The sequence below is a fragment of the Mchenga conophoros genome, linkage group LG7, assembly GCF_057382185.1.
Source record: "Mchenga conophoros isolate Kocher_MC1m ecotype Shallow Benthic linkage group LG7, M_conophoros_male_GT1.1, whole genome shotgun sequence".
Lineage (NCBI taxonomy): Eukaryota > Metazoa > Chordata > Actinopteri > Cichliformes > Cichlidae > Mchenga > Mchenga conophoros.
The window spans coordinates 39,037,236-39,181,414 of record NC_140532.1 but is presented as its reverse complement, the minus strand read 5'-3'; the positions used below and the strand labels follow the sequence as shown (position 1 = coordinate 39,181,414).

General features: G+C 39.2%; 1 protein-coding gene across 2 annotated transcripts; it reads left to right on the top strand.

Annotated features, from left to right (window-relative positions):
* Positions 1-80,082: 80,082 nt before the first annotated feature.
* epha5 (EPH receptor A5) lies at positions 80,083-143,585 on the top strand. 2 transcript variants are annotated; one of them, XM_085279190.1, is made up of 20 exons: positions 80,083-80,321; positions 85,142-85,206; positions 93,132-93,852; positions 110,417-110,572; positions 110,689-111,027; positions 119,432-119,556; positions 120,610-120,699; positions 120,877-120,946; positions 121,101-121,203; positions 124,772-124,839; positions 125,439-125,564; positions 126,182-126,367; positions 127,706-127,767; positions 131,160-131,227; positions 131,323-131,464; positions 132,701-132,850; positions 135,178-135,371; positions 136,363-136,527; positions 137,658-137,674; positions 138,046-143,585. In XM_085279190.1, the coding sequence occupies exons 1-20, from the start codon at positions 80,222-80,224 to the stop codon at positions 138,060-138,062; spliced, it is 2,964 nt and encodes a 987-aa protein (XP_085135316.1). In that variant the 5' UTR covers positions 80,083-80,221; the 3' UTR covers positions 138,063-143,585. The 2 variants fall into 2 exon arrangements, with proteins under 2 accessions (XP_085135316.1, XP_085135315.1); XM_085279189.1 differs by lacking the exon at positions 137,658-137,674.
* Positions 143,586-144,179: the final 594 nt, after the last annotated feature.

The window sequence follows — 144,179 nt, the reverse complement described above, 5'->3', positions numbered from 1 at the left end:
GAGCGGAGACAGTTTTGAGAGGTGAGGAAAGACCAGAATATAGAGACGGATAAAGAGAGCATGGCTGGATTTCTGTTTGGGTTTTAGAGAAGCTGGAGAGAGCTAAGAAAAATACCGTAATCTATAAAGGAAAATGAGAGTAATCTGGCAGGTGCAGGTGAACAAGCAGATGTTTGTGTTATGCCAGGGTGTATCATGTCTGAAGTCTCACCTCTCTCCTGATGTAAAATCCAGATTCCTCCTGGCCAACTGATGTTTATTTCACATTAAATGTAGGAAAAACAAGATAAAGAGAAAGAGATGGAGTGGCAAAAGGAAAGGAAGCTAATTCAGAGAGCAAGTCTGATGCACTGGATGTGGGTGAAGAGGCAAGAGGAAAGGTTATGGTGTTGAGGGAGGAAAGAAAAAAGGTGGTGAGCCTATAAAAATTAGAACTGGGAAAAAAACAGAATGTTCGATACAGGAAAGGATGTAGGAAAATAGGCAAGGGGAAAAGGTTGCAGCAAAAAGGGGGAAACAAATGTCAGGTGAAAAGAAAGAGGTGGGGGACAAATCCCAAAGGAAATAAAGGAAAATCTGTATCTCTAACCGATTTAATACTGAAGCTGTTTCTCTCTTGCAATCACATTCACACACATCCACATACACACATCCACATTCAGATAATAAACACATGAACCAGACTGTAGATGACTGCCTCATGGGAGAAAGACAACTTCAGCCCAGAGTGAGAATAGAAAATACCCCAACAATCAGATGAGCAAGCACTTTAGTGACAGTGGGAAGGAAAAACTCCCTTGTAACAGGAAGACACCTTGGGCAGAACCAGGCTCAGAGTGGGGAAGCCATCTCCATCAACTGGCTGGGATTGAGGGGCGGAAGATAGTACAAAGACATGCTGTGAAAGAGAACCAGAGATTGATAATAACTAATGATTAAAGGCAGAGTGGTGCATCATGGAAAGCTGCCAACAGCGTAGGGGTGTTGCAGCATAACTAAGGGAGGCTCTTCAGGGACACCTGATCTAGCACTAACTACATGTTATTATCAAAAACAAAACCTTTAAGGGTCATTTTAAAAGTAGAGAGGGTGTCTGTCTCCTGCATCCAAAGGATGGTCTTGAAAGCTAAAGGCTCCCCTAAAGGCTGCCTCCCTTTCTACTTTTAGATACCCTATGAATCACAAGTTCCACCAGTCTAACAACAAAGTGCTCTATTGGGCAGTAAGATGAGAAGCTTGAGAAGGGGTTGAAAGAAGAGCTAGAGAAGATGTGGAAGGTGATGCCAACAGTGGTCTTCATGGTACTCAGACACTCGGGGCGGCGACCCCAAAACTGTAACCAGGAATGACACCCTGTACAGAATTTCTGTAAGATGCTAAAGTTGTCACACATTCACACAAGATTGCAGGGGCCATACAAGTTACTAAGTATTATTTTGAGTTGCTGCAATTAAATGTCAGAAAATAGACTAGCCCGCCTCAGTTTTTTCACTTCGATTTTTAAGATGTCTTTGAAGTCAGTCCACTGTTGTCTGATATTTTTTATTTCCAATAGTATGAATATCTAGCATGATTTATTTTTTCCACTGACACTGACTATGTTTTCTAAGTGTTCCTTTAATTTTTTTAAGCACTGTACACTGGACTTAAGAATACCTTATGAGAGATAGATAGATGGACTAGGTGAGGTGTTGGCAGACTCAGATAATAAGCTGAAATGATTAGCTACACACACAAACAAATAAACACAGATCGCTGTGCCATTGAGAGCATCCTCACTGGATGCATCACCACCTGGAATGGCAACAGCACCGCCTACAACTGCAAAGCTCTCCAGCGAGTAGTGCGGTGCTCTGAACGGATAATTGGAGGTGAGCTTCCCTCCCTCCAAGACATCTACAGGAAGCGGTGCCTGAGGAAAGCGGGGAGGATCATCAAGGACTCCAGTCACCCCAGCCATAAACTGTTCAGACTGCTTCCATCAGGAAGGAGGTTCTGCAGCATCCGGTCCCGTACCAGCAGACTGAGAGACAGCTTCTTCCATCAGGCCATCAGACTGCTGAACACGTCATAGACACCTCACCTTCACTACTGGAACTTCAACATTATGCACTCCACACTGTATATAAATGCCACTTGTTTTGCACATATTCAACTCTGTATATTTTATATATTTTATTATTATTATTATTATTATTATTATTATTTTATTTTATTTTTTTACTATTTAATTTGTAAAAATGTGTATACACACACACACACACACACACACACACACACACACACGTAGGAAAATATTTAGTATACACATCCAGAAATGCATACACTATTATATATTGTACATATATTTATTAGTTTCAGGTTGGCCATTCTTGTATTTTGCTCGTTTGTGTTGTAGTGTTTGCACATCTCTGTTGCTTGTGGGGCTCGCACACAAGAATTTCACTCGCATGTGCTGTGCCAGTGTGCCTGCACATGTGATGTGACAATAAAAAGTGATTTGATTTGATTTGATTTGAGATAAATGAACCTCGGCAGGCAAGCAGGCAACCTTTTTATGCCAGCATAAACAGATGTACACACAAGGCTCTGCTAACATAAACACACACAAGCAGTGAAAGGCAGACACTGGTTTTCAGCCATTTGAATCTCAGTAGTGACAATCAGTATGTTATTGTGGGGAAACATAGCGCATTAAAGTCTCATTTAAAAGGGAATATGAGCTTTAATCACATGCAGAGGGTTGTTTAACTTGCAGTGCAGAACTTTTGTCTCCCCCTTCTGACAAAGGCAGTAACTACACCAACATTGTGGATGCATGTTTATTTCACAGTTCGAAGAATACAGATATGTTTTCTACTTTCAACTGTAGTGCAGTAAAGCACATACTATACAAGAGCAGCAAGCCGTTGATCTGTTTGTTCTCAGTGTCACCATTTTTTCAGACATTTCCTAAAAAACAGGGAGATAGTAAATAGGTACAGCAAACACTGAGCATGATTTTCAGCCCTGTGTCCTAGAACAGATTTGTTTCAGTAGTTGTTAAAGTCTAGTAAACATAAGTCTAACTTAATAGTGCACAAGTTATATAATGAAATATTTCCCTTTCACAGTCATATATATGACATTATTGGATTATAGTTATTAATTAATTGTTTAGCACCTAAATGTGCTACACAATTAATTGATATAAGAGCTCCTTGACACAATTGTGCAACATCCACCCATCCCTTTTCAGGATCAGGAGGTGCTGAGGTCCAGCTACCATTGGGTACACCCTGGACATGTTGCCTCTGTCAACAGCTATAATAAGAAACTAAATTGAGTACACATAATGTCTGCATCCAAAAATATCACAGAAACAGTAGAATAACATAGAAATAGTAAAAGTACCTTAAACCTTGAGCAAAACTTGAGTAAATGTACTAAGTCACACTTTCCTTGTAAGAATAAGGGTACACAGGTCCAAAGGCACTGGCGGGCTATCGCCTATCTTGTGGGGCATTTGGCACCCCAAACTCTCCTTCTGTACATGCCCTTGTTAGCTCCACATTTAATCAAACGCCTTTTCTAAGGTCTTCTTGTCTAACCCTTGTTAATAAATTCCACATTTACTTGTTCTATGCCTAACCTCTAACAAAAGAAACTGAACATGTACTGTTTCACACTGTGTGTGAGTTTGTGTGTGTGTGTGAAGGGGTATGGGCAATTTATTTTCGACCAAGAAAAAAATAAAAACACTGGCTTTTAGTTCTGTTTTGCCTCCTTGCTGGCTTTTTACAGCTGAACCAAGAGCTGTAAACATAAATTTATACTGACTGACAAGTTAGTCAGTATAAATAGAGTTAGTCATTTATTGGAAAGTTTTAGTGTCACCCAACATCATAAGTGCTATATGGCCCCGTGTGGGAATATAAAATCTAGCACTTGACAGAAAGTCATGCAGCACTTTACTGAACCTTTCTAGTGTCACACTACTCATCTAGAATGTACAAGAAGCTTAGAGGCGAGACCCTGCTTTTCTGTATTGATTATTTAGGGCAGTCGGACTTGTCAGTCAACCTCTGACCTCAGAATGGTCTAGTTGTATGTAAACAGCAAGTTAATGAAATTCTGAACATATCATCACTAACTGAGTACTGTCTTGGCATCTCTAGGTCTGACTGCAATAGAGTAAAGCTAAATCAAACACATAAAATCTTGTTATATGTTATATTCTGTATGTTTTAAATGTTTCATAAAGAGGATGCTGTGTGTTTCTTTCACTGATGGAAGAAACATATACAAACCCTTTTGCAGACAACGGTTCTGCATGGTTAACAAAAGCACATTATTATAGCCATCACTTACAACCATTTATTGTTTCAGTGTGAAAAACTTTCCAGTAGTTTTCAGTAGTTAAATTATGTTCTCATTTCAAATAAAACTCTTTCATGTTGTTTTTGATATTTTGATCCCACTGTAGTAAAAACAGTATTATTCTCTGATGGCCAAAGCTGATGAGACGATGGAAACTTTGCATTGATAATTTGACTACATCTTAAATTTTACCTATTGGGAGTTTTATTATGTCAGTGCATTAGACTGAGACTGACATCATAATAAAGCACAGAAAAAAACAATAACATGGTGCTACTGGGGTGCAGTGAATGGGTGGAATATGTCTCATCACGTAGAACTTCAAAAAAGGCTCACAAAGAGTGAGGAAAATCATCAGAGACAGAATGATACTGACAGAGACACAAACAGAAACAGAGAATGAAAGAGTAAAACAAAGCAAGAGAGAGATGCATAGGCATCCAGAGACAAGAGTTTATAAAAAATGGAGTTGGAATAAAAAACCATAAAATGACAGAAAAATGTAAAAACAAACAAAAACAACCGCACATGTGGGGGAAGACCCGAATAAACATGAGTTGTTTGGGGATTTGGTTTCATAATTTACCTAATCTTCCTGTTTGAAAATAAACTCGGGCAATATTCATAGCTGTGGCCTTCTGTAATTTAAATGTAATGTGGTTAACTGTAATTAATATGCAAAACGCTTCTTTGCAGCAACTGCCATTTTAATAGTGTAACAAAGAAAGGCAGATTAATGTGAGACAGTACTGGCTAACAGTGGCACATTTACATTTTTATTAATGTTGAAGTATTTGCACTATTCCTCAAGATAAATAAAAACAGAAAACAGCAACTAATAAAAAGAAAATGTGATGACTTAATTTTTTTGTTTTTCATAGTATAAATAAACGATTCAAGTGCAGGTGAAAATAATATCAAGAGGAAAAATCACAAAGGTTGATGTAAAACACTGATATGCTGAAAATACACGTGTCAAAATCTCCTGTTACCCACTAGAATATGTGACCTGAAACATTTCTTTAGTCACTCTGTCCTGATCTTTTTTTTTTTTTTTTTAAAAACAAGCAAACAAAAAACCCATCACTTTCACATGCATTGCGTTGACTACCACATGCTAGGAGAAGTGCAGCTGTCACTGCAAAACATGATCTTGTAGTCTGAAGACAGCTGGAAACAAACCTGATCTGCTGGTAACAGGATACAAGTTTTAGGTAGAAACATGTCTCCAGTAAAAATAAACAACTGACCAGCAGGCAGTAGAAAGATAAACAACTGGAAAAGATGTATGCGTGTTCAAACATTCAGACCCTGACACCAAAATTTCACACTCTATACACATTCATCCTTTACTCTGCTTACATTGTAACAGAACATATGTGTATACACAGACACACACAAATGAATGTGTGTTCACAACACACAGGAGTTCTACACTAAATACACATCATGTACTTTCATAAGACTGGCAGAAACAAGCGTTACAAGTTATCTTGACAGAAATAAAAAAGAAGAAGAAAAATCATCATATGCAGGCATGTATTCAAGGACAGGTACAATACACACTTTTGTGGTGTAACTCACTTATTCTCGGCAGCACTCTCACTCGCACACATATATACTTTTCTATATCTCTTTCATATTCCATAGGGGCTGGAGTTAATCCTCAACACAGGAGGTGTCATCACCTCACTGAGACTGTTGGATCCTGCTGACACACCTCAAGCGTAAGTCGAGATGAATTAATGTCATTTAGTTCCCTTCACAGTCAAACACTGGCATGCACTGTAATACTTTAAACTCACATATGCCTCAAACACGAAGTCAAATATTTGAACGGAATTGAATTCACTGTTTTTGTCAGCGCTCATATGTGCTGGGCTGTCATCTCCAATATTACAGCCGTTAGCTCACATGCTATTTGTTCACATTCAGACTGTTTACATATTAATACGTCTGAAGAAGTATGATTAGTGGGAGTCCCTGAAACCTATTTGTGTTTAAGGAGTGTGGGAGGAAGAGGAAGAGTAACAGGAGCCTTTTGAGCTCTTTCTGTCTACCTCTCTCTGCATGTTTCCCCTCAGTTATTCTCTCTCTGTAAATATTCATTAGAGCTCTTTGTAACACTTAGTTCAGCTTTCTTTCCCTGATGCATAACCCTAAACACTGCTGCATGTGATACATGCTGATGAAGGTGACATCGTTTCAAAAAAGTTTTGATCCGCTTTTGGGAAACAGTTGAGATTTTTCTTTAATCTGCAGAGATGGCAAAGTAGGTAGGATCATTTGCTTTTTTTCTGTATTATTTTAAGTGCAGACATATGATTTCCACTGGTGTGTGATATTCTAAAGGTTCTTCTGAGTCACTGATCAAACTCAAATTTAGGTTGTTCAGAGTTTGATGGTTGTCATATCTCAGTTTTTTGTTGTCCTCTGACAGAGTCTGAAAGGCGTTTCTCTGTCTGTATTGAATTATCTTGCTTTTTAAAAATCACTGGGATAAAAAAAAGAATATGAAAATTATATGAACGGCACAGGTTTAATATTTGGATATTTAAGAGACAGAGTTAGTCTTAACCAAAAGTGAATAGACGCTTATTAAGAAATACAGCTTTGGCTTAGTAATTTCCCTCATTTATACCTTGTCCTCCTAGGTGGCACAGTGCAGCATACATGTAAAATTGTTCTCTATTGTTTTGCAAGGAGTTTATTATTGTCATGGTCCGGGTGTGTGCCAGTGTGTCTCCCTCCGAGCCGGCGTCTCCACCCCTGGGAGGGGCCTCAGTGTTTTTGCTGATCGCTTACACCTGTGGGTAATTTAGCCGGGGACTCAATCTCTCTTCGCCAGATTCTCTGCTAACATCAGTCAGTGCAGGCCACCACCATAATTCCCTACGTATTTTGTGAATCTCCTTGCCTCACTGTATGTTTGTCTTTTGTGCGCCTCTCTCTTAGCTACACCTAACTGCCAACCCCTGCCGAAGAGCTCCTACTTGGATGCTGGACCATCTGGCAGTCCCACAGGCTATTACCCGAATCACCTACCTGCCTCTCTGCCTCCATGCCAGGAGTTTTTGGATTACACATCCGGACTACTCACCCCTTTACGTCATCTCCGACCACCTGTGGCAAGTACGCAGTACGAAGGAGGATTCTGAACCAACAACATATTCATATGTCTCCTTATCCGTATCTGAACATCTGCACTCTGTTACAGTGACCCCGACCTTTTCCTGGATCTAATGTGACTTGCTTTCCAGTCCAATCCCCGGAATAGCTGTCCCCTCTGACCCGGACCAGATTGTTACTTAGTTTCAGTGGTGGAACGTCGTACTTGTCTAACTCACCTTTTTGTTTATGAATATTTGTGGAATCATTAAACATTATTCTTAAAATCTTCTTACGAGCTGTTCGGCGTCCTGCATTTGAGTCCTGTCACTCGTCTAAGACGGTCTCGGCCGTAACAATTATGTACCAAGAGCAGGTTTTACACTCTTTTCAGTTCCCTGTGGAGATTGTTGTAATTATAATGGGGCAAAAGAAAGTAGATGGTTGTGGGAAGCTGCTGTTCTATGTCACTCTGCAAACTACAACTTTATTAATAAAATCAATATGACTCAAACCATATTTTAGCACAAATCCAAAACTGTACTATATTACTGTGACATTAAAAACATTTAATATGGCAGCTTGAGTCAAGGGATAAACTGTCAGTTGCAGCATTTACTGCTTCACTGTGAAAGAGTTTGAAAACGTCATCATAAAGAAGAAACCTCCACAGTGCTTTGTGCAACAGGGTTAACGCTTTGTGTAAGCACCTTCCACCTCAGGCTGACCATTACAATAAGCCTTATTATCCCTATCAGAGAGGGAAGAAACACAAACATACATATGTAGGCACTTTTTTGATCATCACTAATAAACGATAGTAATGGAACATGTATGAAGTTATTTCTTGCCTTTGAAGTGATTCATGGATTTGCATCATTTTGTTTATTTGATATAACTTTGTGCATTTTTGCTCAGCTCCCATTGTGATAAGATGACATCTTTCACTTGAAACTACGACACACATTTTTTGGGTGTGTAGAAAAATGTATGTTTGAAAAACTGGTTTCAACGTGTTTGCTCTTTTAAAAAAACAACTTATTGATCATCTAGTGAAAATAATAAGAAATGATGAGTCAGAAAACACCACATAATTATGGTGCAAAGATTTGAGTGTAAAGTGTAATGACATATGCTGATTGATTAAATGCAGAGCACATGCCTCAGGAATAAATCATTTCAATGAAAAGATGAATAATGTCATCACGTATTCTGTTTCAGAGGACATAATCTCCTTGACCTGTAAGACCCAAGACTGGTAGAAAATGAAATGAGTGGGGAAATGATCAAGACAGAGTGGAATTAAAGAAGAAACGGATTATATTTTAAATTAGAGATTAATCATTTACAGAAAATGTCAATCTCTGCAAAAAGTGTCATGGTCCTGCATATTGGACGCACGGCTCTGAGTTTCTTAGACTTTTAAATTCTTGTTTATTATAAAATAAAAGCTGTGGCACATTTTCAAATTCAGATTCAGCCATGCCTCATTACCCTTCCCTAGTTACCTTGTGCATTTATAGGGCTGGTCTCCCTGCGTCCTCAGCTGCATCATATTGTGTTGCTGATTTGTAGTTCCTAGTGTGTTCTGTTCTGAGTTTTCTTTGGATTTGGACCACAATAAAGGCTCAACTTTTGCTCTGACAAGTTAGACTCAAAAGTCTTCATTTGGGTCCCACCTCCATACCTCCACCTCATGGTAAAAAAGACAGTTGATGATTTCAAATGAATATTAGTATAGCTGAAACAAACTGTCACATTTTAAAAATGGACTCATGCAATTAAATTACAGAAATAAATTGTGCTGTGTTTAAAAAAGCACATATGCTGCTTCCTGCTGTCTGTGTAAACAGTTGTTATCCTGACTTAGTGGTTAGGAGTTTGGCTTCTGCAGCTAATACCAGCTGGTAATTTAGAGAGAGATGGATAATTAGAAAAGACAGAGTTGTAGTTGCATGTGTATGCCTGTAAACTTGTAGTTCTGGCTTTCAGTTTCACTTGCAACACTGGGTCAGTCAGGTATATTGTAGGGGAATACATACAAAAGTGGTGCACAATAGGTGTACAGGTTTTCTGTTGGGTTTAATGGAGCAGCCAAACAAGGTTCTTTCCATGTGTGGCTACTATTTTTCAAACTGTGGAGAGTTTCAATTTATACAGCAGATAACATTGTAAGAACACCCCTTTGCAATAATAAATCTATTAGTAAATGCCATCACTTGTTCTTTGATGTTTCATTTTCAAAATACCTTGGGAAAAATGTTTCTCTCCTCCTCTTTTCTTGTTTCTCCTCCTGCAACCTCAAGTCTCGAAGTATTACTAAAATACATTTTATCATTACATCCCCTTTCTCACTATCTTTTTTTCTCTCCTTCCTTTGTGGTTGTGCTGGTGATGACGTTTATCATTTATTTTACCCCACACGTCCCCATGTGCTTCACATGTAAGGGATTATCATCATCCCTTACATGTGAAACTCTCAAGATTTAATCCTATCAGGACTTCCCTTCTGCACTGCATGCAAATTCACCACTTGCCTTTGCACATGTTGTGTAGTCAAAAGTAAATTGTGTTTTTGTGCCAGGCAAGCACAGTTACTCTGAGAAATTAACATAAATAAATTTCAAATAGGATGGAAGCAGTGAATTGATTTCTTGGAAGGGAAGTGGGTATCATGAATAATGACTTAGCAGGGGCTAGTCCTTGAAGTCCCTGATGGAAACCAGGCCAATGTTTTGTATGCCTTGTACACTAAATACACTGGCTCTTTCTGACATCTAGTGGTGACATTATCAGTTGCACTGATGGTAGTTAGTATTCCTATTTGTAGGCTGAATGAATGACAATGGATAGATGGATAAATTCATCTTGGATGGTTGATACCTGATGCAAAGCTCCAATATTAGAAAGGAAAACACATTTTCATCTCTCTCAAAATGGAAACTTTTGGCTAATATAATCAAGCAAATTACAAGAGATACCCCTCTCTGAAATTTAGTTATGACGTACCATTATTAAAATTTAATTTGTACTACTTGTGCTGTAGCTTATGATATCCCCAGTTAAACCATTGACTAAGGAGCAGGGATATCTTGGAATAATAATAAAAGTATGCACAGTATAACCTTAATAACAGTAAATTCTACTCTTGGTGAGCAGTAGACAGTTCATCCAGTTCACAGACTTGGACAAAGAACCTTAAGCCATACTTGACTGAAGAAATTTTTAGAAAGAAATATTTTCTCTGCTAAATAAAGGTAAATGTTTTTTATTGTCCCATATTAGATCTTCGTAAATCCTTGGTGGGGAAAGATCTTCAGTGAGCTGGTAAATTAATTTGTTACATCTTCCCTCCATACTTACCTTAGATCCTGTTATCTAAAGCATGAACAAAAAGCATCGTGCAAAAGAATTTGTGGTGACAGAAAAGCAGGGTAAGAAATCTTAAATCTCCAGTGATACAATATTGGATGAAACTCAATTGGTGTCATAATACTTTGATATGGACTAAATTTATTTAGCATATCGTTTCAAGCTTGGCAGCAGGGCTACTTAAATTACATCAGTGTAACTCACTAGAGAAGACAGCAGTGTAATTAAAGACCGGTGCTCACTGCTTCAAGGGACATTTTAGCAAAAAATTACGAAATGTGCTCTTTGTAGGACGGTGGCCTGAAACAAGAATAAAACGGTGCTTGTGTTCGCGTGCGTGCACTCTTTTATTCTTGTTTCAGGCCACTGTCCTACAAAGAGCAAGGTGTGCCTTGTCAGGGTTCATTTCTGGAATTTCTTCTTAATGGGGCTGGGATCATCAGTTGTGTTGTGCAAAAGTCAAGTTGGCACACAGCTGACAGCCCTATTTGACAACTGTTAGAATTCATATTATAACAAGAACCAGTCACTTAAGAAAAGAGAAATAACAGTCCATCATCACTTTAAGAACTGAAGGTCAGTCAGTCTGGAAAAGTGCTAAAACTTTGAATATGTTCCCAAGTGCTGTCGCAAAAACCATCTAGTGTTAAACGACAAAACTAACTCACATGACTCATATGAGTGGCTCACCAGCCTCAGACATCGCAAGTTAACAGCACCTCAGATTAGAGCCCAGATAAATGCCACACAGAGGTCCAGTAGGTTCAGAGGAGACTTTGAGAATCAGGCCTTTATGGTCAAATAGCTGCTAAGAAACCACTGCAAAAGAAAAACAACAAGCAGTTGACATTTGTTTGGGCCAAGAAACACTGTGCTAGATGGTCTGGCCTCCACAGTCACCTGACCTAAACCCAATCAAGATGGTTCAGGATGAGATGGAATGCAGAGTAAGGGCAAAAGGGTCAACAAGGGCTCAGCATCTCTGGGAACGCCTTCAAGACTGTTGGAAAACCATTTCATGAAGCTCATCGAGAGAATGTATGCAAAACAGTAATCAAAGCAAAGGGTGGCTATTTTGAAGAATCTGATTACTACATAATTGCAAATGTGTTCATTCATACTTTTCATACTTTTGATGCCTTCAGTCAGACTCTACAATGTAAATAGTCATGAAAACAATGAAAAAACATTAAATGAGAAGGTGTGTCCAAACCTTTGACTGGTCGTGTTTGTGTGTGCATGTGTGTGCATGTGTGTGTTTATATATTTTAATTTAATTGAAACAATTTTGCTTTTTAGTCTTTAGTCAAAAACAAAACTGATGTTACTGTTTAGATATGATAATCATTACCTGCCAAGACAAACATGTTTCCATTTGATATATGTTAATTATAAGGCAGCTTTGACAACTTTACATTGGGATTTGCATGGTAAAAACTATTATGATAAATAGACAATTCTTCACTGAACAAAGCATCAAATAACATTAAAATTGCACCTCCTTATTTATAGCCCAAATACAACAGAATCATTATTCTGCCAGAAGGGGGTGCTGGTAGTTCTTCAGTGACCCAAGAAATTCCCTGATCAGGCACATTCATCTGCTACTTCAAGAAGTGGCACATTAGTGACACAAAAGAGTTTGTTTGTTTTTTAATACAGATGTTTCAAAAGTCTTTCTCACTTGGTAATTTTCATTTGGACCTCAATTTATAATAGCAGACAAGATTTAATAATGTGATTGTCTTCTAATGGAAATTTAGTATCCTAGCATCCTGACAATAGAATTAAATTAGTTTGCGGTTTTTAATTAATTTATTTATTAGAATGAAAACATTTTTCATAATCCATTCCCACTGTAAATGTAATCACTCAAATGCATTCATATTGCCCTTCCATCCAGTGGGACTATCATTCAGTTGAAATTCAGTGGTGTTTGCAACATTTCTATGTGTGAATTCAAAGAATGTAATACTACCATATCCTGTGATTGTTTTATTGCATCTTTTAATCAGTTTGACTTTTCTATTCTGACTTATAGTAATTAGGGGGAAAAAAGTGCTAGTCAAATGCACATTTCACTGAAATGAGAAATGTGTGACACATGTATCCAACACTGGAGACACACCATTTCATTGCAATGAATCTCACTGGACTGAGCTAATTAATGAATGCAATTAGTATTTAATGGTCAGGTCAGTGGCTGATCTTCTAAAGGACTTGAATGGACCATTATCAGCATGTGTATGGTCTTAGGAGGATGCTTCAATGTTGTCTCAAAGTGGTAATAATGCATTTTTATATATAAAAAACCCCATTAAGAACTCTCTATGAAATGAAGTTATGGTCAAAGCCCACAAAATTGTCCATGAAATCTAATCTAACAGCTCCTGAACAGCCTAAGATTTTCAATCGTGTTCGATTTTTTTCACAATAATTACTGGTCTTTGGCACCTTTTCTTTTCAGGCATATTCTGCCAGAACAAATAAAACACAAACTGTATTCATCTTTTGGCTGATTAGATCACCTTTCAGGACTGCGTGGTTGACGTCTTCTGTACTCTTAGTTTTTTACTGGTTTACACCAACACATCAATAAAATTATCTTATGTTATACTACTGATTGAAACACTCCGCTTTTCCTATTTGTTACAGTGGGGCAAAAAAGTATTTAGTCAGCCACCGATTGTGCAAGTTCCCCCACCTAAAATGATGATAGAGGTCAGTAATTTGCACCAGAGGTACACTTCAACTGTGAGAGACAGAATGTGAAAAAAAAAAAAATCCATGAATCCACATGGTAGGATTTGTAAAGAATTTATTCGTAAATCAGGGTGGAAAATAAGTATTTGGTCAATAACAAAAATACAACTCAATACTTTGTAACATAACCTTTGTTGGCAATAACAGAGGTCAAACGTTTACTATAGGTCTTTACCAGGTTTGCACACACAGTAGCTGGTATTTTGGCCCATTCCTCCATGCAGATCTTCTCGAGAGCAGTGATGTTTTGGGGCTGTCGCCGAGCAACACGGACTTTCAACTCCCGCCACAGATTTTCAATGGGGTTGAGGTCTGGAGACTGGCTAGGCCACTCCAGGACTTTCAAATGCTTCTTACGGAGCCACTCCTTTGTTGCCCGGGCGGTGTGTTTTGGATCATTGTCATGTTGGAAGACCCAGCCTCGTTTCATCTTCAAAGTTCTCACTGATGGAAGGAGGTTTTGGCTCAAAATCTCACGATACATGGCCCCATTCATTCTGTCCTTAACACGGATCAGTCGTCCTGTCCAAGAGAAAAACAGCCCCATAGCATGATGTTTCCACCCCCATGCTTCACAGTAGGTATGGTGTTCTTGGGATGCAACTCAGTATTCTTCCTCCTCCAAACACGACGAGTTGAGTTTATACCAAAAAGTTCTACTTTGGTTTCATCTGACCACATGACATTCTCCCAATCCTCTGCTGTATCATCCATGTGCTCTCTGGCAAACTTCAGACGGGCCTGGACATGCACTGGCTTCAGCAGCGGAACACGTATTGGCACTGCGGGATTTGATTCCCTGCCGTTGTAGTGTGTTACTGATGGTGACCTTTGTTACTTTGGTCCCAGCTCTCTGCAGGTCATTCACCAGGTCCCCCCGTGTGGTTCTGGGATCTTTGCTCACCGTTCTCATGATCATTTTGACCCCACGGGATGAGATCTTGCGTGGAGCCTCAGATCGAGGGAGATTATCAGTGGTCTTGTATGTCTTCCATTTTCTGATGATTGCTCCCACGGTTGATTTTTTCACACCAAGCTGCTTGCCTATTGTAGATTCACTCTTCCCAGTCTGGTGCAGGTCTACAATACTTTTCCTGGTGTCCTTCGACAGCTCTTTGGTCTTGGCTATGGCGGAGTTTGGAGTCTGACTGTTTGAGGCTGTGGACAGGTGTCTTTTATACAGATGATGAGTTCAAACAGGTGCCATTCATACAGGTAACGAGTGGAGGACAGAAAAGCTTCTTACAGAAGACGTTACAGGTCTGTGAGAGCCAGAGATTTTCCTTGTTTGAGGTGACCAAATACTTATTTTCCACCCTAATTTACGAATAAATTCTTTACAAATCCTACCATGTGAATTCATGGATTTTTTTTTCACATTCTGTCTCTCACAGTTGAAGTGTACCTCTGGTGCAAATTACTGACCTCTGTCATCATTTTAAGTGGGGGAACTTGCACAATCGGTGGCTGACTAAATACCTTTTTGCCCCACTGTATATTAGCAATGTTTATGTTAATAGGTGAGCATACATGTTTTTATTACTAATTTTAGAAATTAGCAGTGCCCATTTTACAGCTAATGCCATTTTGCAAATCAAACAAAAAAGAAATATAAGACATTTGAATGTAAATTGTATTCTTATAGATGCATTTTTATTTTTGTTGTTGAGTGTGCGTGTGCGTGTGTTTGTATTTGTGTGTGAAAGTCTTCCCATGTGTTTATGGTTTCAAGTGACAGTTAAAAGGCAGAGTGAAGAGGCCCATCTGGAGAAGTGAAACATGAGCCATTATTTCACTCTCTTTGTCAATGTGTGTGAGTGTGTGTGTCAGCATGTGCATGAGCGACTGTCTGTTACTGACAATTCGGGTCAGTTATTGGCCAGTTAACATGTTGTCTTACACACTTAAGCAAAAACTGTATGAACACCTGCACAGCCTTACAAACATTTGCTTTGCTGCTCTACACCATAGACAAAGTTTCCATCCAAGTCTGAAGATGAAGAAAAACAGGCCATTCATCAGGAGACATGGGATATGGGACTGAGACATTGGTGAGCTCTGGAGACAGAGATGCATGATAAATGAAGAAAACCTGTTATATTATCTAACTATTAATATACCTTTGATAGGATATGTTCCTACCTGCTCATCCACCCTACTATCCTGAGGGGTTGGAAGATAATTATGTCTTACTGATGGACAATGTGATTGGGAGTGGAGGATCACATGAAAGAATATGGGGAGAGCACAGAAAAAGAAATTCAACCCTTTTGGGTATCGGGACATTAATGACTACTGTGGTCACTCAGAGCCAGATACCACTCTAATATAATGTAATCTACCTGGACACTAATCAGACTACGGTCTCATCATCAGTTGATGAGCCTGTCAGCATGAACTCTTAATGGAGTTGACCCAGAAAGGAAGAAATCTTTGTAGAACATCATTAACGGTGGATGAACAAAGTTTTGTAGTCTGGAGTTTAGTTTCACACTTGTACATGCCATTTCTTCAAATTGTTAGTGGCATTTTTAACAGGCAAAAGTTTAACATCGTCTTGTGTGTGCACTGTCCATTATCTGCAGTGGAATTACATTTCATTTTTACATGATAGCAGTATACTGCAATCTTCCAGTGTTACAAAATGTAATACAATAAAACAGCTCAGTCCACCATTTCAGTCCAACTGCTGCTTCATTGCCAGGCGATTTATGGTCTCCATCCAAATGATCCAGGTGATCTCTAAAATGCTGGTAAAATAAAAATTAAAAAAACTAAGGCAATATCAAAGTTCTTTTAAGTGCCACTTGACTGAAGGTCGGGTAGCTTAAGAGCAGAATTACTAAGTTAAAAAAAAAAAGTTGAATGGCATTGGCTTCATACCAGTAGATATGGCTTCATCTCTTTGCAATCTCCTCCAAGACCATCAGTTACTGACCGACCAAATATGCACACAAGTACACTTATAAGGTTTTGGGGCTCTAGTGACAAGAAGTGCAGGTTAGTTATATATTTCCAAGGCCAGTATTTGCAATCAGCACATTTCTGATGTAAGCATGTGTGTTGAACAGATAACAGCACAATGCAACATCATCATTTATCACTATCCAGGTGTTTTCTGTCATCTGGGAAATGCCTGTCAGCTCTCTGGAGTATGATCACATTGTGCACAGACACAAAAGACCCAAAACCTCAATTATGAATCTTCTTAATTAGATGTGACCAAAAATAAGCTAATAAAATGTCTGTTGTCTGTTTTGCTGTTTATTTATATAGTTAGAACTGAATTAGGTGGTAAAGAAAGTTGTCTTTTAGTGCCTGAATTTGTAGCATGACTCAAAAACAGCCCATGGTGAATTATAAGTTGATTGGAGGCAAGCACCATCAACCCTGATTTGTGTGCGTGTGTAACACATTGTAAAGTGTTTTGAAGAACCACTGAGTTTAAAAAGGAGCTTTATATTACAACAACATTAATTTGAACAATGATAGGCAGAAAAAATATATTGTTAAAGTTCTGATGTAGAAGACAATAGAGAATATAAATGATGATGTTTTATATGCACATTATGCAGTTTAATGTGTCTTACATGGCATTTTCTATATACTGTATCAAACTTTGTCACCGTTTTTAACATATATAATTGGTGAACAAAACACTATTTTGTTATTTTGGCAAGACAGTGGCATGTATCAATAATGATGTGTCTTTTAAATAAAGAGCGTTTTTGAAAAAGAAAATACACAATAGAGAAGCAATTACATGCGGGTCCACTTCAGCTTTCCAGATAGTAAAAACACAAAGAAAAAGGCATTATTTCACTGTGACTGAGCATCTGTTATGGTGAATACAGGCCTATTTAATGAACACTGATCAGTGTCCAGAAGCAATTAACATGTTCCCAAAGAGAGATGGAGAGCCTTACACAGGATGGGGAAATTGAGAGCTCATAGGCAATTGCCAAGCCTGCAGAAGGAGGCAACACTCACCTGAGACACAGCACAACGTTCTATGGTGGAAATTCACAGTTTTCTTCACAGAAGCAGATAGAGAGGCAGGGACGGGGACAAAAAAGGATGAAACAAAGGGAGGAGAAATCGTCCCCAGATGGCAGGGCATACGGTGAGATGTGTAGAAGACAAAGCTGGCATGCTGATGTGACTTGGAGAGGAATAAAGGGACAAGGGATTTGTGTGTGTGTGTGTGTGTATCTGTGTGTGAGTGTGTGCTGGTGATTTAATCACTCCTCAGAGAATCATTATTCGCTGTTGCACAATAAATGATGATCTCCACGGGAAGAAAAAAAAATCACAGAGTTTACAATTACGAATAATGCATCTAAAAGGTATAATATATAATATCTGTTCAACTTATTGATGAAATAAACGGTGTAGAAGTTATAAATTTTCTTTTAAAGTGTTTATAGCAGCCTGTAGAGGGCAATCACAGTCTATTCTTTATACATTTGTTCAAACTGACAAATTCTTGCACATATAAAACTGAGAGGCAAGTGTTAAGGTGAAAGACTCAAACGTTTGTCTAAACAGTTCTCTAAATCAGCAATGTTTCCAGAGAAAAACCAGTGGAGAAAAGTCATGGACTGGAGATGTTATTATTCTTACTTTTCACCTTACAGTTTTCCTTTGTTGACCCAATTATTCTTCAGCCAGCAACCCTGTTTATTACCCACTCGTGCAGGATGTATTTATCAGTTGATGATGTCCTGCTGTTCTGTAAACAGAATATTTATAGACTGAACATTGATTTAACAACTGGGTAATTAATAACAGTGGTTGACTGCCGTGCTCTTAGGTGTTCTGGTTTGATAATTAGAAACAGATCTTGAGACCTGAAGAGAGAGGAATATTTATCATCACCAGATCCCCTACTTAGCTTAGTAAGACCTTTATCTAAATATAGGTCAGGTGTGTGTGAGGCCACTATTATCTGCCAGTCGAAAAAGGATACACGGCTCAATTTCCATGGTTCATACAAAATGTCTTGTGGTGTCAAAGAGGCCAGAAGACAATTAAAGTCAATTACTGATTAGCACAGGGAATTGGTAGAAATGTAGACACCCCAGACTGTGTTATGAAAAAAAAGATATGCACATTAGAAAAAGATAAGAGAGAACAGCTGTTTTGCTGTTTGTTTCTTGTATTGTTGACTTTAGTAGCAATGTTGCTCAGACATACAGTGACAGTAATGTCTGTAATGATTTGATGCTCTTAATGAGTAGCACTAACAACAAGTCTTGGTACCAACCCTCCAATTTGAGAGCTGTTTGTTTAACAAAATTGCACACCAGATGGAAGAACATGCGATTCACAGTGCAGGTCTCGCACACATATACTGCTGGTGCATATCAGCACGATAGTCCAACATCAGTCTACACTGGAAATGAGCAGAGAAAATTCCTAAAAGTCCCACTTGAAAATTTCAACCTATCGCATATTTCAGTTTGTGACTAATATGAACAGCACTGAGATTCTGAACAGCTGTGCTTGCAGGCTGATGTAAAGCTAATATTTTTTGACAAACCCAGATGGTTTCACACCTGTTTCTGCAACCATGACAGATTTTATTTTCATGCCGTATTTGAATGGACAACACGTTGTAATTCTAATCTCAATATTAAACAAGCCCCAGTCAAGGTTTCATTTTTACAATGGGAAAGCAAAAGATGAGAAGACGGAATTTGATTGTTGATGTGGGCCACTGTACGTATGACATTAAAGTGTGGCTAGATGTGAAGATGTTTCCATAGGCAGAAAATCAACATGTATTCTGTCAAACTGAGCAGCTGTGAACATCATGCAAACTGTTCAAAGACATTTACAAATCATGAAGACCAGTATGTGAACAAAAATGGTGGGCAGGGGGTTTGTGGCTGTACAGTATTTGTGTTTCTGTTCAATTCATGAGACATCTGGCATCCCTAAACCCCCCACCCTCTAGTGCAACATACCACACACACACACACCAAGACCTGAATAATGAGGTGTCATGTCTCCCTCACACCCTGGGACCTCCATTCATGCCTCATCCATTCATGTCATCTTCCAAATCCGTCTCTTGTGCACCAACTCTTCCGTGTTATACACTCATTCTCTTCTTTTAACGCACATGCATACACACACACATACTCACAGTGTCAGGATGGAGGTCAGGTCATTGTGATGAGAGATGAGGCTTCTATTGAGAATAATTACAGTTGAGAGTTGGATGCTCCCTGGCCTCTTCAGTATGAACAGCTCCTATTGGTCAGTCTGGCCCATGTCTAGCCTACCAGCTGCCCTGTTTGTTTCGGGTGGTGGGAATGATTATTATGAATGATGAAGATATTATTTATCATAGCAGTTAATTTGACAGCAGGGCTGGCTCTGGCTGCTTTGCTACAATGGCTGACATTGTTGAGGTGGTCATTATTCATTTTGTTCATCTGTCTTTCAGTCTAGTATGAAAACACTGATGTGAAGTACAAATAATGCAGACTTGACAACAGTCATTTTGTCTTCTTGCTGCTCAAAAGTGATTTTTTTAGGCTTATTTTTACTTTCCACAGTTCAATAACAAGACATTTGTTAAGCAGACTGAGACAGAAATTAGAAATATATTATTTCTCTGTTGTATTAGAAGCTATTCCAAATATATATAGCCTTTTGTGACTGAATAACAAGCTGATGTGAATAAATCAGATACACTGTTGTACTAAATTGTGATGGAGAGACGTAAATGTATATCAATGAAATCTCATGTTCTGGTGTTTTATGACATATAATAAAATATAACTTTTAGAATGTAAAATGTAACTTTTAGAAAATGTTTGTAAGCAAAAATGTGTGAAAAATGTTGCAATAAACTTTTAGAATGGTGTTGAAAGTTTAAGCGTTTATCATAAACACAGAAAAGTTACATTATTAAAGGAATAAAGTGTCATCAAAACCCACAAAACCTGCTTTGACGCACGTCTCATTGCTACCTTCAGTGATTAAATATTCAGTTTTTTCAACATCAAAAATTCACAAAGAAAGCACAAATAATATATCAAAACTATGTCAACAGTGAGTAAGAAGCCATTAGATCTCAGCATTTTCTCCATCAGAAAGGGTTTTTTTTTTACCCATTTTCTTTTTAAGTATCAAAACTGTTTACGTTTAAGAGTTAAGACTTTGGCTCACTGACTAAGAAAGCCGAAGTGTGTGTGTGTGTGTGTGTGTGTCACAAGTGACACGGTGTCACTATAGTTAGGTCATCATGTTTAGGCTCATTCACTCCAAAATTATTTAGGCCAAATCTTTCAAATGGTGTCACTGCATACACATTTTCAATTCATTTCAATCACACAAATGCAGAAATAATTATTTGCAGTATTTTATCTGATTTATTATGAGAATGTCATGCCTTTGGTGCTTAACTTAAATGTACCAAAAACATTTTTCCTGTTTTGCCTTCACAAGTCATTATATGTTTTGTCTATCCACATTCACTCTGATCCACATACTGAACACATAAAAGTGGTGAGCATACTGCATGCCTCGACTGTACATTTAATTCAGTTAGTTGTGAAGCTCAGATGAGCACAGACCTTTTAGATATTACATTCCTACTTCTTGAATACTATATTCAGCCACAGCTTCCACCTGGTGCATCTCTATTTTATATAGTTCTACAATATGACAACCTGCCAAAGTATCTTTGTCACTAGTTTGCTTGGAGTTATTTTTTTTCATTAAATCAAGCAAAAAAGGTTGTTTTCTTTACCCTCTTTGTTATGCCCTTTAGCTAAATATAGATATCTTTTTATTAGATACATATTCTTCAAATAATGCTCCCTTTCATAAAATTAGGATAATTTAAAAAACATGTATTATAGCTCTATTATGTAGAAAAAAACAAGTCTTCTTTCCAGTTGTTTGTTATTGCAAAACCAACATAACATTAGGGATGTTAGTGGAATTAATTTCTTAGTCGACTAAATGGGGTTGGGGGGGTGGACTAACCAACTGGTAAAATAGTAAGTTAAATTTGAAAACAGTTAAAAAAAATATATATCCCCATTTCAAAATGTAATGTGATCTCATTGGCTTACGCAGTGATGATGTCATAAGGACACCTTTAGAATCTTAAATCCTTTTAAGTTTTTGCATAAAGAGGAGTGAGAAGCAGCAATTTTTAATTCGTTTCTTCGCAGCAGTTGTGTTCGCAACCTTCAAACGTTCACCAGAGAAACATTTGGAAACCTTTTCAGAGTCATCGTATACAAACTCCAACATGTATCCAAGACAACCCGAACAAAGACAAAAAGATTATGCCACCTCTCCTTCCTGGCGTGGCTGGCCAATTTTCCCAAATGGCATCTTATCCCTCCAAAAGGCATTACAGGAAAGTAGGAAGGAAACTATCATCTCCAGAACAAAATTAAACAAACTGAAGACAAGAAACTTCAACTGGAGGAGAAGTGCAGACAAATCGAAAACCAAAATAAACACCTGGAAGAAAGACCGCAACACCAGCCTGACATTAAAATTATTAATGAGAGCTGGGGAATAAAGTTTGGTCAAGCCCAAGAGCAGATTGTGTTCCTGATTAAAGAAAACAAGCAAAAGAGCGCTGAACTAAAAGAAATGTCCGACCAGCTTCAAGACAGGAAAGCTACTATTGAAAGATCCAATGGGATCTCCAATACAGGGAGTGCAGAATTATTAGGCAAATGAGTATTTTGTCCACATCATCCTCTTCATGCATGTTGTCTTACTCCAAGCTGTATAGGCTCGAAAGCCTACTACCAATTAAGCATATTAGGTGATGTGCATCTCTGTAATGAGAAGGGGTGTGGTCTAATTACATCAACACCCTATATCAGGTGTGCATAATTATTAGGCAACGTCCTTTCCTTTGGCAAAATGGGTCAAAAGAAGGACTTGACAGGCTCAGAAAAGTCAAAAATAGTGAGATATCTTGCAGAGGGATGCAGCAGTCTCAAAATTGCAAAGCTTCTGAAGCGTGATCATCGAACAATCAAGCGTTTCATTCAAAATAGTCAACAGGGTCGCAAGAAGCGTGTGGAAAAACCAAGGCGCAAAATAACTGCCCATGAACTGAGAAAAGTCAAGCGTGCAGCTGCCAAGATGCCACTTGCCACTAGTTTGGCCATATTTCAGAGCTGCAACATCACTGGAGTGCCCAAAAGCACAAGGTGTGCAATACTCAGAGACATGGCCAAGGTAAGAAAGGCTGAAAGACGACCACCACTGAACAAGACACACAAGCTGAAACGTCAAGACTGGGCCAAGAAATATCTCAAGACTGGTTTTTCTAAGGTTTTATGGACTGATGAAATGAGAGTGAGTCTTGATGGGCCAGATGGATGGGCCCGTGGCTGGATTGGTAAAGGGCAGAGAGCTCCAGTCCGACTCAGACGCCAGCAAGGTGGAGGTGGAGTACTGGTTTGGGCTGGTATCATCAAAGATGAGCTTGTGGGGCCTTTTCGGGTTGAGGATGGAGTCAAGCTCAACTCCCAGTCCTACTGCCAGTTTCTGGAAGACACCTTCTTCAAGCAGTGGTACAGGAAGAAGTCTGCATCCTTCAAGAAAAACATGATTTTCATGCAGGACAATGCTCCATCACACGCGTCCAAGTACTCCATAGCGTGGCTGGCAAGAAAGGGTATAAAAGAAGAAAAACTAATGACATGGCCTCCTTGTTCACCTGATCTGAACCCCATTGAGAACCTGTGGTCCATCATCAAATGTGAGATTTACAAGGAGGGAAAACAGTACACCTCTCTGAACAGTGTCTGGGAGGCTGTGGTTGCTGCTGCACGCAATGTTGATGGTGAACAGATCAAAACACTGACAGAATCCATGGATGGCAGGCTTTTGAGTGTCCTTGCAAAGAAAGGTGGCTATATTGGTCGCTGATTTGTTTTTCTTTTGTTTTTGAATGTCAGAAATGTATATTTGTGAATGTGGAGATGTTATATTGGTTTCACTGGTAAAAATAAATAATTGAAATGGGTATATATTTGTTTTTTGTTAAGTTGCCTAATAATTATGCACAGTAATAGTCACCTGCACACACAGATATTCCCTTAAAATAGCTAAAACTAAAAACAAACTAAAAACTACTTCCAAAAACATTCAGCTTTGATATTAATGAGTTTTTTGGCTTCATTGAGAACATGGTTGTTGTTCAATAATAAAATTATTCCTCAAAAATACAACTTGCCTAATAATTCTGCACTCCCTGTACATGGAACAAAAGAATCGAGTCCTCCAAGGAAAACTTGATGAAGCTGTGGAAAAAACTAAAGAGATCCTCCAACAGAAGGAAAAACAGGATATCAAGCAAAGAGACATGCAGTGTCAAAAGCATGGAGGAAAAATACAAAATGCTGAAAATAAGGTTGGATTAAACAGTGCGCAAAAATCAAGACCTTCTTCAAGAGAAAGAGGAACAGCAAGAAAGACTGAAAGAAGAAGAACCTGTTCTCCAGAACTTTTTTATAGTAAAAATCTGAAACTGCAAGAATTTTGTAATGACTTGAAGAACAAAACAACTAAACTGGAAGGAGAAAAGGAAAAACTGGAAAAACGATGCTCACAGATGGAGAAAAGGATCAATCTAATGGCGAGAAACAACTCAGAGGTCATTAAGGGGATATTATTGTCCTTCAACAACTTGAAGCACGAACATACTGAAATGCAGGCGCAAAAGTAACAACAAGACAAAATACATGAAGACCTGCAGTGTACGCTCCAAGAAATCCAGAGAAGAAATCAGCAGTTAGAAGACATGCACAAAGAAGTACAACAGAGTAATGCAGACCTGCACAATGCAAAGCTAACACAGGAGGCAACATCCAAAGAACTGAAAGAAAAGCTTGAAGAAAAACGAGCAACATTAGAAGAAGTGGAACAACGATGCGAGAAACTTGAGAAGCAAAACGCAGAAACAATCGATGAGTTGAAAATCCTCATCCTGGAGAATAAAGCGCTCATATGAAAAAGAAGAAAAAATGCTTCCACTTGCTCCGGAGGAAGAACACTGCTGCTTCCTTACCTGATGTAGCCTCGTCTTCCTCCCCCTCTGTTCACCCCCCAACCAGTCCCGGCAGTTGACCGCCCCCTCCTGAGCCTGGTTCTGCCAGAGGTTTCTGCCTGTTTAAAGGAGTTAAACAGGACCAGTGTTGCCAACTCCTCAGTAAGGAAAATCGCTATTGGCTTTCCTAAAAGTCGCTAAATGACGTCATCGCCTAATTTGCATAATTGGTCATGCTAATCTAATTGTAACCTATGTTGTTGGAGAGAGAAATAACATCGTGGAAGAGACATAAAGTGAGTAAAAAAAGTTTTAAATGCATTTAGAGTTTATTTAGAACAACAAATTAAATTTCTTTTAGCAATTATTGTTTTTTTTAATGTCACAATTCCAACCCTGCTCCTTTACCCGGGCTTGGACCGGCAAGTGACCCAAAATAGGCACTCTGGTGGAGTTACTTTGTGTGTGTGTGTTTATAAGTAGTTTTAAACCTTGTGATCCACAAAACAGCATAAGAGTAAAAGAGTAAAAGAAGAACTAACTGCGTTACAGCACCCGCTGCTTGTTGAGAGTAAAAGAGATACGCGCTTTCACGTCTTTTTTTAGCGGGTCTGAAAACTCGCTAAATATAGCGACAAAGTCGCTAAGTTGGCAATACTGAACAGGACTGCTCCTCCCCACTGTCACCTAGTGCTTGCTCAGAGAGGGATTGTTGGGGGTTTCGCTCCTCTTTCTCTTTTGGTTTTTACCTCATTTTACCTTGTTCCTCTATTTACTTGTTTCTTTGTTTAACTTTATTTTTTTCCAACTTATCTAACAAAATAATAAACCAACCTTAATTGATCTTTTGAGTATTGTGAGAAAACTCATAAATGGTGAACTAAAAACCCTGGAAAATGGTTTGAAACACAGAAATTGTTTCAGCTGAAACCGGCGAAGTCATACGTGCCTGCCTGTGCCTTTTGCTCATCAATAATAGCCATGCTTTTGGGTCCTTACCATGACAAGGACACGTGTGGACTCATATACACACCAGCACGTACAAGGTGCCATGTATCTTCTTTTCTATAACCTGGTTACCTGCTGGCTTCATATTGCTGATGACTGCTTTAGAACAGAACACTGCAAAGATCTCTCATCACTGTATGTGTCTCTTGCTCCATTACGGTCCATATTAGATCATAGGCTATAATCTAAAAAGTCTAGATTTTTGTTAATTTTTTTTATTTTAAACAGATAAAAAGCAAAATGGTGAAAGTGGTAATAAAGACGGCAGGAAGTAGAATGTGCGAATGAAGATGTGAATTACAGATAAAGGGAAGAAGGCAGCAAATGCAGGTGTGGGAGGGTTCATAGCTCTGATGGCAACGATGAAATTTATTCAGTGAGTATGTAAATAGTGTGAAGTATAATGCTATTAGCTGTGATTATATTAGGCAGCTATTCCAGAACGAATTCGCACCCAGCTGCTATCACAGATGTTAGAGGAGAGTAGAGGAGACCTTTGACCAATCTTTTAATGAAACAGTTTATTTACAGTTGCAGGGAGAAAAACTTAAATATGCTATAACATACAACTTACTTAACACTGTTGTACATTTTCATGACCTCACCCTATACCTGCCAGTAAACACTACAATAGAACCTTTCAGAACAAACTAGTGATGGGATTTCCAGCTCTTAAGCTTTAATTAATTTATTATTAACAACAATATAAAATTATGCACAAAAGGAATTACTAATGTAAAAAAAAGTGGCTTTATTTATATATGTTTATATATAAATATATACGGTGGCCCCTAGAGACAAAGCACGTACCAACTCCAAAACACATTTCTAGCGTTAACTGAACTTCCAAAACAGAGCTACCTAGATCACTTAAATTACACAATTGAAAGCATATGTGTATTGTTTGTGTATTTATACACAAGCATTCATTTATAGTCAAATAATTTTAAAAAAATGTTCATTTACCTGTTACTACCACACACCAAATCCAGTCGTTGGTACTTCCTGGCTTGTGTAGCCACTAGGTAGCAAAAGCTCAACACTGGGCCTAGCATCCTGGAGCACTTCTGTTGTCTTTTATACGTGTTTTGGAGTTTTTACGTATTTTGGAGTTTGTACGTGCTTTGGAGTTTTTACGTGTTTTGGAGTTTTTACGTGCTTTGTCTCTAGGAGCCACCGTAAATATACTTTTATTTATTCACTCCACATAAAATGTAATAAATAAATCATATAATACAAAAACCAGCTATTCACATTTCAACTTTTAACTATTTAAATTTTCAGCTTTTTCCTTTTAAACAAATTTAAAGTGAAACAACACAAAACACTGCAAACCACAACACAATTAAATATAAATTCAAATATGAAAACAAAAAGAAGATGCACATTCTCTGTCATATGGGCCCGCATGAATAAACTTTCTGAATCCTTTATCATCCGCAACTGAAAATAGTTGTGGATGATTACTATGCCTTTCTAATGTGACGTTGTTGTCCCTGGCTCGCTTTCTCTGTCTCTCCCTCCGGCTCTGTTCCTGTGCTACTGTGACTGTAACTACCGTCCTCCCCCTCTTCCCAGCGCAAGCACAAGGCTCACGTGCAGAGTGAAGCGGGGAAAAAAGTGCGAGAGGGAGGGTGAGAGAAAGAAAAAAAAAAACCCCCCACGGCTCGCGTCGTTCACGTCAAAGACCCGGCTCTAAGAGCCATTTCGTTCGCAACCGACACATCACAAGTCCAAACCAGTGGCTGAGTTTCTGCAGAACTTACAGTTAATGCTCACCAAAAAGACACCGGGAATGCCAGCCATACCGTCAATTTTTTTGATCCCACAACCAGAGATGGGCAGTAACACGTTACAAGTAATGCGTTACTGTAATCAGATTACTTTTTTCAAGTAATGAGTAAAGTAAGGGATTACTATTGCAAAAAAGGTAATTAGATTACTGTTACTTTCCCGTAAGCACGTTGTGTTACTGCGTTACTAAAACCGTGATTTTTTTGCGAGTGTCTCATGACAATGATGTAAGCAAGTGCGACGTTCGTGATAACAGCTGTGTGCAGATCAACAATGGATAATATATCGAGTGCAGGAGAAAGTATGACCGTGCAGCGTTTAAAGCGTGGAAGTACTGACCTTACTTTGAGTTTGATTCTGTAAAAAGTGACAAAAACATTACTGTCCGCTGTTCACTGCGTGGGAAGAAAACTTCGTTTTTACAGCGAAAAACCCCCTGAACATCCGAGCAAGCACCGACAGTATACTGCCACGGGAATGTGAAACTCACAGATTCTTCCACTGACTGCTGCGGCACACCTGCACCAGGGCAAACCTCCGCCTGCCCCACTCGTGCTATACAGGTGAAACTAGAGCAACAGGACTGCTGAGTCTTTGATTTTATTTATTTTCTGCTGTGTTTTACTTGCATTTATTTGAAAGAGTGAGTGTAAACACAAAAAACTATTTTATTTTATATGCTGGAATGTGCAGAAAATAGGTTTAAATGTTAAACAAATTTCTTCCAGTCAGAGAATGTTGCATATAATTTAATGTTTGCTTCATGCGTAAAGTTAAAAGACTAAAACTAATAAAACAAGTTTCAAAAAGAGACTATTTTATATGATGGATTATGCAGAAAAATAGAACTGGGCTGAAAGCTCTATTACCTATTCAGGTTGTAAATCATGTTTTTTAAAGTAACGAAGTAACTAATTACTTTTGAAAATAAATAATCAGTAAAGTAACAGGATTACTGTTTCAGTAATTAGTTACTGATTACTTTTTTAAAGTAATATGACCAACACTGCCCACAGCACAGAAGCTGTTTCAGACCAAATCTGTGGGTTGTGGTACAGGAAATGCTGAGCAGTCCAAAGACAAAAAGCTGTGATGCAACTACAAATTTCAATCACTTTGAAAACAGTACTGCAGATTTAATTTAATGGTAAGGGTCCCCAAATTGTCAACCAGTTTCTTATTTTTGTCCTGCACCAATGCATTTGGAGGTTTAGTGCAACCATGAAGCGATACCAGAATTTCAAGGCAGCCAGATATTGCAAATTGTCCGTTTTTGCATTTCCCAGATTTAATAGGTCTAATTGTAATTGATAACAAAACATTTCTTTCTATCCTTTCTGTCTATTTGAGAGAAATTTTACAATGATTTTGTTTCATTTGCTCAGAAGGGAAACACTGGTGTCCAGTTTTTAAGCAAGCTAAGATCTCCCCTTTTTTGGAAGTAGTGACAAAACTGCCCTTGTGCAGCTCAGTGATATTGTCCCAGAGCCCAGTGAGTCTCATGCAAGTCTTTTTCTTACACAGATCAAAATCATTTGTAGAACTCTGCAGGAAGTCCTTTGAATCCCGCTGGACGGTGACAATAAGCTGCTGGACACCAACAGACATCTGCTCAAAAAAAGGAGTGACTCTATGGAAGGCTTCTGAGATCCATTCAAGTTGGCTGGTTCATCCAATATGATAACTAATTAAAGTAAAATTTTCACATTCACTGTAGATCTGTATGGTCTCCTTCACTGTGCTAGATTAGTTGTTATGGCTATCAGGAAGCTTCGGGTGTGTCACCAAATTATGACTTGTTTTCTAACTTAAACCCATATATAGCTGGAACTATGTTGTTAATAGAAGATGCTCTGTCTATCTCTTTAATTAAAGATCCCTTTAAAGCTTCCTTTCCTACTGTTGGTCTTATTGTCAAGCAATAATCTTATCTTTCTACTACCTGTGTTCTATTCCTTATTGGTCTTTCTTAAATTGTGTCTAATCTGGCTGTCTTTCCATTACTTTCTGTGACTTTGACCCATGTCTGTTCTTTAATATGTGGGTTAAATTTTATAAGTAAGGTTATTTTCTGCTATGACAGAAGACAAATTGGTAAAAGAAAGTAGGTGGGTTTCCTCAACTGTTTAATTTTTGTTAACTATAAGTCAGTGATCCAATTCCAGTCCCCAGCTACTTTTATTAGTTGGGGATTGGAATTAGATGAGAAGATGATAGCCACACCTGCCCTGAGGTTTGTACAAAAACTTTAAATAAAAATAAATCCTTTCCAAGCCTTTTCCAAGTCAACAGCATAATTATGAGAGCTGTGTGTTTCTTGTAGGAATAATATGTCTATGTTTATAGTTTTTATCTGTTTAGCTACGATCGCTTGCTTAATTCCATCTCGGTTTGGTCATTTTTGTAACCAAAATCCTTTCTATTTGCCAAGGTGCTTATAACCTACCATCTTTTGACTTTTTGTACAGAGTTTGAGTCTGCGAAACATGTTTAAAACCTTGCTGATCTACTTTAACAAGTAACATTATTGATCATCTTGTGATACAATGTCTGAAAACTGTCTGTTTGCTCTAACTTTCTCTCTGTACCACTGGAGTTTGGCCTACCACCAACTCTACACATTCACCATCCACCACTGAAATAAAAGCACTAAAATGCAGGACTATATGAGGTAGTGATACATTTGTACTGTATTTATCACAAATACAGACAATATCCAGAAGAATGCTCACAGGATCTTTGACGGATACATCTTTGAGAAATCTCTGTAAATGGAAAGGATTTGGCCTGTAAACTCCAGATACCCATCTGTGAAATATATGTGTAATCTTAGCTAATATTTAATCTGCTAAAGATCTTTTCACTCATCTTTTCGCATATCATTTTGATCACTTAATAACACAAAGGGAAGCAAAATAAAACACAATGCAGATGAGACAAGAGACTATCAAAATAAAACAGGAAACCAACAAAGAGATAAAGACTGAGACACATAGGTCTTGTCCAAATTCATGGGCTGCATCCTCCTGAGGACCCGGCCTTTGCAGTCTACGTGGGCCGGGTCCTCAGAAGGTCGGGTAGGCCGAAAGTAAACGGCTGGGGAAATTGGACGGTCTAGCCTTCTGATTAGCGTCACCGTTGTCTCGGTGGAGTTTAATAAACTCAGCCGTCTGCTCCTTGCTATCTAAAATATAACAGGACACTGGTATAAATGCTCGACCGTCTCACACTTCTGTTTAATCAGTTTTCTATTTGACGTTTAGTCAGCTGTGTAAAAACCAAGGAGGAACCCACGCGGGGGATTAATAAAGTTTTATTTTATCTAATCTAATAACTTTAATCTCAGCCAAACTTTTGGCCGAGTAACTTTACTCACGAACAAACAAAACACTGAAAAAAGCCCAACAATAACATTTTTACGTTGTCTAAGTGACTTATATATTACGTTTAACCCGAGTAGCGAAAGTCCGTGGTGATCTGAAATTGATGTGCCGGGAGTTGTGACGTCCTCGGCCGCATCAGTGACCCTCAAGCTCCCGGCTAGCTATTGAGCTGGTGGGTAGCAGACGTCTCCGAAAACGTCGAAGCACTTTTGCAAATATGCGATATCTTGATAAACCGAGCAGATATTTGATGTTTACACAGCTACTTTCTCGCCTGAAAATATGTTAAAAGTTTATTTTGTGACACAGAAAGATTAGTATGAGTAATTTTAAAACTTAGTAGCGGCCGCCATTGTTGGAAACTGTCGTTTGGCTGGGCCACGCTATGAATTCTGGGATATGGTGGGCCACGAAGGACACACCCGACCCATCCTTCAAATTCGGGGAAAAGGAGGACGCATTTGTCGGCTGCATTCGGAGGAGTCTACAAATTTGGACAGCCTTCGGCGCGTCGCTGTGACGTAATTGGTCTACAAATGCGGCCTCAGGAGGATGCAGCCCATGAATTTGGACACGACCACAGACTTGACAAACACAAAGGGAGAATTAACAGAGACACGACTGACTACATAAATAAAGTACAAAGGGACCAGACAGACCGAGACATGACTGGGGAAACAGACTGAGAAGACAATTCAAAAGTTAAAAACCACTATCATAAATCTTTAAAAACAGTTAAAGAAAAATACAAAACTAAGGATACTCTTAACTAAGACTACAAAACTGCAACTGAAAACACTGGGCCAGGCTCAGGACCATGGTTATGGCGATAGGGCTTTGGAGCGTGATGTCACGGGGGTGGGCGTGGAAAGGATTTTGGCCCGATCCGCCATTTTGGGGGTCTAGCGCAAGTGAAAAGGGAGCGAAGGCACACACAACAGCCATGGTTCGTATTTGCTGTGTGGTCGGCTGCAGTGTTCAATCACACGACCGGCAAGAGAATAAGGTTGAAAATGGTTTATCTTTTCATTCTTTCCCAACCTGGAAGCAACATGAGGCAGCTCGTGTATCGGATGTTACCAAATGAAGGCGTCTAGCCTGGATAGCAGCTGTGAGACGAGCTGATATCCTGTTCTCTTCCATCTCCAAATATCTGTTGGTGCTCCAGACATTTTCATTCCGGTAAGTTCTAAATATGTTCATATCACTCTTTATAGCCTATTAGTTTTATTTTCTATGCGCTCTGAGGTCATAGCAAATTAGAACAAACATCCTACTGAGTGATTTTGCAGAACTACCTTCTATTTATAGACTTGCTAATTATTTGGCATTATTGCAGCAAACCAGCCAATGAAATGGATGAAACATCATGACTGGGTTCCAGCGCTACACAAGGGACCTGCTTCAAACATACCACCATGCCAATCAGATTACTTCTTCCATGTAAGGGTGAAGAGGTGACCCTTCTGGATAAGACGGTGAAGGTTTGCTGAGTTTTGGTGAACAGTGTGATAATAAAACCAGGGAAAATGAAACCTGCTCCTGTTAAATATTCTTAAGTATTGTGCTGTTAAAATTGCTGTATTTTTTCAAAAGATACAGTAAATAAAGTAATGTTAGTAGTGGGTGATGTCATGTAAACACTCATGATTTTGTGTAAACATTTTGTCCTTTATAAACTATAAATGACATGGATTCTACACTGTAACTGATGTGATGTTCTATAAAGTGGTTTTAATTAAAAAAAAGAGGCAAAAATTAGTTTGTTTCTTTATTCAACTTTTGAACAGCGGTACTCAGTCAGTACATATTCAGTAAATGCAAATTATTTACACGGCAGTGCACTACAGGCATAAATCTAGACCCCTAGATAAAACATTATGGGTCATTCCCACAACTTTACTGTGTTCCAGCAAAGTATCCAATAGCAGTGACAACTCCTCCACAGTAGCAGGTGGGATTTTTCTGTTTTGAGGATGGCTCCTTTTACCTGTCAATACGGATGGTCTGTTTATGTTTTGATCAAGAGCCTTTTTTTGGGCAGCTGAAGAGGAGAAGTCTATCTTATGGCCAACCTCTGGCTGTATCTTGGTCATATTACCCAGCAAAACCCAGTATACAGGTTTATCTGTAACAGTCCTTGTGCCACGGATCAACACTGTTGCTCCTACATTAAACAGAAGAGCAGGTACAGTACATGGGTGCAGGTCTCCGCGACTCTGGCCATACAGGTGCGGTGGGCGGCTTCAACCTTCCCTGTGATGCTCACAGTGACCCATGGCTGCAATGCTGGTTCATTCAGTCTTTGAGAGTGCAGGACCTGAAACACACACAGACAAAGTTCATTTAAAGACAAGAACTATGAGCCATGGCTGACGTAAATGTGTTTTATCTACTTTATCATAAATGTAACAAAGTGTTTAGAAAGTTAGCACATACATGTAATTTTTCATTTTTTTATGTATCCATCTATAGAACTCTGCATGTTATATTCTAAATCTGCCTGTTCTCTGTCAGAAACCTGCCTGCCGAAAATGAACCTAAAGTATGTAATCAAATCAAATCAAATCACTTTTATTGTCACATCACATGTGCAGGCACACTGGCACAGCACATGCGAGTGAAATTCTTGTGTGCGAGCCCCACAAGCAACAGAGATGTGCAAACACAACAACACAAACGAGCAAAATACAAGAATGGCCAACCTGAAACTAATAAATATATGTACAATATATAATAGTGTATGCATTTCTGGATGTGTATACTAAATATTTTCCTACGTGTGTGTGTGTGTGTGTGTGTGTGTGTGTACACATTTTTACAAATTAAATAGTAAAAAAATAAAATAATAATAATAATAATAATAATAATAATAATAATAATAATAAAATATATAAAATATACAGAGTTGAATATGTGCAAAACAAGTGGCATTTATATACAGTGTGGAGTGCATAATGTTGAAGTTCCAGTAGTGAAGCTGAGGTGTCTATGACGTGTTCAGCAGTCTGATGGCCTGATGGAAAAAGCTGTCTCTCAGTCTGCTGGTACGGGACCGGATGCTGCAGAACCTCCTTCCTGATGGAAGCAGTCTGAACAGTTTATGGCTGGGGTGACTGGAGTCCTTGATGATCCTCCCCGCTTTCCTCAGGCAGCGCTTCCTGTAGATGTCTTGGAGGGAGGGAAGCTCACCTCCAATTATCCGTTCAGAGCACCGCACTACTCGCTGGAGAGCTTTGCAGTTGTAGGCGGTGCTGTTGCCATACCAGGTGGTGAGGCATCCAGTGAGGATGCTCTCAATGGCACAGTGATAGAAGGTCCTGAGGATGCGGGGGCTCATGCCGAATCTTTTCAGTCTCCTGAGAAAGAAGAGGCGCTGCTGCGCCTTCTTCACTGTTTTGTTTGTGTGTACTGACCACGTAAGATCCTCAGCCAGATGTACTCCAAGGAACCGGAAGCTGCTCACTCTCTCCACAGCAGCGCCGCTGATGGTGATGGGGGTGTGTACTTCTCTGCACCTCCGGAAGTCCACTATCAACTCCTTTGTCTTTGCGACGTTGAGGGTGAGATGGTTGTCTTGACACCAGTGGGTCAGGGCGCTGACCTCCTCCCTGTAAGCCGTCTCATCACCGTTGGTGATAAGACCCACCACTGTAGTGTCGTCCGCAAACTTCACAATGATGTTGGAGCTGTTAGTGGCTGTGCAGTCGTAGGTGTAGAGTGAGTACAGGAGAGGGCTCAGTACACACCCCTGTGGAGCACCAGTGTTCAGTGTGATGGGGGATGAGGTGATGCTGCCCAGTCTGACCACCTGGCGTCTGTCAGACAGGAAGCTAAGGATCCAGCTGCAGAGGGAGCTGCTCAGTCCTAGATCCTGCAGTTTCCTGTCCAGCTTCGAGGGAACGATGGTATTGAATGCTGAGCTGTAATCTACAAACAGCATCCTCACATACGTGTCTCTCTTCTCCAGGTGTGACAGGGCAGTGTGTAGTGTCAGGGCTATGGCATCATCAGTGGACCTGTTGTGGCGGTATGCAAACTGTAGAGGGTCCAGTGAGTCGGGTAGTGCAGAGCAGATGAAGTCCCTGACCAGCTTCTCGAAGCATTTGCTTACGATGGGGGTCAGGGCTACAGGTCGCCAGTCGTTCAATGAGGAGATGGTGGAGGATTTGGGTACAGGGACGATGGTGGCCATTTTGAAGCAGGCTGGGACTACAGACAGAGAGAGGGAAAGGTTGAAGATGTGTGTGAACACTCCAGCCAGCTGAGCCGCGCATGACCTGAGGACGCGGCCGGGAATCCCGTCCGGACCAGTAGCTTTGCGTGCGTTCACCTTCCTGAAGCACTTCCGCACATCCTCCTCAGACACAGTGTGCGCACTGACGTCATCCGCGGTGCGCACACTGTCCGGTCTCATGGTGTTCGCTGTGTCGAATCTAGCGTAGAATACGTTTAGATCCTCACATAGAGAGGCCGTGGTCTGCGGTGTGCTGGTTTTCCCTCTAAAGTCTGTGATCGTGTTTAGTCCCTGCCACATACTCCGAGGGTTGTCAAACTGTTGCTCCACCCTGTCCCTGTACTCACGTTTGGCTGCTTTGATCGTCTTCCGGAGTTGGTAATGTGCGTGTTTGTAGTCCGATGTGTTCGCGGAGGCAAAGGCGGTGTTCCGTGCCGCGCGAACATCTCCGTTAATCCAGGGTTTTTGATTTGGGAAGGATTTGACTGTTCTGGATGGGACGACATCTTCCACGCATTTCCTGATAAATCCACAGACTGAGTCTGTGTATTCATCAATGTCTCTGGCGGCCACGTGAAACATTTCCCAGTCCGCGTGATCAAAACAGTCCCGCAGCGCAGACTCCGATTGGTCCGTCCAACAGTGCACCGCCCTCCGGGTTGGAGCTTCCTGTTTCAGCTTCTGCCTGTAGGCGGGCAGGAGCAGGATGGAGCAGTGATCTGATTGGCCGAATGGGGCGCGGGGGAGGGCTTTGTACGCATCCCGGAAAGAGGTGTAACAGTGGTCGAGTAGCCGGTTTCCACGTGTGTTGAAAAGGATGTGTTGATGGAGTTTTGGTGAGACTTTCTTCAGGTTTCCCTTATTAAAGTCTCCGGCTGTGATAAACGCTGCCTCTGGGTGTGCGGTTTCCTCGCTGCTGATCGCGCTGTACAGTTCCCTGAGTGCACGGTCAGTGTCAGCTTGTGGGGGAATGTAAACAGCCGTAATAATCACTGCTGTAAATTCCCTCGGTAGCCAGAATGGCCGGCACTTAATCATCAGGTACTCCAGGTCCGGTGAGCAGAAGGATTTGACCGGGTGCACGTTCGCATAATCACACCAGCTGTTGTTGATCATGAAACACACACCACCGCCTCTGCTTTTCCCAGTAAGATCCTGTGACCTGTCCGCGCGGTGCACAGAGAACCCCGGCAGTTGTATTGCGGAGTCCGGTACTTTGTCCGATAGCCAGGTTTCTGTGAGGCAGATCACGCAGCAGTCCCGCATCTCTCGCTGGAATGAGATCCGTGCCCGAAGCTCGCACAGCTTGTTCTCCAGAGACTGCATATTAGCCAGTAATAAACTGGGTAACGGTGGTCTGTAAGTGCGCCGTCTCAGTCGAACCAGAACGCCAGATCTTCTCCCTCTGCGTCGGCGTTTGCGGCCTCCAGGGCCAGAGAACAAAGGCGTCTCAGGTGAGATGAATGGGGGGTCTGCAAACGGAGCGTCCGTGTTGCAAAACTTGAACTCTGGAAAGTTATAAGAAAGACCGTCTTTTATGTCCAGTAAGGTTTGTCGGTCGTACACAAGGAGACAAGTGCTGCTCGTGAAAAAATAAAGGAAAAGTAAAATTAAACACGCAAGGATGCAAGGATGTAATCACTTTCAAGATGGAGAAAGCATAAAGTGACAATTATGAATCACTTAATATGATAAGGAGATTCTGCAGGTCATTAATCAATGTATAAAAGTAAAATAAAATGTATTTTTAGTCACACAGGATACAAACATGGAAGCAAGATGCATAATTAGGATTATTTATAATAAATATGAATAAATTAGTGCAATTTCTTTAACCATAAAGAATAACTAAATTCTTCAGGACAATGTCACATCAATGCACTGAACTCACTATGTTATCCACCTAACAGCCTCCACATGTTCTCACTGTAATTTCCCCTCATGAATGAATTTATGCTGCACTAATCTGAATGTTTGCAGGGAAATCAAACGCATTTCACACGCAGTACTCAAGCTGACTTACCTTTGCTTGAATGACGACTTGTACGCGCTGACTCCACAGACAAGGTACGAAAATATGTCAGGCTACATCAATAGCGGTTGGTCTTCAGGGTTTCTACTCCACGGCCCTATTTCATACAGGTCCACATTTCCAATGCACGTTATTTTCTGCAAGTACCGCTGCTTCGCCTCTGGACGCAATCGGTCTCTATACAGTTCATTCTCTTTTGAGCTGCTTTTAAGCATCTTTCTTGTCGTCTTCGTTCCAACACAGTGTGTTTGTTTTGATTCGTAGACCCCGAAAATGGCGCTGCGCTCCCATAATGCATTGCGCCGTGACGTCAACTCCAAAGCCCTATACTGAAGGAAAAATACTCCTGTAGCAAAAACATCAGACTGCTGTATGAACATAAAAACACAATAAATAATGAGTTCCAAAATATATATTTTTTCTCTTGAAATGATAATCATAAATTCCGAGCAAGACACATTTCATCCCTTCTCCATTTCGTTAAAGGTAGTTGGTATATTGGTTGTTCTCACAAGCTGACAAGCTTACTTTGCTTTGTACTTCTCCTGCAAAGGTCAATCCTATGAGACCTTGACTGAGCTGGTTTAGGAGGGGTTCAATGCCCAAAGCATACAGCATCCCAGATAGAGGGCAACCTCTCTGAACAGGAACCGGTCAGCTAAGTCCTCCCCCACCTTTAGCCAAACAGTGGCACGTGAATACAACACATTAATCCAAGAAATAAAAGCTTTTCTAAAACAAAGTCTTCAAATGTTCTGAACAATGATCACTCTATCAAATGCTTTTTCTCCTGGAGTTTGGACAGATCAATAATGTCCCAGATAAAAAACAAGTTGTCCATTATAGTCTCTTCCCTTGTGCAGCTCAGAGTTAAGGTTTCAGAAATCAAGCAGTCTACAGTATAAGATAAAGCTCATACAAATGCTTATAAAGAATTCAGAATTTGTTTTAAAATTGTGCAGGAAGTCGATTAACCCCAGACAATCAGCAGCAGTTATTTCGAGTTATTTCGTGTGTTCACTTGGTAAAATGTTATAATCTGTGTTTTGTGTACAACCAATGATGATCAAGCTAGATTGTCTTGTCTCTTGTACTTAGTCTTCAATGACTCCAGAAGTCAGAGCAAAAAAAAAAAAAGAAGAAAAAAGCCATGGGCCAGTTAGCTAAATAAACCAATGGATAATATTGCTGCATTAACTAAACTATTATTGTATGCTTAACTGACATAAAATCTGTCTTGCCTGGCAGCCATCAAACTCCTTTAAGAGACATTTACATGTATATACTGTCTATAATGTGAGACCATTTTCTGCAATGATGGTGGATATCAGGGAACCTAAATGTCAACATCATCAAATATACAGTTGAAACCAGATATTTACACACTCTTCAGATAAAAACAGATACACTTTTTTAATTATAACATCAAATCAGACTAAATGTTTATTTTTTTTTAGATTGATAAATATAAAAAACATATTTGTTAAATTTAAGAGTAAAGAGAGAAACTCTGTATTTCTTAATTGCAAATTGCACCCAAATTGTATTCAAAATTGAGCCACACTTATGGAGCTCCACAGTTCTTTTACTGGTGTTTTGATTGATATCTCATGATTTTCCCATGTCAAAGAAACAGGCTCTGTGTTTTGCCTTATATGCATCCACAGGTGTGTCGTGTTTTCAATAAAACATCCGTAGTAGTTAGCAAGCTTCTTTATTTTAACGTGGCTCACATCCATGTACGTAAACATAACCTGCCGCTGCTTCTACGACACAGTATATATCACAATTTGGTTAGACAGCCCCCTAGTGGTGAAGCTGAACTACCCCCATAACTCCTATCAACACATCCCCTTTTCTTTAGATGTTATCTGCTGAACAACACTATGGAAACATACCTAACATTGCATAGCTTGAATAACATCACAAACACTTGTGACAGTGTAAACTACGGAACACACAATAATGCAGAAAGTTCCTTTTTGATATATGCATATATATCTAGCTATATATGTATACACCAACATATACATATATATATATGCTTAAAGGTTTAGTCTATCAGGTGGCTTGATAGAGCGTGCTGATCTTCTGACAATGGGTGGCTGGTCTCTTTGCTCCACACTGTCCTTCACGGGTGTTGTTGGTTCAGGTGGTGTGTTGTTGTCATCACACTGTTCTTCCGATGGTCCCATTGTCTTTTGAGTGTACAGTAAACTCCTCCGATTTCTCCTTAATATCAGTCCATCTTCAGTTTTCACATTGTACGATCTTGGGTTTACCTCCTCCAGTACAGTTGCTCTCTTTTCCCAGATGTTTGCATCTTCCACTCTGACTGCTTCATTGGGTGCGAGTGGTTTTAGACTTTTTGAGGACTTGTCAAAGTTGACCTTTTGTCTCTTCTGCAACTGTTTCATTTTGTCTCTCACTTGTTTATGTTTCCTGGTTGTTGTGTAAGGAAGAGTGGTCCGTAGTTTTCTTCCCATTAATATTTCTGCTGGTGACTTGCCATGCTCCAGTGGTGATGCTCTGTAGCTCAGTAGTGCCAAAATAATGATCTGCCTTACCATCTTGTGCTTTCTTTAGTAACTGTTTCACAATGTGCACACCTTTCTCTTCTTTCCCATTGGACTGTGGATGCAGGGGGCTTGAGGTCACATGTTTAAAGTCATATTCCTGAGCAAATAGTTGGAATTCTCTACAACTATAGCAAGGTCCATTGTCACTATGAACAATCTGTGGTATCCCATGTCTAGCAAATATTGATTTCATGTGCGTTATGACACAAGTAGCTGACATGTTGGACAATAATGCCATCTCTGGATAGTTTGACAAGTAATCAATAACCAGCAGGTAGTTTTTTCCTCCTAGGTGGAAAATGTCTGTTCTGACTTTCTGCCATGGTTCCTCCGGTATGTCTGTTATGGTCAGAGGCTCTTTTGGTTGTTTTGCCTGGTGTTTGATACACGTATCACAAGTGGAAACCATTTGCTCAATGTCTGCATTTATACCTGGCCAATAGACTGCTGTTCTGGCTCTCCGTTTGCATTTCTCTATGCCTAGATGTCCCTCATGCAGTCTTTTCAGGATGTCTCCTCTCAGTGAGTGTGGAATTACTACTCTGTTTTGTCTTAGCAGAAGTCCATTCACAACACTTAGTTCTGCTCTTATGTTGTAGTATGTTTTGCATTCACCTCTTGGCCATTTCCCATTCAACAGTGTTATAACTCTTTGCAGACTAGAGTCCTTTTGTGTTTCAGCCTTGATCTGATGTGATTTTCTGTCTGACACAGGAAGTGACTCTGCTACCAGGTTTACATGTATATTTACATCCATCTCTGTGGAGCTTTGCTCTTTGTTTGGGGTTGTGGCCCTAGAGAGTGCATCTGCTAACACAATGTGTTTACCTGGTGTGTAGATCGAGTTGAAATCATAGCGCTGTAGTTTCATCATCAATCTTTGAATGCGTGGAGACATTTCACTTAAGTTTTTCTTGATTATGGCTATCAATGGCTTGTGGTCAGTCTCTGCCACAAATGTTGGCAAACCATAGACATAGGTGTGGAACTTTTCAAATCCAAAAACAAGCCCCAATGTCTCTTTTTCTATTTGGGCGTAGTGAGATTCTGTCTCTGTCATTGCTCTTGAGGCATATGCCACTGGCCTCCAGTGGTCTCCATAAGCCTGCAACAACACTGCGCCGATCCCGGCCTTCGATGCATCTGTTGACACTTTTGTTTTTCTTTTTGGATCAAAATACGCCAAAACTGGCTCTGTTGTAAGTGTCTTTTTCAGTTGTTGCCACTCGTTTTCCAGTTCTTCATTCCATCTGAACTCGCAGCTATTGTGTAGAAGCTGTCTCAGGTGCACTGTTTTGGCCGCCAGGCTTGGGATGTATTTTCCAATAAAGTTAACCATTCCCAGGATTCTCAACACACCTTTTTTATCTTCAGGACGTGGCATTTCCAGTATAGCTCGTAGCTTTTCCTTGTCCGGCTCGATGCCTTCGGCTGTCAGCTTGTCACCGAGAAAGGTAATGTCACCCACGCGAAACTGACATTTTACTCTGTTCAGTTTAAGTCCATAACGTTTCACCCTTTCCAAAACCTTTACTAGTCTCTCATTGTGCTGCTGTAGTGTGGATCCCCACAAAATGATGTCGTCCATATAAACTCTGACTCCCTCGATTCCCTCGATCATATGCTCCATGGTCCTGTGGAATATCTCAGGAGCTGAAGAAATTCCAAAAGGCATTCTCAAGAAGCAGTAACGCCCAAATGGCGTGTTGAACGTGCAGTATTTTGTACTGTCCTCATGAAGCTTGAGTTGCCAAAATCCTTGGGAGGCATCTAGTTTGCTAAAAAATTTTGCACCAGCCATTTCACTTGTTATTTCTTCTCTTGTAGGTATCTGGTAATGCTCTCTTTGTATGTTAGCATTTAAGTCTTTCGGATCCATGCAGACTCTAAGAGCGCCGGTTGGTTTTTTAATGCACACCATGGAGTTAACCCATTCAGTAGGTTCTTCAACTTTTCTTATGACTTCCAGTGCCTCCATCCGCTCTAGTTCCTCTTTAAGCTTGTCTTTAAGAGCAGCTGGAACACGTCGAGGTGCATGAACCACAGGCTGAGCTCCTTCTTTCAGCTTTATCTTGTAGGTGAAGGGTAAGACTCCAAACCCCTTGAATATGTCTGGGTACAGATCCACGATTTCTTTCACACTTTTGGGCTCAGAGCTGTTTATACTGTATACCCGTCTGACTAGGCCGAGTCTCTCACATGCTTTATCTCCCAACAGAGATTCATGTCCCTCTGGCACAATGATAAACATCAGACTGTGATATTTTCCTTTTACTTGTACCCGGAGCCTGCATTTACCTTTGGTTTTGATTGGTTCTCCATTATATGCTTGGAGTAAACTGTTATTTTGGAATATGTGTGGTTTCGTTTTCATCGCTTTCACATCCAGCTCATTCACCAGATTAGCCTTGGCTCCTGTGTCCAGTTTGAAAGTTACCAGGGCTCCGTTCACTGGTAACATCTCTGTCCATTTGTCCTGCTTCACTGTACTGACTGCAGGTTGGTCCATGGGTGTATCTTGCTGCATTACCATTCCCACAAAAAACGTGTCACTGAGAGCAGTTTCTTCTACTGTGTGTACTCTTTCTTTTTGTTTATTCTTTGACAAACATTGCTTGGCAAAATGGTTTTGTCCATTGCATTTTTTGCATATTTTACCATAAGCTGGGCATTGTTTCCTTCCATGTTTTGTGCCACATCTTTTGCACAAGAAAGTGTCTTTTGATTCTTTCTGTTCTTTTTTGTACGTGCGCCCTGCCTGCCGTGTATTAACTGCAGCTACAGCTGTGCTTTCCGTGTCTGTTTCCCTCGGCGACCTGCTGAAGGTTTTTGCATGTTGTATGGCGAGCTCGCTGGCATGACATACTTTCACAGCACTTGCTAAAGTCAGATCCGCCTCTCTCAGAAGCCTCTCTCTTATCTTTATATCTTTTATTCCAAATACGATCTGATATCTTATCATAGATTCTTGCAGCTGTCCAAAATTGCATGTTCTTGCCTTTAACTTGAGGTCAGTCAGAAACGTATCAAAACTCTTTGAAGGTTGTTGTATACGTGACCGAAAGACGTACCTCTCAAATGTTTCATTCTTTTTGGGCGAACAGTGTTCATCAAACTTTCTCACTACTTCGTCAAACTTTTCTTTGTCTTCTGCAGTTCTGAACACAAACGTGTTATATACTTCCACCGCTTGTGGACCTGCTACGGTAAGAAGCAGTGCAATCTTCCGTGTATCAGGCTTACTATCTAGGCCGACAGCTTGCAGGTATAGCATAAACCGCTGTTTAAAAGTTCGCCACTCACAGTCCACATTTCCGTTCCAGTTGACGGCATCTGGTGGCTTAACACTGTCCATGATGACCTGCTTTACTACCCCACTCCTGGTACCATGTCGTGTTTTCAATAAAACATCCGTAGTAGTTAGCAAGCTTCTTTATTTTAACGTGGCTCACATCCATGTACGTAAACATAACCTGCCGCTGCTTCTACGACACAGTATATATCACAATTTGGTTAGACAGCCCCCTAGTGGTGAAGCTGAACTACCCCCATAACTCCTATCAACACAAGGTGTGCCACCAATTTACTCACATGGACTCTACTAACCTATCAGAATGGAATCGTCGTTTTCTTATTAATTAACAATAAACTAAGTTTATATGTACTCCTAAATTTGATGAAAGTGATAAAAAATAGACAGCTCTGTCTCTCTTTATTCTGACATTTAACTAATTCAAAAGATATTTCAATATTTATTTATCTAAAACAAAACAAGTTTACTCTAAATTGATGTTTAACCGAAAAAAAAATGTTTTTATGTTTTTTCCCTAAAGTGTATGTAAATATTCAACTGTGAATATACTGCTGTGTGTTGAAATTCCTCTTGTTTTGCATAGAAATATACTGAACAACATACAAAGAATAATATATAAAATAACATCTCCCTGAGTTTTTTCTTTGAAAGAAGCTCCTTATGTCCATTGTTGTATATCAGTACATTACTGAAACCGATTTAGAGGGCTTTGTTTAGCCATGGAGGGTAACAACTGAAAATATGAAATAAACACATATGTAAGCTAAGAGTGTCTAAAAAAAAAAAACAGCATTGTTGCTTGTTTTTTCATTTCGCCATTTGTTGATTCACTCCAAGAGCAAGTAACGTAATATGGGTCAAGTGATCAGTTTGATATCAATCTTTTGCGATACACCATCATGTTTACATTATTTGTACAGTACCAATGATTTGCTTTGGTACCTGGTCAAACTTAAGCTCTCCTCTGTCTGCCTGGCTCCGCTTCTCCTACAGCAAACTCGCAGGCAGCAGCTTCTCCCCCCTCGCTCACATGTGTAAGTGCTGTGCTCAGTGGCCTAGTGCCTGAGCTCGGATCATACCAAAATTAGGAGGAATTTACGACTGTACGCTATGTGCTTCGAATATTGTGTGTAGTTTTTGTTTTATACAGTTGTCAGTCAGGCATCTAACTATGAAAAAAATTGCACTCCAAACAACTCCGGGCTTCTCATAAAATGACTCGGGCTTAAGCTCAGTAAGCCGCCCCCCCAATTTGAACACCAAATTCAAAACATGTCATACTACTCAAGCTTGCATAAATAGTGTTGTATTTTTGTATTTAACTATGAAAGACACCCCCAGTTCAATAAGGCAGACCTGAAATCATCTGGCTGCTTTCCTGGCTTTTAGTCTATTCACTCCCTCTTTTCCATGCTTTCAAACTCTATATAAATACTTCATTACTTCATTACTCTAGTCCAATCATTTTCTTGCCTGCCTTCTGGGAGCCAATCAGCCTCTATTCTGCACGATTTAAATTTCAGTGCTCATCACTGTCAGCATCATCAACACCAATGTCTAGGCTCCAGAGGATACTGTTCTAACTCCTGCTAGGATCCTGTTCTGCTATGATGGGTCACCTAAGCCTAATAGCCAAATAACTTAATTGAATTCTGTATCTGAATAAATCATGTTCAGTTCTACCAAATGGCCTCTCCTTATTGAAATGTTTTCACGGTCACGAATGTGTGTGTGAATATGTGATTGGGTAAATGACACTTGCAGGACAGTACGCTTGAGTGCTCAGCTGAGTAGAAGGGACACTAATAAGCAGTGTTGGTCAAGTTACTTGAAAAAAGTAATCAGTAACTAATTACTGATTACTTCCCCAAAAAAGTAATCCTGTTACTTTACTGATTACTTATTTTCAAAAGTAATTAATTACTTAGTTACTTTTTAAAAACACGATTTACAATCTGAATAGGTGATAAAGCGATAGAGCTTTCAGCCCAATTCTACTTTTTCTACATAATCCATCATACAAAATGTAATCAAATGGAAAAGTCTCTTTTTAAAACTTGTTTTATTAGTTTTAATCTTTTAACTTTATGCATCAAGCAAAAATTTAATTATATGCAACATTCTCTGACTTAAAGAAATTTGTTTAACATTTAAACCTATTTTCTGCACATTCCAGCACATAAAATAAAATATTTTTTGTGTTTACACTCAGTCTTTCAAATAGATGCAAGTAAAACACAGCAGAAAAGAAATAACATCAAAGACTAGCGGTCCTTTTGCTCTATTTTCACCTGTAAAGCAGGAGTAGGGTAGGCGGAGGTTTACCCTGGTGCAGGTGTGCCGCAGCGGTCAGTGGAAGAATCCGTGAGTTTCTCTGTGAATTTCTCATTACATCGTAGCGCACTCGGTGCTTGTTTAGGGTTTTTTTTTTCGCTGTACAAAGAAGTTTTCTTCCCACACACAACGGACACTAATGTTTTTGTCACTTTTTATGGAATCAAACAACGTCGCACTTGCTAACGTCATTGTCATGAGACATCCTCGCAAAAAAATCACGGTTTTAGTAACGCAGCGTTCCTACGGGAAAGTAACGGTAATCTAATTACCGTTTTTGCAATAGTAATCCCTTACTTTAATCGTTACTTGAAAAAAGTAATCAGATTACAGTAACGCGTTACTGCCCATCTCTGCTAATAAGTACCACTCTGATTACAATTTACAGTTCATCAAGAAGCAGGTGTAAAGAATGAAAGTCAGAAAAAACATGCAGTCCAGATGTCCCAAGTCATCAGCTCCACACACTCACCAACAACCTTCATGCACTCACTCACATTCCCAGCATGCAGTGCAGTAAGGAGAGGAGAAGAGAGATTTATGTAACTTCCCATGCATGCGACCGAGGATTTATTAAAGTCAGATAAACCTCATGCAGAATGTATGAGTGTGAAAGTTTTTTATTGTGTCCATGCTACATAAAAACTGACTGTGTGCTTGCATCTCTTTGAAGAAAAGACGCTCTTCCCTATGGGTAACTGCATGTGTGTTTGCATCTTTGTTCTTATGTGTGTGTGTACTTAATGCAAACGCCCATCTTTTTATAACAAGAGCCTGTAAAATTGTATCCGCACATAAGTCTGCAGAGCCAGATTTGGTGTGTCTACGTGTGTGTGCATGTGCGTTGGTGCACCCTCACCACAGCTTCCATGCTCTCTTATCCCCCTCAGTTACTGCGTTGAGGTATCCTTGGTCTCTGTATTGTGATGTTTTTATCTGTGTGTGATTGCTACAGTTCCCCTCAGCCAAAACACACAGCTCTCTGTAGGCACACACAGTGCCAGCTTTAGCCGCCCTCTAAGGAGTTTACGTCAATAAAATATGAACATGAACTCCGCCATACACACAATCTAACAAACACTAACGCTAACCCGACGACTGTACACACTCCGAGGCATGCCTTAGCCTGTGCGTTTACACTGCTGTGAACATCAACACTAAGTGGAAGTTTGCACGCAAACATGGCGGCCACGGGAGTTACCTCAGGCCAGCTGCTCTGTCATCCGGTGAATCAAGCGGCCCTCTGTATTCACTGTCCATTATTATTCAATCCGATTTGGGTAGCTTTAATTAATGAGCAACGTTTCTTCTTTTATATCCTGCCCTGATCTCTTAAGACCTTTGCATCACTCCCAAGCAAGGAAGACAAAAGGGGAGGAATGAGGTAGAGGTATGGCTAGGAGGAGGGAGCGTTTTTCTTTTTTCACATGGGAATGAGGGTTGGTGTGGGAAATTTAGTGCATCAAGTTCACGCTTGATTATGTGAGCAAAGTTTTCCTAATATAAGTGTTATCAAATTGTTAAAGGGATCATTGTTTTCAGTGACTTGCAGTGATTAGGACTGCTCTGGTGACCTGTCCAGGGTGTACCCCACCTCTTGCCCCATGTCAACAAAAACAGGCTCCAGCTTCTGCTGGGACTCTAAATTAGATAAGAAGTTAAGAAAATTGATGGTTGGATGGATGCAAACATATGTGATCCTGTCAAAGAACAATGCCCCCGACTAAGCGGAGCTCCTAATTCTGTTCATTTTCACAAGATAGACTGTCTCAGAGGTCCTGCTGCATGAATCTCCAATGCTGGGATTACATTTGCTTACAGATGTACACTGCTGAAGACACCACAGTAGTTCTTTTTTAAGGACCAAATACTAGCCTCTCACCCACCCTGTGATGATGAAATTTACATCACAGGGACTCAAGCAGACCATAACATACTCAAGGATATGGCAATGGTGAGAAGTCCAGGAGAAGATGAGAGGTTTTCTTTACAAATACAAATACTGCTGGGCTGATTACTCTACTGGTATACACATTAAACATACTTACTGCACAAGCATCAATGAATTTCAAATACAAATACAGAAGAACATGGTCCGCACAGTTGATTGTGTTTGCTTAGAACCCACGGCCAAGTCAGAACCCATGTGCGATATTTATTTTACACCTTAAACTTACAATCTGTCTTTCTCAGACCTATTTAAAGGAAACTTTAACGGCTCACACTTCACATGCATGACTGCGATCTGAAGGAGAATTTAAGGCTTCAAGTCAATTTTTTATGTATTAGAAAAACTGTGAATTTGATTTTGACTTCAAAGCATCTCTGAGTTTAAACTGATTTGTAAATAACACACCCAACACACAGAAGCACAGAAATACTTTGCCTTACTCAAGTTTGTGGCTCTTTGTCCTGTAACAATTCTGTCAAACTTTGCTAATTAGTATTGACAAAGAGAACTGGATTTGTATTAATGAAGGTGTTATCACTTCGGATCCAGACTATTGAGGTATTTAATGGTCTGGCTGGAGTGTCATGAAGCGTGGACTGACGTCATGTCGTGCATGCAGGCTTTTGTGAGGAACAGTTGTCCAGCTACATGTAAGATTTAATAAGACACTAAACTTTTTGCTCCTTAAAGTTATTATTGGTCAAGTTTTTAATAACAGCCACATTCCTTCGTACCTTCTCTTCCCTTCTCTTTTCTTTCTGTCTGTCTTTCTTTCTTTATTTCTTCCTCTGAATGGACAAGGGAGCTCATTAAAGCCATTCTTTATCATTTAATGAAGCCATTGGATTAGAGGTGATGCTTTGACCAGTCAAAGGGGAGAAATGAGGAGAGGTGAGGAGAGCAGAGAGTAAAAGAAAATCAATTGCTGGTAGAAACAATTCAACAAGCATTTGGCTGTGTATCAGTGTATTTACAGTTTCCAGATTATTTTAATCTTCATCATGTACGATTATTGCACTTCTTATTCCCCCATTATGTACAAAGTTCTTATTAACCTTCCTTACCACTTTTTTATGTACCATGATTATACTACACATTACATCCCTTTTGCCAAAATTATTCAAAACAAATTGCTTCAAATACACTTTAAATACTGTAGCATAATACACTGAATACAACTTACATTAATATATTGAGTAAAACTGTAACAGTTAAACAAAACTCTTACTTCCAAATACATCAAAGGTGAACTTTACTATATATATTAGAATCTCTCCTTTAGACATATGCTCAATCTTTAACATTGCAGACGAGGTGGAAAATTAGATCTTAATAGAAAGGACAGAGTTGTTGCTAGTTGCTTCTAAGGAGGTGAGGTAGAGGCCAGGTATCTGATCTGATTTTCATATTCAGGCCACATAAGAAAGAGTTTTAATATTCGGTTTGAAGAAGAGTGAGACTTCAGGCTTTGTCCTGATGTCGATCCTTGGAGGGATAAAAACATCAATGAGGTGTTCGAGCTTTAAAGTGTGGATGCAAGCTGCGGTATATCTTCCTGACTCCATCCAAGGAGACTGTTCTGTGTACACGTAGCTGTGTCAATATTGAGATATCTCAGCCTAAAGAAACAAGAGAGCAGGCAGACTCTAGCCTGCCCATGATTGCTTTCACTGTATTTTCTGCTATTTCATCTCTCATTTACTACCTTCTCTATCCATTCTTCTCTCTATTGCATTTTCAATCTGTGTCACTGTAGCTAACCCCATATCGCTGATCATTCTTCTTTCTGCCATTCTACACCCGAGCCTTTCCCCTTTTCTTTTTACTGGGTTTTTTCCACTTCTGATTGTTTATGTCTGACATTCAACTCTTTCATGTTTTTTCTGGTGCACTCTGTTCTTGCCTGGCTTTCACTTTTTACTATTATCTTCCTTCCTCTGTTCTTTTCTGTTTTGTACAAGGAGATGCACAAGTTCATCATCCTACAAGTAACCTAAAATGATTTCTACAGAAATTTCTTGGATCCATTAGCAATCAAATTTCAGTGAGTTAGCTGAAACCAGTAGGTTTTGAACAAGCTCTTGCCAAAATTCAAGATAAAAGCGAAACAATCTTTTCTTTTTTTTTTGCCTGTCCCGTTTGTATCTTTAGCCATCAGAATTGTTGTCTGAAGGCCAACAAAGATGCCAAGTGGATTTACTTTACCAAGTGGATCATCATGGCCTTGCCATATTGGTCCATTTGGTTGACCTTTATTATAATTATGTATTTGTTTTATTTTCGTTTTTTAAAAGATGGGACAGACATGACTGGGGGATAGGACAGGGAGAAAGAATGAAAGAAAGAGAGGGAGAGAAAGAAAACCAAAGGGGAGAAGAGACGGTGAGAAGGGGGGGAAGAAAGAAAAAAAAAACAAAAAAAAAAAACACCTGGGTCACCTGTATGGAGAAAAAAAAAAACAGAAGAGAAAGCAAACAACAAAGAGCAACATAATAAAAAAAACGGCACCATCACAATAAACTAGCTAGCAGTAGATATCAGTAGATACTAAATAATAAACGATATTGTGCAGCACGCAAGATAGACAGCGCACAATGTGCTTTGAGGCAGCAACCAAGAAAGCTGTAGTCCGCGTCTGTGAATACCCATGTGTACAACCGTGTGCATACCTGTGTGGATCAGCATGCTTGCATTCCAAAGGTTTCTCCATGTAACGATCTGCTAGGGAGTGTGTGCAGCCCCGTCCTCCAGGGTATGAAGCAGGTATGGAGGAGATCAAAACTCCAGACATCCAGAGGCCCCCACAACACAAGAGACCAAGGAAGACCAACAGAGGGGCAGCCGCGCCACTGTCCCAGTAAGAGCTGAGGAGAGTCCCAGATGAGGGCTCACTCAGCAGCCGCAGAGCAGAAGCCAGGGGCACCCCACCTCCGAAGTGGCCCGAGTGAGCCCCAGGCTCCAGGCCCCGATAAGCGGCCGCCAAGGAGTGAGCCCGGACGCCCACCCCCAGACACAAAGAGCCACCAACGCACCGACACCTGAGGGAGTCCGCCACTGGCAGGGGAAGTGGTGGTGGGTGGAGATAGGCCTCCAAACCTTGGAGGGCCTGAGATGTCCCCAGAGAGGTGGCGTCTGATACCCAACCTGACATATAGACACAGACATACAGGCACACACAGATACAAACATTCATTCCCGCCCTCATGCTCTCATATGCACTTACTCCACACTCAACCAACGTGGAGAAAGACATAAAGAGACGCTGTACACACGATCACACTCCCCAAGCGTACTCTACGAACTGGGTCTAGGTACCCTTGCCCCTGGAGGGGGGAACTGCACCCAGACCCAGGTGGTGTTACCCTTTTCCCTGCGGTGGGGAGAGGCAGACCGCCCCGACTCCGCAGCAGTAGGGAGGCCCCACACTCCAGACCGCAGTCGGACGGCCAACTCCTCCTTGCCCCCCCGCTCCAGCAGGTCGCAGAGATAATAATAATTCTGCACTCCCTGTAGTCAACAGGGTCGCAAGAAGCGTGTGGAAAAACCAAGGCGCAAAATAACTGCCCATGAACTGAGAAAAGTCAAGCGTGCAGCTGCCAAGATGCCACTTGCCACCAGTTTGGCCATATTTCAGAGCTGCAACATCACTGGAGTGCCCAAAAGCACAAGGTGTGCAATACTCAGAGACATGGCCATGGTAAGAAAGGCTGAAAGACGACCACCACTGAACAAGACACACAAGCTGAAACGTCAAGACTGGGCCAAGAAATATCTCAAGACTGATTTTTCTAAGGTTTATGGACTGATGAAATGAGAGTGAGTCTTGATGGGCCAGATGGATGGGCCTGTGGCTGGATTGGTAAAGGGCAGAGAGCTCCAGTCCGACTCAGACGCCAGCAAGGTGGAGGTGGAGTACTGGTTTGGGCTGGTATCATCAAAGATGAGCTTGTGGGGCCTTTTCGGGTTGAGGATGGAGTCAAGCTCAACTCCCAGTCCTACTGCCAGTTTCTAGAAGACACCTTCTTCAAGCAGTAGTACAGGAAGAAGTCTGCATCCTTCAAGAAAAACATGATTTTCATGCAGGACAATGCTCCATCACACGCGTCCAAGTACTCCACAGCGTGGCTGACAAGAAAGGGCATAAAAGAAGAAAAACTAATGACATGGCCTCCTTGTTCACCTGATCTGAACCCCATTGAGAACCTGTGGTCCATCATCAAATGTAAGATTTACAAGGAGGGAAAACAGTACACCTCTCTGAACAGTGTCTGGGAGGCTGTGGTTGCTGCTGCACGCAATGTTGATGGTGAACAGATCAAAACACTGACAGAATCCATGGATGGCAGGCTTTTGAGTGTCCTTGCAAAGAAAGGTGGCTATATTGGTCGCTGATTTGTTTTTGTTTTGTTTTTGAATGTCAGAAATGTATATTTGTGAATGTGGAGATGTTATATTGGTGTCACTGGTAAAAATAAATAATTGAAATGGGTATATATTTGTTTTTTGTTAAGTTGCCTAATAATTATGCACAGTAATAGTCACCTGCACACACAGATATCCCCCTAAAATAGCTAAAACTAAAAACAAACTAAAAACTACTTCCAAAAACATTCAGCTTTGATATTAATGAGTTTTTTGGCTTCATTGAGAACATGGTTGTTGTTCAATAATAAAATTATTCCTCAAAAATACAACTTGCCTAATAATTCTGCACTCCCTGTATTTTGAATGAAACGCTTGATTGTTCGATGATCACGCTTCAGAAGCTTTGCAATTTTGAGACTGCTGCATCCCTCTGCAAGATATCTCACTATTTTTGACTTTTCTGAGCCTGTCAAGTCCTTCTTTTGACCCATTTTGCCAAAGGAAAGGAGGTTGCCTAATAATTATGCACACCTGATATAGGGTGTTGATGTCATTAGACCACACCCCTTCTCATTACAGAGATGCACATCACCTAATATGCTTAATTGGTAGTAGGCTTTCGAGCCTATACAGCTTGGAGTAAGACAACATGCATGAAGAGGATGATGTGGACAAAATACTCATTTGCCTAATAATTCTGCACTCCCTGTACAGGCACACACAGATACAAACATCCATTCCCACCCTCATGCTCTCATATGCAATTACTCAGCACTCACCCAACGTGGGGACAGACATAAAGAGACACTGTACATACATTCACACTCCCCAAGCGTACTCTAAGCCCCGGGTCTATGTACCCTTGCCCCTGGAGGGGGAAACTGCACCCAGACCCAGGTGGTGTTACCCTTTTCCCTGGGGTGGGGAGAAGCAGACCGCCCCGACTCGGCAGCAGCAGGGAGGCCCCACAGAGAACGGGGGTGTGTGAAGACTCCAAACCTCCCTCCGCCCGCTCTTATGTAATGTTGATGCATGTGTGTTCTAAGGTGCCTTTAAAACCCAGGAGGGCATGGAGCTACCTGCCAGAGAGCAGCAGGTAAGCGCATAGCCCCTCCTGATAGCCCTCAATGTCTACGTGTATTTAAAATTGAGAGGTGGGCAACGACGCCAGGGGTGAGGTGTCCACCCCCACCCCCAAGATCCTATATGTATGTGTTATGAGATTGTGAGTAATGTGAATGTCTAAGTTGTGGGATAAAATTGAGGCAGAGACAGCCAGAAGGGGACAGAGGGGGGGGGGGGGGATGCCTCCCCTGCACCTTGGTGACACATCTTTACCCCAAGGCCCTGCATGTGTGGGTGATTGTGGTAGAGCGGGAAGGGGGAGGAAGCTGGAGATGGGGAGGGAAGGAAGGGAGGGGCAAGTGACCCCTCCCTGGGGCCAGCTCCCGCGCTGACCCCAGTAGGCACCCCCATACTCTGCAACCTGCCAGGGAAAAGGGGGCCCAGGCCCCTCCCGACCAGGACCCAGTACAGCAGTGCCGCCCGGCCCCACAGAGCCCGGGAGAGTCCACCCAACCCCACCACAGAGAAAACTGCACCCACCCCGTCATCCACTCATCTTCCAAACTGCACAAGACAATAGACGCCCAGGCTGAGATCTTCCTCCACCTCTCCTGTATCTCCCCCTCCTGCAGAGTGAGTTCCTGAAGAGAAGAGAGCTCCTGCAAGATGTAACAACCTCCCCCACCAGTAGAAGAGCCCCCCAGGTGGCTTGATGCACCGGCGGCACCCTGCGCCAGGACTGGGGCCCCATACACCCACCCGCCCACAACCCCGGCAACACACCAACCAGGACCCAAGCCCCCGAGGCCCAGCCAGGGCCCCAGCCCAGAGACGGAGCACCCCCAGAACCCCTGGACACACCCAGAGACAGCCAGACTTCCAGGTCAGTAACCCACGTCCGTCAGCACAGACCCTCCCCTAGCCCCGCTGCACGCAGCCACGAGGAAACCGTCACCTAAGAGCCAACAGAGCCCTTAACAGGCCATGACCGCAACCCCGGGTTGGGCCCTCCAAGGAAGACGCTTCTGGGGAATCCCCTGACGCCCCAAGCCTGTCCCTATCCCCACACCAATCACAACAGCGAAGGTGGGACCAAACTATGACCCCCCACCCCCACTAGGTGATGGAGCTGATCAAAGGAGCCCAGAGCAATTGATGTGGTGGCAGAGGCTGTATCAAGACTAATGTAATCTAATAGATAATTTCTATATTGACTGGAATCAAGATTATTTTTATTTTTCCAGTTCATGAGGACTGTTTTCTTGGCTATGCATAGGGCAGTGAAAACCAAATGGGCGATATTCTTTTCTGTAGTGACATTATCTAAGCTGCCCAACAAACACACTAAAGGGGAAGTTGGAATGTTACATTTCAGACACTTTGATAAGTCTTCACATATCTCGCGCCAAAACTTCTGAACTGGTGGACAGAACCAAAGAGCGTGCATATAATTGTGAAACAATCTAAGGGAAATCTGTTTATGATGAAACTATTATCTCTGAGCACTTTGTTACATAAACAGCAAATTAATGCCTTCAGTGTTGCTATTAAGACACATTATAACTTTTAACAGCTTAAAAAATTTGAGTAAAACAAATGTTTTTTTTAAATAGTCCAAAAATGTCAAAGCAAACAAGCAGAATTTTAATCAAAACTAACTGAAAGTTAAAACTATTTCTTACCACCTACAACAGAGAGATGTAAATTACACACTGACATGAGTTAGGTGGAATAGACTGATCATTGATTAAATTTTCACACCGCCCTTATGCAACAGTCTGGCTTCATAATATTAACTTGATAATGGCATGATCAACAGCACTCATGTGTCAGGAGCATAACTGAGAGCTGGGTATGACAATTTCTACCCTGTCTTGTTATCTTGCAAAGTGTGTCACAGCCACCATGTCACACCTCAAAGGGCCCAAACAGATGGACAGCTTAACATTTTTATACACATTCTCTCACCTTGTTTGACAATGTAATGACAACCCATACAACACATAGCTGCTTTCATGATCCCAGATATCTACAGTATGTGAGGCTGTCTGATTCTGTCCAATCTGCTATAATAAGGCTTTGCTGTGTTGTCTGATATTATTCCCTACAAAGTTAGGCTGCATGTCAAGGGACTATGATAGGAAGACTTATATACCATACAGTATGACCCTGGTTTCATCTGGGATAAGGTTAGTAAGATTTATCTCTTCTTTTTTTGGTCAGTATTGTTTAAGAAAATACTTTGCCACTGATGAACCCAAGATATATTATTTGTAATAAGGTTATGGCAGACATGGATAATACAAGCAAAGGCTAGAATGTAGGATCTTTTGGCAATGGGTCTGAAATTGTCCTTAATCCTTTTGGTTGAAGCTTAAGTCAGTATGTGTGTAAGACAAACAACCAAAAGACAAAAAAAACATAGGCCAATTTATTACAGGCCCTATAGAAGGTCAGAGTACCCGCAGTGGTTGAAATTATGTGTGCCCTTCACTCTGGTGGATAATGAGTTCATACATTGATATTTTTAGTTATGTCACATCAAATGGTGTCGTTGTCATGGTCCTGAGTCTGAGGACTCAGTGTTTTGTGTTCCTTATGCTTTTGTTCATTCAGAGTGTGTATTCTGTTGTGATTTTGCCATTTGTTAGGTTTCTGTTCTTTGCCTGCCTGCTTCCACTTCTCTGTGTTCCCTCTGTCTGTCCATGGTGTTATTGTGTCTGCTCATGAGTCTGCCTGTCAAGTTCAGTGTCCGGTCTGGTTCTCTGTGTCTGTTAGTTTCCTGTTTTATTCTGAAAGTTCATGTCTCATGTCAGTGTGTTCAGTTTTACCTCTCCCCTGTCTCGTTAGCCTTATTGCTCCCAGCTGTGTCTCCCTCCTGTGGCCCATTCCCTGATTACTCCCCGTGTATTTAAGCCCTGTGTTTTCCTGTGCTCTCTGTCGCGTCGTCTGTTTAACTCCATGTCAGTCTGCATTATTCTGTTACCTGGTATTCATTCTGCGTCTCTCTGCCATCTCTCTTTGTGCATTTCGCTCCTCCTCCCGTGAGTGTCTGGTTTAAGTTTTGTTCTTTAGTTTTCCCAGTTTAGGTTTGTTTACTCCCCGCTCTGCTCTTCCTGTTTTGTCACTTTATCACCTCTGCAAATAAATTTTCACTCGCACCCCAGTCAGTGCCTGCATCTTGGATCCTTTTCTCAATTCACCACACGACTGCTGTGCAGCCGTGACAGTCGTCACAGAATGAAAAGCCAAATAACTGACAGGTAGAAAAGTGCAAATGTTAAAAAAAGAAGAAAATATCCTTAAATGATTATATGATCATTGTTCTCACCTCCCCTCTTTCTACTTCCTACCACTCCTGTTCGCCCTTCCTTTTTGCACTTTGGTTCTTCCCGCTGATCTACTTTTCTGTTTCTCCTCCCTTTCACTTCTCTCCCAAAGTCTGTGCTCTCTCTCTCCGCTCCTTCACTCCCCTTGAGTCTCCCTCTTTCTCCTCTCTACTGTCTTTCCTTTTTCACCCCCACCCCCAATCTATAGGGATAGAGACTCAGTAGAATTACCATCCTCTTGATCTATAATTACCACACAACTCTCTCTACCCCTGGCTCCCTTTCTCCTTGCTTACTTGCCAGACAGTCTCAGATTGTACACAGGATACATGCATCATTGTTGAGCATATGTATGACAAGTGTGTGATAGAATAACCAACATATTGAATAAACAAGAACGAATACATGATGTCTGCCATCACATCTTTTAATTTTCATAAAAGCTCACAAGGTAATGTTCTGTGCACAGGGAGCCTAATTGTCTAATTGCATATCCAACTGTGCAGGTCTTATATCTATGGCAACGTTTTGTGCCTTTTCCTTATTTAACTAACGACTTCTAATGATAGCTTGTTATCTTAGTGTAACTTTAGTTACTGCCCTTCAATTTTGTATCATTTAATTTATGTAGACTGGAAATGAACTTATGTTGCATATTAGGCTGTACAATATTATTTTGTGACTTTGCATTATATATTTAATTCATTATTATTTACTGCACTTTAAAATGTATGTGTAACATTTAAGTTATTTATTATAACTCCTTATGAAAGGTAATTTTGGTTCCTACCTGGTAGTGTTTATGGTGGGACTCTTTAGATTGTAACATGCTCTGAGTATTGGGGAGATCATTGAGTAAAATTTTGAATGCACACTTACCTGCCATGGTGGTGTTTGTTCTAGAAAATATTTTTAAGAGAAATGTAGCCATTCACCCACAACCCAGAGAGACCAGGGAGCGCTACCACAACAAGAAGCTAGCTTGCCAAAAATGTCTTGTGGTGTGTGTGAAGTCCAGCTCTAATTCACTTTCTTTTTATAAGGGAGAGGACTTTAGTGTTTCAGTCATATAGTTTTGTCACAGCTGTATTGCCAAACTTCAAACATTCAGCAATACAGTGGCCTGGAGACCATAATATTGCCAAAATTATTGCAACCATGCAATAAACTTGCAGACTCATTGCCTTTCATTGCCAGTCATTTCATATCTTCAAAGCAGCGTTGGTGTTTTCACGCCGGTGGTTAAACAACAGTAAGTGCCATCAGTCTTTTATCAGTTTATGACTGAATAGAGTCAAGTTAGCACATACACACTATCTGCTTGGAATGATGATCCTTATAAAGTTGCCTTATAGTAGGCCACCTGTGCAATCGCATTGTGGTCAAAAGCGGTAACTCGCAGATTGAGTGAGCAACATCTGGAAAAGTACTGTTGGCAGGTTAGATGCCACAACTACTTCCAAGAAAAACTAAATGCAATCACTGCTCAACTACTAATTTTCCTCAGTCACAAGGAGGTTGCCATCCTGTTTTTTCTCTAGTGTGACTAGGCCATAAAAACATCTGCAAAACCAAAAGTAAGCTATAAGTGAAGAAGCCAAACAGAAATAGAAGCAGCACACAAACCACTGGCTAGAGGTTCATACTGTTGATCTGCTTACTTGCCTATTTGTACATTGCCAATTTAAAATAATTCTCATGAATATCAGCTACAACTTTGTAAAGAATCAAAATTATGCTGAGAGATAACTTAAAAAAATCTACTAAACACTTAGTAAACATAACTGAGTCGTTATTGTCAATATTAAAAGAAATTTAGCAAATAAACTTTAATGAGCTAACAATGTGCCATTATTATGAAGTGTTACTATGTGTAGCATTTTGTTCTGTTTTAGACATATATAACCACTGCACTTTTGAAAATTGTGGTCATTAGGCCTGCAGACTCTCTGTTGGAGGACTTTATAATGCTCTCAACACTTAACACTAGTTGGTCTGGAATAGCACTTAATGTAGCAGACTCTCCATACAAGTGTGCAAACGGAGAGGGAGCGGGTTGGGGGAAGGCATGGGAATGCGTTGAGATTGAGTCTCTGTGTGCCTTTGATACCTAGTGAGATGGAACGTAATGGTGTCAGCCTAGTCTAAGTCCACATACAGAAGACTATATCTTTCATTCTGACAAGTCTGCAGTAAATGTTCACCTTTTCATCCACGATAGTGATGAACAGTGGGGATCACAGTGTTAGCTGGGCAATTCATTCATTCATTCTATACCTATTACTATGTGGACTGAAATGTTTCTTGGGATGAAACTGTGTAAATCCCCGAAGTCAGAATCCTATTGACCCTACCGGTTCTCTGACTTTTACTTCACTAACATAATTAGGTAATTTTAAGCTGTCTTGTTTTATTGTTTTTTTGGGGTTTTTTGTTTTTTTTTCTCGTTCTTTAGCCGTCAGAATTGTTGTGTGAAGACCAACAAGGATACCCAATGGATTTGCTTTGCCAAATGGATCATCATGGCCTTGCCGTATAGGTCCATTTGATCAACCTTTGTTGTTATTATTTATTTTATTTTATTTTCAGTTGTTACAGACGGAACAGACATTACTGAGGGATAGGAAAGGGAGAAAGCAAGATGAAGGAAAAGAAAAACAGAAGGGAAGAGGGACAGTGAGAAAAGGCACTTAAAAAGAGAAAGAAGAGGGGAAAAAATCTCCTGGATCACCTGTTGAGAGAAAAAGAAGAGAAAACAAGCAAAAAAAACTGAGCAACATACTAAACACAACACCATCACGTTAATCTAGCTAAGTGTAAACAGCAGTAAATACTAAATATTGAATGTTGTTGTGTAGCAAGCAGGACCGACAGTGCACAATGTGCTTGGAAATAGCAGCCAGGTGTAGTTTATGTCTATGAACAGTGAACACCCGTGTGCACACCTGTGTGGATCAGCACACTTGTATTCAAAAGGTTTCCCCATGTAATGGTCTGCTAGAGCAGCGGTCTCCAACCTTTTTTGCGCCACGGACCGGTTTATGCCCGACAATATTTTCACGGACCGGCCTTTAAGGTGTCGCGGATAAATACAACAAAATAAAACTAGTACCGGTACCAAAAAAAAGAAGATTTATTTATAACACACGTTATAAACCCCCGGGCCTCGGACCGGTACCGGTCCGAGGCCCGGGGGTTGGGGACTGCTGTGCTAGAGGATGTAGAGATCCTGTCTTGTCTCGTTTTATTGTACTAATATTTTGTTTTTAAAAATTAATTAGAGTGTAAACCTTTTATTTATTTTTTTAGTGTATTTCTACCTTCTTTGAGTTTGAATACTGAAATATGCAGTAATAGTGGGAATGCCATGCAGTACAGGTTTCGTGCCATGCACCATAACCATTTTAATGGTAGTTATCAGCCATGACCAAAATCTTTTCCTTACCTTGAATGAACATTTTAGTTCCCCTGTCATAAATGTTATAATTTTATAATTATGTTTTTTCAAAACTGTCAAATATTTCTGTCCCATTACTATGAATGTGCATGAAGAAATTTAGACTTCTCACTCTCACTCACTCCTCATACGGATATACACTGAGACATTCAGCCAATATTTTAGGGAAGGAGAAAATGAGTAAACACAGGTTTGTCTGATATAATACTTAACTCTGCAACTGGTACTCGGAACACTGGGAATCACAGCATTAAATGGAATATAAACTCAACTGAATCAGTCAGTCCTTTATATGATGAAATCAAAGATGTGTGAAGCAGTGACCCAGTATACTAGCCCTACCATCTATAGCAGATTTGAGTGCATAGTGGGTTCCTGTTCTTAACTAGCATTAACAAGTCATCTAAAAAATGAGTCAGTTATCCAGTTGTTTAACTACGATGAAATTAATAAGGCAGTAGATGAGGCAGTGAGGGTAAACACAGTTTGTAACCTACACTTCTATTCTCCTCAACATCTATTATTCATTGGCCAAGATGATTCTTTCATGAGGCAAGCTAGTTGCACATAATTCATAACGCAGGCTGTGGAAACTAGGACAGAGTGAGATACAGGCAAAGAGGGGGGAAATGGGTAGAGGAGGGGGGGAAGGATGAGGGGGCTGAGTGAGAAAGAGGGTGACGAAAAGGATGAAGACAGAGGGTGTCAGGATGAGGAGGTGAGAGAGAAGAAGAGAGGCAACAGGATCTGGGTTTACAGAAATGTGGGGAAACATGCCGCATAGCCTGTTCCAGTTCACCACAGAGAAAGAAAAAGATGGAATTTGGAAGATTGAAATACAGGAGAAGAAGAGCAACAGAGAGATAGGGATGAGGGGGGGGGGGGGGGGGGAAGGAGGAAGAGAGCTTAAAAGAGGGGAGGAGGTTGCGTCTAGCTGATGTGACAGACATCTTTATCAGGCAAAGGGGGGGTGGAGCCTAGAGTAAAAAGAGAAGTTTATCATTGGTGCTTCGTTTTACCAAAGCAAAGGGGCAATACATTTGTTTGAGCTTAACTGCTGTGGTGGTGAGACAAATGGATTTCCTGTGGATTTTTCTCCACAGAATCTATACCAAGGAGAAGCCATCTTGTGATCTAATAGTCATGAAAACTCCATTATTATTCTTAACTTGACAATAGGTTGCTCAGGAGAAATTCTCCTTAATGCAGTTGCATTTAATTTTCGTCTTTAGAAAGCTTTGCTAGCAAAGCTTCTCTAACACATCTGATGTAAAACAGTTCAATCTTCCACTTGTGGTCAGTGCTGTCTGAATCTCCAAGAAAGAGGAAGATGAGAGACGTAAATGAAAAGAGACAGGTGTAATTATCTGATTGAAGAACGAGACGAAAGTTTAGCCCACTTCGCTTTGGTCTGGTATTAGGAGCAAAAAAAGATCAGAATTCAAACAGCCCTGTGTGTGTATGTGTGTTTGAGGAAGAGACGGATGACAGGCAAAAACAGAGAGAGAGGGAGATCACAGAGAGTGTGCACTTTTTCCCCTGCTATATAGCTCTGAGCCATGTACACAGCAGAAAGTCACGACCCCAAAGTACATGCATGATCTGAATTCCAATGACTTTTTAGACTGAGACAGAGCAGCTGTGACAGTGTGTGTGCATCTTTGCTTGTTGGGTGGAAGCACACCAGGAATAGTATTCTTGTTCAGAACCTACAAGAAGAATGCACTGAGGTGGTGGTGGGGGAACCACAGCACGACTAAGCAAACTGACGGACGCATTGCAGAGCATTTTTACTATACTGGAGGCTCGGTCATGTGTCACTTGAGAATTCCTAGAGGAGCTGAGGAAAAAGGAACAGAATGCTAAATTGTGGCAATGACATACCACCATGGTAGCATACACACACACACACACACACTCACACACACACACACACACACACACACACACACACACACACACACACACACACACACACACACACACACACACACACACGGAAAGCTAATCACTGTGCAACCTTCTGCTTTATAAAGCAGAAAGTTGCACAGTGATTAGCAAAACAACTGGGAAAAAAAAATTGACTTTAGAAATTTACACAGACAGACATGCTAGAATATGTTTTTAAAATGAGTTTAGAAAACTATAGGAAACACCATTATGACGTGTTTTTGAGTCAGCTAAAATCTGTGTTTCAAATCCTTATTATCTTTCAAACACTGGTAAACTGAGTTATCTATGATTAAAGTCCTTCTACATGCAAATTTTACCACTTGGTACCTATCTTGGAAAGCATTCCAGGCACTTTTTATTATATTTAATTTTTTATTTTATTTGATGTCTAATGTATTAATTTTTTAATTTGTAGTCTTCTGCGAGTGTTATTTAGATAGTCCTTCTTTATTTACAAAACAAATGCACCGTTTTTATTGCTGCCTCCATGTGGCCAATAAAAAAATAATAAATAAGTACACAGTTTTCTAAACATCCTTCTTATTGTTAAATCTTATATTAACTTAGATGTTGTTCTGGGTTCTTTTGTGACTTCGTGGATGAGTCATCAGTCAATTTTGGAGTAATTTTGATAGGCTGGCCCCTCCAGGGAAGATCCACCACTGTTCCGTTTTCCATTTTTCCATTTGTGGATAATGGTTCTCACTGTGGTTCACTGCAGGCCCAAAGCCTTAGATGTCAATGGCTTTATTTTGCATCTGTTATTGAGTGTCTTTAGCATGTGGCATGATGTGTTTCTTTCCGATATCCTACTAGCCTACTTCACTTTGTCAGAAAGTTTCTATTTAACCCTTGTATGGTGTTCGGGTCTGTGAGACCCGTGTTCAGTTTCTTTCAAAAGAAAAATTAAACAATTAATTATTTTTTCACGTGTAAATGTGTTGTGTCTTTCCACTCACTCCACTTGATTATAACTGATTTATTTATAACATTTTATATAAAAGAAAAACGAGAAGCACATTAATTCATAAATGTGATCTAACAAAGGTAAAGGGAAAAAATTAACCATGTTTGCTGTTCATATGTCTTGTAATTGGGATGAAGTAAACATCTGTTGAGTAATTTAACATAAAATTGTTTGATAGTGTTAATTTGGAAAGCCAAAACTCTAGCGGGTCCACCAGACCCATGAACACTGGCTGAGTAACAAAAATACGAACACCACACAAGGGTTAAGCGATTTCTTGATTCAACAGGTTTGTCAAATAACAAAAAAATCGGGAAGAGGGCAAATACATTTTCACAGCACTGTATGTCAGTTTTCTACCTGTGTCAATGTATGTTAATAATGTTATGTTTTTTCCCCAATCCTAACCTAGTATGTCTATGTGAGAATAAACAAATACTCATTCATATATTTGATCACTGTTGTTTCTCTTTAATACAGTGATGTACTTTGTCTCTCATATTACAGTGTATGTTACACGCAAAGTAAATCTGTAAGGCCATCAACACATTGCAAAAAAAGAAAAATTACAATCAATACCCTTAAAGGCAGTGAAGTAATCTTTAAGCATGTAGAGTACTGAAAGCAGTTACATATTTTGATACGCTCCAATCTGAATTAAAAGCAGTGATTTTATTGAAAGTCAAAAAAAGGTCTGGCAGGAGTGATGTAATGCCCGTTGGTGTGTCATTTACTTGGATATGTATACTTACCATTTATAAAAAAAGTAATTTACTCTAATTCACAGTTCATCTATAAGAGAGGTAGAAAGGGTCATCTTGCGTCGCAGATCATTGGAAAGCGGGGTCACCCAAGGTCAGAAGCAAAATATATTCCAACTTGATTTCTTAAGTATGTTATTTAAGAAGTAATATTTCTTTTTCACTTCACCTAAAACCCCTGGATAAGCACTCAGCAGAAACTTTAGAAGGCCTTGGATAGGAACACACCCATCTGAAATCAATAGTGTGAGACAGTGCCACCTTTAAAGATCAATAGTATCACTTAATGGAAGTGTTGGGTTTTGTCATTGTATTTTGTAATTTCTCATTATATGCAAAGAAAAAAGAATATGCCCCTAAAATTTTAGTAGGTCAAAATGATGCAAAACTATCAGAGACTTATTTCTTTTAGGTAGAACAATTAATTGCTGTCTGTCTGATATATTTGATATATACAGTTTTTGAGACTTCTACATCATTAGTGGGATTGTTTTCCCCAAAATCCTAATTAAATTGCACAAAACATTTTTAGGCAATTTAGGCTAAAAATTGCTACATCTAGCTTTTAGGCAAAGCCAGATGTAGCTAATATGTTGCAAATAAATTTTTTTTTAAACAAATTTGTCAGATGGTTAATATATATATTTAAAATATATATACATATATGTTTCTGACAGTTATTTTATACTTCAGGCTTTAAGGTGTTAAGAAAAAAGACAGATAGACAAATAGTGAGCTCACCTGGATTTAAAAATTGCATTGTCCATTACACTTTCTGTGGCCAACATCTAATAATACCAAAGTTCACTTAGATTAATTTAACGATGTGTTAGATGATATTGGCTGACTTCCAAAACCAGGTCATGTCTTCAACTTGAGGGAACACTTTTAATGCCACATCCCATGTCAACAGAAGGTATTTACAGAACCTTGATCACTTTTGTGTAAACTAATTTGCAAATATATTTACAAGCTGATAGTAAATACAGTGCATGATTAGGTTGTTCGAGAGTTAAAAGATTCATGGAATGAATGTTGTAAATTACAATTCCAGAAAAATAGAAAATCCCAGTCAGAACCCCCCTTTTATCCATACCTCAGAGAAATGACACACTGGTATTGATTTTCTGCAGAAAGGAAAAAGAGGATATGGCAAATCACAATATAATATTTAAAGCTCCAGAAGAGTTGATTCGCTTGTTTTTACCACAGAATCTTATTCTGCAGCTATAAATAAATAGCAAAAACACATTTTGGTGTTGCTGGGGTGTGATTTGTCCAGTCGGTAGCAAGCAGCTAATAGATCTTTAGAGTCAACATGATTTTTTCAAACTGAAAAAAAAAAAACCCAACAAAAAGATGTAGAAATAATCATATACTCTTCTGTCTTCCTCATAAGACTAGAAAAGATTCTCACATTGTTCTCACTTTATGTCTACAGCAATGCACACACAGTAATAATTTAGAACTCATTTATTTGACAGGTTTGAGTTTAACTTGTGGCATTGTCTGCTTGTTTCCTCCGTCTTTAATGTCTCGGTCTCTTCTTTTTTTAACACTGTGAGGCGGTAGGTTGACAGCCCCTGTAAGAAAATGCCATGTAGCATTTCAAATGATTGCTTAGTTATTGGAAATACCTGTCTGTCTCTGTATGTGTCTTTGAAAGCGGCATGGGTATTATGCATATGTCAATGAGTGCATGTAAATGTATCTGTGTGTCTAAGCGTGCTAATTGTAATTAGTCGTTTCCTGTATCAGGCTGTTTGCAGTTTGAAGCTCAGGCTCTGCCAAGTGCCCCAAGGGTGTGTGTGTGTGTGTGAGTGTGTGTTTGTGTGTGAGTGTGTGCGCGTGAATGTATTTGACACTGGTGGGTCTTTGTTTGTATTGGGGTCAACTGACATCACACTTCCTCTGCACTAGTATTCCCTGTCTGGCAGTCTGTGCTTCTGTGTGAGTTTGTGTAGATATTACCACTGGCAGAGTCACAAAACCCTTAATAAAGCTGTCACCAACCCAGTGACTTCCCCCCTCCTTGCTACTTTGCACTACTTTGCTGTATGATTCTTTTATGTCTTCTTTCTCTTGAAATGAATCACAAAACCGAAATTGTGTTCTCTTGCACTTCCCCCACCCCTTTCTGTCTTCTTATATGTTTATTTATTTTTGTCTTTGTTTTTTAAGTTGTTACATCTCTCTTTCTCCATTGTTGAATTTTCCTAGTGATTTCCTCCCCTTATCTTTTTTTCTTTCCTTCACCTCTTTTTAGGAATGGAGGGTTTGCAGAGTTTAAAATGTGTGTTGTTAGGAACAGGGCCTGTCTGTGTACCACTGGGTTAAAAGCCTCTTCCCCCCAAATGGTGAGCGAGAGCTGCCTCACCAGGATAAACAGCATTTAGCTACCAGACTGTAAATGGCATTTAAGGGAACCTGCTGTATATACATGTAGCTATACATGTACATAGGGTTGGGAATTAGTAAGAATTTAGTGATTCCAGTTCCATTATCGATATCACATATCAATTCAATTTCTTATCGGTTCAATTCTGTTATTTAATTACTCTCAGGAAAAAGTAATTAATTATACTATTCTTTACATTAGTTTTGTGTTACCTGTTGAAGTTCAGGATCTAGCTGCCGTGCTAAGATTAGCATTCCCTCGGCTTTGATATTAGTATGGATTCTTGGCTAGCTTAGCATTTGCATGCCGTCTGCACACATGCTTGCAAAGAGCCTAAGCTGTGTTAGCAGAATAATGCTGCACCGTCCTTTTGTGGAATAAAAATATGTCCATATCCACGCTGTAGACTGCTCTGCTGTTGCCCTACTCTGACACACTAACTGAAATCAGCTGATTGTAGCTGAAGTGCAAGTAGAATCCATAAGCGGTATTGATACTCAGGCACAGGGACGTGCAGAGAGGTTTAAAGGGGCGGGTGCTCAAAGTTAAAAAGGGGCACATTGAACCAGGCTGAATAACAACAACACACATTCATCAAGAATCTAATATGGGAAGGGCAGGGCTGTGTTGATCTGAGACTGTAGACATTAAAAAGTCCACAGGAGAGATGGTAGCTGATTAAACAAGTGTCATGAGATAATAACAAAATGCAAAGATTGGTGACAGCGCTTAGAACCATAAGGCAACGAAAAACTGTGACATAAACTCGGCTCTGCCTGTGAATCACTCTTTGCTTCTCTTCTTCCTTCCTTCCCATCATTTCATATATCACTCTCCACTTGCTGTCTATCTGAGAACAAGGCACAACTTGCTATTGCAATAAACTATAATCTAATTATCCACACCTAACAACTCTTGCACTTAATCTATAATAAAATGATGACAGAAAAATGTTATAGCCCTGCCTTTAGTAGCCTCATACAGCTCCTACTGTTTCCTCCTCATGTCCTTACCAGCCATGTCTGGACAATGTTATATCATGAGTAATATTTTTTTAAATCCAGCTAAATAAAACACACACATGCACACACAGTGACATTTTAGACCTTCTTCAGAATACTGTATATACTATGGGCATCCTTACATTATTATTCATTACTAGAGCTACAATAATAAAGCAATGAGGAGCAATATGAAATAATGTATTTATGATGATTCCATTTGTTTCACTATCCACTCTGTGCAGGGCAAAGCTTATTACATTTTTAAACTGTAGAGATACAATCATTTTACTGCTGTAAAATCCAACTTTTGTCTTATTTAAAATATAAATCTAATATAATCTGCTTCTTAATGTATGTTCTTTAAAATACAGCGTGTGTTTTTTAATATATTATAATTATAATAATTATTATGTGGACATGCATATTAGATCGTTTTTTAGTGAAATATAATCCCTCCAGAAAGGCAGGAAATGCCCAGAAACTTACTTTAAAACTAAATATGTTCCCTAAAACGGTGACAGAGCTACAGACCCATGACAGCCTTACACAGGTAGCCAGCAGCTGTGACCAGCACTACTTGTGCAGTTAATAAAAGGACAGGTAATGTTTGTCACGCTGTTACACACACAGCACGCTCGTTTGTTTCAGTTCGTCAAACTGCCACAAGACAACTTACCAACGTGTACGTAATAAGCTAATACTCCTGTGTGCTACACACTACAGTGTACGCTGTACACCTACTTACTGGTTTTGTCGCATCAGTCTGTCTCTGAGTTAACTTGTGTTTCTCCTACAGCTCTGGACCGCAAAAAATGCGCGTGCTCTTTGTGAGCTCGTTCCCGGCTCGTAACCAGCGCGTTCTGCCGTCGAGGGCGATCATTGGTTAAATGTGATCATGTGACTGATGCAAGCCAGATCCTTTTATTTAGCAAAACTATGATTAATAGTTAAATATTATTGTTGAGGGGCACAGACAGGACTCCGCACGCACACACACATAAAAAAAAAATAAAATAAAAATAATTTTTTTTAAAGTTGCCTCAACAAAAGGGCACTTTGGGCACTCATCAGGAAAGGGGCGGGTGCTCAAGCCCCTCTAGCCCCCCCCCCTCTGCACGTCCCTGCTCAGGAAGATCGATGCCTCAGAATTTGACTACTGGGAACTGATTCTCTACAAGAGTCAGTCCTCGATTCCCATAACTGCCCATAACTATTCACTGAAATAAACCAAAATATACATAAACACCTTCCCACACAGAAATATCTAACAGAGCTGTCATAGTGCTGGAACTAAGTAGATGAGGCAACTACCAGGGGTGCTTTGTGCCACAGAAGGAGGTTCTGCTCTCTTTCTTTTTAGCCTATACTTCTTTGAAGTTCCAATTTCCCTCTCCTCATGTTTACTAGTTGTGTATGCTGTATGTGAGAGAGGAAAACACAAGAAATTCAAGCAGTAAATGTCGTGATATTCATTATGTTACAGTTAAAGTCTCAGCTCATCTAATGCAGTACTTTCCCAGCCAATAAAATGCATATATACTTTGTAAACAGGCACTGGACTACAGAAAGTAGACTTTTTTAAACTGACGTTCCAAAGAACTGTGGATATAAAGCAAAGATACTGCCTTTATGATGTCTAATGGAAATTTGAATACTGATCTTTATGAGATTCTTTTATGCAATAAGAGGACTTCAAATTAAAAAGCTAGCACTTTGGAATTTGTGTATTTTCGCTCAAATTATGATGTAATTATATTTACCTTCAAAAACTTACCAGGCGATACACTAGAATTAGGGAATAAGAAATAACTGCAGTGTAAATAGTTTTAAGTATTGTGGATTGTGATGTTTTTATGATTTATTCTGGGGGAAAGGATTGGAAAAACAAGCTTATAAGCCACTTCTTTTATGTAAGTATTAGCTGGATATCAGGCACAGGTCCCTAAAGATTTGCAAAAAGCGTGTTAAAACTTGATTCTATTGTGCATTATACAGTTTTTTTTAGAACAAGTACTCCATCACTTTGTGGAAGGAGGAGACAACTTAAATTTTTTTTTTCCGTTCTTCAATTTTTTTATATGATGTTATTTTTAATATATTTTAATTATTTTCAAATTGTATATATTTCAAAAAAAATTACCATATTATGAGTCTTATCAATTTGCGATTGTCTGCTTCAAAAACCATTGACATTTATAAGGTTTTATCAGTGTACAATCAGAAATCTGTCGCTTCAGCATTTTTTGGCCACAGTGCCTGCAGTACATGAAAAACACATAAAGCCATCAGGTCTTTTTTTACGTCTCTTTTTATTGCTATCCTATATGTCTGTCTGCAAGCTGGTCTCCCAGCTCCACTGTAGTGTTGCCAGCTGTGCAATTGCTCCCCTGACAGGTAAATCATGAGGCCTGATGAAACAAGCTAGCAATGTAATGTCAGCTTTTTAAATAAAAAATGTGTTTTGCCTCCCAAATTCTTGCTCTTCACATAAAATATGAGTACTGTAATGTGTTATGACCATGGCACAGACAACATCAACCATGAGATTTCTTATGGTGTTGACCTTCAGGAATCCTTGGCATGGTCAATAAACCAGACATTCAACACAATAGACATTTAGTGTTTTCACCTTAGAGGATACTGTAATAACTCTCACTTTATATGTAATACGTATTAAGTTTAATATGAAAAATGCTGCCAGATTTTGGCTTCTGAAATAACTTTTTTTGATCCCTAACAGTTTGTTCAACTACTGGATTCATTATAAAGCCAGTCCTTGCCAAAGGATGTAAATTTGAGGGTAATAAACGAGCTATTAACCAAAACTGATTTATTTTTGCATCGTTACACTATGAAGATCAAGTGAGCCCATCTACAAGATGTTATTTAGAGAACCTCTGCAGTGTCTACCAGCTGTGCCAGCTCTTTCCTGGCAGGCAGCATATTCACAAAACCATCTGTGTATGCAGGCATCAGAGAGCAACACCAGCGGAGTATATATGTCCTCCTTTAAAGTGACATTGTACCTCTGCTTTATCCACAGATATGAAGAGCAAATGCTTTAATCATGCTTCTCAAAGAAGTTATCTGGTGATACACTGAACCCATCCATCTATATTTTATTTTCCTTTTTTAAAGAACAGATATTTTAACATCATTTTATGAAATAACGTGCAGTCAACGGGAATAAAATACAGCCATTCTCCTTCTTTCTTATTTCTAGCAATGCAAGGTTGGCTAAAACATGCAAAACTGGAAGACAAAAGATTTTTTTTCTTTTTCTTTTCTTTTTCTTTTTTAATAGCAAGGTAGGAAGTGATTCTGCTGAGAAAGATTGCCCCTGACCTGGCTATAGTGCCCTTAATTACTAGCATTTTATACTGCATAGACGCACAAAGAATCATTTCTGCAAAGTATGGAAAAATATTGGTCCCTTGTGAAAATGAGGGACACCCTGGATATAAGACCATAGTAAAATCCCAAAGTGTGACAAATTGTAGTCAGTTGCACTAGGGGGGAGTCTCTAGTCTGAATAGCACAACCACATACCTTGTCAAATTTGTATTTTAAAGAAAATTTCATGGGTTACTTCTTCTCAGAAAGATTTGTTGTAAAAGCATTTTATTCATATACGTACAAATGCAAAATACAGTGTTATTATTAACTGCAAGACACCACAGTCACTGAAGAGCTCTGGCTCTAACCCCATTTCTGCTGGTAAAAAAAATGTATATTTTGTGTAGTGTATTTAATGCTCATATGCCTCACTTCAAAAAAAAAAGGGGGGGGGGGGGGGGGAAATAGGCATTAAACAGGCTTTTGAAGTTTATTGGTAATCAGTAATTTTTTTCTGTTTGGTTGATTCAGTTTTTTCTTTTCTTTTTATCGTTTTGTGCTTCGTTTATGTTTTTTTTTTTATATATATATATATAAATCTTACCAGCTGTTTAGGTTATATTAAAGACATTTTAATTCAACAGCCATTTTCAAGAGTCTAGACCATATATATCAAATATAGATATTTAAGTCTACATGTATAAGATTTATTTCATTTATTAAATGTAACAGGAAAGCAGGAGTAATATATGGTAATTCTCCAGGGAACGTCTTTCATGTTACCTCATTTATATGCATCTACGCATGCCAGCAAGTTTATTTCTGCTCTATAGGGGCTCATTCCTGAAACATTCAGATTTAACATTACGTGTACATGTGTAACCAAGGGGTTGATACTTGTTTCTGTCTTAGTTGGTGGTAGTAGAACGGAAGCAGTACAAATGTGAATATTCTAGTGAACCTTTGTGATCCAATCCCACATGTGACTGACACTAGCTGGAGCAAAGCCATAAATGTTTCCCATTACCAATTGTTAGAATATTAACTTCTGGTTAGAGGGTCGGAATGAATCTGCTATTAATGCAGATATTATTCATAATTAATGAAAATGCTAATAGCAATCTCTGCAGTTCCATTTAACTGTGCTCTTATTTAAGGCCTGTGTCAATGTAGTTACCCAAAATTCAAACTAATAATTAGTCATTGAAAAACAAGTCAGGAAACCAGGACCATGGCACGTGCTGTATTGATGGTGTTGCCATAATCCCCTTCCATATTGGACATAACCCCACTAACACCTGCTGACATCTGGTTTCTGTTGTCGTGGGGAAGAGAACAGTCAGCATTCTTTCCCAGGTCAATTGATTCTTCTGTGGTCAAAGGTATTCATGGGCTACGCCCCCAATAAGCAATAATGGAAACATAAAATTAGGGTCGACACAATTTCCACCCCTATTCCAGTGTAACGCTGTGATGCAATTTCAAGAGGCGACTCTCTGTTATCTCATTTACCCTTTTGAAGCTCATTTGAGAGTGATTTGTTGCTTTCTGTTCGCTATCACTTCCACACTGCACTATTTCATCTGTCTGGTATGGCAAAAGAAAAGAAGCAGCATCATTTTTTTGGGGTTTTTTTTTAGTGTTTTGTATTATTGTAGGGTCTACCTTACAATATAAAGCACCTTGAGGTGACTGTTGTTATGATTTGGCGCTGCATAAATGAAATAAAATTCAACTGAATCATTTTCAGAAATTCATTCACAATTAATCTTTAATCTACTCAAGTTTTTAAAACTGGCATTAGTTATTTTTAAGTTTGTACAATATAAACATAAAACACACCCATGATAGGATATGGGAATATACGTAATATACGTACGTATAAGAGGTTTGCTGAACACATTTTTGTTGTCTTATTGTTGTTCCGTAGATGGAATACTGCAGTATGGGAACCCAGTGGCAATTGTCTGAAAACGCAGCCTGTGGGCATAACAGTTAAAGCTTTGGGGCTTCTGATGAAAACAGTGGATGTCTGGATAATGGATAACTGATATCCGGGGCAGCACTTCCTGTTCCGTGCACTGCTTCCTGCCTGTGATTTAAAGGTTGCATTCACGCCAATGCATTACATTAATGTTTGCCTGAATGCAGCTTATTCCCTCTCAGACATGCCTGGATACTTCTACATGCCTAAAAGCTAACAGCAAATTAAAAGAGAGAAAGAAAGAACTTGTCCTATGGGTACTGTAATGCTAGCGCCTCTGACTTCATATTGTTTAAACAGCAGCATTCAGTCATGAACACACGTTTTGTCACTGATATAATGTTCAAATATATGATCGCACATGATTCTGTTAGTGGCAAGATTTTCTGTGTGTTTCTATATCAGAAAATCTGACCCTCAGGTAGCAGCTGATAAATTGTGTACATTGTATTTTGGTGGAAATGTGCAAAAGGAACAGAGATAAGAGATGGACATAAAATGAAAGAGAGACGGCAGCCTTTTGTTAACGCCACTGAGCTGGACTTACAATTGATTGGATTACCCTGGATTCTGTGTGTGTGTGTGTGTGTGTGTGTGTGTGTGTGTGTGTGTGTGTGTGTGTGTGTGTGTGTGTGTGTGTGTGTGTGTGAGCCTACATCATCTATACTTCTGAAGGCTTCATGTCTATGCAAAGCTCAAACAATGGGGTGCGATTTAGAAGTCATTTACTTTTTACATTTCCCGTTTCTTTCAGAAGTAATTGAATTTCTATATCTTTGGTCTTGCTTTCATAATTCTAAATTCTTAACTGATTACAGAAACACAGAGGTTTCGAGACATTGCTTATGGTTATGTTTTTTAATAGAATCTTTGGAGGACCACGTTTGAAGTGTGGTGATATGACAATGAAGTGTAGGAAGGGAAAAGAAGTGAGAAAGTTTACCACCAGAACAAAGTAAAGAGAAAGAGAGTAAGAGTATAACATAGGATGTATTGGAGAAAAAGCTGTGGGAGAGGAAAGCAAAGTGACAGAAAAGTGCATGGACTGATGTGGGGTAAGACTGACTGAAAAGAGAGGGAAAGAGGGGGTAGACTGGAAAAGACAAAAAGGATGAAATAGATAAAAGAGGATAGGGGAGCTGGGTGTGCCTCTGGGAAATGGAGAAAAGCCATAGTAAAAATATACCAAAATACTGAGGGGTGAGGGAGTGGGGGTTGTGTTATGTAACTTCAAAATGGTAGCTCTGATTTTTAAAATAATCTGAATTCTGAAGCACCCTCATGTATCCTCCAAGCTGATTTTTGTATAATCAGAACAAAGACACTGTGTCCTGTGACTTAGACTGCATGAAGTTGAGGTGAACTGAAGCCTCCCAAAATTTAAGGGTAAAAACAAATGAAGAAACAAACAAACAACAAAAGGAACCTTCACAATGAAATCTTTTACCATCTACTGCTTCTGACTGCTTTATGGAACGTGGTACACAATAACTTGTATGTATTACATAATGCACATGTTTTATATTCATACCACATTATGCATCTGGCCACTTCTCCCAGCATTCGTTCCCTGTATGCAGCCAGAAGGACTCACCCGCACTACGGCCTGACCACTCTTGCTTTGCATCTGCTCTGGAAGCGATTGGGAATGACATCTACTCAGCCACCAAGTGGTAGGCCATCACAGAGCGGGGTCAGTGGATGCTGAGGCTCACTGTGTGCCTGCAAAGTCAGTGCAGACCTCAAAACTTAATGTGGCCTTCAGATTAGCTCAAGAAGAGTAAGAACAATAGTAAAAACCTCACCAGAGAGAATGCTGTGAAAGTATTTCTCAAAGTGTGGCTGGTTGCTAATTTCTTCCTGTGCATTAGCCCTGGTAGTTTGGAGGACAATGCCGTAGCTCCCACCTCCTTCTGTCTCCTGTGCTTTTTCAGCAATACGGGTGTTTCCAGAGTACTCCAGACTTTGGAAAATCTCTCTGAACTTCAAAGTTTTGCTCCCCTCCATCCCGTGATCATTTGCTTCATCAAGCTTCACCTGTAAACACAGGATAAATAACATAGACATATATAATGATTGCTGTGAAATCAAGTCTTACATAGGTTATATTTTTTCAACATACAGTGTTGTTGCTTTCCTTTTTTGTTTCACTTTTAGTCTTACTGCATTGTAAGACTTACACCAATACCAAGACCATAAATCAAAGTACTGTCTTTATTTAGTGTTTATGCAACAGCTCAGCTTACAGTAAATCCTTGAGCCCTTTTTTCTCTTCAGTCTTCACTAGGAATAAGTTCTTCCTCAGCCTCTACATACACTTTTTAATATAAAGTATATATTCTGTAGGTCCTGAGTTAGGAGATAAAAAGTGTGAAAAGAGAGCAGTAGGATTTGGAGCAGCATGCAGAGGGGAGCAGCCAAAATAGAGGGAGAATATCAGCAGCCCTGCCTGCCAGCCTCACTGAGCTGCTAAGCAGGGCTTAACGATGCCCAGGGGGTTGTGTATGTGTGCGTATGTGCATGTCAGTGTGAGTGTGTGTGTGTACATTTTTTGTGCGCTTTCCTTCTTTATAAGCCCAAACAAGAGCTCCATGTTTCGGGGTCAAAGAGAGGCCAGAGAATTTGAAATGTATAACTTTGTTTGAGGGCAGATAACTACTCAAGCAGTTAGTAAACTATGAAAGGCAATGTAGGTTGTTTTATTTGCATCAAAAGTGCAGAAAGAAGAAGCTCTGTTATTCCTTATTCCTCCCTACACTGGAGTCCATTTGTGGTGCTTGAAGGTCGCTTGACAGTTGGATACTTAACTGTCTTTTAGACAGCACGGTGCCATAAGGAAACATCTGTCAGACCTGCCCGCTCTTTCTACAGAGTCATGATGATGTTGTCAGCTTCTTTTTCTTACCTGACAGCAAGGAGGTTCACCGTGAGAGTTGAACAACTAATGATGTTGACACTATCTCCCAGATTGTTTGTCCTCTCCTGAATGAACAGTCAACCTGAGCAACCCGTTGGAGCTACCAGTGCATCAGTTAGGACAGGTCTCTTCCTCTATGGAACCTGTAGCAGACCTGGGGGTGTAATATGAAAAAAGATTAATGGGTTAGGGAGCTATGGTGAGACTAAACCCAGAATATTCTCTTTTCACATGACTCCAGCAGTAATGTATGTTGTACCTCACCTGTTCAGGTGGAGGTTATTTTCAGTTTTAAAATTAATTCAACAGTAAAACGTGCCAACTTTAGAAAATTATATTTGCAAGCCTGTTGAGTTGTACATTTGTGAGGCCGTAAATGGAAGTAATACAATTACAGCAGTGCAAATGTGTGTTTGACAGGGGAATTAACATGCATTCAGTAGATGAACAGAATAAATATTTCTGATTGGTCTGCACTGTGCTGATGTTCCACATTAGAAAACTGATACATATTAGTTAAGTTGTAGAAGTAAATCTAGCCATTTTCTTAACAACTGATCCAACTTCAGATTGTAGGCAAGCCACCAGGCTATTGCAGGGCTAACACAGAGACACAAACAACCATTCACACTTGCATTCACACATATGGCCAATTTAGAATTACCGGTTAAACTAACGTGTATGTTTTTGGACTATGAGAGTATCCAGAGTTTTCAGACTGAACCCGAGCAGACACAGGGAAAACATCAAACTCCACACAGAACAGCCCAAGCTGGACTCAAACCCAGGACATTCTTGCTATAAAACATTGCTAACCACTTCTCAGAAGCAACAGAAAACCAACTTCCAAATTTACAACATTTTTTTTCCAGCCCTGTGACCAATTCCTCAGAGGTTGATCAGTCCATATTGTGCAGAGGACAATAACATAAAAAAATACCTTGGTTAACAAATAAATTGCGGATTCACCATTGTAACTATAACTTTGGGATCTAATTTACTTACTTACTACTTTGTTGAGCCAGCTAATGCAAAGAAAACCTGTCTATTTTCAGCTTGCTTAGCAGTGTACCCTTCTGCAATTGGGAAAGACAAAGTTTAGCTGTTAACATGATGGTGCCTCTTTTTCATGGTAGGTGCTCGAGTGTGCCAGCATGCACAACAGAAGGCCTCTGGAACTTTGCCAAAAAAGGCAGCCAAAATTCATGATAGTAACTAGAAATACTCTTGCTGTTGTGAAAAGTAAAAATGTTCATCATTCTCTTCTTGAGCCCTAAACAGAAACATTTCTATTCTCTTACAGTTTCTACACATCATGGTGGGAATGTTCTAGAAGGAATACTGTAATAAAGTTGAAATATCCCTTTAAAGCCAAATGTGTTGTAGTGTTTCACTATTTAATGTCATGGTATTCTGAAAAATCCCAGAGTTCCCTTCAACAAGGGGCCAGCTGGTCAAGTCCAAAAGCTGATTATTTGGGGAACTGGGTGATAATACTGTATGTGTGTGCATGAATCTTTGTGTTGGGGTTAAAATACACAGTAATGTCATGTTTGTATATAACGTGCATGCATTTATAAACTTATTTTTTTATGGTTACACCCTGGGAAAAACATATCAACATTATATGTTCTTCATATTAGTAATATGGCGAGAATAAAAGAAATCACTGCAATTATAGGACTGCATGTTCATATGGGTAAAAGGCATTTGGTTACATACGGACAGCTTAAAAGGTTGAAAAGCTTAGATTCCTTCCAACCGGATTACTGTAAATACTAGAAATATTATGCCAAATGGTAAATATGTACAAAAAAGAAGACATGCTAGAGTCAGCTATTTAGTTGTAAAGTGAGATCTTCTCAGCTGGAAGGCCAGGCCAGTCTCGACTCCCTAGGCTTGCAACAAAGGTGTTTAATGTGCACTGTGCCAACAAGACGCTCACTGCAACAAGTGTGTGTGTGTGTGTGTGTGTGTGTGTGTGTGTGTGTGTGTGTGTGTGTGTGTGTGTGTGTGTGTGTGTGTGTGTGCGAGAGAGCGGAGGAGACAGGCAAACCTCTACAGTATTTACAGTGTGTGTGTGTGTGTGTGTGTGTGTTGCACTGACCCTCTCTGACCTTGCTTTCCCTTTCCCTCCCCTACTGTCATGAGTGAGCAGACACAAAATCCCAGCTGACTATTCAGCCCCCAAGGTACCATCACATCTGATTGCACCAAGCCACTGGTTTTGGAAAATGCTTCATGGTGCTCTACCATGTAGTGATAAAAAAGACATTCTGCCACCAATGAACAAAATGGGAAATGGTTGTGGTTTTCAGATGAATGGCATGCCTATTTATTTATTTATTTTAGCATGTGTATTTACTAATATGTGTAATTTGAACTTACTGGCCATACTGTTATTAAAGAAAACTTCACAAGACATCAAAAGGACAATATCTGCAATTTGTTGTGAAGCAGTATTGTCTTTTTCTATATCTTTAACTGGCCATATATACATTTGCTAATAGGAAAAGCACAGATACTCAGAGTCACATAGAGAGTTATTACTCTGCCATGCAGAGCCCAGCCTGTCACAGGCCGCAAAACAGCTCTGATGAACTGTACACTGCCTGTCTGGCACGAAATGGAAGACACACAGAGTCAACAAATGGATGGTGAACTTAGTGGTGTATTTAGCAACTAAAAGGACAGAGCTAGTAGAGACCCACAAAACATAAATGTTGGAATGAATGCTGCATCCCCCAAAAGAAAAAAAATATATACAAATTCTTTTTTATTATTATTATTATTTTCATGGCTAATCTAATCTTGTTTGAGGATCTTAGTCTGAGTGCAGCTGTTGTATCCTAAAACTGATACATCTGGAGAATGCCTACCACTTCCTGCATCGTCTATTTTAGGGAATTCCACCTGTCCATCCTTGCTTTTATATAACTCCATTATTGCTGACCTAAAAATATCTAAAAGTGAAACCTCACTCTTTCCACCCATTTACCAAACAGGCGTAGAACAACAAAAATGCATTCTCAACCAACAAAAATGAGAAGATTCATCTGATGGTAAGGCTCCTTGCGGGGTGAATTTTTCTTACACTTTCCTCCGCAGACCTTTTATAGAATTAAACCGACACCTCTAGGAGACAACAACAGTTTCTGGCATCCCAGAACCACCTCCACACCCGCTGTCACTGCTGATCAGACCCCTACACGTCTACAATACACTACCACCTTGGAATTACACCTATAGTTGCATTTGTGCTTGGCAAACAATTTTTTCACATATTTAAAAGGATGCAATATTTAAAATCCGAGGTTGTTCAATTTCTGTAGCAAAAACAAAACGTGGGGCCCTGTGCGCCTATCAGCGAGGTCACTGAGTATCTTGATGTGTTTCCAAGTTGGGGTGAGAGAGAAATCAATACCTGTGTCTATCCATGTGTTATATATGCGTAGATCTGTGTGCATACACAAGGAATGTAGGAGGTGTCAGCAGGGTAACACATGTGAATAACACCACGAATTGCTTAGTGATTAAAGAATGTAATTTCACCACAGAGAACGAGAGAGAGGAAGAAAAAGTGAAAAGCAAAACACATACAGAAAACACAAATAAGTAACAGAGATAAAAATACAAAGAGATACGGCATTAATTGGTCTAAATGGATAAAGGTAACAGAGAAAATGTAGAAGATGGTCACAAAGGAAAGGAAAGCTCACATCACAGAATCAACATACAACTTCTTAAAGTCTCACATTCAAAAATTATGAACTGATTTTAGGCAGTTTGAGGAATTATAATCTTACAACACAGATTATAAGAAACTAAAACTCAAATACACCAAAGCACATTTAACTGGAAAGCAAGACAATTGTACCGAGATGGCTGATGGTGCACTTTTTTTGTTTGTGTGTTTTTAGTTGGAGCAAATAAACTCAATAAAAAATATTATGAAAAATGAAAAAAGTATTTGGAGACTGTTCCAGTTTGTCTTAGTACACTGAATTGACATTAAAAGATAAGATAAAAGATAAAAGTAAACTGAAAGCCTTGAATTAAACCTCTTAAGAAAGAAGTCTTCATCTAGATGGGATAATCAGTGATTACACAATTAGTATACCTGTAGACTCATACTTTAGGTTTATGTAAAACTAAGTTGTATATTTCTATTAAAAATCAGGGTTACAAAGTAGTTTCTTTCTTCTTTTTTAAAAAAATATTTAATTAATTTTTTTTTACTGCTAAAAGCGTTGCAGAACACAGAAGAAATAAGAAGAAGACAGGGGTGAGAAACCATCAGTTAAAGAACCCTCAACATTGATGGATACAACATAGATGTATAGCTCTTTGTCAAGAACTGTGTTGCATGCCAAGCATGAAAAAAAATATAGTGTTAAAAATATTTTCTTCCGCCGATCCAATCCAGAGTCAACGAGTGTGGAGGATCCTATCCCAGCTATCACAGGACTAGAAGCAGTCACTGGTCTAACACAGGGCTACCACAGAGCGAGACAGACCATCATTGTCAGCTGTCTGTAGCCTGAAAATGATCTATAAAGTCCACAAACCACAGTGATTATATGAGACACAGGGGCTGGAAATGCTGCCCAGAGGCAATATTTATTGGAAATCCACATCCTGTTCACTACTACAGAAGATGTTAATACTACAATAACTGTATTACCAGTAAATTATCCTACTAAATAAGGGTTGCTTTTGCTTTTACAGTCTGTTGTTCCCTGACGTGATACACCAAGAACTACTGAAAGATAATAAAGCAAACACTGCTGCAGCAGCAGTCAAATAATGCGTCTTTAAACATTCTCTCAGTAGTTAAAACGGCAGTTGTTGCGTTATAAACATGTTGTCAAAAACTGAATACAAGCACTGATAACCCACATAACTGAAAGCAATGCAGCTGGACTGAAACAACGGGGATATGTTTTTTTTTTCTTTTTAAAAACACCTCAAAGTACCTGCGCTCTGTTCTTTACAAATCCAATTTTGTAGCAAGTCTCAATCGTGCAGAAACGCAGAGCAGGAGAGGGCAACTTAATACGAACGGTAAGTAATGCTTTTACGGTCAACAGAGGTAGTAATGAGTGAGGGGTAATCGATTATTGGAGAAATGAGTTCAGCGGCAGTGGGGTTCACCTGTGGAGGGTCTGTGATTGGAGAGACTGAGCTTCACTCCGCCTCCCGACGCGCTGCCCGCCTTCCCAAAACCAGAGCGCACTCGGCTCCTCATTGCCTCCTTCTTGCCGCCGCATAACATGATCCCCATCTTTCTGAGCGGACTCATAACGCGACAGATGGTTTCACTACGCTTTCCCCTTCTGTTCTGACCGAAACTGCTGTTGTTTAAGAAAAAAATCTTGTTGCTGGTTTTGGGTTTTTTTGGATGCGCCATGCAATCTCGTTGGTGGAGTTGTGGCATTCGGTTGGTGACATGGACATGGATTTGGAGCCTGGCATTTCTTGGAGCGTGGTGCATTCCCGCAAACGAAGGTAAACTAAAACAGGAAGGATTTAGGGTTACTGACAGCGCTGTTTGGTTAGGCTTTAACGGGCGCCGAAAAGCGGTTAAAGGTCTGCTCGTACCACAGCTGGTGCCCAGACCATCGGTCTCAGACTCCTTGGCTGGTCTATTCGTTTCTGGAGCCGTTTGACGGCAGAAAGAGGTCGTATATAATATTAATACAAACAGATTATCTTTATGACAGCTGTGTGCCCCGTGTGTGCAATGACTCTGTGTTCCCAAACTGTAAAGGGTCGAATAAAAAAAGACCTTTGGACAGAACATGTCTCTTTCTGATAACCATTCCTCTGAGGACATGGCAGCGCCAACAGACGCACAGTGCGCTGCAAAAATCTCCGTATCACTCTTTAGCATTTTTGTCTTTAGCGTGTAAGGTGCTCACCATAGACTGGACGAAGAATGCAAATTCACATTTTTATTTTTGTATTTATTTATTTTCTCTCTCGGTAGTTACTGTAAAACGACTCTAAAATTAAATTTACCGCTTGGCTTCCCACTTATTAAAATGCTGACGTTTAGGTGTGACAATAACTTAATTTCCCTGAAAACTCATTTAGTTTGGGCTTGCCTTGTTCCTTTATAGGTTTGTTCATGTTTGGTTCTTTCAGCACTTATCATGTCAGATTAATCTGTGACCGCTCATAAATTTCCTCAGTTCCACAGTATATTGCAAAATACCTGCAATATTCTTATCATCTGAACAAATGCACACCTACACTGTCCTACTAAATGTGAAAAGTGGGCAACTGTAAAGTGGCATAAAATAAGGATAAATATTTGACAATGTAGGCACAAAAAACTGAGTAAGAAGTGTAAAATAGTCTGCCAAATACTGTTCCCACGCCATTGTCTGCATGAGCAGCATTTTAATAGCTCCAGATGAATACCATTGTTTGGAGCTATTAGACAGCATTATCCGGGAAAGAGAGCACATTCATCAAGCAGCATATTCTCCACATGGCAGATTTATTTGGTAAAAGTTTATATTCACCAAAGTTCTCAATATTTGGCCACAGGACACTGAGGGGTCCTGGAGCGTTTAGCAGGGCGTCATTGGCCAGCACATGAAAAGTTCACAAAGATTGTTTATATTATATCTTTCTTTCTTTTCTTTCTTTTTTATTGAATCCAGGAAATCATGATGTTTCGTGTTCAATTTATGAATATATCCTTAATGTGATAAGGTGCACTGTTCCATTAAATAATGAAAATATGCATGTGGTTAAAATACACCTACATTTATTCGTCATTAGTATCAAAACCTGCTGTCAAAATACTTGAATACCCCCCTTTTTTAAGCCAAAGCCTTTTTAAAGCCAAGCTTCAGGATGGAGTCAATGAAGTGAGTGAAGGGGAAATAAAAAAAACATGCCAGCATTTGATCTTTCACATCTGGCATATACGCAGACATTTGTTTTCTTTGTTGTCTTCAACTATCAAGTTAAAACCTATTCATCTCATTCTAATTTGCAGAGAAAAGATATTAAACTTTTACTTAACCAAACACCAGAAATGAAGCTGTTCAACACCCAGCCAGTCAAGAACCATTTACCAGAGGTTAACCATTTAAAACCAACGTTAGATTCATTTGACAGATATTTGCATTGCAAAGGATAATCACCATAGCACTGCATGCATAATTGGAGAGGTGAGTGAAGCCCATAATTAAACTAGCCTCTTCTCTCATTTGACTAATTAATTGTAATTAGTTAAAAAAAATACAATTAAGGAATTTATTTTTTGCTTGTGTAGACAAATTTGAAAAATATTTGGGTATTTTGGCCACTTGCCCATCTCAGGTTTTGTTTTGAAAAAGAGGAAGTTCTTATCTGACAGCATGCTACTAACCTCATGTAAATGTTTGGTTTTCACTTATTCGCCAGTCTCACTAAGTACATTTAAATGACTTACTTACTAAATCAGGATACAATTGTTCAAAAATTAAAATAAATAAAAAGGAAGTTGTGCACACATTACCATATTGAAAATTCCGTCTCTTGAAACTAATCAGCTCATTTTTAAAAAACTAATGAAATTCAGAGTACATCCCAGAGCCTCACATCTGTTACATTATTACTGTGTTTGATTAATCATGATGTGTGACACGAGGAAGATATGGGGTTTTGGGAGCCTAAACGGATTTTAAAAGCTTTCACTTTACTTTTTGTTGGCTGTGGCATTGATCAAATGGAAATGGTGAATCTGGAGTAATTACACCAAATGGCTTGAAAGAAAGAATATTTGTCTGCCTCTCTCTGTGTGGGAGGAGAAAACAGACCATTAATCCCAGAGAACTCTGAGCTAACACGTAAATTGTCAAAATCAAACATCACAAGGTACACACAGCGAAAAAAGAAAAAAAGATGAGGGGACTGCATTAATTAAAATTGCGCATTTCATATGTGCAGGTAAAAGTAACAGGTAAGATATGGTTACACACGAGACTGTTAAAGATAACTTAGGTCAAGGAGTAAAACTGCATAGTTTCAGTGTAACTGAAAATAAATGTCCTTTGTCTAACAGCAACAACACTTAACTTGAGGAGAATTTTATCAGTATTTCCAATGTTAAAAATCCGCATCCTTCAAAGGATTTAAAATATGTATCCTTGAAGTAATGTCACTCAAGACTTTAAATCACTACATTCATTTAGCTGAGATGACTTTTAATAATAAGTGCTATAGATCATTGTCATAGCCGAGCTCTAACTTGTTAGGTGGTTTAATCCTTAGAGAGAACAAGAGAGGGAAAGAGGTAACATATCCCTTATGATCTAGTTCAGTATCACTTATCTCTTCTTTATGGCCTAATTAGTTGTCTAATCGCCTCCTAAGGACATCTTTTATTATTCTCTGTAGAACAGTGAAGACAGTAAGACAGGAGGTGTGTCTACGTCTGTGTGTTTGTGTGGTGCTCGGGGTTGCAGAACGTCTGTGTCTGAGATATTGAGCAACGCTGCATACACCAGTACACCTTGTGATGCAGATTATTTATGGATGCCTATCATTTTGTTTACATTAGGGCAGGGTTCATGTGTAGTTTGGTTGTTTTATGACAGCACATGTAACTGTAAATGTTACACTCAACAGCTGGTCAGAAAGTCACCAATGTTTCTGAAATTGTGTTTTTGGATAGTTGGCTGATATTTTTTTTTTTACATACATTAATGGTTGGTTTGTGTAAATGTTACATGTGAAAACCTGTTTTAAAGAACAGCAGAAGTTTTACCTTATCCAAGATTTTTAGGAGGTTAAGTCTTAAAGATTTGTTTTTACCAACCTGGCTAAGCTGTGATGGGTTAAAGAAAAATGTCTCCTAATGCATAGTGTGTCCACCAGTCCCCTGCTAGACTCAAATGCAATTTCTGTTTTTCACTTCCAGTCTTATTTTTTGTTGTTCATCATCAGATTTCATGTTTACAACATAGATGCAAAAAGATTTCTTATGAAGTTAAACATGTGACAGAGCTTAACCAAAATAGAATAAAGGCTTCAATTTAGACATGAACTACTTAGTCATAAAAACAGGTAGAGAGACGCGGCAAGGAGAAGTATCCCCTTTGTCTGCTGTTGTAGGTAGATACAGATAATGTTTGCTTCAGTTAGCAATATTTTCTAATGTCTATCTCTTAATCTGCTTCAAGTATAAAAGCTTGTCTATGGGTCACTTGGTTGGACTTTTCTTTTATTGTTTGAGTACACATTGTATCAAACAAAGAACAAGCTAAATGTTATCGTAGAGGAGATAAAGAAAACTGAACTCTGCTTTAACAGAATATGAGCTCAGTTTATGACAGCATACGGTGTTGTAAACTGTGTCACATCATTAATATACTACGTGTTAACCTGCTTTGTTCTCGCCCAGTCATGTGGCCACAATGATTTAGTCAGATTCTGCACCTGGGTGTTAACATCTGCCTATCTCAGCCATATCCAGTATGTTTATAATGAGAGCTTAGGTTCAGTAAACATCTAATATTTTCCAGATGTTGACATGTGCTTTTGTTGAGATAAAACTAACAAGCCACTAAAGAGAATATTGTTTAGTGCCTCCAAATATGTCAAAAAACTGAGATGACAATTGCCTTCACGAGAGGCTCTTTTGTCAAGACCTGTTGTGCATTTGATGCGGAAGAAGCATGTGAAGGCACACACGCAACTTGCGAGATTCCGCTGTTACCAGTCTTGCACAAGAGTTGATGGAAACACACTTTAAGGATTTGAAGTGATCAAGTAATTGCACTTGACAGCTTTCAGCCGGGAAGCTGAGCAGGGAGTTTTTCCTTTTTTTAATGGATTAGTTTGAGTTTGAGTTGTGTTGCAGACACTGAATTGTGCGTACAAAGTTGTGTGGGAGTTTTTGGTTAGCAAGATCCCACATTCTCATTCACGCACACATTCTAATTCAATAGATTTTATATGTGGAATTATTTTTGACAAATGAATGTGGATAGAAATCCTTTGACTTGGGCAAATATTTGCTCTGATGAATGAATCTGTAATAGGTATAATGTCTGGCTTCTATTTTCTTAAGCATTTCTTTGTGACTAAGGTGTCATCAGTTCTTAGCACATCCAGTTGAGTCTATTCACCAATCAGGCTTTGTGATGCAGCAAGCACTGGCCTTCATTAGCTGAATATGTGTAAATCATTTTATCTTGGTGACTTGGTATAATAAGGGAGGGGTAAACAAAGTGAGGATTTATATTTCTTCTTCCTTTTGCATTTCTAATGAATCAGCTTGTTGCTCATCTTTACTAACAATTCTTTGTATTCCCAACCTTCAACAGTGAACCTGCTGGATTCCCGCTCTGTGATGGGAGACCTGGGATGGGTGGCCTACCCTAAGAATGGGGTGAGTATACCTCTTTCTAAGATGTATCGAAAAGGTGTTGATTTATAAAAGTGTGGGTGAGATTAGACAAATACTAAATCTCCATTTTTACAGATGCTGCAGTCAGCTGTTAGCAATTATGATGTTTTTGATTCATGATTAGTGATCTTTTTTTTCTTACCCATTAGGAAAGTAAACTCATTTGTGTGTAAATCAAAAGACACTTATAATTATAGTTTACACTGAAGCATACTGTAAGTTATTCTTTTGTTTTATCAAGGTGAAAGATCATTTTATTTCCAAGAACTTTCAGTTCATTATCAGGGTAAATTGAATTCATGAATAATATATTGAAAGTCACCATGGAATATTTTATTCTCAAGCCAGGAGTTGACTTTCCATTTCCAAGTATTCCCAAGGTGAAGGCTAATTAGAGAATGACTTACTAGACTTACTAAATTGTTATTTCATGGTATTATATAGTGTATTTTAATGAGGAAAAATGGTGCTTTAAAAATGATTAATGTCTTTTCGATTTTCAATACTACCTTAGAACATCAGACATTAAGCTACAACTGAGTCTGTCATACTTACGTGAAAAATGGAAGTGTGGAACATCTGGGGGTTTACAGTGCCGTGGCTTATTTAAACAGAAATGTTTTGTGCATCGATTTGATCCACATTAAAAATCTCCTACTGGCAAATCTTCTCTGAAAAGATGCAGCTATACACACCGTACCAATAGTGCTGACCATAGCATTTTCTTAGCTTTGAGTATTCAAATCACAGCCCACTCTGTGGCGGTATGTAGATGGGAAAGATAGTGCTGACAAAAGCAGCCGTATGTGCAATCATATTAATGAAGATTTCATTATGGCGTGCGGGTTTTTAACAGTACAGCTGCATAAATAACTACGTTTAGGGGAGATGGAGAGAGGAAATAAAGGACTTCATTAGACAATCCAAGGATCCCTTAACGATGTCTTAATTAGTTGTTATGTTTATATTCAGCTGCTTTTTAAGACGACTCATTTTGGGGGGTTGTCTAACAAAGACACACCAAACATGTCTTTATTTCCCAGTTGGCCATTATAACGTGTTCAGTGTTGGTACAACAGCACACTATTTGCAGTCTTGGACTTTTTTTCACACAAGCACACACTTTCACACTTCAAATTTTGGCTAAATAAGTACTTGAAAAGGCACGAAAGTTATTTATTTAATGATTTTTTTTAAGTCTCATGTTCCAGATGGCTTGATTTATTCCTGGTTTTCTCCTCTTCCCTTCATCCCCATCATTGCCTTTACTTCCATTCTTCCATGTCCCTGAACATGTGCAAGACTCCTCATCTCCAATTTCTTCTTATTCTTGTCCTCTACTTGCCTTTGACTCTTACTCTTCTCTTTGCTTCCTTTGGCATTGTTTTTTTTTAAAGTAAAGATTTGACAGTTTTTTAAACTTGAATTTAAACAAAAGGGATTAAAATAAGAGCTTTAAATGTGTCTTAAAATGTGATGGATGACCTTGAAAAACTTGGACAGATTTCAGAGAATGCAGTAACACCAAACACAGCATAATTACTGTAACAGATAAATGTCTTGAAGTAGGAGAGTGAAACACTCTAGTGATTTACATGGTAGCTTGAAATTGGATACTTGGAGTGGAAAATCATGAATACTGTGTTATAAAATCCTGTTTCTAAAAGCTGGTTTGTGTTTACGATGAGTTCCTTGAACTTTGTTGTTTAGAGTTGTTGTTTCTTCGCTTCTTTATCCACATCTTTTCTCTATACACAAGCTCAACATTAACCGAAGTTTAAAAAGACCTCTGGAAGTTGCTGTTTCTAATCTAATTTGGAAGTCTAAGTGGAAAAAAAATCACCAGGCCTCGCTGGCTGGTACCCAGAGTTATTTTTGTTTATTGAGACTTGGATCTTTATTCTGGCAATATGGAAAGAGAAGTAGGGAGAACTGGATATATAGAACGATAAAATGGGATTTTTCCAGATGAAGATATGCATGAGAAGCATGAGAAACCAGTATTTCTTTGATCTCGAGAACAGAATGCTTTCATCTTAAACTATTTTTGATAGAGGAGAAAGTTCCCGAAATAAGGACAATAGCAATTGGAAATTGGAAATCTAAAAGGTAAAATATAGTAGCTTTATTTTCACTGGGATGTAATCATAGGTAGAGAGCGGATGATAAGGCAATTATTGAACTTGTTGTGGTGTTGTGTGTTCATGTGAATGGGGGAAAGACCAAAACAGCTTTTTAAAACAGGCTGTAAACATGCTACTTTTTTCTGCTTATTTTACCCTAAGTTCTATTAGGATTGACTTGAGGCCAAGCCTCATCTGGCCAGTGAAGAAACTGCACTATTTGGTTTCATTTTTCAGCACCAGAGACTGACAATTGTTTGCACATGAAAAGACTGAGCAAGAAATGCTGTCGTAATTGAGGCTAAACATGGAGGAGTTTTGATTCATCAACATTTGAACTTTTTTTCAATGTTGATATCAACTGTATATCTCCCTATTGCCAGTGGAGGAGCATTTACTGATAGTTTGGATATGACTTTTATGTTTAATTAATTATGTTTAGATGTTTAGGGTCATATAATAAATTCTAGTTATGTGCTCTACATAAAAAAAGACCACCACGCACAGTGCTGTTCAAATATCTTGGGCCACCAATTCTTTATGTTTTGCTAGGAAAATGGGGAGCGTGTGCAGGGTTTTATTGAAATGTGCAAACATACATGCATTATATATAATGCAAAAGCAGAGTTTGTACAATTCTAATGAGCTGGAAAGTCAATATTTAGTATGACCACCTTTATTCTTCAATACAGCCTCAGGCAAGTTCCCTTGTAATTTCTTTAAGTAGTCTGCAAGAATAGTTCTTCTGGGTTCTTGAAGGACATTTTAAAAGTCCTCTCATGCTTTCCAGATAGTATTGATATTTCTTTGTTGATAATTCCACACAATTTTGACAAGATCTCCAACACCGCTGGCAGAAATGCAGCCTCAAACTATGACAGAGCTTCCACCATGTTAGACACTCACTGTTGTACCTCTCTTCTGACCTCGTTCTTACGTGTTGACTGTGATTTGAGTCATTTTTTTATAATTTGGATTCATCACTCCATCAGACCCATTTCTACGTAATTCAGCCCAGTTCCTTTGTAATTTAGCATTCTTCAACCATTTCTCCCTGTTTCCCTTCCTTAAGAATGGCTTCTCTACAGCCACCCCCGGGAAGGGCCTTGTTCCATATTTCTTAAGGACTTTCAAATACTGTTCATCTGCTGTTGTTTCCTCTAGTTCTTGTTTTACTGTTACTATTTTATGCCTGTCAGACTGTGTTATTGTTGACATTTTTCATAGCTTTAACTAAATAAATTAGAAATTTGTGTGTTTTTGCAACAGGGTTCTTGTAAGAAAGTGTCTAAAGGTAGAATTTAAAGTTAATTCTTTGCTAAATGATCTGTTATGTGTGGACAAAACACTGGTCTATTCCTCCAGATAGGGACCTTTTTTGCCTGAATGATTCATAGGTGAGATTTAAGTGGCTAAAAAAACCAACAACAAAAAAAAATCTCTGACAGTGGTTAAATACAAGAACTGGACTGAAAATGTGTGAAAAGGTATCCATTTTCCAAATAAAAACTTTCAGAAAGCCTGGAGAACAATTGCTCAAGACCACTTTAAAAAAATTACAAGAACCTCAGACTCCTTGGAAGCAAAATATAAAGGCAGGAGGGGTGGTTTCAGACTTTTGAATAGGACTGTAACTTTGGCACATAATAATTAGAGAAACTGGCCAAGATATTTGTGGTATCCTCGACATAATTAACTGCTATTTAAGTATATTTATTACACCCAAAATTACTGATACCTTTTATAATTGGCTTGTTATAGTGACAAAATACTTCATTTGTTTATGTGTTTTGCAGTCTTATGAAATTATAAACAGCTTCAGTACTTGGCACTCTGAAGTTCATGATTCAGAACTTTTCAGTTTCTAACAACACACTGTACAATTAATCTTTTACGTTTAACTGCTCACTGATTAGGTAATCAGAGAGTCATTCAACTCTACCATACAGTTTCATTTATGAGGTGAAATTTAAAAAAAGCAAAACCAGACTAAATTGATGTAATCACTGATTCCCTTGGCTGAACAGCCAGTTAGAGAGCTCTTTTTCATCAGCTGTATCCACTGATTCACTGTGCTCAATTGACCGAAGATAAAGACAGGCTAATGCCAAAAGTACCGAACAGACTTCAAGAACTGTGGCTGAGCACAGATGCTAAATGATATCCCAATGACAGCTTACAGCAGGCTTGTTTTGTGCAGCAGATTATATACTATTTAGCTGATTTTCTTTCCAGTTACAGTAGAAAGATGAAAGGAAGACAAGGTGAGTTAGAAAGAAAAGAAAGCGGACAAGTTGAAGTGAATGGGGAAGCCAAATAAGTGTTGCAGTGTTGCAAGAAAGACAAAGTAGTTTGAAAAAATTAGAGAGGTTAACTGAAATCAGGGAAATATTGGAAGATGAGAAGTCAGAGGAGGAAGAAGGCAACCTGCATTCACTTTGTTAGACTTTAAGATTGTATAATTAAAGTAAGAATAAAGGACACAAAGGGAAAACGATGATAGACATGGGTGAAAAAAAATAAATCAGGGGAATGAGAGAGGAGGCCATAGATGGAAAGAGGTGTGTGTGTGTGTGTGTGTGTGTGTGTGTGTGTGTGTGTGTGTGTGTGTGTGTGTGTGTGTGTGTGGGGAGTAGTGGCACTGGTAGTGTTAAGAAGAAAAAGGGCCAGTTCTATTACAGTGTCATGATGGTCAGCAGTAATGGGTGATAATAATAAGTTGGTTACAGCGTTGTAGACTTGCAGCCGGAAAGGCACTCAGCACAACCACAGGGGGTCTTCAGACTAGATGTGACACACAAAAATACACATATAACAGTCCAAAAAACCCCAAAACTAAACACACACACTAATGAGGAGCTAGAAGGATGCCTATAGGGGAGTTGTTTTTTTTTTAGTTTGGAGCAAAGTGGAGATGAAATGACACACAAATGAAAGAGATCTTAATCTCTTTAGACTGAGTGTTGGGACCATTTGCACTCCTACAGGAATAGCAGCTTTTCCAAATTGGCAAAAAAATTCCAAGTCATGCAGATAGTTGTGCTTTAGTGTGACAAAGTAATGACATATATGTGCTTCTCAAAACCCTGCTGCTTGACAAAATATATTGTTGTTAGCTTACCATTAGCTTTGTGAAAATAGATTGAAAACCAATGTAACATAAAGTTGTCCTGATTGATGTAATTGGTCACAGTTGTTTCTGAGGTACTAGGATATTGTCTAAGTCTTCTGAAAAACATGACCTGGTAAATCCACTAGTTTACTGTCGGTGGGGATAGAAAATCATTCCCCTTTCACATCATGAAGAGGCAGTCTGCACACAAAGTTAGGTCTATGCACTGAATCGAGAGGTTATTTCTGGAGTGATTGAGAAGGAAGAAAGTAAAGTTGAAATAGATCTAGCATTAGGTGAGTTTATTGTGTGATTAACTTTTAGACTGACTGTTTCAATACATTCCCTCACATTATGAATGTGGTTCTGCAACTGCAACCTTACTGCTGTGCTGTTCTGTGCACAGATCAAAGTGTGTTCCTCCAGTAGGTGCAACTAAAAAGTCTTAGAGCAGTCTGTTTCTACATCAGCGGCATTTTTTGGAAAGCCAAAGGATGAACCTTGGTAACATTTTGTTACTCATTTTAGTGGCTGTTTGCTTGTAAATGGGTTATGCTAAATAATTGTTTGATTATTCACTTTAAAGTGTTAGCTCAAGTATCATATCCTATTTACATTAGTAATTAAACTCTATAAATACAGTTGAGCTACAAAGTGGGAGGACTCCCAATTGCAACAATGGCAACACCACTTCCAAGCACACATGCCGAACCAATTTGTTCAAGGCAGAGTGAGAGGAGGTCGTCTGTTCAACTCCCCGCTGGGATACCAATAATGACGCTGTGTGGCTCTGTGTGTGTGTGTATGTGTTAAGCTGTGTAAATCTCAGAGCAGGCTTGTGGATCTGTGCGATCTAACAAGTAAGAGGCTTAATGTCTGTACTGGGACTGACTGGGCTGAGGTCTGGTGGAGATGGGGACTGGCACACAATTAAAAACAGATATCTTTGAATAGTTTGCACTCCATATATGTGAAGACGCTCATTAGCATAATACACTCAAACCACCAATCAAGACCTAGGTCTAAGCCGAACTCAGGAACAAAGTTTAAATCCTCAAACAGCGTTTTAGTAAATCGCATAAGATGATTCGCTTTCCAACAATTTCAGGAAGACTAAAAGTGAAATTGCTTGTTACAAAGATAAAGGTGCAAGACTATTAACACACTGCGTGTGCACACAATATCTATAAATACTTAAATGTCTGCATCCATTATCAAATGATTCTGAAACTGAATAATTACAATCAGAAAACAAAAGAGACAAAACAAAAGAGACACACTTAATCAGGGAAAGTGTAAAAAAAAAAAAGACAGCTGGAGAACGAGACAGGGAGAAGAGAGCGAAAAGATAAAGACAGAGGGTTGTATACAATGGATCAGCAAGGATTGATTAATATGGGCTATTAAGCCATAACACCAGATCATAGTCTGGTCCCTCTGGCCATATTACAGTGACATGATGAAGCGCCTATATTAGTCATGAGAGAGGGCTAGTGATGCAGATAATAGCCATCTCCCACGAGACCTGCAGAGGGAATTAATGCTGCTGTCTGACACACGCACACATGCATGGATGCATATGCTCACACACACTTGAATGCTGACAAGGTAATTTGCATATATGCACATGCAGAAATGGATTCACACAGACACACACATTCTCCTTTAGAGATATGGTGCTACAGATGAACACACAGGTGCAGGTTAAATCCTCTTTTTTTTTTTTTTTGCTGACAAGAACGCCACCCCTCACTCATGGTAAATGCATATGTACCCTTTAACACGATCTCATTCCTTTCTCTCTATTGCAGTAGGAGGAAATGAGGTGGAAGTGATGAGGATTATTTTGCTATCTATACCTTGACACACACACACACTAACATGCATGCACACACACACAAACACACCGTTAAAATTTCCACACCAGCGTTAATCCTTTCAGAAAAGCATTTCTGTTGCTCATTCTTAAAGTATTACCACGGTGTCAGATTCTCTGTATGAGTATAATTTCACATTTTTAAACAATACAGGCAACATACTAGAATTTACTGTTTACTTCATTGTTATATGTAGAATTATAAGCATGCTTAATTAGACAAGTTTGTCCTAGTAGACTGAAAATGTTATGATGTAATACTGTAAGTGTGTTACTAAGGATGACTTATGGTTTTGAAAAAAAAAATGTGTTTTATACTTTATACATTTTGGTAATATTGTACTGTGTGTTACACTCTTACATTTTTAGAATAAGATGGTACATTATTAATATTAATATTAAGTTTAAGACTAAACTGTAGTTGGGCTGACTGTTGGTAACTGTTAATGGATTAATTTAAAAAATCAGAATGCTAAAAACTACCGATATAAATTTGAGTTTTAAAATACGATTATCCCCACACACCTATTAAATTGATGTTGTGACTCTTTGGAGGTTCAAGCAGTGACCATAGTAAAGTAATATTCACACATTGATGCATTAGCTACTAAATATTCTTGTATATAACAAATTTAAAGCCATTTCATCAAAACATTTTTCTGTACTTTAAGCATGTTGTAAAATTGACTTTAGTGATGTTTTGAATGCAGGATGTGCATGGGAATATTAAGCATTTAATCATTTGAAAGGAACAAGGTCTTTCCACTAATATTTTGGGGTTTTTTTTCTTTTTCAGTGGGAGGAGATTGGGGAAGTAGACGAGAACTATGCTCCCATCCACACCTACCAAGTATGCCGTGTGATGGAGCAAAACCAGAACAACTGGCTCCACACCAACTGGATCCTGACTGAGGGTGCCCAGCGGGTATTTATTGAGCTCAAGTTCACCCTGAGAGACTGCAACAGCCTGCCAGGGGGTGTCGGGACCTGCAAGGAGACTTTTAATATGTATTACTATGAAACAGATGGGGACGAAGAAGAGATGGAGGAAGGAGAGATGAGAGATGGTACCAGGATGACAGAAGAGGAAGACAGGGCAATGAAGGAGAGCAGGTACATCAAAATTGATACCATAGCAGCTGATGAGAGCTTCACTGAGCTGGACCTTGGGGATCGTGTGATGAAGCTTAACACTGAAGTCCGCGATTTAGGTCCTCTGACCCGGAAAGGCTTCTACTTGGCATTTCAGGATTTAGGGGCCTGCATTGCTTTAGTCTCAGTGAGGGTTTTCTACAAACGCTGCCCATTCTTGGTGAAGAGCTTGGCTGAGTTCCCTGACACAATCCCAGGCTCAGAAGCCTCACAGCTGGTAGAGGTAGTGGGCCGCTGTGTCAATAACTCCCTGCCTTTATACGAGCCTCCCAGGATGCATTGCAGCACAGAGGGAGAGTGGCTGGTGCCCATTGGGAAGTGTGTTTGCCAGCCGGGATTTGAGGAAATCAACGGATCTTGTCAAGGTGAGAGGGTAAAGTTTGTTGTGAAATTGAGCTAATAAGATCATTTTGAATAAATCAGCAGCTTTTAAGATGATTAATTGAAGTTAAAGATCCAGTTTCTTAATCTGTCTAGTCATCACATTATTTTGTTACCTTTTTAGGGCTGTGGGTGCACATACATGTTTGTTTGTTTTGGTTGCTGTCTTCATCCTGTGTGTATTTTCATATCCATGCACATGTTTATTTTTAGTATAGTGTGCTTGAGTGTGTGCATGGATCTGTTTATTCTTTTAGCAAGAGTGCTTCTTACGCTGTTGCTGCGTGAGTCTGTGAGTGTTTCTTTCTAGCTTAGTGGAGGGTATTCCCCTGTGGCCTGCAGCACTTTGCTGCTCTCATACTGTTCTGCTCCAGCTCGTGCCCAAACATTCCCACCACTGACCTTAACTGCTATTTCCATGGGTACCTAGGGTCTATGTATTTTTCTCTCCTTTCAACCTCTTCAGTCTTCCCCTACGCTGCCTTTAAATTACTCAATTATTTGCACGCTAAACTCCACTTATGCAACTGAGAGTAGCTTTGAACGGCATGGTGGACTTTAAGAAGAAGAAATTTCAGAGAACATTCGTTACAATGGCACGACGCTGTGTGATACAGTAAAGTGAAATGTGTGATTTGGTCACTCTTTGTGCTTTTTATTTTCACACAGTCTTCTCCCAAGTAAGTACCAGTCTCTAGTGATTAAATACATGATTTGTTTGTGAGCTACTGATGTGGAAGTTTTATTCTTTAGCTTTTCTGATTTAGATATGTGCATGTGGAAACTGGATTGAATGTTAAAGGAGGGTGATTGGCAGATGACAATATGTGAAAGAGGTCTAATAGTAGGGTTTTTTTTCTTTCAGAACCAAAAGAGAACTAAGCTTTGATTAGTTCTCAATAATCAAATGGTAAAAAAGTGAACCATCTCTCCAGTAGCTCTACAGTAGCTTCACTTTGTCAGATATGAAATATCTGTGGGGAGATCATTAGGAAATAGCTGTCAGTAGACCACTGGCCTGCCTGAAGTCATTCTCCCACAGACTGTACAGACAGCCAGACTACTGTTACGGTTACAGGCTGAGAAGGCAAAAAAAAAAAAAAAGTTCCAGAACAGCATTTTTGTGATCATGAATATTAAGAACCAATTACTGTCTCAGTATTATTAAAATAAAAGGATCATCTTTGAAGCTATACTGCTGTGTACTACTGCATGAATACTGACTGGAATGCACATGCAAAAGATAAAAGAATGGCTCTACAGTACTGTGATTACCACTCATTAGCTTGCCACCTAATTATACACAGCTAATTATGCTTTACAGACTTCTGCCATTTGATAACTTTTGATTTGACCACTTGTGTCAGCTGAAGCCTGGAGAATATTCAAAATTACTGTACACTGTAAGTACAGCAGTTTCGCTGAAAAATGACGCAGACTTTTTGTGACTTCTTGTGCCTCGTTAACATATTTTACATGTTTTGATGCTTGACTCAAGGACTTAAATTTTTTAACACCTACTTGCACATTTACTTCTGTTTTCGTTGTTGGTCACGCTAACGCTTTTAGTTTATTAAACAGACTGCAGCTGTGTTTTTGCATGCTAACAATGCTGCTGTTGGCATTCAAGTCGGTTCTAAAAACTTGATGGATTGTTAAATAATGATGTGAAGACTTGACTCAGGATCTGCTGAGTGGTGTAGTCTTGATTCCTTAGTACCGTCTATAGGCAAATATTAGCATGCTAACATGCTAAACTAAGAAAGAAACATTATAAGCCTTGGGCTAAACGGGCCCTCACCAAACATGAGCTTGTACTTTTTTTGTCTTGTGAGGTCTCTGGTACGAGGCCTGGCTACAAAGGGTTTGTCATCAAAGTACTTTGCTGCACCTTATGCTGGAGGGAAGCTCCCAAACTTCTGTAGCCTTGTGCACTTTCTCTACATGCTATGCATATTCACATTCATCATTCTGCAAGTAAAACAAAATGCAAAACAAAGGAAAACTTTTTTGATGACTTTTTTAAAGTAACAGGACAGTGACATCATTACAGAGTATTAAAATACAAAAAAAAAAAGAAAGAAAGAAAGAAATCTATGAATTCCAAAAGGTTTCCACCCAAAATGGCTTGGCAAGCATATAACTGCAAAGGGATTTGCAAATGCATGAAGCTTGCCTGGACAGCACAAAAGATTAAAACGGTACTTCGGTGGTGTAGACTGAGCTATAAAGAGAACAGTCAAAAAGCAGCACTCCCTTTGTGCACTTTTGTAAAGGGTTGTGAGGTGTTATTTTGATGTCACTGTAATAAAATCTGACCCTGCCTTGTCTTGCAGCTAACTGCCTCCACGGGCTCTTTCTTTCTGCCTTCTTGTGCCAGAACAAAGTTACAGGGTTTACCTGGTTTTCATGGTGTCTTTCCAAGCTCCAAGGAGTGTTCTGAATTCTTAGGAGATGAAGTTGTGTGATATGCAAATTTTTGCCATTAGTTAAACCTTCTGGAATAAAAACAAATCTCGGGAGCTCGCAGTAATATCATTTATCTCTTTTTTTTCGCAAATTGTAGTCCATATTTACAGCAAGCTGAAGTGAAGTGAGTAGAAAAGATTCCTCACTATTAATTAGGCTACAGGGGGATGTTTTTCGTCTTTACAGTTTTGTATACAGATGAAACTGTTAGAGTGACACGTACCCTTTGAAAATGTCTACAGAGAGAAACATGGCAGGGTTTCCTCAGTAGCAGGTTTGTAACCATATGTGTTCTCTGCCTTAGTAAACACTTTTTCATGTGTATTTCAGTCAGTCACATTGGAGTGTAAAGTGTTGATTTCTGTTTTTCAGACACTGAAAGAATTCCTGGACTCCATACTGCTAGAAGTCATATTTGGTGTCTTTTTATGGACAGCACAGGAGTAGTTTCTAGCTAAGAAATGGTTGTCGTACAGATCTGTTGAGCTGGATTTTTAGAACCTTAATTTTAATTGTATGCTCTTTCAGTGGATATGTGCTATTAAAAACGAATAGCACTTTTTAAAGAGAGATGCCTCATTGGTAAAAACTACATTTTATGTGTAGACAGTGAATCAATGGATTGAAGGTCAGAGGACACTACAGTGAGTGAGAAGATGTGTAAACCCTGGCTGTATTGGCAGTGTGTGTGCTGCTTAGTAGAGCATGATTTAATGTTGCCTTTGTGAATGTAGGACAAAACTCATTATGGACAGCTCTTCATCCTCCTTTTTGTCTTTATCTTTCTCACCTCTCTTGCTCTATCTCATTCACACGTCCATTTTTTTCTCACTCCTTTGGTGTGTGTCTTTCTCTGTACCTTGGTTTGTCCATTACCCAGTCATTTTGCTCTTGCATTTCTTAAACCCTTCATATGTCTGCTTCTTTTTCTTCTTTGACTGCCTATCATTCATTGTTTCTCCATCCTACTTTTTTCTTTTTCAGGTTCTGCTATCCAGTGCATTTGCACTCTCCTGCTCTTGCAGCTGTCTTTGACTCTTCCCTCACTTTTTTCCTCAGTTTAAAAGATCTGCCTCTTTCACTATCAACACATCACACAACTGTCTTTACTCTGCATCTGGGAGATACATACACACGGCACCCACACATATACTTTTCTCTCAAAAGTTCATCTCTATTTGTGGAAATAACTCAGTCACCAAACAATTGTAGCATGTAAAGGAGAATCTGAGCTCTTAGGGATTTATGAAAATGGTGCATCATCCCTGTGGAGCAGCAACTGTGTGGCCATGCACTGCTGGATTTGTTGCAGTTTATTTATTGTTCCATTCTGCTACTGTCCAACTTTGTGCTACGTTTGACAGCACACTTAATATCATTAAATTATGCATCATCGTGCATCATAAAATCCAGTTTTTTTGTTTTGCTTCTGCACAAAAAAATGAAAAATACATATAAATACATATATATATATGTATACACTCTATAAATAAATGTCTTGTAAAAGAACAAATTTTGTCAGATACTCATACATATGGTATATCATAATAAATATGAATGTACATTCAGCCTTTTTGCTGCTATCCTGCAGCTTTGTAAGCCTAATAGGACTGAAGGGAGGAGGACAGCACATCCATGGGTAGATGGTTTGATGGATAGACAGAGTGATGAGAAGAGTACAGAGAGAAGTGAAGGCAAAACAAGGGGACACAAGATAAATTGGAGATTTCTCACCACAGGGTGTGAGGGCATGGAGACAAAGAGATGGATGAGTGTTGTTCCAGGGGTGATGGGGATAGAGAATGGATAACTGTGGATAGAAATGGCAGATGGATGAAGAGAGAGAAAAGAAGGAAGAGGGTGTAGACTGACTTAGTCTTTGAAATGAGGCCTGTTTGATTGAATACTAGAGAGAATAGAAAGAAACACTGGAAGAATGCTTGAATTAAGGGTTAACTAAATAAGAGCTAAATAGAAAGGCAAATATATTAGCTTTGTCAGGACATGTCACACAAATCGGGTTAGTAAAATTAACATTTTCCTTTTTTACATCAACTCAGCCCTCAGATGGGTTAAGAATAAACCCAATTTATATTTAAATTATTTAGTCTACAAAATGTCAGAAAACAAAAATTACAAAAAAGTTACACAACCTTAGAGTCTGCGGTCTTGTTTACAAAAGATACTATTTTATATGAGAGTAACCATACAAAAAAGAGGAGGCATTAAATTCTCACATTTGAGCCGGTTGGCTATTGGAATATACAATGTAGCAAAATATTTTTGACGTGCATTAACAATGTTTAACATTGAAAACGTTACATAAACAAATGTTTAAATTGGTGCATTAATGGCCTTGTCTTGCTGCATTACCATATTGAAATGGCAATGGAAACTGAATTTATTTTTCAGAACAAGTCCCAAGAAAGTTTGACATCATCAGAACAGTTTGAGAAGCCTCCATGCTAAACCACTATCAGAGCAAAGGCCTGCAGAGGCTAATTGGACGGCCTCAACCTAAATATGTAGATATGTTGGCATAACTTATTGATCTGTCAGTCTTATATAAGATTTGTTTATTTGTTTATTTATAAGGAACCCCATTAGCTTCCACAACAGTGGTTGCTAGTCTTCCTGGGGCCCAAGCCATCAAATATCTCCAAATAAAATGTTACAACAATTAGATCTACAGTAAAGTTTTACAATACTGAAATGTAAACATGTGAATATTAAAAATTATATAAAAGCAGAAAACCAAAACAAAACACTCAAACAAAATACACAATTTCCATTACAAGTGATATTACCCTCTACAATTTTTACAAATACACTAAAAACTGCCTAAATAGGCTTTTAGGTGATTTTTAAAATTATGAATTGAAGCCAATTCTCTTATTGCCTCAGGCAACTTATTCCACTGAAACGATGCTCTGAATATAACAGAGTTTTTCAAAAAGTTACTTTTAACACGAGGAATTACTAAATTGTGGTTGGTTGAGAATCGTGTGGCATGATTATGAATTTCATCTGGATACTGCAACTGAGCACAAAAAAAGGGTGGTGTGTTTAACAGTATTGTTTTCTTTAAAAATACAAGTAAGCCATAGTATAATTTAGCTTGTACAGAAAGCCAAGAAAGATGATCAAAAGTCCAGTCACCAATATGGTGGACACATACTTGAAAACACAATCATGATTGAATTGTTGATGAGAGATGTTGAAATGGTGGAATAAGGCCTGAAATATATTTGAATAAATTGTTTTTGGAGTGAAATTCATATAGGAAGAAATTCATCTACAGCTGCAATGATTAGAGATTGACTGGAATGTTGGCTGCATTGAAAGTAAATAATGGAATAATGGTATATGTGAGAGTAAAATGATGAAGTGGAATGATGCAATAAATATTGAAAGAAGCGTGCAGTGATAGAATAAGGGCTAGATTCAATGTGGAGAAAAGGGAATTCAGGATGACCAGGATGTTGGATGTTGAAAAAAAAAGAGCTAAATGCTTTGGATTCAGAATGAGGGGAAAAAGGTGGACTGAAGCAGGATTGAGCCTTTGTGATGTTTGGATTTGGGCTACACTGATTTCACATGACAAAAGAAGAAAGACTTAGAGGTACAATACGGGCAGCAATGTTGGGGGAGAGAGAAAGGGATGTCGGGGGAGGGGATGAGGAGAAAGACAGCAGATACGGGATGCAAATTAAAACAAGTGTGACTACTGGTATCCTTAATTAACAGAATTACTTGTAATAAAGAAAAAAAACCTGGTTGTGACTGGAAGGATATTGCATCTTCAGGATACATCTCAACATTTTTTAATATTTTGTTTGGAGATAGTTGTCTAAGTGTCAGGGGTAGAGTTGGATTTCCCTTGACGATTCTTTGTTTCAGTGCCATGGCTCCCCTGATGTTCCTCTGTGTTTGCCTGCCTGTCAGACGTCACTGCAGCATATGTCAAACTTGATCTGGCCACAGTCGTGATGCTGCCATCAAAAACAGTCTCACTGGCGTAGTAATGTGAAGAAGCTTTCTGCCTTCTCCCTCTAGGGATTTATGGGGATAGTGAACAAGCAGCTCACACTTACAGTGTGAGGCTTGTGGTTGATGCTGTGGTGACAAGGGTATTACAGTCTCTTGCATAACACAGAGATACACACATGATCATGAAGCATCTGTCATTTTAGTAGAATTACCATCATGTGCCGATAAGGATCTGAGTGTGACATGAGTGTTTTATTTTTTTCTGTGTATTTTCAAAATTGTTCAGTACATTACATTTTTTCCACTATATACAGGGAGTGCAGAATTATTAGGCAAGTTGTATTTTTGAGGAATAATTTTATTATTGAACAACAACCATGTTCTCAATGAACCCAAAAAACTCATTAATATCAAAGCTGAATGTTTTTGGAAGTAGTTTTTAGTTTGTTTTTAGTTTTAGCTATTTTAGGGGGATATCTGTGTGTGCAGGTGACTATTACTGTGCATAATTATTAGGCAACTTAACAAAAAACAAATATATACCCATTTCAATTATTTATTTTTACCAGTGAAACCAATATAACATCTCCACATTCACAAATATACATTTCTGACATTCAAAAACAAAACAAAAACAAATCAGCGACCAATATAGCCACCTTTCTTTGCAAGGACACTCAAAAGCCTGCCATCCATGGATTCTGTCAGTGTTTTGATCTGTTCACCATCAACATTGCGTGCAGCAGCAACCACAGCCTCCCAGACACTGTTCAGAGAGGTGTACTGTTTTCCCTCCTTGTAAATCTCACATTTGATGATGGACCACAGGTTCTCAATGGGGTTCAGATCAGGTGAACAAGGTGGCCATGTCATTAGTTTTTCTTCTTTTATACCCTTTCTTGCCAGCCACGCTGTGGAGTACTTGGACGCGTGTGATGGAGCATTGTCCTGCATGAAAATCATGTTTTTCTTGAAGGATGCAGACTTCTTCCTGTACCACTGCTTGAAGAAGGTGTCTTCCAGAAACTGGCAGTAAGACTGGGAGTTGAGCTTGACTCCATCCTCAACCCGAAAAAGCCCCACAAGCTCATCTTTGATGATACCAGCCCAAACCAGTACTCCATCTCCACCTTGCTGGCGTCTGAGTCGGACTGGAGCTCTCTGCCCTTTACCAATCCAGCCACGGGCCCATCCATCTGGCCCATCAAGACTCACTCTCATTTCATCAGTCCATAAAACCTTAGAAAAATCAGTCTTGAGATATTTCTTGGCCCAGTCTTGACGTTTCAGCTTGTGTGTCTTGTTCAGTGGTGGTCGTCTTTCAGCCTTTCTTACCTTGGCCATGTCTCTGAGTATTGCACACCTTGTGCTTTTGGGCACTCCAGTGATGTTGCAGCTCTGAAATATGGCCAAACTGGTGGCAAGTGGCATCTTGGCAGCTGCACGCTTGACTTTTCTCAGTTCATGGGCAGTTATTTTGCGCCTTGGTTTTTCCACACGCTTCTTGTTGACTATTTTGAATGAAACGCTTGATTGTTCGATGATCACGCTTCAGAAGCTTTGCAATTTTGAGACTGCTGCATCCCTCTGCAAGATATCTCACTATTTTTGACTTTTCTGAGCCTGTCAAGTCCTTCTTTTGACCCATTTTGCCAAAGGAAAGGAAGTTGCCTAATAATTATGCACACCTGATATAGGGTGTTGATGTCATTAGACCACACCCCTTCTCATTACAGAGATGCACATCACCTAATATGCTTAATTGGTAGTAGGCTTTCAAGCCTATACAGCTTGGAGTAAGACAACATGCATGAAGAGGATGATGTGGACAAAATACTCATTTGCCTAATAATTCTGCGCTCCCTGTAATGCATAGACCTACATCCTAAAAGGAGAGGAGAACATTTTCTTTCATCTCCCATGCCATTTCAAGTAGTACTTTTTTTCTCTTAATGGTAAGATTATAAGAAAAAAAAACTACAGGGGAAGAGGGAATGCTACTAGCAACACATTGCTTGTACTAAGTTGGTCCCGCTATTGCATCAAAACTACCTTAATTTTTCATAACAGAAATTCAAGCAAATGCTTGAAATATCCTTCAGAGATTTTGGTCTATATTGGCATGATAGCATCATGCAGCTGATGCATATTTATTGGTGCACATCAATTATATGAATCACTGCTGTATCCTTAATTAAGATCTGGTGACCGTGGAGGTCATTTCACTATAGTGAACTCATTTTCAAGTTCAAGACAGTTTGAGATTATTTGAGGTTTGTGACACGGCACGTTATTCTTCTGGAAACCGCCATCAGAAGATGAGTACACTGGTAATAACCAGATGGACGTGGTCATCAACAATACTCGTTTAGGCTGTACTCAGTTGGTACTAACAGGTCCAAAGTTTAACCAGGAAAGATCCTGCACATCATTACACCATCCACCACCACCAGCTAGAACCCTTTATACATTGATGGTAGGATTGGCCTTACTTAGGTGCTTTCATGTTGTTTACACCAGATTCTGATGACAGACAACATTTTTCTTAACTTCTGTTGTCCATTTTTGATAACTAGATCAGAATTCACTGGACCCAAAACATCCAGTAGTTCAAGTAAGATACTTTCCAGCCTGTATCTATGTCTTTTTAATTCATGTCATATGAGTTTAGAGTATTCAGATTCCCATACAGAAATGTTCTGCCATCCCTCATCACAGTCAAAGATAAAGAGTGCAAATATCAAGTGGCAGGAAACCATCATCCCCTAAACTATGAATTGACTAGATTCATCAAGGAAAGAGCCACCATTATTCCTTTTAGATCCTGCTCAACTGGAATCTGCTAATGGCTTCTTTCATTGAACTCTTTCCTCCTGCATCATGCTCTCTCTCCAGCTTTCTCCCCACCCCCTTCCCCCCATCATCTCCACGTGGTGATGCTGTCATGACAACTAAAGTGCTTCCTGAGTGCTTGTTGGGTAAACTGACTTTCCCAGAAGAGCTTCCTCTCTTTTACCCTTGCCCCTGTTAACAAGCATACACACCCACATGGTTTTATCTATACTTGTGAAGACCTTAATTGACTCATTGTCATTACCATACCTCTGACCCGAGCCATAACCAGCATAGCAAGTTGCATAATCCCATTTGTTACACTAACAGACAAATGCATCATCCTCACTCAGACAATACCCCTAAAAGAAAATCTCTTTGAAGAAAATGGGCCAGCCATTTGTCCTCACAAAGATGGAAGAGCAAACGCTCATGCACCCACACAGACACGCAGAAACACACGCACGCATTCCTGCAGTTGCTGAAATATTCATAAAATGCTTCATTCAGCAGCAAGGTTCTTTCCATGAAAGCCTGGCCATCTCCAGAGTCCGAGCCAGTGGAAGCTTAGTACTGATCATTTTGGCACTATATTACCCATAATGCATTTAAGAAAGGTGATGAGTTTCACCCGTTTTATAAAACCATCATAGCTCTACAGCAATGATGCAATGCAGGCATGCTATTTTTTGTGTTGAGTCAGGTGGATTATACCATACATGCAAATTTGTGAATTAAAAGTCATAAGAAATTCACAACCTAATTTTATACACGTCACATATCACTGTCCTATCCCCTTTTTGCAAGAGCATGGTTGTACAACTGAGATCCCGACCTTTGTACACCTAGTTTGTGGATCTGTGCAATTTTTCTTCATGCTTGTTGGTCCATTGATGGAGTCTAATATTTGGAAGTAAATTAATGTCAGCTAAATGGTGAAAGGGCACTATAGTATGTTTTATGGCTAGTTAAATTGTTTTCCCAAGACATCCAATCAGCATATTATGATTTATCACACATTTCTTATATTTATTCTTTTTCTCTAGACACTTACTGAGCCAATACATTGGGTTTGGTTCGAAAGCTATTGTGACCTGGATGCTTGACCTTTGGGTTTCTGCTCGTGGTCTGATTGTGAGAATAAATGAGTTGTGAACAATGGCCTCCTCTGTCAACCAACAGAAAGGAAAACCCCATTCACTCGATTGTGTATTATTACGGTATTATCATCCTTCTTTGTTTGTGTTCACATAGAAACATGCACAAATATGAGCATGCATTGGCACATGCACACAAGCAGAGGCACACAAACACAGCAATACAAAAATAATAAAGGTATGAAACATCTCATGCATGCACACCCTGAAACACGTGTTTATGATTGTTAGGCCAGTAGTTTGCTGTGGGACAAACACAGGAACAGGATATTTACTGTGTTTCCTCAGCTGGTTTTTTAGTTCACAATAGTATCTGCTAACAATATAGGCAGTGCATTGAAATTCAGCCTCGTGAGTATTTGGATTTCTTCAGTCAAAGTTTACTTTTTGGTCAGTCCTGCTGACTGTGTGTGCTGTTGGAAGAGTGACGGGAAAGATGGAAACGTAAGTGGTTGTCACAGAATGGTGTGAGCCATTTGTGTTTCCATCCTCATTTCATCTTTTTATGGCTGTTTGGTGGTTCAGTGGTGCAACATAACTGCAGTAAAAACAACTACAACAGCTACATATACAATTTACTGTGTAGTCCGGTATGCAGTGTTCTCCAGCAATCTGATGCATTGGTATGATCAGTAATAATCCATTAACATACTATGTAATTATACATAAGAGATCTTTTTTTTAATATATTTGCATCCATACAGTTTTCTAAGCCCATATAAATGAATTTAAATCCAGTGTTCAGACACAGTATGTGGTCCTTAACTTTAAATTCTCTTTCATTTTAGTCCTTATCTCAGTACGTCTCCTTCTCTCTGCCTTAATCGCTTACTCGCTCTAATCCCACCAAACGACAGACAGTCATATAAATCAACATGTTTACAGTGAAATGTTTCCAATTAAAGAGGACGTTCGTTAAGAAGCATCAACGGATACCGCTGGATCCTTAATTGCCTGGGATGCCAGTGTATGATGCATATTAATTACGTATTAACCTTACAGTCAAACACACACAAATGCACATTAGTGTGTATTGCATATTAATTACCTATTACCCTTTGTTCTGTGCATTAAGAGCTGCGTGGCATCAGAAAGACAGCTTGCCCAAGGGCAACACATACTCGTACACACGTACATTAATACCACCAACGCCGTCTATTCAGGTTGCATTCACAATGAGGAATGAGCTATTTCAGTCAGCCAGGCATGACCATAACTAATCTCACTGCAGGAAGTGTGTCTGTTAGTGTGTATACATATGTGTTTTCGGTTATTAAAGCACCTCATCCGAATCCAGCTGCCTGCATGTCCCTCGCTATTGTTGTGGAAATACAAAAGGTGAGTTGGTCAAAAACAGACAGTAAATGCAATGTAAAATAAATGAAGTGAAAAAAAAATCACTTAAAAATAGCACTTATTTTTTAATAAACCTTTAGTAATCAAGCTGCCATGTAAAGTTAATGTAGACCGCTTGCATGTTATGCAGTCCTATCTAGACAGTTGTACTGTGGATCTTAAGGCTGCCCCTCAGCTGTTTCTTGCTCTCAGATTCTAGACTGTGTTCTTAAATTTACTCTCTGTGGCTTTTTAAGCACTTAATCCTATTTCCAACCTCCAGTTTGCTTCTCTGACCTTCACAAACCTTTGCATTCAAATCCTTTAACACATAATTAAGTGAAGAGAGTGATATTGATATGTAGTCATGATATATGTTGTCAGCTGTACTCATACAATTCAAAAAACGCATCTATAGACTTAATTTCTCTACATGTTCTTTGTTCATTTGCATGTAGAGCATGGGTAATCTATTTATCCTAAATGGAAATGGAAATGAAGTAGAATTAATGATAATAAATACCTTAACAAGTAGTGATTAGTCAACTAGAATTGACTTTTATTAAAGTGGCATCCAATGGATTTTTTTTCATGCCAGTTTGCACATTTTAATTGCAAATGTTTATATCATTTTCATAATCATTTACAACTTCCAGGGGAAAGACATTTCCATACATTAATTTAATTTAATCAGAGCGCATCATCTCGCCTTTGACGCCACACTGGGAGCAAAAGTCTATCAGTCTATCAAACGTGGAATAGGAAAAATATATCTATTTTTCAGCTAACAAATAGATTTATTTTGCATAAGCAGTAAATGTCAAAGTAACAATGATTTATTTGATTTTCATTATGGTAGAGTGGTTTAACTATTTCCCAACAATTAGAGATCATATATGTGTGTATTCTCTTGAGTGACAGCTGGCCACAACGGTGGCCAACAGACAAATTAAGAAGAAAGAAAGAAAAAACCATCCAGAATGTCAAAACGAGTTGAACAGGAAATCCAAGTAGGGAGCCATCATAGTACCACACTGTGCCCACACCATACTGTTTGACTGACAGGTGATCTTTGGGGAGCGCCACATACACGCACACAAAGTTACAGACACGCACGCCTGATGATGAGAGCTTACCAAATCAAAAAGAGATGAAAAATAAATAAAGATAATCCATCATCTTGGCATTATACCTGAATGTAGTATCAGAAATTATTAAAGAAGTTTTTCTTTTCTTTTTTTTCATTTATTTATTTTCTGCTTTGACTCTACTCTCCAACACTCTACTTCACTGTTTGGGCACAAATATGCTTGTCTATGTATGTGAAATGAGCTGCCATCCCATTTTTATTGATTTGACCATGGGGGTTTGGAGGATGAAGCCAAGGAGAGCTAGAGACCAGACAATGGCAATAAATCTATATGCAACCACAAGTGTGTAGGTGTGTGTGTGGTAACAGGCTCACAAAAAGATTAGGTGTGTCCTACTGCCCTGGCTCGCACACCCATGTTGAGGGTAGTACATCATTGGCCTAACAAAGCACATTAAGTAAGGGAGTAACCATCAGTACAGAAGCTGAAACATTAAAATGCTTCATGAAACAAAAATACACAAAAATGTATCTCATGGAATAACTTTCTTAAACACCTGAATGAAACAAGCCATACAAAGGCAGTTAAGCATAGAGAATGTCACCAGATGTAATCCTGTCCTGAAGCTTCGCCAGCTTCATAAATGTGTCAAAAACATTATCTTGAGCCCCAACTTATAATTACAGTATGTGAGGCATTCGAAATGCCAAACAGATTTTATAAAAGGCCTGTTTCCGTGTGTGTGTGTGTATGTGTGCGTGTGTGTGTGTGTGTCTGTGTGTGTGTGTGTCTGTGTCTGTGTGTGTGTGTGTGTGTGTGTGCGCGAAGCAAAGGTGAGACTTAGAGTGATCCAGGGCAGAGGGAGAATTTTTCAGGCCTAATGTTCCATGACAACAGACCAAGGTTCCGTCAAGGTGAATCAGAGCCACTGCTGCCTAACGACTGAAACACACACACACACGCACATGCACACACACACACACACACGCACACACACACACAGACATACACACAAACCATCCCACCAGTCTTCCTTTGTCTCGTCCTTTCTTCTCTTCTTTCTCCTTGTCTCATCCTTGTAAGCTTGGCTTTTCTCCTCCTATCATTTCCTTTTCTCACCTTATCTCTGTTTTTAACCATCACGTATTGTTTCCGTTTCCTAGTTTTTGTCCTCCTGTCCTCCTACCTGAGGTTTAATTATGTAGTTCTTAATAATAGCTGTGATCTGAGTGGGCTTCACAATAACTGGGGAAACACCAGCTCCTAAATTTAGAGGACAAGTCTTTTTTTCCTCAATTCTCCCCCTTGTCCTGCTTAGTGATATAGAAATATGCCACTGACTTTGCAATAACTTATAGAACTCCACTTATCAGAACTTATCTGGATGACAACAGCCAACTCGTTAAGCTGGTTTGTGAGACTGTTGATGTATGAGTACCATTTAACATTCACAGTGCATCAGCATCCCGTCTACCTGCCCCACTTAGATCAGCCTGAGATCTGTCTGTGTGTGTGTTTGTGTGGGAGGAAAGTAAATTTTGCCTGTTTGCCTTGTCGTATTTGTTTGTAAATGCTGCACATATGGCACCGATATTGGGAAGCAGATGCAAGTCCATACTTAATCAGGTGCTGGTTATAAATCATTGAACTGAAGATAATACAAGAAGGGAAATCCTTCAATGAGGAAAACTTTTTGATTAAACAGTGAAACATGAAAAGCAAGGTTATACAGGTTGACTAAAAGAAATAAGCCCCGGAGAGATACAGTGGGGCAAAAAAGTATTTAGTCAGCCACCGATTGTGCAAGTTCCCCCACTTAAAATGATGACAGAGGTCAGTAATTTGCACCAGAGGTACACTTCAACTGTGAGAGACAGAATGTGAAAAAAAAATCCATGAATCCACATGGTAGGATTTGTAAAGAATTTATTCGTAAATTAGGGTGTAAAATAAGTATTTGGTCACCTCAAACAAGGAAAGTCTCTGGCCCTCACAGACCTGTAACGTCTTCTGTAAGAAGCTTTTCTGTCCCCCACTCGTTACCTGTATGAATGGCACCTGTTTGAACTCATCATCTGTATAAAAGACACCTGTCCACAGCCTCAAACAGTCAGACTCCAAACTCCGCCATGGCCAAGACCAAAGAGCTTTCGAAGGACACCAGGAAAAGTATTGTAGACCTGCACCAGACTGGGAAGAGTGAATCTACAATAGGCAAGCAGCTTGGTGTGAAAAAATCAACTGTGGGAGCAATCATCAGAAAATGGAAGACATACAAGACCACTGATAATCTCCCTCGATCTGGGGCTCCACGCAAGATCTCATCCCGTGGGGTCAAAATGATCATGAGAACGGTGAGCAAAGATCCCAGAACCACACGGGGGGACCTGGTGAATGACCTGCAGAGAGCTGGGACCAAAGTAACAAAGGTCAGCATCAGTAACACACTACAACGGCAGGGAATCAAATCCCGCAGTGCCAGACGTGTTCCGCTGCTGAAGCCAGTGCATGTCCAGGCCCGTCTGAAGTTTGCCAGAGAGCACATGGATGATACAGCAGAGGATTGGGAGAATGTCATGTGGTCAGATGAAACCAAAGTAGAACTTTTTGGTATAAACTCAACTCGTCGTGTTTGGAGGACGAAGAATACTGAGTTGCATCCCAAGAACACCATACCTACTGTGAAGCATGGGGGTGGAAACATCATGCTATGGGGCTGTTTTTCTGCCAAGGGGACAGGACGACTGATCCGTGTTAAGGACAGAATGAATGGGGCCATGTATCGTGAGATTTTGAGCCAAAACCTCCTTCCATCAGTGAGAACTTTGAAGATGAAACGAGGCTGGGTCTTCCAACATGACAATGATCCAAAGCACACCGCCCGGGCAACAAAGGAGTGGCTCCGTAAGAAGCATTTGAAAGTCCTGGAGTGGCCTAGCCAGTCTCCAGACCTCAACCCCATAGAAAATCTGTGGCGGGAGTTGAAAGTCCGTGTTGCTCGGCGACAGCCCCAAAACATCACTGCTCTCGAGAAGATCTGCATGGAGGAATGGGCCAAAATACCAGCTACTGTGTGTGCAAACCAGGTAGAGACCTATAGTAAACGTTTGACCTCCAACAAAGGTTATGTTACAAAGTATTGAGTTGTATTTTTGTTATTGACCAAATACTTATTTTCCACCCTGATTTACGGATAAATTCTTTACAAATCCTACCATGTGGATTCATGGATTTTTTTTTTTTCACATTCTGTCTCTCACAGTTGAAGTGTACCTCTGGTGCAAATTACTGACCTCTGTCATCGTTTTAAGTGGGGGAACTTGCACAATCGGTGGCTGACTAAATACTTTTTTGCCCCACTGTATAAGAAGAAATCAGACTTCAAAAGAAACAATATAAGTGTGCCAAATGCTTCTTTTAATTTCAGCTATGAAACTGCTGTATATCTCTGATGAGGAACCTCAAAACAACCGCAACCACCCAGGGAAAATTTCCTACCAGTGTGATGCTGACCTCCTTTTTTTTTCAAAAGAAATAACCATGTCTTTTTCTCCCCCACTTTTTTTTGTATTTGTACCTCTCTCTGTGACCCCTTTTCTCCTTTCTATTTATATGTCCACTTTTATCATCTCCCTATCCACCCCCAAACATCCTCTCTCCTCCCTGTCTTTCAGTCTGCAAAGTGGGGTTTTACCGCTCGCTGCTGGAGTCTTTGGCCTGTAGTAAATGTCCACCTCACAGTGTGGCCAGACAGATGGGAGCCACTGCTTGCAGCTGTGAAGACGGATACTTTAAGCTAGACTCTGACCCTTCTAATATGGCGTGCACACGTGAGGATATAACCCCTTTATATTTGCTCATGCTCACTTTCAAGGCTTTTGTTTATCCAAATGCTTCTTTGTATTTCTAGCTGTATCTTCTTCTAAGCCCTTTTCATCTCCCTCAGGCCCTCCATCTGCTCCTCGTAATGCTATTTCTAATGTCAACGAGACCAGCGTCTTCTTGGAGTGGTCCATTCCTATGGATACAGGTGGCAGGAAGGATGTGCGATATAACGTCATCTGTAGACAGGTCCTGCCAGACGGAAGGGGCTTGGAAGAGTGCGGTCCCAATGTACGTTTTCTGCCACGCCGCACTGGCCTGTCGAACACCTCAGTGATGGTGGCTGACCTGCAATCACACACCAACTACAGCTTCTTATTGGAAGCCGTCAACGGAGTGTCAGACCTAGCCAAAGGCCATGCAAAGCAGTATGTGTCACTTAATGTGACAACCAATCAGGCAGGTATGTTCCGCCAGATTTGACTCATCATCACATTCACCATACCTGTCCACTCCTCCATTTGAACTTATCCTGAATTCTCCAGCAAAAGTCATGTTTTGTCATAACTGCTTCTTCTCCACGCTTATTTAAAATGCCACAGACCAACTGGCATGCTAGATTCATCGCATGACAATCTGGGTTTGATAACAAAGACACCAGATGATCAAATTATCACAGTATTTGTCCAACAAATCTGTTGCTGTATTAATTTTCACTTATGCATTATCCCTGCAGCGAAGGAGAGAACATGACACAGTGGACAGCCTTTTTTTTTTGTTTTTGCATCCAGCTATGTCATCGAAAAAGCAGCTTGGTCCCCTCAATTAGGCGCATCAATGAGATTCACAGGAATCTGTGGCATAATGAAAGCTCTGTTATGTGTGTGGGCTGTCGTGCGTGGCAGCAGGTGTTATTCTGCATGTCTATCAACAGTGATGGATCATGCTGATGCCATACAAGTTTACATTTGAATTTTAGGTTGGTGAGGGCTATGTTTGCTCAAGTGTGAACAAAAAAACAAAACCTAGGCTGGTGTGATGTTCAGCATTCATCATTTTTGGGAGTATGCATTATATGTGATGCCAGAGCAGCTTAGCAGATCTTTGTAACCATGAAGTCAGCTTAAGCACCAAATGAAAACCACTAAAGTGGCCAAACACATATTGGATAATGAAAGAGTCCAGCTACTTCACATAGCTGTAAATACTGGATGCTTTGTTAGCTTCCTTTTAAATGAAGATTAGGATTCACACTCCACTGGGAACCTATTTTTTATGGGTTAAGAGTTATGTGCTTTTGTTAGTTTTAGTTTTATTTGCTTGTAATGAAATGGGTAGCGCAAAGCATAATGCAATGAGAAAAATGCAAAATTACTACTCTCTTCCCCAAGGCTTCTGTCAGGAGAAAAGGCAAGAGGGGGAAAAAAAGCTATGTCGAAAGAATGTGTTTGTTCCATCCAAACAGATGGTTTACTGGCAGCCAAAGAATAGCAGTTATTATTAGTAGTATCAATGGGAGGAGCTGTACAAGTAATCAGGAAGGTACAGTTTGTGTTTAGGAGGACAGGAAAAAGAGCGAGGCAGATGGCTGTCTAACAGTCAAGACTACTGGCATTCCTCTAAATGTGTTGTCACTGTGGCTGTCAGCACACTGAGTGGATTACACCAGACTACACAACTCAAATGCAGTTTATTTCAGTTGTAGCTGGATTAAAGTTAGGCAGTCACTGGACCAAGTGGAGATTAGGGATTACGTTAGATTACACATGGCTGACAGAGTCACAGACCAATAAAGTCTGCTGTACTTTGGCTTGTATCTGGTACATGCTACTGTAAGTGAGGGTGTTTTTTTAACATTACCTTGAAAACAGAATCGTGTGAGCATACTGAGAGCAGCTTGGTGGTTAACAGTTCTAATTAGTACAAATATAAACAAGCATGAATGTACAACCTGGCCGTGCCATCTGAAATGCACTCTAAATGCCTTACTCTGTGTAAAAAAAATAGTAGAAAGTAGAAAATAGTAGATATAACACCTCTTTCCAGTGTTATTATTCAGCTAATTATTATCTAGATTCATTAGCCAACATAGCAACATCCTATTCTGAAAGGTGGCTCAAGCGTGAACTTGTGCTTTCCCAGCATGTGTAGGGTTTTCCATTTGAAGTAGTATTTAAAGGTGCTGGGAAAAATAAAAAAATGAGGAAACTAGTAGGCTAGTAAAGAGAGATGGCCCTAATGCTATAGATGTCACCAAGACTCACGTATACCATTAACTGTGCAAAGGTTATAACCCAATCTTCATTTAATATTTTTCTAGGGAAAAAAAGAAAAACGGTGCAACAAATTATTGAAGCATGTGTAAACATACATAGAAATACAATATATTAGGCAAAAGGCAAGGCAGTTTTTCTTTTTAATGTCCTGGCTGAAATTCAACCCCATTCACTTTTATATTTCCCCCCTGACCTCCTTACATCTTAGACAAAGACGTGAACCAAAGATTTCATACAATCAGACCTGTTGCCACTGCATTTCAGTCCAATTCTTGTGTAATTTGGCATACCGCAGCCTTTTCCCCCTGTTTTCTATCCTTAAGAATAAGACCATTTCTGATGAGTGTCCAAAGACCTTCAGAAAGCCTAGGGAACTACTACACTACAATAAACATTACAAGAAAGGAAGAACTCTGCTTGGAAGCAAAAATATTAAAAAAAATAAAGAAAGAACTTTTGTCTTTTGATTGACAAGTAACAGGTCTGTGTTAGTGAAAGAATTTTAGTTTTAGGTAAGAATCCACTTAGAAAGCCATCTTTGTTTATGTAATACAGTGTATGATGCTAAACACTGTGAAACTGTGCTTTAAATATTGCATTTTGGATTCATTTACAACGTTTTTCAATGTCATGATAATGACACAGCCACTTGTGTAATTGTGCTATGTCATTGTACTTGTGTAAAATAATAACAGCAGTGAATGTTGCCTGCAGCTGCTTTGGCTGATTTTATGTAGATTATATTGACTTAGGAGTGAAAACTTTCTAACATCTTCTAGATGTTGCATCTGCTTTTAAAACCAAAATTATTTGTGAATCATTTCACAACAAATGAACTTAAGAGTACTAAAGTTAGAAGTAAGTCCACCCCTAGGAATAAGAGATCCTTTTAGCCCAAGGATGTTTTTTGAATACAGCTCCTAGCTCTTTGTAGCAGTGTGCACCAACCGCTGTTTGTGTAATGCGACTCACAAAACCAACAAAGTGAGCACTTCAACTACTGGAAGGCTGTGTATCAAGTGACTAACATTATTTGGAACAATCATTTTCACAATAATCCTGAGGCAGTAATTGTAATGACTGATTTAAAATGTTCTGATCCATCTGCTCTTTAGTGACAGATGTAATTACTAAGTGAAAACCTCAATCAGCAGTTTAACCACCTGCATTTTTGTTGTGCTCGTATGTGACTGGTCTAGAGTGTGCTTCTGCTCTCTGACAGTAAAAACAAGGTACTGAGACAAAACTACTGCTAAGGCTTAGGCAGGGAGAGAGATAGAGTCAGAGGATCTGCTGTTTGATGTGTGAAAAGTGTCACACACGATAAGTTATCCGTGAAATAGGTGATTTCACAGTGTCCCTGCGAATCCCTGCTGAATAATAAAGTGTTGGTTGTTGGGAAGAGGAGATCAGGAGAGGTGAAAAACGGGAGAAATGTACGACAGAGAACGAGAGAACAACAGGGCAGAGGGGGCAAAATGTGGAGGGAAAATGATAGGATGCTTGTGATAAGGAAAGAAAAGGTTACAGCAAGACGCTGTAACAGCAGGAAAGATAAGCAGAGGACGGAAGTAAAGAGACAATAGTGAGAGTCTGGACATTAACTGCTTGTATACATTCAAAAATACAAAGAGCACTGTTGGAGCATGGAAGCCCACATATTTTTCACTGCTTTGATGTTCCTTGACACACTGGTATATACATTTGATAAGGTGGCTTGCTAGCACCTGCCTTTATGAGGTAGAAATTAATTTTGAAAAGAAAAGTAAGCCACCAAAATGCTCATACAAGTTTCCCTGCAACCCAGTGATTGTTTCCCATATGTTACATTTTAAGCTCTGTATTTGCTCAGACATTGATGAATGTTTGAGTGGAAACAATTAGCATATTGCTCTTTCTACACACTCAAAAAGGAAGCTTTGAAATCTAAATAGTTTCTTTTTGTATTTAATAAGCACAAGTTTTACAGCTTTGTTTTATTAGGATAGCTCTGTCTGTTTTAAAATATCTTATTTCAGGTTATTTGTTCCTGCTGTAGGCACATTGAGTGCCACTTGCACAGTAAATGCTCCCAAATACGTTTTTTCTGCTATTGGCTATTAATCAAATGTACCATGATACATTAGCTTGCGTGTGGTAAAAATGTGCTGCCTGCCACTGCAGCTATTTATTTTACTTTGATGTGGAGCGTGCAATACTGTGCAAAAGTCTTGAACCACCTTTCATTTCTTTAGATGTTTCTAACAGGGAGACAGACTTCCCATTCAGTCCTTGTGCATGACTATTTTCATATGAATATCATTTTTGTTTGTAAGCCACTTACACTGACCTATGAGTCATTCAATTATCAAAAGACACCCAACTCAAGGTATGAGCCAGTGCGTTTTCTCTACACATAACTTTAAATTGTATCTTTAATCACTTTGTTCCGAACACTTTGTTGCAAAAACACATCATTTGTTTCTATTTCTTTAGTTGAAACTATGATTAATGCCATAGATCACACTGTTTGACAGGTATAACATAGTATTTCTTCACCCAACATTGTGGCTCCCAACAATCCCAACACTATCTTAGCAAAGAGGTTATATTGTTGGTAGCATTGCATTCTTTCTGTCTGTATACATGATAGCTCAAAAAGTACTAAATGAATTTAGATAAAAGATTTGTAGGGTTGTAGAGTGTGTTTATTTTAACAATCCATTCAAATTGGCTAACATCCACCAAGGTCGTGAAGGTTAACTCAAGGATTTAGTGGTTTAAAAGGAACAAAAAGCCTTCTAACATATAACTTAGGAAACTGAATCTTATAAGTGTGGTGTGTATTGTCAAAATATAGAAAGGCACCAATAGCTCAGTTGTTTGTGCATTAATTTTCATTTACTTCCTCTAATTTAAAAAAAAAACCCATTTATATCCTAATTAATCCAGCAACAATAAATAAATGTTATAAAATAAAGGGAGAGTGATGGGAATGGTACAAATGTAAATTCTGTAAATACACCAAATTGGAGCAGTTTATGGTCACAGCATTAAATCTCCAAGCCACAATTTAAATATTCCAGCTATTATATTTTTTTGTCAATATTGATGTGCTGATAGGGAAGTGGATTGTGGCAAGATGCTGGATTGGTGCAAAGCCACTAATCGAATGTATTGCATCAAAAGAAAAGGCAGATTAAAGTTTTAAAGTTCCTCGCAAAATAGATGATAGCAGTTTTTGTACTTTGCAACCCTAGTGAAGACATCTCTGTCCCCTATCTCCAATTCATTCTGTCTCAATCTATCTATCAGTCATTCCGAGAGGGTAGTTATAAGATAAAAACGAGATCGTTGAAAGCCGGTATTGATTTTGGTGATGTGCAGACAGATAGTGGTCTGGGAGATTTATGTTTAGCACTGTGATAATGTTGCTTTTATTTGTTACATTGGATAGCTGTATTCCTCCAGTGAATGGGTTTTACCTTTTCTAAACTCACTCTTTGTAGAAAAAAAAAGTATCAGACGGATAGCAAATAGAGCATTACCAGCCACCAGGCATAAACACCAGGAGTTCATCTTCATTTGCGTTTTCATTGGCATACTGTACGTGCTCATTAGCAGTTATAACACGCAGTGGAAGTGTTTAAAGCTAGAAGTGTCATTACACTGTTTACCCCGTTGTTAAAATAAAAGTGTTGCTGGGTCCCGTCTACACTCTTTCAACATGTCTCCTCCTCGTCTTTCATTTTTCACTTTTTTTTGCCTCTTGCATTCCCTCCTCCTCCCCGTCTCTCTCTTCTATTACCTCTCCTTCTGTCTCGATTGAAAATCTGGGTTTTAAAGCACTTGTTTGAGTGTGAGTGCTATTTTGGTATATACAGATATTGTATATATCTGTATTTGGTGATAAGGAAGAGACAGAACCAAGTGAGCCAAAAAGTGTTTAATCGCTGTGTTTGCCGCAGACCAACATTTCCTGTTTTTATGTGTGCTTCAAATGTAAACCGACTTTGCATTAAGTAAAGCAACAGCTCAGTGAAAGCATGTAAAGTAGCTTGCACATACTTTCAACTAACTAAAATAGGAATGGCTATAGTTTGGATTATAGTCTAGAAAAAGTCAACAGTTTTAGTTTGTCTAAATTGACAGAAAAATTATTTTTTAAGAATTACGAGTTTGCAACCTTGTCGTGGTGGAGGCATTTGTGTGTCCCAGTAATCTCAGGGGCTATGGTGACAAGGGGCTTTCATCCCCTGGTAGGCTCTCCCATGGGAAATTAGTCCTGGGTGAGGGACCAGAAAAAGAGTCATTCAAAAATCCCTATGATTGAAAGATCTAGGAAACAGTTCACCCTGGCTGGGATAGGGTTACCGAGGCCTGCCCTGGAGCCCTGGAGCCAGGTCCATTAAGGGTGCCCAACGGTGAGTGCCTGGTGCCTGGGCCTTAGTCCATGGGGCGCGGCGAGGCACAACCCGAAAAAGAGACATGGGTCCACCCTCTTGTAGGCTCACCACCCGGATGAGCCACTTATGTGCCAAAGGACAATACAGAGTACCCAGCCATCTTGGAGTCCCTCGGTGGGGTACTTGAGGGTACTCCCCCTGTGGACTCTGTCGCCTTATTGGGAGACTTCAAAGCTCATGTGGGCAATGACAGTGAGACCTGGAGTGGCGTGATTGGGAGGAACGGGTTTCTGACAAGGATGTCTCCTAGATGCCTCCTGGGTATGGTGTTCCAGGCATGTCCCGCTGGGAGTAGGCCCCGGGGCAGACCCAGGAAATGCTGGAGAGATTATATCTCTCAGCTGGCCTGGGAACGTCTTGGTGTTCCCCCAGACAAGCTGGAGGAGGTGGCTAAAGAGAGGGAGGTCTGGGCTTCTCTGCTGAGGCTGCTTCCACCACGACCCTGCCACAGATAAGTGGAAGAAAATGGAAGGATGGATGGATTATGATGATAAATAAAGATTTTAAAGGCATTAAAGGAACGTAACCTCTATAATTAGTGTCCTTATTGTTTCTTTGTGAAAAATAATGTTTGACAACATTTTTGATGACAATTTTGAGACAAAATCCCTACTTCAAATCTAAGAATGATTTATATAACCCTAAAAATCACTAGCTTTGGTAAAAGGCTGTACCCTCTTTACAAATCCTTTTCAAAACATTTGATTAAATATAGAATGGAAAACTGCATCCATTTTTGGAGGGTGTAAACTTAGATTTTGGTGTATTGTTACCCATAAAGCTGCTGGGAAAATAAACCCTCTCTCTCATCATTGAATCCAGGCCTTATACCATTTAAGCATTGAGTGTGTGTATGTGTGTGAGTTTCGGTCTCTGGTTTCAGGCTTTTAAGATATTCCAGATAACACTTCTGTGCAACCATCCACTCAAGATACAGTTACTGTGTTTGTAGCGATGATTTATTCTCTGTGGACTTCTGCTGAGGCCATTGAAACCTAAACGGTGTTTAGCATTTGCAGTAGCCACACATTCACATGCACATCCACGCGCATCAACATTCACACACACACAGGCTATAGGGATGTTGCCTGAGGGAGCATTTTGCCTAGTTAAAAGCTCTTTATGTGTCAGAGACTCTCCAATTGTCCCTCTGAGAGATGAACCAATAGATCAGGTTACACCAGGATGGCTTTGCAATTGATGTAAACTTGCAGAACAAAGCTCACTTCAAAACTGAAAGGATAAATGACAGAAAAAAGACATAAATGAAAATATAAGCTTTAAAAGAAATACAAAGAAAAGAACGAAATACACAAATATCTTGTGCATAAAAGTGACACATTTATGTCGTTATTTTGTTGTTTGTGTTGATTCTACATTAGAAGAGTTTTACAGTGTATTTCGTAACCTTTAATGTGTGCCAAATTTGGTACACTAGACACTCAAATGTGAAGACTTAAACAGTTGAATTCATATGCTTCTCTGGCAGCACATGCTCAGCCAGCAGCAAGACATAAAGGGATGGTTTAATTAGACACAGGTGCACCTTGTTGCCAAATTGCAAACATGCTTCTGAGGCAGAGCTGCTTGGTAACCAAAAATAACATTTTTTGAGCTGGAGCTTGACAGACAAAAGCAAACAACCTCAGAGAGGAGCCTAAATTCCAAACATGAAACTCATAAGAAAAAACATGGCAAATTATGTCTTTGAAAGAAATCACCAAACAGCAAAGATAGATATCCGTTACTGTGTAAGTTGTTACATGAAAAACCTCTTCCTATTGTCGCCAAATTTAAAATCCTCTTTAGGTTTTTTAATCTACAGTTAAATTTTTCATGATTTACAGCAATCACAGCATGCATGACAATTAGTTATGTGCATGTAAACATCAATGGATGAGGTGTCCTCAAAAGAATGATGTCTTGTGAATGCTGATGGGATCCAGCAGATTTTACAACATTGGCACACTTTGCCACGTGCCTTTGTGCCACGGTTTATTAGAGTTTTATGCCTGTGTTATTTAGTTTTAATAATGTGAAATGCAGTGAGAAGTGCAATGGGTTGCATCATATTTAACTGCTGGATTGTGCTATTTATGTTGATACTTCAAACCGTACTATTTTCTTTGAATCTTTGTTTCTGCAGCACCGTCCCCTGTGAGTGTGGTGAGGAAAGGTCATACAGGGAAGAGCAGCATTGCCCTTTCTTGGGCAGAGCCTGATCGTCCCAACGGCATCATCCTAGAGTATGAGATCAAGTATTTTGAAAAGGTAAAAATCTTTTCACAAAGCTGTGTACCTTTGTCTACTGCCCTTGGGCCAGCTGTGTTTTCCTAGTACCTCCCTGAACCTCTCGTACAGTAGAGGTTTCAGTTTTAAAAGCACTGGTTTTCCAGTTTAGTGTTTTAATGTATACAGTTTTGAACAATATGTACTATGAAATTAAATGTACTATACAACAGAAAACTCATTTGTAGGGCTATTCTTGTTCAAGCTTTTGCTTTTAGTTGTACAATAGATATCATATTGACTTTAGTCCACAGACACACACACATCATATAAACATTTCTGTTGATAAATGTCATTTTCAAAGTACATAGCTAGTGACACTGGTTGTATCTGGCCTTTTTTAAGAGTATATATATATATATATATATATATATATATATATATATATATATATATAAGAAACTGACCATATATAAGAAACTGACCATGCTTGAACAACCTCTAGCAGCACTTCCCCTTTGCCCTGTATAACACACCTAATTTGTTACAACTACAGATGTGTGTATCTTACTGAAATTGTGTTTTAAGCCGGGTCCAGTGAGAAAACTTTGACTTCAAAAGTCTTTGTAACAGCATAATAGCTTTTTTTCCCCCCTTTTTTTGTTAAGTTGGACTTAAGTAGGGACAGCAATTTGATGCTTCTGTGCAGATCATTGTTCCTGTGCCCTTCCTCTTTTCTGCCTGTAATCCTCTGATGTCTTCTTTTCTAAGGTCACAATAAAGGTACATTGGAGAGCAGGGTAGGGTTTGTGGTCAGTGGTGAGCTAATGGCATCTGGCTAATGGAGGCAGCATTTAGCTGAGTTAAAACCTGATGTGGTTACAGTTGGAAAAGTGATCCCTACACACAGGCATTTAGACACACTCATGCTCGCATATACCACAGGTAGCTGCGGAGAGAAAGCAGCAATAAGCTATATGCATACAATTTGGCAATACAATTATTGGGGCAACACATTTTTGACAATCAAAAGTACAAAAATGTTAGTAGAACACATGAATAAATTAAGCTAACATTCTCTTTCTTCAACTAAAGGAACAGGACTCCAGTTACACAATAATAAAATCCAAGGATACTGAAATGGTGGTGGAAGGCCTGAAGCCCTCTTCAGCTTACATCTTCCAGGTCAGAAATGGGTTTCACAAATTAAGAGAATGATAATAGAACTGGATGACAAAAGGGAAGGAAAAAATATTTAAATATGTAGCAATGACAAAATAGTTTGTCAGTATTGCCTAAGATCAAGCAAATCCAAATGAATTAAATTGAAGTATGGTGCATGAATGATATGATGCATTACAGGTACGAGCCAGGACCTCAGCAGGCTATGGTGCATTTAGCCGGCGCTTTGAATTCCAGACCAGCCCTTACTGTGAGTACACCAAAGAGAAGGAGAGAATGACAATACAATGAAGTTTAACTTGTACACAACTCCCACCTGTGTTCTGGGGCTGTATCAACAACAGATGCCAGGTGTGGTTTTGTGTTTGTGTACTGTGTGTAATCCCATGTCTTGTCTTTGGCAGTAACTGCTACTAGTGAGCGTGCTCAAGCTTCGATAGTAGCGGTGGCCATCACACTGGCTCTGGTCCTGCTGGCAGTGGTTGCTGGATTCCTGCTCAGTGGGCGGTAAGGCATAACCTATATACCTGCAAAAGAAAATATGATATAAAAGTATATCCATGTGCATGTGCGTGTATATCACCAATATACACGCACATGCACATGGCAATAAAAACAAATACAAAATATTAGCATGAGAGTGCTACTGTGTTACTTTTAATAATGTTCCTGTTACTGGAAATATTGAATTAAAGTTACGGTCTGTAAAATCTAACCAGTAGATGTCAGTAGATTGCAGTCAACGGAGTTCTGTTTTCTTCCCAATTTACCTGCATAATCCTAACTACGGTGGTCACTGTAGGACAAACAGCTCTGGACTTGAGGTGGCTGTAAAATTTAGGGATAGGAGTCCGACAGCAGTTGATGAGTCAGCGAAGCTCGCTGTTGTCTGATGACAGGGATATTGTGTTGAGTTGTTGAGGATATCCTGAACTTTTCTGGTGGCAAGTGCTGTTGTTTTTGACGGTGTTGGCTCCTGTCAGTGGCATTAGTAAAACTTTTTTGGAGTGGCTCAAACATTGTTGAATAAAATGTGAGAAGGCAATCAAACTGTTTATCAGCATGAAAGTGTGATATTTTTGACACTCGAGCCTAAAATTATCTGGCATGGTGTTAACTTATTACCAGCTGTTGTTGATTAGACGGGAAAGTCACATGTCAGTAATTAATTGTGATATCAGGAATAAATAAGTATGTTTACGTACATTATGCATGTTTTCATGTGTTTGAGCCCTGAGTTGGGTTCAGAAGTTGAGGCTTGGACATTTTCTAGGACATTTTCTCCAGATGCCAGTTGGATTGTATGTTTCATTCACATTTTTGCTTCTTTCATGAAGAAGCATAGGTATGATCTTTCATTTCATTTTAATTTTAAGGGACAGCTTAGATTGAGCAGTTTGGAGACAAAGTTAGAGAAGCAAGGCTGAGATCGCCTGAACGTGAGGAGGAAGGATAGTGGATATTAGGCGAAGGATGCTGAATATGGAGCTCCCAAGCAGGGGGAAAAGGAAGACCACAGAGAGATTTGATGGATCTAGTGAAGAAGGACATGCAAAGGGTTGGAATGGTACAGGAAGCTTATGGGATTGGGTCAAATGTAGGCAGATGTTCCACTGCGCTAAGCCCTAGATGGAGAAGTTTAATGCTGAGGTTAAGTTTGTTGTTACTGGACTATGAAAGTGCAGTTTAAGAATTTGAAATGTTCAATGGAAGAAGAAAAAAAGAGGTCCAAGAGGTCAAAGACAATTTTTTCTTATTTTCTCCTTATTTAAAATAAAATAAAATAAAGCAGATAATAGTGCATATTCTTCTCTGTTTATTTTATGTACAATATTGTACGTTAGTTCAATAATGGTCCCTCATCACTTTATCCATTTCTGACCTTATGCTGAGTAAATCTCGTTTCTGTCCCAGATATTTCTCTGTGGTTGAGCAGCATTATGGGATTAGACACATAGCTTGAAGTAAGACTTTTGTGATAGGTCAGGATTAAGGGTTGCTTTTTAGGTTATAACTACAGGCTGGATTCATATCAGTCAAGTGGATTTTCCTCACATCTGGTAGCACAACCTTGCTCATAAGCATTTACCATTTTTCAGTCTACAAGTCTGTCACATTCGCATGCCCCCATGTGCATATGACCTTCACTTTATCAGTAAAGTCAAATTTTTTTAATTATGAAAGAATGTTCCCCACGTGCAGACACAAAACTGCAGACGGAGTGATAATAGACAGTAGAGAAAATAGTCAAAGCCAGAGTAAAAAATCATTAGAACTCGTGTATTCCTCTGTTTCTTCAGGGTAGTTAAGTCAAAGCTCACATTTCAGTTTCTCTACTATATTTTGAGGTTTTCTAAGAATGAAAATACATGTTCGTTTTTCTCCCAGATGCATATTGTTGCTTCATTTACGAAATTTTCTTCTCTCCTTCACTATTAGGTCATCATTTAAACAGTTTAGGTTTGGTAAATGCACAATTTTAAAAAACTGTATTTAATGTTGAACATAAAATTATGATGTTGGAAAGAATTCAGAAACAAATCAGAACGATACAGAGTTGATTTCTGGTTTAGCCGAACAGAGATGAGGATTGCGGATCATTCCGGGGTTTTGTGTGTGGGGGAGGAGAGATGGAAGAATGCCAAATTTTCCAACGATGGATTTAGGGCACAAGCACCACAACCCCCTCCCACCAATGCATCTCCCACACACCCACTCATACATGACTCTCCAGACTACACACGCGTGCACAGAACACATGTGTGGAGCCTAGCACATACGCACTGGTGTATGCATGGGTTAACACACATGTACGCACACACGCAAACACATGCATGAAGTTGGAGGGCATGCTCAAACCCCTTGACTCAACAAATCCAGCAAACTAAACACCCTCCAGGCAGACACACAAAACACGCACACGCACAAATACAGACACACAGAGTCAACCCTCTCCAGCTGCCCATACAAACCCCTCTAGCCAAGCCTGGTTACCCTACAGAGAGGTCCGATGGGAAAGACTTGGACATGGCCCCGCTGTGTGTGTGTGCGTGTCTTCATCTGTCTTCAAGAACTAAAAGATAGGAAAAATTCTACCATCAAAAATACTTGTTTGACAAATGACTAAAATAAAACAGTAAATTTACATTGCAGATATTTTAATTAGTTACTCTGTATCTGTTCGTTGCGTGGTGTGTTTTTGTGTTTGCATATAGGATCAAGTTTAAATTCATTACACATGTTTAATCTGGGTTATCTGTGATTATCTCTGATGCCAGTTGTAAAAATATTGACTTATAGAAGCGTTTTAAGCACAAACACACAAACATACAAATGAATGTCGGTTTAATCCACCAGGTTTACACAGACATAATGGAAAAGAATATGATATAGACATAAACATAAGCCTTGGGGCTTCAAAAGTTCTGTTTTCAGTCTGGCCTTTCTTAAAAAGTGACAGATCTCTTTTTCCTGTTGCAAAAGTCAGAGTTGATATGTCGAGAAGGGCTTTCTTGGTTATTGATATTTTGTGGAAACTGCATTCCTTTGCTGACATCTTTTCTTTTCAGCAATATTTTTGAACACCTTAAAAGATGGGTTAGCAGATTCAGTGAGAAAATATAAAGCTTATTTTGCACTTAGATTCTTGGGGGAGGTGGCAGGGTTTGCTTTTCTTTGCTTGGGCTATTTTGTGAGATCACTATTCAAAAAGTATATTTTTTCCTGTGTTTTTGTACTAGTTTGTACTAGGAAATAGTTGCCAAATGATATCACTTTGAGAGGAAACCACAGGGATCATTTCTTTTTTACTGCCTTCATCTCAAACTGCATTAATGCCGGAATTCATTCAGTCTACCTTGGAGACGGTGATAAATGTTAAAATACTTGCGCTATTTCAAAATAAAAGTCCCATTCTGAGAAATATCATCAGATTTAGTTATTCCCCCTCAGTGTATGTGTCATTGAGACAAGTATCATTTGACAACATTGCTTAGTCGCTGACTTTACATGTGTGTATTTAACAGCACTTTGACATGACATTGACACTAATGTTTTTGGATCACTTCTTCCTTAGGCGCTGTGGCTATAGCAAAGCAAAGCAAGATCCCGAAGAGGAAAAGATGCACTTCCACAATGGCCACAGTAGGTTAAAGCCCAGACTCGTTCTGTATGTGTCTATGTATGTGGGCTTAAGTTCATCCAAAGTTTACAGTACATGTACAGTACAGGGTTCACACAGCGGTCATGTCTGGTCATGCTATCTCCTTTGGCATGTGCGTACTATAAGTACAGTTGACAGTGTTTTGCTAGAGTAGCTATTCACTGAATGGCACTGCCACAAACCAGGCTCATAGCTACCAGCAAACACACAGTTGGCAGACAACACATAGAGCTATGATGACTTATAGATTGTGACAGCTTAATATATTTGTCCACATTTTTGGCATGACACCCTCTATCCATCTTTTGGTATGGAATCAAAGCCAACTGTGATTGGTATATCAACTCCAGAGTAGTCAGGAAAATAATACCATGTGGGATAGTGTTATATTGATTTGGACTGTGAAATAAAATGTTTAAAATTAGCGTTTATTATCTGCATGCCAAATTTGCAGGATGGATGAAAAGATGGTTGTCTTCTGGGAATAATTAATGGCACTAATTAATACATGTATCTTTTTTTTAGGCGTATGAATCTATTGTACTCAAATAATAATGTTGCTCTGTGTGTGCTTCTGCAGTAAAATTTCCAGGGGTGCGTACTTATATCGATCCCCTCACCTATGAAGATCCCAACCAGGCAGTGCATGAATTTGCCCAGGAGATTGACGTTTCATACATCTCCATTGAAAGGATCATTGGTGCTGGTGGGTAAAAAATAATGTCTGCATCTGTGTGTGTACACCTTGGAGATCCACTGTTTCATATTTGGAGCATCAGTTTAAGCCTGTCTGTGTTATCCTTAATTCAGAACCACAAAGGTAAACCTGTTTAATCGGTGCCCTGAAACAGCTTAACGTCACAAAATGCCTTATTAAAACACATAGACTAATAGCATAATGACTCGAGCCTAATTCTGCCTTCTGTAGTGTTGAAACATTTTCTCATTAACACTACTGCAGTGTATCGTATTTTCTACAACCTTCATAAACCTGTCACATTCATAATTGCATAAGCTTGCATAAGTTAAGAGTGTGCTTAAAAGCAACATTGTGCACAGACATAAATAATGTTTCCACTGACAAAAATTTTGACTGACCACATTTATTAGCTTCAAGCGCTTTAGCCAATTTCAAGATTGGCCCCTTAAAGTAAAGAATATAAGCTGTACGAACACAGTGTGTCAGGCACAAAATTTCAGCTTTACTTAAAGAAAATCTATCTGTATCTTCAAGGTTGATTTGCCATTTCATAATAGTTTTTACAGGTCAGGTTTAACTGAAATGTTGATGCCACTCTTAATGTCTACCTTTTTTTCCCTCAGGGGAATTTGGTGAAGTGTGCAGTGGACCGCTGAGGCTGCCCGGGAAACGAGAGATCCAGGTTGCCATTAAGACCTTGAAAGCAGGCTACACAGAGCAGCAAAGACGTGACTTTCTTTGGGAGGCGTCAATCATGGGCCAGTTTAACCACCCAAACATCATCCGTCTGGAGGGTGTGGTTACTAAAAGTGAGTTATCAGCATGTGTATCACTATTTAAGTTTAATACACTGTGTTTTGTGTGAAACTGCATCCTGTAGGATCTAGCACATATTGGATGTCACAATGTAAGTAAAACTCACAGCAGTTGTTTGGTGTAGATATATAGGAATCTTAAGCCTTGCTATGTCATTTTAAACTTGCATGCTGTACTTAATCAGTCCTGTAGTTTAACAGGTTTTCCTTTTCAACTTTTTTTGACTTACACTTAGTTAATGTCATAGTCTGCTTGTCAAGTTCAACAGTATCTAATATATTAACTTTTGAAAGCAACTGGAAAGCTGACAATTCAATTTCAACCCTATAATCTGTTTTACCTTCATGAAGATTAACATATTTCTTTCTTCTTCTTTTTTCTTTTTTGCATAACTGAGTGTTGATCTAGCTGCTAAGTTTATGGTGGCCCCGAGAAGCCAAACAGGCAACTTAAGAAAACACCAGCAATAAGAAAAATGATGCAAAAGCACACAAAACACAACGGAGATAGGGGAAAAAAACAGAAAAGGAAAAATGAAAATGGAAATAGGAGAAAACAGATTTCCAAAAGCACAAGGGAAGTGTTTCTGGGGAGACAGAGTGTGTGTTTTAATCTCATGATTCATATAATACTAATGATGGATTTTTAGGCTAATAGTTAGGCTAACACACTTACCTCTCATCTTTTCTTTCCTCACAAAACCGATAGATCCTCCACTTCTTTTAAGTGTCTCCCAGCACAATTCTTAGCATATTTTGGTTCCTGCACCTGGTCCATCAGATTATTGTCTCCCCAGAAACACTTCCCTTGCGCTTTTGGAAATCAGTTTTTTTCTATTTCTGTTTTTGTTTTTTTCTATTTGTGTTTTCTTTTTTCCAGTTTCCGTTTTCGTTTTTTCTATTTCCATTGTGTTTTGTGTGCTTTTGCAGTGTTTTTCTTATTGCTGGTGTTTTCTGCAGTCCGTTTGGCCTCTCAGGGCCACCGTATAAGTTGCTGTTAAGGGTTGTTCTCATGCGTACAAATGTTTACATCTCAGTTAAAATTTTGGAAAATTGCATGCACAAAGTCAGATAAAGAATTGATTATTTTAACTGAGAAGTAAGCCATATTTCAAGCAAAAATTGGCACACATGATATGTCCTTATTCTATTTTTTTGTTTTGTTTGTATATAATATAAACTTTGGAATTAGATCATTAGAGGATATTTTATTTTGTGTTGCTATCTAGATAAATGGTAAAAACAAAATCTTATGTCAAAACTATGATTTCAAAATATTTGCTTATTAACGTGAAGTATTTTATTGTTGATTTTGTTTTTTCTTCTTCTCAGGCAAGCCGGTGATGATCATCACAGAATACATGGAGAATGGCTCATTGGACACTTTTCTCAAGGTAAACTATACAGGAGAAGGGTCTGAGGGAAGAAATACTTAAAAAACGACCCTGGATAAAATACAAACCCACTCTGATTCTCCAAAAATCTCCAAAAAGTTTTTTAAGCAGAATTCGTAGCTTCATTAACAAGAAATTATATCATCTCAGTTTTAGTGTTGTCTGTAACATCTCAATGGACTGAAGGATGCTGGAAACAGACAGTGGTGCACACATTGAGACAACAGTGGTTCATAACAGAAAGATGGCAGTTAAAGCAGGTTTTATAACAGCTTTTAAGCAGAAAACAGATACAGATGTGTTCAGGCGATGAAAGTAATATTTCCTACTAATAGTAATGTATTTTGTATAGCACTTTTCAAAACATAGAGTTAAAAAGCGCTTCACAGTTCAAATAAAAGCCACAAATTGAAGATAAGTATACATGTTCAAACATGCAGACACAGGCATACGGTCAGGATTTCATTTCAACATACATGCAAAAAGTCGCAAATTATGGCAAAAAATTAAAGGGTAAAATTAAAGGAACGCTAACCTATACACAGTTTTCAGTAGTCATTTTAAACAAATAAGAGTCGCCTGACCTGACTGACTGAGGAAGTCTGTTTCACAGTTTGGGTGCAACAACCTCAAAAGCACGGTCAGCTGGTTTTAAAATCAGAATGAGAGACAGTTAGGAGACCCTGGTTAGACAACTGGAGAGGCCAGCTGCATTGATAAGGTCAAGGAAGGAAGATAACATGATGAGAAACACAAAATAGTAGTGAATAATCAGAGAATCTGAGTTCATCTGCATGGGGCAGATTTAAGGCACATTTAAATATTGAAATGCTTTCTCACCTTTACTATGACACAGATCACCTCACCAGAATATATAAAGTCACTAAGCCTTCAGAGTTGGAATAATGCCTTTCCTGCGTAAATGAAAGTACTGCCTTCATCGCGAATAGAATGTGGAATTTAATGAAGAGGCAGGCTGAAATAAATATTCCCTCTTCAGACCACTTAACAGTCTGTTCACTGCCTACAGTGGCACAACGCTCAGGTAGCAGACAAGTCTAATTCCTGCATGAGAAAAACTATAAATTTCTTCAAGAGTCTTGCTAATGAAGAGATGAAATACATAAGATTCAATCAGGATTCAGCACTGAAGAGAGTTAAAGTGTTTTTTTAAAAACAAAAAAACAACAACAACGGAGGAAAGGGGAGAGTAAAATGCTTCTGGTTTGAGGTGTCGGTTTACTTGCTTGAAAGGCATTGCAGACAGGAACAATCAGAAATCTCATCTGAAGGGAATGATCTCATTTTGGCTGCATGGAAAAGGGGGATGCTGTGAGACAAAAAATACAGATAAGTGTGTGTTACAGAGCTGTGGTGAGTGAAAACTGCTGATATGACTGTCCTGTGTGTCATGGGGAATAAACCTGAATGGCAAAGTGGAAGCAGGGAAGATGGGCCACCAGCAGACGGTGCAGCACAGAAAACCCTTAGAAGTAATTACATGGATGGCTGGTGTACTGAGGCCAGTATAAATGACACAGCTATTTGAAAACCAGAGGCTGGACTGGGTCCTGGATTAGCTGTCACAGCTATGGACAATGTACTGTGAGGCTGCTAACTCACATCTTTGGCTTAACATCTCATTTCACATGTAAGTGGGATGTTCTGCTGCGAGTGGATAGAAAAAACTATTTGTTGAAACTGTGAGCTGCATGTCTGCTGTCAAAATGTGAAGAGTGGATGAGGGGAATGTTGATAGTTTACATTTGGATTGGAAGGAGCAAAAGCTTAAACTAACAATGAGAGGGGAAAAAGCTAAGAGGAAATCTAGTGAAAGAGTCTTCCATACCAGGGAAAAAGCCATCACTGTGTATGCAGTTTTCAATATTAGCTTAATTACTAAGTGGTAATACCTTACCACTTAGTAATTAAGCTAATATTGTCATCCAATGCTGTTGCTTGAATTAATTATTTCTTTGGCAAAAAGCATGCTTCATTTTTCTCAAATCTTGAACAACCGATTTAGCATCATTCTTCTATACAGATTGGGAGAGTACCAGAAAGGTTAAGTCGGGTATTGCAGGGAGGAAGGGGAAAGATGAATTACTTGGGGAGACACGCGTCTGTACAGGAGACAGTCATTTCATAAAACATGATGTGATTCAAGGCAGCAGGGTGACACTGAACTCTGGGCAGGATTCATGGAAATATTAATGCTTTAGGTCATTTCATAGAGCAGGAGGTCTGACTTGAAGTGCATAGTTGATTGGATGACCATCACTGACACTTATAGAGGGAAAATGGTGAGCTCCAGAGCTAAATACTAGAAATATATAAATGTAAATTAAGTGTATTTTCAGAGTAAAGTGCTTATGGATATTCTCTATAATTATCACATAAAACTAGAGCATTAGGGTTAGATAAGCTGACTTGCCTTGCTGACACAATAGGCTAATCAGATCTGTATTGATCAGTGATTATGTGGCTACAACCAAACCAATACTGGAGAATATATTTCAGCTTTTAATCTTTCTTCCTGCTTCACGATCCACAACCTGTGCTGTTGGTTGGTAGGTGTTAGAGAAAAACAGAAAAAGTAATCCCAACATTTGCTGCAGTGGCACCATAACAGCCATTGACAAAATCCAGGGGGAGAAGTTGAAAAGGAGCCTTTTCCCATCTTTCTTTATATTATCTTGTAATTGGCCCAGGTCTGCAGGTTTACACGGTTTAAAATCAACAGAACATATACAGGGTTGACCAGTAGTTAAGTGCTAAAGTTCGATACAACATGGGTAAATAATTTGTGCAGATGCTGCCTGGGTAGCATTTGCTAAATGTCATCCCCCCCTGTGCTTACTTCTGCCATTCTTCCCACTGTCCCTATCAAAATAAAGTCAGAAATGTTCACATGTTTTATTATTATTATTATGTGGTGCATATATAGAGTTGTCCCTCTTGGGGGGTCACTCCCACTGGGTTTAAATCTGGGACTCTCCACCATTTGACCCTAGAACTGAAGAAGCTTCTCGGATGAGAGGTGAAACGTCTTCAAGCAACTTCCAGACGCTTTTCTTTCCAAGCTCCTTAGACTGCGATGACCTGGATGACTGAGAACCTTCACAGACATATATAGAGTTACACTATCCTGTCCTGTCTGGCAGCTTTTATAAGGCCAGCTCTATAAACTCTCTATAGGCCCCATTTTTTAAGGTTCATCTGTTTATGTCTTCATTTCTATTCGTGTTATTTTTTGTTAATACATATGTGGTACATCGTATGTGATACATTATAGACTCGATTTATTTACACTATATTCAATTGTTTAGATAAAGATACCAAAGCAAAATATTAAGATTGTCTTTCCACCTTTGTCCCTTCTTTCTACATAGAAAAATGATGGCCAGTTTACTGTAATCCAGCTGGTTGGTATGCTGCGTGGGATTGCATCTGGCATGAGGTATAAAGAAAACCAACAAACACACTGTGTTTTCAAACTCATTAACGTGCAGTGTTTGTGTTTAACCCTTCTTCCCTTTGTGTTGACAAATGTAGATACCTGTCTGACATGGGCTATGTCCACCGTGATCTAGCGGCTCGTAACATCCTGGTCAACAGTAACCTTGTGTGTAAAGTGTCTGATTTTGGTCTATCCCGAGTCCTGGAAGATGATCCGGAGGCTGCATATACCACGCGGGTAAAGCTGCACAAATTTCTGAAGCCAGTGGTTATTACATATCTTAAAGTTGTTTGTCAGGCTAACTGCCCAAAGTCTGTTCAATTTAAATTACATAAGACTGTAATATTATATCAGAGCAAAGATATTTAAAAGGTGCATGCAAGCGAGTAGCATTCACTTAACTTTCTTTTGATCAACTAATAAATTAATCACCTGACTGCCTCAGTGTGGGTGTTAGGGAAGAGGGCAGCACACTGTTGTCTTTAAAGTTATTTACATTTAATATGGGTTGTGTCAGAGCATGACTCTGCCTTATCAAACTTTGGATTAAGTGAAAAACTGACACACAGAATAGTCTTCCCACTAAATACACACCTAGACACTTTAACTAACACACACTGACACACACACACACACAGACAACAGCAGCAGGCCTTAAATTGAGCTGTATATCCCAGGCTGAGTGGCGTTCTGTCAGCCAGAGATGGCCTGCTTCCTGCTGGAGGAGGTCCAATTAGTACTCAGCTCAGTCTCTGCAACACTCAATTAGCACTGAGTCTTGCTGCCTTAGTGCCAAATATCCTGTCACTCACCTCTCACTGCCAGGCTACATCTCTTCTTGCTCTCTCTCTCTATCACTGTCTGGGTCTCCTTCCCTGACAGAGCAGTGAGAATAACATAATTCACACCCTTCAAATAATCAGAGCTTGAGATATCCTGCTGCTGTGTTCATCAATACTGCATCAAGCTAATTTCACTACTCATCAGCTGAAAACACACTTTCCTGTGGAACTCAGCAGTCTTTCTGTGAACTTTTTTTTTTTATCTTTGCAATGAAAGCATGATAATGAAGATGAGTAAAAAATAGAGGAATCACAGGGCCCCCGACAGTTAGGATAGGGAATTTGTATAAGAAAGTGAAACTTGGTATCATGAATGTGTTCCTAAATTGGTATCCATTAGGGGAAATTTGGATTGGACCACATGCGGAAGAAGTGTCTCAATTAAGGTCTGTTCTTGGTTTCCATCCTCATGACACAAAAGATGAAAATGTTGAATGACGGCAGCTGTATTTACTGCTGTAGCTCTGGACAAGCGTAGCTCGAGTCTATTTATTTATGTGAACATATCAGATTTCTTCATAATAAAGCAGCACAACACACGAAAATTTGAGGTTCTATTTTCCAAGCCCCAGGTTCCGTTAAATGCTTCAATGTGTTTGGATCATCTGGTAAACACTGCATTTTGTTACAGGGCGGAAAGATTCCCATTCGCTGGACGGCTCCAGAAGCAATTGCATACAGGAAGTTCACCTCGGCTAGCGATGTGTGGAGTTATGGGATTGTCATGTGGGAAGTGATGTCATACGGAGAGAGGCCCTACTGGGAGATGTCCAATCAAGACGTAAGTTTTAAAGACATTTTAAGGAAAAGTTAGTTTTCTTTAATCTTGTGAGTAACGCATGTAGTATTTGCTGGATTTTACAACTGCAGTCGTATCAGATGGTGATGCGTGAGCTTGCAGTACTTGATTCATCACCACACACATGCATCAATTTCCCACCCACCCACTCACACAGGCAACATATGCACGCACAGCCCTCCAGTGACCTCTCCAACTCCTACTTCAGACTCCACCCTCCTTTTGGTTGTTAGGCTGTCTGTCTCGAATCTAGAGAGGGGAAGGAGAGGAGGATGAGAAGGAGAGGAGAGGAGAAGACGTTTGATGTTTAATTGAAAGCGTTATGCTGGATTTTCTCTGATCTGCACAAGAAAGTGCAGGCTCTCACACTCTCTTTCTCTCAGCTATCACCTTCTGTTGCCCACTGTCTCCTCTTCCTTCTCACTTCTTTCTCTTGTCCCTTTTTTTGTCTCTACAAAATGCACTTTTTTGCGTCTTGTCCGCCCTCTCTTTCTTCCCCCACTTCGTCTCTCATTCCCTTCCTCTGATCTTTCCTCCCTGCCAGTCAGTTTTTCTACCCCCTCAGCACGCAGTGATTTGCTGCTGTGCTTCTCTCTTATGCTAGAGTGCAAGAGTACATATGCATGCGCTTTAATACATGCAAGCGTATTGGAGTGCCATCACATCTGTCTTCTGTGTGAATTTGACACAAGTAAAGGCTGTCATAAACTCAACAAATCAATTCCCTGTAGTGTCTTGCACTGGCAGAACTAGGCTGAAAACTGCAGCCTGCTTTCCACTGCAGGGTCTAACGGAGGGAGCTAAGGTTTATTTATTATTCATCCAATTCAATTTCCCCCACCAAAACATTTCTGTGATTCAGTACTGCATCCTGTTACTTGCAGAAATGATTAACGGGGTTATGAGGCATGTGAAATAAACAAAGTTGTGTTAATGTTGTGTTATTTTGCTGGATTCACACAGGCCATTGGTGTTGGGTTGCTAACTTCATGGATATTTGAGTATAAGGTCGGGTAGAGAGCAAGTATCAGAATTCAGCATCTTGCTCAGGAGAACTCAATTTGAAAGTAATCTTGCCTTGCTGAAGTGTGTCATGGTTCTGCCTTTAAAAAAATATTGCAGGATACACCAAACAGGATGTACCCTCTGCATACTTCAATATATATCCATGTTATAGATTTTCATTTTATAGTCGCTTTGGAGTCTTATTTCCTCGGGGACAGCATACCAGAATCTTTTGAACAAACCTGATTATGGTGTTTTGAAATTATTGTGTCTTTTACATGCTCAGTGCAATAAGAACAGAAACTGAGAGCATAAAAACAGCAAACTAAATCTCAGTTACTAAAAATAAAGACACAAAGACAAAAGTTTGACATATAAACACAAATAAAAGTATCAGCAGCAGTACAGGAGTGCGCATAGGCACAAAGTGGAACAGTGTTAATTATATTAATGCCATCAGCAAACGCAGTAAGTGATAACAGAGAATAAATTACAAGTGATACTATGGTAGTAATACTAATCCTTCCATCTTGTAAAGAACAGATGAGAAGGTATAAAATTATAGTATTATAGAGTGTTAATGTTGTTAATGTGTAGTTGTTCTTTTTCGCTTTTTTTGCTCTTTTTGGGGTATTTTCAGTGTTTGAACTATCAAAACAGATGGGAGTTGGATAATCTAATAGCCACAGGTAGAAAGGATCTGCTGTAGTGCTCAGTCCTGCACCTTGGGGCAATGAGCCTTTTCCTGTGTGTGCTGTGGTGAGCAATCAGAGAGGAATGTATAGTGGGATGGATTGTACATAATGCTGAGCAGTTTCTTTAGCAACCTCCTTTCAGACACCTGACATCAGCTGTTTTCACCCTGCTGCCCCAACACACTGCCATATAGTCATATGTCCAACCTTAGAGTAACAAAACATAGACAGCATGGGCATTTGGCATTGCAGGACCTGAGCCTCCTAAGAAGATACAGGCAACTCTGGACCCTTCTTAAAGACAATATCTGTGTTCCTGTACAAGTCGAGTTAGCTGTTTATGTGTAGTCCTAGGGATTCATCCGTCACCCCAACATCTGTTCCCCTGATGATGATAGGGGAGGAGGAAGAAACTGCTTCCTAAACTCTACAATCAGACAATAATCATGAAGTTAAAGCAACCTTTAGCTATGCTACTCGCATAGATGATTGAAATTTATCTTTTGCTCTTACAGTATAACTGTTTGTACATTATACACAGGTTTGTTTTTTGTTTGTTTGCTTTTGTAAAGCTAACCTGCCTGTCTTTCTTCATCTCTCTATCTGAAGGTAATAAAAGCAGTGGAGGAAAGCTATAGGTTGCCAGGTCCTATGGACTGTCCTGAGGCCCTGTACCATCTTATGATGGACTGCTGGCAGCGAGAACGCAGCAACCGTCCCAAGTTTGATGAGATTGTTTGCCTGCTAGACAAATTCATCCGGAACCCCAGCTCGTTAAAAAAGCTTGTCAACTCCTCACACAGGTAGGATGTAACACTGTACTTTGCACACCATTTAAAATATATATTAGTTATAGTTTATTCCACAAGCACACACACATACAGATGATATCATCTAAATGGCTGGTGTTATTGTCTTTGTTAAGAAATGATGTTAGCTTTCTGTTAAACATTTCTAAACACTTATTGATGATGCTTCTGCTTCTTGGCTCTTAAAAATGAAGTGTATTCATTTACACATTCATTTTTAAGCAAATTAGGCTCAGCACTCTAAGCTAATAGACTTCATCTTTCAAGATAAAATGTAAATAGAGTCTTACTGAAGTCCTGTGTAGCAGCATAGTTAAAATGTAGTCTTTGGCTGCTGCACACTAGCAATAAAGAGCAGAGAAATAAAGTGGCTTAATTTTCTTAGAATGAAGCATTAGTCTGAAATGTAGTCAGTGGGGTGTCCTTTGATTGTCGTAACATTTGAACATTCAGTTAGTATTTCCTCTCCATGTATGTGCAGTGCATTAGTACATAATGGTATGAAATGGCAATAATTGCTCTGAAGCAGACATTTATGCAGACACTTCATTATGTTATTTTCTTTGCGGAGATAATGAAATAATGGTAGATCTTTTGTTTTCCTCTTTCTTTTTGTACACACACACACACACACACACACACACACACACACACACACACCGGAACGCATTTAATAAAGCAACACCTTATCTAACAGCCATACAATGACATATGACGGGCGTCAAGATTAAAATGACTCAAGCTATGCTTGTCCTTTTCTCACACCACACGCCTCTTCTAGTTATAGTGTGGAGAATGTTGTTAGTTGGCATAAATATTTCTGTTTGATAAGAGAGAGCCTTATTTGTAAGCATGAAGAGTGAGCCAAATGACAAAGACTTTTGAGTGGACAACATTTGCAGTTGTGTAATGGTGCATAAATAGCTTCATGAAGACTCATGTTCAAACATTTTGCTTTCTCTTTACCTGTTTTCCCACGTTCCAGAGTTTCCAACCTGTTAGTGGAGCATGCCAGCGTAGAAGGGAACTGTAGCACTCGAAGCCAGACTGTAGGAGAGTGGCTTGACTCCATCAAGATGGGACGTTACACTGAACTGTTTATGGAAGGAGGTTACTCTTCACTGGAAACAGTGGCTCAGATGACATCAGAGTAAGAGTCTTATGCACATGCACACATACATATAAATGCATAGGTGATAGGACGTCTACCTTAAGGTTTAGTTTCATTCCCCCTGGTTTTAATATAAATCATTTGTAAGGCATTAACATGGGTTTTATCGCTGTCCACTGGGTATTTACAAGTGGACACTTCAGAGTATGTCAGTTCATCTACAGGATTAGAATGTATCTTTGAGTTACATCAGTGACCAATTGTCATTGAATCTAATATATCTGTCATTTGTATCCAGTTGTTTCTTTACTGGTGAGAAGCAGCAAAGCACTTCATGTGCCTATTCTGCTATAGTTGTAAGTTATAAGAAGAAAACAAGATTAGGTCTATTCATTGGCATGTTTCAGGAAAAACCCAGTCAAACATGCCAAACATGCTTGAAACACATCTTGGTGATATATGTCTGTTTACACTTGAGTAGTACGCCAGTAGTGCATAAACAATTACCTACAGATTGTGCTTACACAGAAGACACTGTGGTCCAGTACTGAGCCCAGTCCAAATCCCATATTGTTTGAGCGATCTGATTTGAATGCATTGTCAGTGTATACTGGGTCTATTCACTCATGTCCTTAGCTGACATGTTAATGCCAGGTTTAAACAGCATCACAGATGTTTTTTCCGTAGACCATTTAATGTAATGAACACTCTAATGAACACACAAAGTGGTGTGAAGGTTATCTACAGTGCTTAACAACTTTATTAGACCATCACCCAATGTAAGTTTTATTCCAGTGCTGCCCTAAATGAAAGGTATTCATAATTACCCACATTTTTGTATGTTTCTATGCAGAAGCTCTTTAATCAAAATTATATTTTTAATGCTAAGCTATAATTATTGTTGTTTTCCATTCATTTTCAAATTTAGTGTAAAGCATATTATAGTAAAGCCAAATTACAGTTCTTTACTTGCATTCCTGAACAGGAAAGTTTATTTTCAGCACTTGAATTTTAGACTTGGTTAATTTCTGACCTCTCAGAGAAAAGTTTGCCGGTTCAAATTTGGATAAAAAAAATGTGAGTTCAGTTTGTTATTTGCCTAAAACTTTTTTTTAAACATGTTTTTGATAGATTTCTAAAATATTTGTGTTTTCTCATTTTTATTACAGGGGGTCTAATAAATTTGGTAAGCACTGCATTACAAGATTGCAAGTCTGTGCAAATACTTCAAAATGCTTTTTCTCTTCATTGAACTAAGAGTTCATATAAAGATAATATAACTACAGAACATTGGTAAAAATGTCATATATAACTCGAGGACGATTGAGAAATTGGTTTAACAGCAAAATCTCTTTAGTCAGTGTGTATCCAAAAGCCCAAACACACAATAATTTCTAACTTACAAAAAAGACTGGTTATCACATTCATTAAAAATGAATTTATTTATGTAAGTAATCCAAAATGCAGGCTTATTTTTAACAACTTTCTCATGCATTGCCTTATTTGTTAGCAGAATGCTTAAATATAGTGCCCTGTTTTCTGTGTGCTGTTTTTCAGGGATTTGCGAAGAGTAGGCGTGAACTTGGCTGGACACCAGAAAAAAATTATTACTAGCATTCAGGAGATGAGGGTCCATATGAACAGCACCAACTCTACTGTAAACATATGATGTGAAATACAAACATACAGACACATGCACACTCGTACACTCGCACACAAACACAGAAATACAATATATGGACCTACTATGTACTGGACCTAGAGTGGCTTAGCACTTTCTGTGGACGAGGATACCCAGTGTTCTACCGATCTAAACTGGAGGATCCACATGTTGTTGGTTCCTGTGTGTGGAGTTTGCGTTGGTGTCATTGGGAATATTGGATATTGCAGCACTAAAACCAAACTGAACTGGACTGAGTGGTGCTACTTGGAGGGATGATGATGGTGAGCTCAATATGAACTTAAGTAATGGTTTTACTTTAATTATTCAATTATATGACTCTGGGGATCCTCTTGGCACTGTTTTGGATACCTAAATCACAGACAGCAGATCTAACTCTGAGAGCAACCATAAAGTTTTTGGCTGTATCACAGATGTGAGTTTATACACTGGGCTCGAAGGGAACCTTTTCAACCTGTCTCAGGTGAGCTGAGCCCCGTGGAACAAAAAAAGTACTTGCTGATTCTTTGGCAACTTTCTCCATCGAGATTACCGTTCCATCAGGTTTCACTGAATTAATTTCCATATATTGAACCATTATCATTATTTCAATTAATGTCAATATTTGCTTTGACATGCTGATGTGCTTGTGGTTTTGATTTTTACCCATTTCTACCACATCTTCATGTGCAAAACTGAAGCTAAAATCTATTTTAATCATCCATATTCATATTCACTGTCATTTACTTAATTATCTTCCAAAGCAATGAAAGACAAGAATAGATACTTGACCTTTGCTGTTTTAAAATACTAGATCTTAAGAATGGTTCTTACAGAGCCTAAAAAAGAGAAGTGAAAACAAACAAATAAAGACATGAAGATTTACACTTAAATATACTCTCTACAGCTGTTCTTCTGGGTGAATGTATAGCACTGCTACAATGTGGCAATAAAACCATTCTAGTCCTTAAAACCAGCTTCTGAATGAGGCCACTGATTGTATGTTATTCAGCTGGCTTTGCTCTGTGTAAGACCTTTCACTTACAGTGAAGTTACTACAAAGCAATGCATATTTTAATTGTAAACTGTTCTATTAGCTGAAAAATTCACACATATTTTAGTGAAATATTCACTCAGATTGCAGGCAAGCAGCACATGGAACACTGAAATCGCTTAAAAACCTTCACTTCAAAGTCTAGGAGAAGATTTTGCTGAGATTCAAAAGAAGCATTTGCTTATGAGTAAATCTTTCATCCAGATTCCAAATAACCTTAAGGTAGGATCCACACTGGAACTGGACATTTTTAATTTGACATCCATTCATCGATCGCGCATTTTCAAATTAAACTCCACTTCATGTTTAAATGTGGTTCCAGTAGAATACAACTGGAACAAACTGACACTCGTCAAAGGTTCATTCAATCCTGATGGAACATTTGTTCATGTAATAATGGAACTGCCATTCAGATTCTCATGGAAGGGATCACAAAGATTCCAACAAGACTGTTTACTGGTATTCTAATGGAACATTTTCCTCAGATTTTAAGGGAACTTCTACAAGGATTTCAATGCAGCCTTCTCTCAAGAGTGCACTCGGATCTTCATCAAGCCTTCACTTAGAACCAACAAACTTCAGGTACCGCAGAAACCCATCAGCACTCTGTTCAGTTTACCATGCCGTGGAGAATCTCTCACACCCATGTCTGCAACACCACAATAAACCTCACTCTAACAGGACTGCTGAAAATAAGGAGGCAATATTCATCTACTTGATAATCGTTTATTTATTTCTACTTGTTTGAAAAAAGAGCAAAAGTTATGTGGACAGTTTGTGTTTTATAATAATACTCTCTCTTGGACTACTGAGCAGCTTTGCCTACATGTCTTTCATGTATATAATGTATTATATATTTAAAGCAGGGAGCATTGTTCTTCTGTCTGCTATCATGTGGACAAGTGGATATTGACCAGTCATCTCAGAGTAGAACACATTAGTAAATAGTGACAGATATTCTGAATCGGCATTCCTGCTACATAGACCTGGGCCGCTATCGAGTGGGGGCAACCAGCACAACTGTCCCCAGATAAGGGTCCCCAGAAGGGTATGCAAAAGAGCAAATATTTATCTTATGTTGTTGGTGATTATGTTTCATTTTACATTTTTTTTGGTGCAAGACCTAGAAATATTTTTCAGTGGCCCTAAATGAGAGCAGCAAGAAAAGCTTTGTTGACACTAGAAGTAGATGAGAATTATGAACAGGGACTGATGAATTTCTGGTGTATTGTATGGTATAAACATATACAATGATGTCAATGATCAAGCCCTTGCTTTACTTCTCTTTGGTATGGTATGTTATACGTAGATTGCTACTCAGTGCTTTATTGCTAAAACTTGACCTTTTTTCACTGCATTGTTCACCTAAAGAGAAGCTACGTTCTCACATTATATCTGTGCTCTCTGCAGATAACATGCTTATATTTGTATCAGTTAGTGTGCTGCTAGTGTTGGGGTATACAGATGGAAATGCAATGAGATTGTAGAAGTAGGGTTTCTTTTTTTGGGGGGGGGGGTTCAAGAGGTGTTATCACCTGATTGTATGAAAGGTATAGAAAAGCACACAAGAAGAATGTAAAGGTTTTAAAGGGGCATTTCACTTTTTCAAAGAACATGCTTTCACTTTGAAACACTCAGACCCCCCACAGAGTTCAAGATGAGTAAAAGGGATAAGTCCTTAATGGTGGTAAGGACCCTCTTAGGTAATGGCATTTAAGCTTTTCCACCTGCTGTCAAGATCAAACTTCTTGACTGCTTCCATAAAAGATTGTAAAGTGGGGAATGGTCACAGGTTAATATTCTATATTATTATGTGTTTCTGAAAGTCATAGTGTTCTAACAGAGTGAAAGTCTGGTACAAGATAAATATCTGCATAGCCTCTTTAGTCTATGGCTTGTACATTGATAAACTATGTTGCTATGTTGCATATTATTGGGGAACTGTATGCATTTAGTGATGTCAAGCATTTAACAGCAGGCAACATTTGGCAGTAAAACTGGCATCCATGCCTATGTAGATTATTGTGGCTGTGCAGGTATTTCATTCAGCAGGGGAAGGCATCAGTAACATGGTGCAAAATATAAGGCATGTACTGTACAGCAAAAGCAGTTGTGTTGGGCAGTTTTTATTTACGACCCAGCGAGTCATAAGGCTTCCTCAGTCTCACGAATACTGCTTTTAGTTTGGGTTTCGCAGTGTTTTGACCCTCCCTAGTTGTCATGTTATTGGCTTTTTACAACCACCCTTTCAGCTTACTGGAATTTTCAAACTAAAATTTATGCTTGGGGCATGAAAAATTAGTGAATACGACACCCTTATAAGTGCCTCTCATCTTTTGAGCACCGTTATTTACTCCCCTGCCAAAATGCTATGCCCCAGCTGTTCAACTTTCTATACATGTTTGCCAACAACGTTTACAGGCAATAAGAAGAATGTCAGATAATATGCTTGTTGGAACTAATTTAATTTGCACTTTATGAGAATTCTGTTGCCCTTTGTTTGACTAAAATATCGATAGGTGACTGACATGTTACTGTCAGCAAGTGTATCCTTATTATTTACTATTTAATTATTAAAATTACTGTGTTCCCTTCACACTCCCATTGGTCACCATGGCATAATTTTTTTACAGTTAAGCACAAGAATTAATCATATTTGTAATACAAATCAAAGTTATATGAGCATCATTGATGTAGAGCACCATATTTTCGAGTGTATGGCACAACAATACACTTTCATGATGTAAACACAGGGTTTGACAGGCATCTTTTAGAATAAAGGTGAATTATTGGCTTTTTAACAAGAAGTCAACAGAGCACTAATCCTTGATGTCAAGGCCTCAGCCAGTCTTGACAGCTTTTTAGCATCAACACTGTTAATTCCAAAAGTGTGAGAACAGGTATTGATTTCTTGGCATTGCAAACCATAGTAAATATACAGTCAAGCTAATTATATGCTCTGCTCAGATTATCAAATCATCAATTCAAATACTTTATTCTCAGCACTTTTTCCAATAGCATGACTTTATCTTTTGCTCACATTTAGCCAAGAAAAAAAAAGAAAGCACAACAAACCAGCAAATACTAAAGATTTATGTGGTTTTACTCTTCAGTAACTGTCAGCTGAAACTCCGTCAGCCATGCAGTGTTTATGCAGGAGACAAAATTGTTGCGTCAAATTACATAAGACAACCGGTCTTATGTAACATCTTTGTTGTTTGAGTTTGAGAAGATGTAATCTAAGTTAGTCACACTGGTCCAGGCAGAAATGTCCATTAGAAGTTGTTGCACTCATACATGAGTTTTTGGGGGGTTTATTCCAAAATTACAGCACCGCTTAAAGGTAGAAAAGCCAAATGGCTGCTCTCTGGGGCTCTGAGTGATAAACCAGTAGATACCAGTTTGACTGGATTCTATGAAAGACCCAAAAGCAATATGTGACCTGACATTATTTGCAAAATTAATTTTTGCATACACAAATGCATGGGAATGTAACAACAACAAAAGGTTGCACTAACTGATTAAGTTTTTTGGGGGGGGGGTTGTCAGACGTGAACATACTGAAAATAGGTTTAGGAGTCCTTGAAAGTGAGTTGAATTGTATCAGGGCCCACAGTTCTAGCATTCTTCCATTACTACTATTAATATTAATATTACTACTATTTTTGATTAGTCGTTTCAGCATTTCTTATACTTTGGAGCAACTGTGCAAATAAAGTCAAAGACTTTGTACAACTTATTTTTGGTTTAAAAGATGTTTGGAATAAGCTTGAACTTATTCCACTTCTTTAGTGGGCAGCTTCATCTTAGCAACAGCTGATGAAGTGCATAGGATTTGTATTTTGTGCCATATAGAAAACCACACTGACGGGGGAAAAATGTCTCCTAAAGACTAATGTGGGTCAATAAAATTACAATTGTAATTCGAGACCACGGCATTTGCCTGTTGAGTAACATTTTTGAGAAAAAGCAATTCTTCAAATGCATATTTGCAGTGGGACAAACACTGTTTCCAACGGCACTATCTACTTGCATTTGTGTTTTTAACTTCTCAGGAAGTGGAAAATAGGTACATTTATTTGATTATCACGTATTTGATCTTAGAAATGATGTGCAGCTTTCACAAAGTGTTAACATACAAAACAAGTATGTGATTAATCAATTGTCCCCAGCTCAAATGTAATTATTTTATCAGTTCACACATACAGTTTTAAGCGACTGAGTAACAAATTCATTGTGATTTATTGAAAGCACAGTAAAAATACTCAGCTACTGATGTGCTATTGGTTTGTTTTTGAGACTGTCATGTATTATGTTTGTGTTGATGTTTTTGTAGTGTGTTATCAAATCTATATTTTTGCAATAAAACATGAGTAACATCAACTCTTGTTGTAACAATCATTATCTGTTGACCACACACAGGCACTACACATTACAATAATTATTAATAATTGTTTTATGTTTTATGCTTTGCTCCTGCACTGCAGTGATTTGTTTGTGACCTCACAGGAAAAAGCAGTGCCATCATATTATGTTACTTTCAGTCATTCTGAAGGTGTAACTGTAGCAATATCATCCAAGGAAAATTTTTGAATTTTGGAACTGAGTTTTTAGATTGTGCATAACTTTAGTGAACAATGAGGCCAAAATTTTAATATACAGTGATGTGCAAAAGTAAGTACACAACACTTGTAGAAACGCCTTCAGCAGTAATAACTTAAAGTAATCTTTTCTGTATGACTTCTGTCACATCGTTGTGTGAGGTTCACAGATATTCATTTATTCAGCTCTCAAAGAATCAAGCCAGTTATGAAGGCAATAATGGATATAACCTGGTGCTAGCAAGGTAAAAGGTGGTGTCCAGTGAGAATATAAATCTTTCATATTATCTCGTTTTATATTTTTCAATTTTGACTAGAGATGGACCGATTCGATACTGACCTAAATTACTGGATCGAATATCAGAGAGAAATAAAA

Bases quoted from the DNA above. Each gene is read 5' to 3' on its own strand.
- epha5 (XM_085279189.1), top strand. From the start codon at position 80,222: ATGCAATCTCGTTGGTGGAGTTGTGGCATTCGGTTGGTGACATGGACA. The intron at 120,947-121,100 runs GTGAGTACACCA...TGTCTTTGGCAG, and splicing joins ATTCCAGACCAGCCCTTACT to TAACTGCTACTAGTGAGCGT. The intron at 136,528-138,045 runs GTAAGAGTCTTA...GCTGTTTTTCAG, and splicing joins GTGGCTCAGATGACATCAGA to GGATTTGCGAAGAGTAGGCG.